This window comes from Solanum lycopersicum, chromosome 4 (genome assembly GCF_036512215.1).
Source record: "Solanum lycopersicum chromosome 4, SLM_r2.1".
NCBI lineage: Eukaryota > Viridiplantae > Streptophyta > Magnoliopsida > Solanales > Solanaceae > Solanum > Solanum lycopersicum.
In genome coordinates, this window is record NC_090803.1 from 5,416,485 (window position 1) to 5,556,918 (window position 140,434).

The window sequence follows — 140,434 nt, forward strand, 5'->3', positions numbered from 1 at the left end:
TAGAGTCTATTGAAAATAAATTTTTTGTCTCTTGAAAAGGAGTAAGACTTGTGTACATTCTAACTTTTCACATTTGATGAGTTTTCAAATAGAATTCATTTAGGGCCTTATTTTAATGTAAATAATGTTCTAAATTATATATTTTATTTTGATATCTGATAAAAATCTCTGAGTTCCAGGTATCTGAGAATTTGGTAAGAGCATGGACACTTAAAAGCAAAACGGAAGAAAAGAGCTAAAGATGCATAGCGTGCATCACCACACACACTTGGCAATACGCTGTATAGCTGAGTTCCGCCTTCTGTTACTGCAAGCGAGCTTTGAAGGAAGTGAATTAAAAGACGACGAAAAGGAGCAGTCGACGCTTCGCCGAATAATTTCGCGAAGCAGAGTTATTCCGCCCAACATTACAACATGTACGGACAAAAAGACAGGGCACAAACGACTACGAACCAGAGAAAGGGAGAATCGCCAAATCACTAGGTGATTCATGACTAAAGCGCCGAATGGATCCACTAACACTAAATTTGAAGCCTATTATAAATACTAAACTCTTTTATTATTTAGACATAGAATTTTGGAGACAAAACATTAATATATTTTTCCAGTTTTAAAACTCAAGTTTTTGGCATTTTACTCTCATGTTTGGAGAGGGTTTTAATGAAGCTTGAAAAAAGAAGTTGTTCTTCTAATCTGTAATGACACGGAAGGTCATTTTTATAAACTTTTGTAAAATTGGTATTTTTACCCCTCTCGATAGTTGCCTCGAGTTACTTTTGATCAATTAGTAAAGTTTGTTTGAAAATTTTAAACTATTTATTTGACTACGATTAGTTAAGTGAGGGATATTTATAAAAAAAAATTAACTTAATAGATAATAATGGGCGAAACCTAAAATTTATTTAAAATTCTATACAATTTGGTCTATATATATTAAATAATTTATCACTTTAAAAACCTAATTAATTCAGAAAATAAAATAAAAAAGAGAAAGAACTGCGTGCCTATTGCGACATGAAAATGAACCAAGAATTGCGGAACTGCTTCACATTCAACTAAAATTTTCAATCTTTCTGCCTATGCTTTCACTATTTGCTGCATATATATATATATATATATATATATATATATATATATATATATATATATATAAAATTATGTTATTGGAGTTGATAAAAAAAATTAAACAAAAAGAAAAGTAATAGAATCTCAATGTTAAGTTGGAATTTCTTACTGCTGCAACGTGTTAGGACTTAGTGGACAAATATAATGTTGAAAATTGAATTGATTGTTAACTTTTAGGTATATACTAATTATTAGGCAATTATTAAATAATTATTGAGGAGTGATGGAATGAAAGCAAAGCATGGTTGAGGGTTGAAGTTTTTGTTTCGTTGTTAAGTGCAGTGGGTATATGCAGTTGTAATTTTTTTATTCTCTTTTATCATATTATAGTTTAAGTTTTGTTATATTACATATTTATGTATTATATTATATGAAAACTATTAGAGTTTGAATTATTTAGAAATATTATGATTTATTCTTATACTTGAAATTTTAAAAAATGATATTTGATCTATTGGTTGGAATCAAGATTTAGGAACTTTCTTATTTATTTGTGTATGTTTTGGGTCTAAGATAGACATATAGGTGTTGTTAGCTTCAAAATTTTATTGGGATCACTCATTGAATAGATTGCTTTGAGTTGAAAGTTCAATGAAAGGGGAAGACTCAAAGTCCGAAGTGATTGTTCTACTATTTGAGGCAAATGGATTTCTAAACCCTTGTTAAGTGTATGGAATACGTGTATTTTCTTGTGGTATATGTTTGGAGTAATGGGACTTGGTGATGGGTTGACTTGTCCACGTTGATTAATTCTAATGATGAAAAAGGGTAACAAAATACAATGTGATTAGTTGTTTATGTGTGATGTGTTGATAATGGAGAATAGTTTGAAAAGCTTGTTGAATCATTGTTGATGTTGTTGTAAATTGTACAATGTTATGAAAATGGTGATATCCTCTTTATTTGTGTGAACGTGTCATTTGCATTATTTTGAGATATGGTTATGAAAAGTGTTATGTGCATTGTGAAAGAATGGGAACTTAAAGAGGATGTACCATTTCGAGGGACGTATCGCGCGCGTCGATGGATACTATATTTCGAGGGACATATCGCACACCGCGATGTACCATTTCGAGGGACGTATTGCGGGCGTCGATGGATACTATATTTCGAGGGACGTATCGCACACCGTGATGATTACTATTATCGAGGATCGTGTCATGCGTCGGGACAGATGCATGGACAGAATATGTCCCGCATGAGTCCCGGACTGAGAGACAACACGCATCATTATACTTGACATTGCATTCCATTGCATTGCACATACTTATCATTAGTGAACTTGATATTGTGTTTTGCTGATCTTGTGAATACCTTTCGAGAGAACTTATGATTGATGAATATTGAATTTGTTGTAGAGAATATATAATTTGTCAAAGTATTGTTGTTGAGGACATGTAACTTGTCAAAGAGTTATTGTTGAGGATATGTCATTTGTCGAAGTGTTGTTGTTGAGGATATGCAATTTGTCTAAGTGTTGTTGTTGAGTTATATAATTTGTCTAAGTTTTGTTGTTGAGTTATGTGCTATGTAAACTGTGAGCTATTAGGTTGGACTGAATTTTATGCAGGTTGTACGTTTGGAGGTCCGATTGGCGTGGTAGGAGTACCCGTATTTCATTCCCTTAACTTTTGTTTAGAGGTTTACTTGTTGAGTAACGTGTGGTTTGATACTCACCCCTTGCTTTCACAAAAAAATTGTAGGTTACTAGCTCGGACTTTTGTGATGTATTCTCTTCTTTTTCGAGGCTTCTTGGAGATTTGTGAGGTAGTTGTTTGTCTTCTCAATAGACCTTCTTACTCCTGTTTACTCTAGAAAAAATATCATATAAGACTTATATTTTCTTTTGATTCAATTGTAATACTTTAGAGGCTTGTACATGTGACAACCAGGTTTTGGGGTATAATTCAAGTTGATAGTAAATTTTTCGCATTTTATTATAATAGTTGTGTTTTAGGTTGACTTTTCTTTGTGGGATAAGACGAGTGTCATCACGTCCATATTTGGGTCGTGACACAATCTTGGAAGTGGGTCTTCTCCATTTACCTTTCTTTGCCATTTTTGAGGTCTAATCTCTTATTCACTTTTGATTCCTTTATCATTTTAAGTATATTTGATTATTGCTTGATGTGTGGCTAAAAAATCTCATACTTGTGGTGTGATTTAGCAAATATGTGTTGATATTATTGTTGGGTCTTGCTTGCTAATAGGATAAGATGTATTTTAATGGTGATTTCACCTAGTGATTGTGATTTAATTTAATGGGTTTGTAGTTGCAAATACAAAACCACCCATGTATTTTCGACTTGCCTGAGAGGGAGGTAGCGAAACCAAGATCACTAGATTGATGTTCTAAGGAGTGGGTCGACATGAGGTTCAGCCCGAGAGGGTGAGCCCTAGTCCCATATCCAAGCACCCTCTATCAAAAAGTCGTGGTGTGGATAAGGCGTAGGCTGGTTAGTTTAGATGAGTGGGTGTCCTAGAGGTACCCATTTGATATGGGGTAAGTTGCCTGAGAGGGAACTTACTTTCACCTAAAGCTTAGCCGAGTCATCATTGTCTTGCAAATTTTACTATCAAAATCATGTACCCAATAGTTTTTGTCAACATTTATTGCGGTCACACCCCAAGAACTCTATCTCATGCTTGTTTTTTTTCTTTATTTTGCTATTTTACTACTTGTGACAAAACCTCTTATTGATATGTGACACTTTGGTGTCACCAATTTAACTTGTTTTGTTTTAATATTCGAAATTGTTTTGAGCTATCACTATTTAGAAAGAAATTCTAAGTAACTATTACTTTCACTAACCCTTGGTTGGGTTACTTTACTAGCTTTGATTCGTAGACACTCAAACTATAGGTTAGTGTCGTTGATTACGAAATATAAAAGATACACAATATTGAAGCATCAACATCCTCTCGTGAGATTAGACTGACAATCATATGAAATCGCTACCTACTACTTTGGAGAAACTTACATAAATTTCACTAGTTAATAAGATAATTACTTGCATACATTCTATTTTGCATTATTACGAATTTTATCACCTTTTGGTGCATTCAAATACGTCCAGATACATAAGGTTAAAATTATGTGTAATTATTCTAGATACACTGTATCAAAGTGGATTTACATGTTTTTGAACACATAACAAATCTTCCTTACCTCCTTTCCCTTCCTCCCATCTTGTTCGCCACATTTTTATGTATTTGGTATCTCAAATACATAAATATACATATATCTAGTTTGTGTATAGTGTGATTTACATGTATATGAGATACATACCTCTCCCTATTTTAGTGTATTTGATAGCTAAAGTACATGTATCTAGGTATAGCTTCCTCAATATATAATATAAAACTCTTAATTAGCAGTAAAATACCTAATATTTTAAAAGTATAGGTTATCTTAATATAATGAAGTATGTCTAATTATATAATTTCTCCTATTTTTAACCGAGAGCTAAAAAAAAAATATCGGGCCGAAAAGAATTAGCCTTGTCTTCCAAATAAGGCCCAAAAACTTATGCTGGACTGGAAGTCCTGTCTGAGACCTATGTATTTTTGCTATCAGATAGGCAAAAATACATTTTTTTTTCCATATCCCCTCTTTAGTTTTTGCTCTTTATTTGTTTTTCTTTCAAAAATATTTACAGTAATTTTTATTTCATCAACTTATTACTATCTGTACCAGTAGCATTATTCCCTTGTTATATGCCAAATTCTCAAAATTTTAAACTGTATAGGTAAATTATATTTGTACTCATATATTTAACAAAAAAAAAAAAAGAGAGCTTTTCAAAACAAATTTGGAGGGCCAATTGTAAATCATATATTTATTTTTTTTGAAAAAGTTACATAATTAGATGTACTTCACTGCCATGTATGTAGTGTTATTCCATATAATTTTAAAATGATATGTACATTACCATTAATTATGTGTTTTCTATTATATATTGTGAAAAAATACATTTCGATACATGTATTTTTGCTATCAATTGGCAGATACACAAAAATAGGGAGAGGGACAAGTGAGATTTGTATGATATCACAGATACATGTGAATCTCACTAAAATTATGTATTATATGTATCTACATCTTAATTTGACCTCATGAATTCCAGGTACATGTATGTGAATGTATCTAAACGTATTCTGACAATTCAAAAATCAATACGATACATAATATTACAAATTAGGATATACCAAAGTAACTAGCTCCTACTATGAAATATATGTGAGTTACCTATTTCCTAGAGGTGATTTTAAAAAATCAATCAATGGAGAAATCTGTAGCCTAAGTGGCTTATAGGTGCATAAAGAAAAGTAAAAAATTTACGACTCTCATAATTATATTATATCATCTTTTTTAATTTATAAAAATCTCATGGAGTTTGTTACTATTCGAATATATATTATTCTTCTAGATACATCATATTTGATACATTATAGAACTAGTTTGTTGAGATTAAAAAGAAAATTAAATATAAAATAAATGTCAGGTTTCTAAACTATGCAAATCAAATTGATGTCAATCTCTTCCAAATAACAGCTCCAAACAATTCAAATTTCAAATTTTCTTCTCTTAAATCTCTTTCAAATCGCAACAAATTCAAAAAAGTCACCAATTTTATATAGTTATGTATCATATACAAAAAGATCATATATGACAATGATATACACTGATTTATTCATAAAACAATGTTACAGATAATTAACAACATGTGATACATAACTATGTTATACATAACAAAATTATGTGTCATACACATATTTATAAATATAATACAAACTAATTTTGTTGTAAATCATTAGTATTTATATATCAACATTACTATTTGATAGTGTTTACATATTCATAACTTCCTACTTAGTTAAATTAGATTGGGATGTATCGATCATAAGTGAAAGATAACAAATTTTGTAATAGTTGTGTATCCAACACTTAACTATGATAAAAATACATACTAACTTATGTTTTAATAAAATTAAGGTTATGTATCAAAACTAATATTTGAAAATGATATATTGTATATGAAAAAATTATAATGTATCATAACGATGAAACGAACGAATTATACATTAATTTATGAATCAAAATCAACTAATAACATTAAAAGATCTGTTTAAAACAGCAAAATAAAAAGGGAAAAGGGTCTGATATACCCCTCAACTTTGTCATTTGGAGCTGATATACCCCTCGTTATAAAAGTGGCTCATATATGCCCTTACCGTTATACAAACGGCTCACATATACCCCTGCTGTTACAAAATGGCTCACATATACCCTTCATTTGTCGAAAGTTAAAAAATTAGTTTTAAATTTATATTTATTATTTCTAATTTTTTTTAAAAAGAATTATTTAGGGGTATATATGATTCTTCTATCAAAGTTTGTCACGACCCAAATCCGGGCCGCGACTGGTACCCACACTTACCCTCCTATTTGAGCGAACCAACCAATCTAAACCTTAACATTTCAATATAATATCAACAGAAAGTAATGCGGAAGACTTAACTCATTAATAAAATCAATAACTATTATTATTCCCAAAACCTGGAAGCCATCACCACAAGAACATCTATGATCAAATTACTTAACTAAGAGTATTCTAAGAAGCTAAAACAAATAAAAGCTAGTCCATGCCGGGAGTTCAAGGCATCAAGACATGAAGGAGAAGATCCAGTCCAAGCTAGAAGCGTTAGCTCACCCTAAAGATCCGGTGTGACGAAGACTGGCTAGAGTTGCGGTTGAGTTGAAGACAATGGCACGTTTGCTGCACTCCACGTAGGGGTCAGTACAAAACACGGGTACTGAGTAGATATCATCGGCCAACTCAAAATAGAAAACAGTATATACCAGATAATATCATAAAATCAACTAATGTCCTTAACATACAGCATTTTCAATTACCATAACCCTTGGTTACAACACCAAGCTCATCAATGAGGACTCACGCCTCCTCATCATACTTATTTGGGAATTAGGTTCATTAGATTGAATATATTAACATCTTTCAAGATTCATTATCTTTATTCCTATCGTGTCGGTACGTGAAACTCCGCTCCTCAATATACTATCATGGTGTCGGAACGTGACACTCCGATCCTCATTCTATCCTGGTGTCGGAACGTGACACCCGATTCATATTCTATCCTGGTACCGGAACGTGGCACCCGATCCATATACTATCCTGGTGTCGGAACGTGACACCCGATCCGTATTCTATCCTGGTGTCGGAACGTGACACTCCGATCCTCATATACTATCCTGGTACCGGAACGTGGCACCCGATCCATATTCTATCCTGGTGTCGGAACGTGACACTCCGATCCTCATATACTATCCTGGTACCAGAACGTGGCACCCGATCCCCTAATCTCACTACTTTCGTTCATCAAGCCTTATTTTATACCAAGGCATCATCATTAACAAAGTAGATTAGGATTTTGCAAGATTTGGGATTCAATAACTTCATCATGCTTATATAATCACAATTATATAATTACATTCATGCAAGCATACGATTAAGCACATAGCAGGGTTTACAATATTATCAATACATATCATTCGCTATTAAGAGTTTACTACGAATATCGTAAGAGAAACCATAACCTACCTCCACCGAAGATTCGTGATCAAGCAAGCAAATTTTCCCAAAGCTTTGTGTTTTTCCCCTTCTCGATCGTCTCTCTCTCTATCGATTCCCCTTCTCTCTCTTTCTGTTCTTTTCTTTTTCTTATTCCAACCCTCTTTCTTTTACCCTAATTAGTATATAATTAAGAATAAAAGGTGACAATAATGACCCACTAATTAACTTAAGGTTACCTCTTTTAACCCCTAAGTAATTAGACTTATTAACATTAACCCTCCAACTTTATAATTAAAGTAGGAATAGTCCAAAACGTCTCTTAAAACGTGTAAAGAAATCCGACCCAGACTGGGATTTCGCAGTCTGTGACCCCGTCGCGCCTGCGACGGTCCGTCATGCAGGTTCGTCAGGTCTCGATTTCCTTAAGGAGTCTGTGACGGCCCGTCGTACCTACGACGGTCCGTCCTGCACTTCTGTCACGACGTTCAAAGAATCGTTCCCTGTACCAAATTCTCAAGAGTTAAAGTGTTTTGAAACGGCGGATCACGACGGTTCGTCGTGCCTGTGACGGTCCGTCCTGCAGGTCCGTCACAGAGTTCAGAGAGTCGATTCTCAGAATTTCTAAGTGTTTTAAAACGAGACCCCTCGACGGTCCGTCGTGTCCATGACGGTCCGTCGTGGGTTCCGTCATCTCAGCCTGTTTTTTCAGAAATAAAATCTACTGCTTAAAACGACTAAACAGGTCGTTACAAAGTTCAAGGTATATTTTAATTTTTTCCATACATAAATTATTTTTTGACTTCTTTTATTATAATTATTTGAATTTCTTATTCTTATTTTGTTTTTTTTCTTTCATTCCTTAGTTTGAAGAATAAAAGATTAAACTATTTTTTGTGTGTATTGTTGTAATTTAATTTCGTATTCGAAGAAAAAATTTAGTCATTTACAATAAGTTTTACAAGAATATTAGTAAAACATAAATAAATTTGATTATCAAAATAATAATTATAAATTAGTCATTGAAACAAAAAAAAAGTCAAAAAAATATGTTTGACGAGGATTAAATTTACTCATATGAGATTATATCTTTTAGAAAAAAATTATAAAAATTTAGATTAAAATTATTATTTTTTTCATTTCCGTTAGAGGGAAAGGGTATATGTGAGTCATTTGTTTACAAGTAGGGGTATATATGAGCCACTTTCATAACAAAGGGTATATCAGCTCTAAATGACAAAGTTTAGGGGTATATCAGACCCTTTTCCCTAATAAAAAAAATGAATCAACAATTTAATCTGCTAAAAGTAAAAAGACAATAACAAAGAAATCCTTCCACGCTTTCTCCTTTGTTCTGCAACCAACTATTGTTTTGTATCAATGTATCATTTCTATAGAGTATTTGCTTGCTTGCTTGCTCTTTGGTTTGATATTGGTGTAACATTACATGTTCACAAAACCTTGACTTCATATCATTTTAAGAAATTTAAATTGATTTAATTGTGAAATAACAGAACACATTAAAAGACATTCTGAAATGAACATGTAAAACATTTAGAGATCAAATCTCATTCATGACTAGTCACAATTTTACCTTTTAAAACTTTTATTGATAGGAAACGTTTCCATGAAATTGCCATTCCAAAACAAGATATGCGGTTGCTCTTTAAAGAATTCTCACTTTAATTTGTATCCATTAATTTGGTCCCCAACACTACAACAAATTCCATTGCTTATAGCTATGTACTTTTGCTTCTTTGGTTGTGCTACTTTTTTTTTTCTACTCTCTTCTTTTTCCACATAAAAAGCTGTTTTTGGTAGATGTGGAAACCCATACTATGTCTAAGAGGCATACTAGATAAGCATGTTAATCAAGTGGTGAAGAATTTGAATGTTTTTTTTTTATCTGGTAATCGATATTTATATTTTAAATAATTAAATTTGTATCGTATATCACCCATTAATTAAAGAGGAAAGTATTCTCTAACAAAGATTTTTTTTTTCATTTCAAGACTTAGCTAAAACTTTTATATAAAAATAGAATGATTTATTCATCCCGTCAAAAGTCAGAAATAGGGCTGTAAAAAATGACCCCAATTACAATTTGAATTGAATTCAATCTCAACTCATTCAGGTTTTACTTAATTTTAAGAGATTTCTCAATTGAGCTCAATTTAATCTCAAATTTCTTACCTAATTTTAAGAGAATTCTCAATCGAACTCAATTTAATCTCAAATTTCAACCTGTTTTAGGACTATATATTTCATATTTGCATTAATTTAATATATGTACTTATACTGAATGTATGAATTGCTATCTATTTATATCTTTTGGGATTTACTATCCATTTATAACATCTTCTTTTCTTCTTAAAAAATAAATCTTGAGTTGAGATTCAAATTGTTGCTATAAAATTTAAATGGTTAAAATTCATATTGTAATTATAAAACTTAAATAACATTAAATTTATCAAAATTAAACGAGTCAAATTAAATAAATCAAGATCTAACATATTTTAAAACTCATTCAAATCTAAAATAAACTTGAGCGAATCGAACCCAATCAATTCATCTCTAATTTCAGCTTAACCCGCTCGCTCATTAGACACCCCTAATCAGAACCGGGGGCGAATTTGGATAATGTTTGTTAATTCGATTCATGAATATTATTGGGCCGTTTCTCTGGCCACAATTTTTTTTTTATTTTGTGATCTCTAATAAAAGTAAAGGTAATGTACAACTTTATAGATACATCTCAGTACACCTTTTAATTTAATTTAATTTAATTTTTTTCTTACTTGTAATTGTTGATTAATAGTAGTTGACCCGATCATTAATTTTAATAGAAAATAAATTATAGTTTAATCATGTATGTATTAACTTCAAAATAAATGAATTCAAAGGGAAGATCATAAATAAGATTTGACTTGAACTTTTAGGGTAGTACCTAGAGATTAAGGTAAGTAGCCAGCCAAACGTGTCGTAGTCAGATGAATATGATTTCTTTATTCTTAATTAAAGTTTCGACTCAAATTCTTAAGTTTGAAAAAATATCTAATATGAAGAACTTTCTTTTCGTATTTGATTTAATATACTTATTTTTTATCGTACGTTAAAACAATCTTTACCTTTATAAAATTGGGATAAAACTGCACACACAACAGTTCTTCTCAAACTTCATCAAATTTTAGATCCTACTTAATATGTCAATATTGTTATATGTAGTACTTTCTTTCCTAGACCTTACACGAAATAATTTTACTAAGTCAAATTTTAATATAAATATCGAGTCGGAAAAAGAAAAGTAAAAAGAAGAGAATATGTGCTCAACATGACTGGTCAGAGCATGACATCCAATGAACTTGTTTCTTGTAACTATCATCACTAATTCATCATCCTTCAAAGATTTCAATTATAACTTACAACAAAAAATTTGTAAAATTTTGGTATCTGATGCCTTCTTCTTTCTTCCTCCTCATCCATAGGCCAGTGAATATAAAGAGAGAACAAAATAAAACAAATTAAATTGTTACTACACCATTTAAATTGGTCCATATATAAAATGTCAAATCTATATATCTTTTTGACCTACTATTTTAAACTAATGATACTCAGGGCCCGTTTGAATGGACTTAATAAAAACAGCTTTAAAAAAGTACTTTTGGAAGTGCTGAAATTTATTTTTAAAATAAGCAGTTATGCGTTTGGATAAAAGTGCCGAAATTAAAAAAAAATTGTTGATGTGTTTGGCAAATAAGGCTGATAAACAGCTTTTTAAATCAAATGTCTGAAATACCCTTAAAAACTGTTAACATAATAAAAGTTAATTAATTTATATTTTACAGCCATAAATAATTATATTTTGCTATCATTCACATATTTCTTTCTCATCACAAATTATTTATAAAAGAAATATAAACTTATTGTAGATTTTAAAGATATATAATTTGAATAGATCAAAGAACGATTTAAGATTTTATTTTAGTTTCATCCATAGGTAATAATAATAGTCTATCATTCATATATTTTTTTATTATCACAAATTATTTATAAGAGGAATATAAATTTTTATTTAAGTTATATGTGCAACTTATTTTACATTTTAATAATATATAATTTAAATAGATCACTTGAAAGATTTAAGATTTATGTATTTTCATTCATTAGTAATAGTAATTGTCTATCATCCACACGTGAAAAGGGAAAAATAGAAGAAAGAGATGTTAGGGTTATGTGGGTAATTTGGAGATTGTACAAAAATATTAAGGGTAAAAAGGTAAAAATGTGGTCAAATTAAAACAGCTTATAAGCTGGAAAAAAAAGTACCCTACCCCAATTTTTAACTTTTGGCTTAAAATAAGTTTTTTCTTTTTACTTAAAATAAGTTATTTTAAGGATTGTCAAACAGCTAAATAAGTCAAAAACCACCTTTTAAGTCAGTTTGACCAGCTTTTAAGCTGAGCCAAACAGGCTCTCAATCTATAGTATATAATTTAATTACAACAATTTTGAATTCATGTGATAGTAATTTGATTATTAAAATTTGTTTACCTTAATGTTTGTGTCAGCCAGATGAGCGGCTCAACGTGATTGAGGGCCTAAAGAGAGATTTCTATTCTGAATCTAAAATATAAACAAATTTTATATACACATTTATTCAAAAAAAAAAAAATTCTTATACTATTCAAATGAAACTTATTAGTATTTTTATATAGTTTTCTCAGTTATTAATTTTGGGTAAGATTTTATTAACTCAACATTGAAAAACATCTTTTTAGTGAGACAATTATTTTATGAACTGTTAACATAATTATATCAGTAATAAGTTGAAAAATATTAATTAAAGATAATTGTTGAAACCATAAAATTTAACGTAAAAAGTTGATAACTTGGTATACCCCATTTTAATATGTTTGTCGTAATGCTTGAAACTAGAATTTTGAAAGAAATAAAAAAGAATTCGTAATCACTCTTTTCAACACTTGTCACTATTTTTTATTTTTAATAATATAGAAAAGATGTTAAAGCCGGTAAAGTATATTTTTTTTAAAAAAATTATACTTTTTATCATAAATAATCATTTTTTCTATAAAAAGTTTAACACACATAATTTATTGGGATAATGCACAAGTACCACCTCAATCTATACCCGAAATTTTAGAGACACACTTATACTATACTAAGTCCTATTGCCCCCCTGAACTTATTTTATTAATTATTTTCTACCCACTTTCGACTTACGTGACACTATGTTGTGGGTCCAACGCTGGTTGACTTTTTTTTCAAACTAGTGTCATGTAGGCCCAAAAGGGGGTAATAGAACTTTAATATAATATAAGTCTCTCTAAGATTTCGAACATAGATTGAAGGAGTACTTATGCATTGTCCTAAACCAAAGCATATAGCTGACCTTGGTTAGCCAATACACATTAATATCCTTTTAGTGCGTCTTGCTTCAAGACTCTCCTTAAAAACGTCTATGTATACAGAGATAGACCTACCCAAGGGCAGGGGTCATCGGTCCGTGATAACCTAAAAAAAAAATATAAATGTAGATATTAAACATGAAACAATATATTTTGATTGACATCCAAATTCATAAGGATTCGAAAGCTTCGTTGGTTGATTTGTGGTGCCACATACATTTGAAATGCCTATGTTTAAGACATTGGTGTGTTCTACCACTTTCAAATTCACGATTTGCTAATGTATATATATATATACTTCGTAAAAATCATTTAATTCAACGATCCTGATGTCATATTTGAATTTGGAAAAAAGATATAAAGTGAAACATTAAGTTGTCCTGAATTTTTAAAAAGACACCAAAATTATGCAAGTGTCCTATTAGCCCCTAAACAATCCTGAACTGATATTTTTACATCATTTTTTGCACACCTGGCATGGAGAATGTATGCATTCTCTTAAAGAGCGTGAACAAATTAAAAAAGCGAATATAATTTTATTTTTACAAGAATTTTACTATAAAATATATATTTTTATTTTTCTTATTATTTTAATTTTTTTCTCCTTATTATTTTTTTCTTTTTCTTTCTTCCTTCTTCAAAAATTCATTGTCATCTTCATTGACTTATTACTTTCAATGTCACTCTTTACCACAACTCCATCTCTCTTTTATTCTACTATTAGTTTAACTCTCTTCAATTTTAAAATTATATCTAGATATTTTAATACATTTTGAACAATGTGATAAACCCATTAGATTTCAAGATGATTAGTAGATATTATCTAATTTTTCATCCAAATTCTAATTAAAATTTTTCTATTTCGGAGAATTCTTATGATTTCAAAATTATCATTTTTAGTTTTAAATTTATATGAAAATGAGATAAATTAAATGATGATACCTTCAAAATTTTGATCTTTCTTAGAAAATAATTAGTTTTGTTATCAATAACTCAACAAAATTTAGAAAATAGTATAACTTTGGAAAGTAAAAAATTTGACCAAATAAGAAGAAGAAAAGAGAAAGAAAATGGAGGGGTTCAACTTGATATGAGTGTGGGTGGGGTTAGGTAAGGATGAAAGGTGAAAGAAGAAAAAATAAAGAAAAAAAATGGAGGAAACTTGAAAATTAGGGTGGAAGATGAATTAAAAATAAAAATGAAATAAAAACAAAAAACAATAAAACTAAAATAAATCAAAAAGTATAAGAAAGAAATAAAGAAAAAAAATGGAGGAAACTTGAAAATTAGGGTGGAAGATGAATTAAAAATAAAAATGAAATAAAAACAAAAAACAATAAAACTAAAATAAATCAAAAAGTATAAGAAAGAAATAAAGAAAAACTTAAAATGAAAAAAAAAAGGGAATATTTCAAATTGTATTAACACGTGTCACACAATGATTGGTGTGTGATTACACTTGCCATTTAAAATTTGGAATTGATCAAAAAATGATGTAATAATATATATTCGAAATAATTTAAACGTAATAGGATATCTGCATAGTTAAGGTATCTTTTTAAAAATTCGAAATAACTTCATGTGTCACTTTTTATCTTTTCTCTTGTATTTATTTAGACTTGCTTACAAATGAAAAAAAAAAAATCATTCAGTATATTTAGTTGTTAATTTCGAAACATTACAATTTTCAGCTCAAAGTTATTACAAAATAATTACATCTAAATAAGAACAAGAAGTTGCATTTTAAAAGTAACGATTTGCTATATACATACCAAACAATGCTGGCTTTCTTGATATATTTAATTAGTCTTGTTTTTAGTAATAAGAATCTTTTTTAACTTTTATGTTTTGTTTACCACTTCGATTAGCCGCGAACTTTGTGTGCTTATATGCATATAATAAAATAAAATGCATCTAATTTTTTTAAAAATAATATCAATGAACCTCGATGCAGTACAATATTATTATTTTTTAATCATTATTATTATTATGTCTAGATAACGGAGCAATTTACAAGAGAATCACACTGATTTTTTTATATCACTACGTTTAAGTATTCAATCGTTATCAGTAGTGAAGCTATAACTTTTAGTATATAAACTTTAAAATATAAAAAAATAAATATACGAAAAATTCAATATAAATGTACTATATATATTTGGAGATTCAGACAAATTCAGTATAACGTATACTTTTTATTTTTACTCTGATCTACAAAAATTAAAATAAGCTAAGAAACTATTGTGACGGTAGACATGAAAATTTTGTGGAACTCTAGAAGATGCGTTCAATTCAAGTTGAGACTCTACAAACTGTGTTCAATTCAGATTAGGATTCTCGGAGGCTACTCAAACCAAAATCCTAGTTTATGCTATGCCTATATAAATAGTACTAAATTTCCTTAAAAGACATCTCAAAAATTTCATAAAGAGATCAAGATCTCGAATACGCCGTAAATTGATGGATTATTCATATAGAGATGTCAAATCTAAATCGTTCTAGTTCGAGAAATACGCTACAAAAGATCCTTGACTCATGGATAAATACTAGGAGAGTAGAATTAAGGGATCAACAAAATTATACCCGCTATCTTAATCAATAAAATTATGTTTCTTCATATTTTATTTGTAGGAAAAATGCACAAGTACCGCTCAACCTATGCCCGAAATCCCAGAGACACACTTATACTATATTAAGGTTCTATTACCCTCCTGAACTTATTTTATAAGTAAGTTTTTACCCCTTTTAAGCCTACGTGACACTAGTTTGAAAGAAAAAATCAACCAGTGTTGTGCCCACTAGATGATGCCACGTAAGTCGAAAAAAGGTAGAATATTATTAATAAAATAAGTTCAGGGGTAATAGGACCTTTGTATAGTATAAGTGTGTCTCTGAGATTTCGGGCATAGGTTGACGGATACTTGTGCATTATCTCTTTATTTGTATGATTTATTTATTTTCCACATATTTAAAATTTATTGTAGTGAAATATTACAATAGATTGATTATAAAAAATATTGTATCTAAGTATGAGTTAAATTCAAAAAATTAGCCTTTCACTAATTTCTTAACCTTTTGTTTCTTATATTATTATTGCTTTTAGTGGTGAGTATTAGCGACCATAAAGTCCCTTCGATTTAAGTCTCTTTCAAATTGAGTAAAATATATATTCATATTCTTCTTTTTTTCAACTATTTTTTTCTCTTTACATATCTAAAACTTGTCAAACACTAAATAAATTTTCATCATCATAACCATCATCCACATATTTATTTACTATTATATGAAGATTCATACATGATATAAATTTGAAGAATCATTTAGCCAACTTGGATGTGATTTATGCGAGGATTAGTAGTTGCAAATTGTCAACTATATATTAAATTCTTAATTAAGACATTATTATGATTGATTACGTGACTGAATAGTAATAATTTATTTATTTTTGTTAAAATTTCAACTCTACCTAGTTGTCTAATAAATAATATAATACAATAATATCATTTTCTAACATTGCATGGTACATGACCTTTCATTGGCTTTTACCTTTTCAGCTTTTAGTGGCCTTTCTGGTTTCGGAAAAACATATACATTGCAACTTTGTTTTCTATAGTTTTTGCCTTCGTGTTTGATATCGATATTAGAATCTGATTAACTACAAATTTATGTATTAAATGATTTATTTTTGAAGTCAACACTTTTAATAATTTTCCTTTTTGAAATTCAAACTCGAAATATCTAATTAAAGATCGAAGAATTCTAAACCATTATAAGATCACCTATATCGATTATATTCAAACTCATAAACTACTTGTGTTTGCTATTTTCTTCTTTTTTTTCTTTGACTTGATGTCATTATTGTTATTTGGACATTGACGTACGTACCTCCAATGGGAGGCAAATTTAGAATATTAAATATACTCATTTTAATAGCATAATCAAATTTATATACCCTGAACATGTGTCAAAGTAAAAAAAAATTATGCACATTTAAATTTGACCGAATTGTGTATACCATACACACCATAAGAAACAAGAAAAAAACAGAGAAAATTTTCTGTGTACTTAATTGTAATAACTGTAAGATGAACAGTTTCACATAATATAATAGATAATTTTCAACATTTTTTTCTTGCTTTTGGAGATATTTTATAGTTTATTGTTAGAAAATTAGATCCAGATACAGATAATCTGAATCCATGAAAGTGACTCAAGCAAAACTATAATATTTATTCAAATTAGTAATTATATTTCCCTTAGTTGACTTAACAATTATTAACAAAAAATACAAATAAGATTCTTTTTTTTTTGGTACATAAGATTCTTGTAGTTGTGCTAATACACATAGGAATATTTTAAACTATACTATTATTTTAACCAAAACATATAAAATCTTATGAATTGATGTTTAAAGTGAGAGGTTAATTTGCAGGATGGTAAAAAGAAAACAAAAAAGAATTGGCCTTTTTTTTTGAACAATCATAAAAAGATTATCATAATCATCAAAATTAATTATAACTAAAGAGCACCTTATTTCTATTAGCAGAAATAATTAGCGTTTCGAAGATATTCAATTATCTTTATTTTATTTACAGAATAAAATCCTTGATCATTCAAATTAAAAATATAAGCACCAGACGTTATTAATATAATTGGATAATATATTTACAGGATAATTTCAAACACCCTATGTTTAAACATAATCATTGCCACAAAACTTTCATGGAACTAATTTTGACATCACTAGTTAAATTGAACCTCAATTTTAAAATTCTATACATATGATATCATGTAAAATTTTACATATCATATGTAATATTAAGTTTCATCAAAAATAATTTTAAATATATATATAAAGTATTTTAAAGTACAAAACATTTTAATAACAGAAAACGAATAAAAATGAAACATCAAAATCAGCTGTTGGTCTAAGTAATGGCAAGTGAAAATCAATTTTTCGGCACGATAAGGAATCCTCGCCGTTCAATTTGCCGTATAAATCTGTGACATGCATTTTACGGCCAATATTAAGCCACGTAAGCAGCTTAGTGTTGAGTCGTTCAAAGGCTTCAAGTTTCGCATCATGTACTGAAAAATATTTATTAGTTATTTGGCTTAATTCATAAACGATCTCTTCGATTATTTACCATATTTATGTTTAAACCTTTTTTAAGATGTAACATATTCATAATGAATTATATCATATATAGTGTAAGATATGTTCTAAATGAAAAATAGTGTGACCAATATAAAATGTGTTCGTGTGGAGGATAACATTTTAACCTTAAAAAGATAAAAGAGATAATTTTTAAAATCTACAACTCAATAATAACAAACTAAAATATTTAATTATCTTTGAATAAAGATAGCTGACAAAAATAAGTATTCAGTTAGTCAACGTTCAATTTGCCTCCCCCGGTTATTATTAGAGTTCAGAGTCTAAAGGGTAAAATATATTAATAAAAAATTTAAAACGGTATATGAAATTTGTTATTAACCAAAACGATAAAATCACTGACGAAGTAGCGATGTTGACCGCCGAAAAAAAACAAAATCGTTATTGTCGCAACAATTTTATTAATTTGATTTTTTTTTAAAAAAAAATTTAAATAAAATCACTCCCAAATGAGCGATTTTCTAAATAAATATTTTTTAAAATAATTTTTCTAATGTCGCTGCCTCAGCAGCTTAAATTTAAACTTTTCTTTATTATTAACTTTTGCATTTTTTTTTTAAAAAAAAGTTTAAATCAAATTTTTATTTTTTATTTTTTAAAATCAAATCCCTGTCAATGGAGCGATTTTTAATTAAATTTATTTATTTATTTTTTAAAATTAAATCGCTAATTTTTTTTATTTATTTGATTTTTTAAAAGAAAAATTAATTAAAAATCGCTGGTGATATAAAAAAATTGATTTAAACTTCTTTTTTTAAAAAGAAGCAAAAGTTAATAATAATAATAATAAAAAATTAAACTTAAGTCGCTGTTAAGACAACGATTTTACTTTTTTCGGCTGATAAAATCGTTACTTTGTGGGCGATTTTATCATTTTGATTAAAAAGAAATTTCATATACCATTTTGTCATAATATGAAATGGGGGTTATGTGAATATATTATGTCATATAAATTATTTTAGTACATGCAAGAAGATTTATTTATAATGTTAATATTTTGTTATCGTTTGGAGTGTCATCGCTTTCTTTCTCATACCGTTTGATCTGAATGTGTATCTAAATTAAGGAGAGAACAATCCTTTAGATAGCTCTTCATAATAATAAATTAATAATATATTGGTTATTTTATCTTCTTGAATTATTAACGTATTCCAAAAAAAATATCTCTTTATATATAGATAAGTTGATATGACCTTTTTGTAATATCTTCATTTGCATTTTTTCTCTTCTTCTTTTGGCATTTTGTCTTAATTGCTTTTCGATTGATTTCTGTTATTAACTTATGAATTAACGAAAGACTCGTATAACAAATATAGCACTCACCTTAGGATTAGTCTAAATCACCCCATGATATATTGTTTGTTATCGTTCATTTAAAATGTTTCTTTCACAAAAATAACTCGAAAATAGTGACGGAGCCACCTTATAGTGTACAGGAAAATTAGTTTCATTTAATGATATAAAATTTTGCCATAATATACTTTTGACTTTTTGGAAATTTGATCAAATAAATTATTAATTTTATAATTCGATAGTCGAAATAACCCATCTAAATAAAACAATTGGTAGTTCACTCGTTGTTCGAGGTGACATTGGGTCACACATTTACAAAACTTCGATTTTTTAAATGTGAAAATTTTAAGTTAAATCATTGGAGTTTACGAATCGGACGATATAACCTATGGTTTGTCTAACAAATTGATCTACCGTACAAACAACATCGTCATTGGGAAATTAAATATAATCTAATTCATTGCAAAATTAATTTTAAAAAAATATATAAATTGCCTACTTATTTGTGTAAAACAAAGGCGGAGGCGTGAGGCGAGATATTTTACTTAGTACAGGGCGACGCATAAGCCTCAAAACATGAGCGTAAGCCTATGGATCTTTTAATTTTTAATTTATAATATAGCATAGTAATATAGTAACACAAAATTATAAAAATAAATCAATAGTTTGAAATATTACAAATATAATTAGATAAACTAATAGAAAATAATTTTTTTAACATGATTATACAAATATAAATAATCTAATATCTAAACTTACTAATCATGAAAGATTCGTTATTTCTTAAAAATATTTTTTTATCATATTATACGACTTATCCCCAAAAAGAAAATGATTATTAACCTTAATACGACTTATCCCCTAAAAGAAAATGATTATTAACCTTACTAGTATCAAATAAAAACATCACACCATCATTAATAAAATAAAATTACTTTCAAATATCTATATAATATATAATAATTTTGAGAAAAATAACAAAACTATAAAGAACAATGATAAGTAAAAGTAAAATTTTACGGCGTATTTTTAAAAAAAATATTACGTAATATATAATTATTTTCACATGTTACCAAATAGAAAGATGTGATACTAAAACTTGTTATTTGAGTTATTCTCAATCTTCTTATCTCTATAGATTAAAAATTATTAATTATCAGACAATTATTCAAGAATTATTAGGATCGACAATGTTAGCTAAAGATTAAAACACATAATTTTTGTAAAATTTATCAGGCCTCGAGTGTTGGGCGTGCTTAGGACGTACAGTCGGATGCTTAGAGCGTAAATCTTACAAAACTAAGCCTCACAAAGTCTCGAAGAGTTATTATGTTGCAAATATCTAAAAATATCTTTGACTTACGTGAATAAAAAATTTGGTTTGCAACACTACACATGTTGGACGATAGCATGTTTCCAAGAATAAACCAAAAGGTTACTTTAGAGTTTAGACAATAAAATCTCTCACCCTACACCATTTGACATGTTAAAAAAATATACATATGATGATATTTAATATTGGTTCATATTGAAGTTCGATTAAATTTTAATTTAGATATTATAAGATTTTTGTTTTCTGCAAAAAACTTTTTCTTCTTTTTAAAGATTCGAACCTTAAACTTCTAACTAAGGATGAAGAAATCTCAACCATTTCATTCGAGATCTTTTAACATATAACATTATGAATAAAGAACGTGATAAAACGAATAAAGTTAATAGAGAAAGCAGCAGTTCAATTACTCTCTTATAAACATTAGAATCATAAAAAAAATTAAAAAAATAATCTTGTGCATTATTGAAAGTTACCTACTATAGGCTACTCCTGTTTTTTTTTTTTGTGACTAGTTACCTACTCTTGAGAACAAAAATAATTTTTTGAATTTGTGTTTGGAATTTGTTTTTTGGAAGTATTAAAAGTTTTGAGAATTAGAAAATTTAATTCAAAATCTATGGTCAAACGTTAATTTACTATGTATTTGATATTGAAGAAATGTTCTGAATGTTTCCTCATGTTTGATTGGTCAATTTTTTCTCATCTTATAAGCGTCTCGAATTTAAGTCATACAATGTAATAAAATTGTCTTGATAAGAAAATATTTTAATATAATTCATCATAAGATATTCTATCACAAATTTAAATTTAATTCTAAGTTGAATTTGTAAAAAATAACAATATATATAATACATAAATAATAATTGTGAATAGTTTTATGCAACCAACACTCTCTCTAGCTGCCTATAAAAACAGAGGAAACTGCTTCTCTTTATCTTCACCTCTACTTATACAAATTAATTAAATTCTCTCATTCAATAAATTCAAACTTTGAATTTATTATTGTTATTATTTTCACATAATGGCTCATCTTTCAGATCTTGTCAATCTTAATCTCTCTGATTCCTCTGAGAAAATCATTGCTGAATACATATGGTTGGTTCTTTTGTATCTTTTTTTTTTTGTTCTTATGAATTGAGGCAACACTCGAATTTTAAGTTTATGCATTCTGAATTTCCAAAAATAAAAATATAGTTTACTGAGTTTTGAATAGATCTTTTAATATAATTACAGTGTATCGGGGTCAAAAGGTGAAAGTTACTGAGTTGTATCGAACAAAAATGGTGAATTGTTAAGTTTTCAGTGCTTCATTTGTGCCTTGTTTTATTTGTTTGAAATTTTGTTATGATAAAGTTTCAATTTGTTTTTCAAAATCCAAAATGGTGAATTGTTAAATTTTCATAGTCAGTTAATTCATTTTTTCTCTATATTGTCATAAGAAATGTAAATGTAAATTGTTATTTTGAACTCCCTAACCTTTTTTATTTTAAAAAAAAATTGTTTCCCTTTTGAATTAATGATAATTTGATATATATATATATATATATATGACTTTAATATAGCTAGATACCAAACACCGAGTGAAATAAGAAAAGCAAAAGGAAACATTATATATGTAAAATGGAATTTTTTGCTTCTATGGTGATTAATGATTATGTTGTTTTGATGTTAATCATGTTATGTTTATAATCAGGATTGGTGGATCAGGAATGGATGTAAGGAGCAAAGCCAGGGTAATAAATCTTTTATTTATTTTTATTTTATATTTTATAATATGGTTGTATTTTTATTTTATTTGGATAATATGTGAAGAATTCTAAATTAGTTTATTTATTTTTTATTTCTTATATAAAGACTCTATCTGGTCCTGTTGATGATCCTTCAAAGCTTCCCAAATGGAATTATGATGGTTCTAGCACAGGTCAAGCTCCTGGAGAAGACAGTGAAGTGATCCTATAGTAAGTATGCAAAATTTATCATGCGGGGACAGATCGTTTTGAAAATTCTATAAATTGTTATGCAGGACATACGTGTTTAAATTAGAAAAAAATGCTAGTGGGGCAAGCCAGGGCTTCAAAATAGAAAAAAACATGTCTTGGAGAGTGGGGTAGGGCGTGTTGAAAATAAAAGAAATTGCTATGAGGGAACGGATTTATATTTATATGAGTTAAATTTCCACTCGTATATCTCCACCCCGTCCCGTCCTCACAATCATCCTTATATTTACGAGGACACCTATCTGAATGTTATTGTAATTTTGATACAGTCCTCAAGCAATTTTCAAGGATCCATTCAGGAGGGGCAACAATATCTTGGTGAGTAAAACATTTTTTTTTGAGTTTTTTTATATACTGAGAATATATATAAAACAACAATTACACGTAATCGCTATAAAAAGTGGAATGTGATTTGAAAAATAAGGCAAGTTACCTACTTCTAGACGTCCAATGTTACTCGGATCCTCCAAGAATGCTGCGGGATGATTTGTACAATCCTTCCAAAAGTTATAGTACATTTTTGAGGATCTATGGTTTATAGCAACATTTTTGAAGTATCCGAACAACATAGACTACAACATGTTAAACGACACTAATAGTGTAGAATTCTTTATGTTATCAGTATATATAAGTTTTTTTTAAAAAAATAAAAAGTATCGATATATATAAGTTAAATTATTTACTAGTTTTATACATATCATTGACATTTTTTTCATTCTTTTTTTTTTTACTTAAAGGTCATCTGTGATTGTTACACCCCAGCTGGTGAACCAATTCCAACAAACAAGAGGCACAATGCTGCTAAAATATTTAGCAACCCTAATGTTGTTGTTGAGGAACCATGGTACTTACATATCCGTTTTTTCGTAGTGTTGTTTGAGCTAGTTTGCATGAATATTAACATATCCACTTAAGCTTTCAAATTGGATTTTTTTTTTTTTTACTTATATCATTTTTGGAAATTCCTTAACTTTTTGATATATTGTCTAAATTAGGTATGGTCTTGAGCAAGAATACACCTTGCTACAAAAGGAAATTAATTGGCCTCTTGGATGGCCTATTGGTGGCTTTCCTGGACCACAGGTAAATTTTTCAACAACTTATTTCCCCACTTCACATGCTAATTTTCCTCTTCTTTTTTCCACGTCTTTCGAGATATACTGTTTGGATTCTTCATAAATTCTGACGTATCTGTGTTGGATCCTTCAATCCGAATGTGAAAACATTTCTAGATGATCCAAACTATAACTTTCAAGCATTTGTTCTTAGTACCTAATTGAGATTTATGTTCACATGGAAAGAAAAAAGAGAGGGTGAAACATGGACGCGACAATATTTGTGGAGGGTTCAAGCAACATTGCTTTTAAGGCATATGTTCTCAATACCTAATTAGACTTCTGTTCACATAGGAAAAAAAATAGAATAAAAGGGGGAAAAGTGTAACATATTTAGTTTTTCAACCATTATCTTTTTAGTTGCTTTTAATTTTTTTCCTCTTATAGTTGCATTGATGATGATAATATGCAAATATTGCTTTTTCTCGATATACTATTTTCTCTGTTTTAGTTTGTTAGTCTTTTATTTTTAGTATGTTTAGAAAAGAATGCATCTTTTCTTATTCGACAACTCTTTAATTCTAACTTTCTACATGACCAGACTATTAAGTGAGAATTCACTTGTCCTATCGCGATTTGTGATGATTTTGAATTTTTTTTTTGATCGCTCTTAGGGACCATACTACTGTGGAATTGGATGCGGAAAGGCTTTTGGACGCGATATTGTTGATGCTCATTACAAGGCATGTATCTATGCCGGGATTAACATTAGTGGTATCAACGGAGAAGTGATGCCTGGACAGGTATGCAAATCCAGAATATAGAGTCAGTGAGTTCAAAACGAGTGTAAAATTATAATATGTATAAAACTCACCGAACTTGCTTTATATTCGCCTCTGCCTCAGTTTGGACGATTATATATTTGTTGTTTGCTTTATTTGACGTAATGCAGTGGGAATTTCAAGTTGGACCTTCAGTTGGCATTGCATCAGGTGACGAGTTGTGGGCAGCTCGTTACATTCTCGAGGTAATGTAGCTAAGTTATCGATAAATTTAGCCTAAATATCAGTTCATTTCTCTTATTGTGTCGATTTTTTTGGTTGTTAAAACAGAGGATTACAGAGATTGCTGGAGTTGTTGTGTCATTCGACCCTAAACCTATTCCGGTAAGATCAATATTTGTACAACTTTTCGAGTGAACCAAATACTCTCTTTAATTTCAACTTCAAATTTCAATCAAATCATGTCCAAACACGTAAGTTTGCTGACATCAAATACTCGTTTTTGTAACTTTTCGATTGACAGGGTGACTGGAATGGTGCAGGAGCGCATACAAATTACAGGTAGAGTAATAGTAACTAATAACATTTCATATTCAACTCCGCGATTAGTACTTTTTTTCTCTCTATTTCAAAATGATTGGAACATTGGAATGTCTTTTATTTTTCAGTACTAAGTCTATGAGAAATGAGGGAGGGTATGAAGTTATCAAAAAGGCTATTGAGAAGCTTGGACTTAGGCACAAGGAGCACATTGCAGCATATGGTGAAGGCAATGAACGTCGTCTCACTGGAAGACACGAAACAGCTGACATCAACACATTCAAATGGGTACGATGAAACTCTAGTCTTTTATACTGTCAGTGTATATAAGTTAAATTCCATGAGAGTAAGTCTTTGAGTTAATGTTTTTGAATTGTTTTAGGGTGTTGCAAATCGTGGTGCATCTATTCGTGTGGGAAGAGACACGGAGAAGGAAGGAAAGGGATACTTTGAGGACAGGAGGCCTGCATCGAACATGGATCCATATGTTGTGACCTCTATGATCGCGGAGACTACCATCCTGTGGAACCCTTGAACGCGTATTGGATGAATGTGCAACATATGGAGAAAGAATTGAATTTCTTAACAGCCCTTTCCTCACATGACCTAAAAAAGAGAGTTATGTAGCTAGTCATTTTGATATATTATGTTGTTTTCTAAGTTTCAATTTGTATTGTACTCAGCAAGGCTGAGTTCATTGCCATAATGATTTGGCAATGTTGTTAAAAAATAAGAGTTTTAATCTTATTAATAACAATATGGAAGGGTTAACTTTTCAGAAATGCATATGTTATGTTTTATTAGCTGTGATTGTTTGTAAAGTTCTTTCGCATCGATAGTCAGGTGCACGAAGTTGCCACTCTTGTGGCTTAAGCAGTTGTTGGCACTGTGTAAGTTCTTACGTATGCGATCTTATTTTATATCTCTACGAGAGATTTTTTTTATGGCTTGAACACGTGAATTAATTTAAAGGTTTTCTTCACTCCATCACAAATTCACCATGAAAGAATAAACAATTAATAGTTTCTTTAAAAAAAAGATTAGTTTAATGGTATTAAGAAAAAAAAAAGAACTTATTTATACTACTAGACATATTGTTTATCTGTTTTTTTTATTAAAATAAAATCCTCAATAGAATTAAATACAAATAAGTAGGTTAGGTCTTACCTCGTCAACCTAACGAGGTAATTAGCCTCTACATTAAAGAACATCGACTTCTATTTTGGGCTAAATGAAGCCTAAACAGACTTGGATTTGGGCCAAGTCTATGGGCCCATGAGTTTTGTTGATTCAAGAAGTTTTCTGTACAGCAAGGAGATTGGAAAACTAAAAACTTCTAGCTAGGTTTTTACATCAAGTCGTTTGAAATTTACTAGGGCAATTTTTATATATAGCAAATAAAAAATTCATATTTATATGCTATAGCAAAGTTTGTATAATTGCGCTCCATAGCAAACATAGAAACTGTATAATTTGCTAAACATATACAGTTGAAGCAAATTATATAAAACAAAATGTATAAAACAAGAAAGAGAAAGACACTTGGACAGAGAATTGAATAAAAACGAATTGTATTATCATAAGTGTATAGAACGATTATATACAATTTGAATTTGTATAAAATGAGAAAGAGAGAAAGACAAAAGAGACTTGACAAGGAATATACAATTGAATCGAATTGTATAAAACGAGAAAGAGAGAAAGGCAAAAGAAACTGGGCAGAGAAGTATTTTTATTGTATAATTATAAGTGTATAAGACGAAAATATATATACTTGCATCTCTATATACAATTTTCTCACGCTTTATACAAACAGAAACACAATTTATACATTTCACTTCTGTTTGTATAAGTGAGAAAGGCGAGGGTGACGAGCGAGATCTGGAAAAGGGGAGAGAGGGGGAACAAAATTATATGTATTTATACAATTTTCTCTGCTTTATACAATAAGAAATAATTTTTATACACTTGTGTTTGTATAAAAAGTGAGGAAGTGAGCGAGACATTGGAGGAGAGTGGCGAGCGAGATATTTAGGAGAGAGGCGCCTGACAATTTTTTGCAAACATTTGCTATGGAGCACAACTAAATCAAACCCTAGCTACTCCATTTATTTTAGGTTATTAATTTGCTATTATATATATAATTTTCTCAATTTATTATTACTAAGTGATTTAATGAGATGTCAATGAATACCCGACATACACGTATGACATATGTATAACATATATCATTTTAGGTGGTGGTTCCCTATCACATACAACGTACCCTATCACATATAATTAACGTGTACATACTCACACTTACGATTGAGTATGTTCAAAACCTAATTTGAAAAAAATAATATATATATATATATATATATAAATTAAATACTATATTAGCACGGTTATATTAAGATTAGATATTGCAGACACGCGAACTCAATGCATTTTGCTACGTTTCCAATGAAAAAAAATCGTTATTTATTGCAAAAAACTGATGTTAATACACTACTTATAAAGTTTTCCCTAAGATATTTAATTATAAAAAAGAAAATAAATACATTTGCGTGGATATGGTTACAAAACGACAGCACGCAATAAAGTTTATGAATTATTAGATATTTTTAGAGACCATATATAGTAGCTATTAATTGAAATTTCATTGGAATGTTAGCAATTTTTGCGTATCAAATTAATATATCTCGCGCATTAGATTACTGTATCATATATATAATGTATATTAGATTAGTGTAGTATTTATAAAATGTAGTATATTTTACTTAACGATTGATGTATCCGCACATTAGATTAATGTATCAACGCTTATATTATTGTATCAGTTTAAGAAATTTCTGTAATTATAAACTTATAAGAGACAAATAATAATTTTATTTTAAAATTATGTGATTTATGTCATTTTTCCATAATTAATCTGTTTTATTTTAGGATTACAGCTAATGAATTATTATTATACTCTATTTTTGTTTGTTTAACAATGGTAAATGACTTCATTAAATGCCACTTACTAGGTGTTTTCACCACACACAAATTAGACTAAACAACCAGCCGACCGCCACAACAAATTTTTTGTTAATCTTTTCTTTTTAATTTATGTCACAGTGTTTGATTAGGTGCATAGTTTAAAGAAAAAAACTTAAAAACTTACGGTAAAAATAAATATTTTATTGATTCTAATGTATTTAAAAATAAAAATCGATAAATCAAATAGATAAGGCATAAAACTGAATTTAACTAATCGATGCAAATAGCAATAGCAACTATACGAATTCCTATGTTTCAATCTTCAAGTGATATATTCGAGAGTTAAATTAATTAAATCTGAATATCAATTCAAAAATAATATTTAAATTATTTGAAACGATATATATAGATAGCATAAAGTAGGTAGAGTTGTCTCATTAGTTACTAATTTTTTTTAAAAAGAAAAGGAAAAAAATTATGTATGAAAAGTTGGTAAAATAAGATAGAGTAATCTAATTGTGCCAAGTGAATTAGAGGGAACAAAGCTTCTTAAATCTTGAATTTAATTAAGTTGTATACATTGACCAAATCTATTACGCTATGAAGTTAAACTTCACTTACATCCTCAAATATATGGGAAGATAAATATATTTTAAATTTAAGGAGTCGTAAAATATATAATAAGATATAAGAAGTATTAATATTTTAAAAATTCTAAAATATATAGAAAAAATAAAATATTTTTTTTATAAGATACATTATGAAAGATTGAAAGCAACGTAAAACTACATACGGAGAAATTAGGAATTTTGCCATCATAACTTGACCTAAAATTTGGCATATAACCCATAATCTTATGATTCAATATCTAATAGCTGAAATGCATTTTTTTTTCTAGAGATATTTTGTGATTACCGAAACAAGTTTATAATTTTTTTTTAACAAAAAGGTTCACATTTTTTAAAAATAACTTCATACATACATACATACATACATACATATATATATATATATATATATATATAAAGCAAGTATACAAAATTAGTAATTTGAAAATTCTCTACACTATATGAGCTATGTCTATATATACAACTTGTTCTTGTATCATTCCCCTATTTTTATTTTAAAATATATTTCATAGGAAAATTAAATTCTGACCAATAAAATAAAATAGATGGTTAACCAATTGGTTAAGTTACTGAAAACTCCCTAATTGTTTTGTTTACTAACCCCACTATGCCAAAAGCAACCATAGTTCTTCATATATATATAATAAAGAGTAGGACAAGCTTTTAAGTCCCACATATTCCAATTCTAAAATCCATTGTTTTTTGTATCAAGAAATGCAATCTTCATCTTCCCACATAAGAAAACCATCACCAAATATTGTTTTTCCAATTCATGATCATAATAATAATAATAATATTTCCCTTTTTGATAAGTATGAGATTGAAAGAATCTTAAAGGAGTTAAATCACTACGTAGAAACTAGTAAAGCAAGTCAAAAAATTGGTCATGATGTGCAAATTATAAGGAACAAGAAATCAAAAGGGTGGCTATGGTTTAAATATGGCATGATGATGTGTAGATCAAGGCATGATATTTTAGTGGTGAGTAATAGATTTTCCGTGTTTTATCGAAAAAATTAATTTCAAAAAGAATTTGCTTATTTTTAAAGTTATTTTTGACTTTTAGGAGTCGCCACTTAATTTTTAAAAAAAATCAAGAAAACTTATTTTCAAAACAACTTAAACAGAAAAAATCGTTTTGAAAACTTTTAAGGGGTTCGGAATTCATATTAGTGTCTTAAGAATGTGTTTAAGGCACCTAAGACACTCCGTTAATTTACGGTTTTCCGGCGATTAACTTATTTGACTATTTTGCTTTAAAATTTTTACAAATACTTTTAGTTTAACTTTCAAAATATTTCCTTAGGCAAATTTTCAAGTTTTGAATATTTATTGTTTTAAGACTTAGTTTTAACTTGATAAAATAGAAAGGCGTTTTGAAAGGGGATTTGGAGTTTTCTAATCCTAGATTAACGACATTCAAAACAAAAAAAACACATAAGCAAATAATAAAGAGAGAGAGAAAGAGAGAGGAGAGATTCGGGTCCAAGTTTCGGATGCTGTTCGCCTTGGCCGAAACTCGGATCCACCTGTTTTGGGTATTTGATCCATTTTTGTACCTGTCCTAATCTAAACATACAAAAATGATACGAGAAAGTAAAAAAACAACAACAAGGGCTTAAGCCCATTACAAATAAAACACAAAATAAATAGATAAATAAATAAAATAAGGAAGCGTCTTCTAATCCACTTTGGATTCTTCTTCCAACTTCATGACTTGTACGCCTCTCTTAATGTTGTCTTGCTTGACAAAAGGGAATTTATATAAAAGAAGTGTTCACCTATTGAGGAGCAGCGACGCCGGGCAACGAGCAGTAAACAGCGACGACTCCCACCAATCGAACACGCGACTGCCGGAGATGACGGAACGAATGAGCTCTTCTTATGACTCTTCGTGACAGACCTGATTTCTCTTTCCTTTTCGTCGTTTGAAGCAAACCAGAAGGAGGAGTGGAGTATTTTCTTATAAACAAACAGAACAAACCAAGACTTTCAAACCGAAAATTTCCAATCCAAGTTTCAAACCCCGAATGAGAAGTCTAAGAAAAAAACTCGATATCAGACCAGTCTAAAGTCGATTGAGAAGAGAAAACTTGAAAACCGAAATTAATCTTTCTTGCTCTAAAAAATAACTTCTAACACTCAATATTGGGTTTCGAAATTGGGATGGGTTGCAAGAGTTTCCGGCCCATTCCAATTCAAAATCTCAAAATCTTATCCGAAATTTCGAGCGGGAAGGGAGTTTGAGGCGAGGTGGAGGGCTGAGATGAAATCGTTGTCCTTGCGAGCTACGTGGCTCGATCTCAGCTAACAAGGACGAAACGCTTGTCGCCTTGTGCTCACTGGGAGGCTGCGTACGATCTGCAGGCGAGGACGACTCCAAAGAGCCGTTGCGCAGCAGCGTGGGAGAGAGGATGAGAGTGAGGGGGACGCGTTTCCATTTTTGGGTCTGTTTCTTTTTCTTTTCTGGGAATTTGGGGACGAAGGAGGGGGAAAGAGGAGGGAATGGGTCGGGTCAGAGGTGGGCTGGATTTAATTGATAAAGTCGGATTGGGCCGGGTAAAGATTTAGGGATTTGGGCCTGGGTGAGGAATCACAAAGGGGTTGGAAACTTGGGCCGCCGGATTTTGGAGAGGAGGCCCACATGTGGTCTTGCACATCAAAAGGGAAATGGGTTGGGTTGAGGGGCAATTCGGGATGGGCCTACGAATTAAGAAATGGGCCGCTGGGTTTGAATTGGGTTGGATTGAAATTGGAGGAGGTTGGGCCTGAATTCAGTTCTTCAAAAGGATTAAAGGAAAGAGTTAAATTTAAATAATGGTCAATTGATTTAAAACGAATTTGGTATAAATTCATTAACGAGCCTATTTATTTAGTAACATAACTATTTGAATTATAAAATAATGATTCAAAATATAGTTGTGATTTAAAGCAAACTAGTTTAATGGAATACTTTCTAAACTAAAGATATACATATATACATATACATTATATATATATTTTCGTTTTCGCAAGATTTACCAAACTAATTAACTAAAATAATTTGAAAAACTCACGAAGCTCGATAATTAATTTATACCAACGTGGGTCAAAAATTGGGTATCAACATTCCGGAAATCCACCGTTGCCGGAGAAACATTCCCCGATGGGCAATGGCGGTGACAATCGCTTTTAATACGTTGATTAAAGTCATGACACATATAGATTTTATCGTTAAGTTAGACCCAAAACTATTTCATGTCAATTAGCCAGTCAATAATGCTTGTAGTTTGGATTATGTGTAAAGTAGAAAAAAATGTATATGTAATAAAAAAAAAAATTGTTGTTGTTGGTATATGACTATATACAAAATTTAAGAAAAATAAAAAAGACTTGTGAAATTTGTGCTTTCAAATATGTTATAGACTTATAATTATTTTTGTGACAATAGAAACTTGTCACTAAGATTAAAATGAAAAGGTCCAAATTATTTAAAAGTAATACTACTTTTTTTTTTGAAATGGAATAATAAATATGAAAGGATATGTGAATTGAGTTGGTTCATGTAAGAGAGAATCAGGAAGCGTTAAGAGGTTTATTCAAATTATTTTTGATATAAAATTATATTGTTATAAAATATTTTTACGTGTATCTAATAGATATTGAAGGTCCTTTAGTTTTTTCATGTATTTATTTCTTTATATTTTAAACTTAATAAAAATTCTGACTCGACTATTACTTTTCATCAATTTTGCAATACTCGGAAGGAGTTTCAACTCTTGCTAGATTGGTAAGAATTACTTTATCAATTGTACGTTGTTCAAATGTTTACAAGTCTTACCAAATTGACAAATCTACATGCATTATTCGATTTTCAGGTCTAATTAAAATTTTTTTTCAACCATTTATCTATAGACATTAAAAAAAAATACTACTTGGGAAGTTTATATTTTTAATCAATATATATGTTCTCCCTTTTAGTTTTTCTTTCACCATCCATCATGTGTTGTCAAAAATCAAAGAGACGACAAAGAAAAATTGATATTGTATTTATGTCAATCACTTTAATGAAGATTATAGATATATTTTTCAGAATTTTTTCTTCTGTTATAGTAATCAAACATAATCAAGATAAAAAAGAAATCAGAAAAGGGCCTAAAATATTCTTGAAGTATTAGAAATAGTATAAAATTACTTTTCATTCATCTATTGGTTCCAAAATGTTCTTCTCATCCACCTATTGGCTCCAAAATACCCTTGTCATCTACCTTTGAGTTAAAAATTAACCACTTATTTAACGGTTTTAAAATTAAATTATTTAAATATTTTTAATATACTTGGCGCTCAACTATTGATTATAATTTAATTTATTAATATAATTATTAAACCGACCCACTACCCACTCATTACTAACCAAACCCCACCCAATTATTAAACCAATTATAATATCAAAATCGTCATAAACACTACTAAAACACAACGAAACTATAGATACTTGAAATGACATCCAAAATTATTCGAGTTTGAATCGAAGCCCCAATTAAATTTAAGTTGAACCGCTTATTTAGGATGACACTTTCAATAGGATTCTCTTTCAACTTTGTATTCGAAATTTATGATTAAAAAAAAGAAGTAGTACGTGGCGAATTGATTCATGCACTTTTTTAAAATATAATTTTATAAATATTTATGATTTGTTTTAAAATCTTTAATATATTATTTTTAAAAAAAAATTATCTATGAAGTAACATCACATAGTTGAGATGAAAGAATAATTAAGATGAACATAGTCAGACTTTTAAGTTTATCGGTAATATTTATTTAGACACTTGAATGTAAGATAATCTACTTCTATAGATATTTTCGCCTCAAATTTTTAAAAACACTCATTGACAGTAGTTTTCCTGTTGTTGCATTAGTAATGCGACGAGTTTAATTAGTAATAAGTGGGTAGTGAATTGATTTATAAATTATACTAATAAGTTAAATTATATCAAATGCACATATTTAAAAAATATATAAATAGTTTAGATTTAAAACCGTTAAATAAGTGGTCAGTTTTGAACTCAAATGTGGACGACAAAGGGTATTTTGGAGCCAATAGATGGGTGAAAAGGATATTTTTGAGCCAATAGATCAATGAAGGGTAATTTGGTATCATTTTCAATACTTTAAGGGTACTTTAGGCTCTTTTCCAAAAAGAAATGTATCATCATTTTTATGATTACAATTATTTTTTTCTTGTTTTATATCTATCTTTTCTTTTATAAATATTATTGTATAAAATTATTAACGAAGGATTTTTTTAACCTATGAAATGGGAATAATTTCACTAATGACAATATAAAATTAGAATTTAAATATCCAATATGAAGGAATTCAAGGCAAATTAATAACGAGATGTGTACCTTATAATTTGCAGTGAAAGTCGTTGATTTTGCTATTTTGACAGAATTGCACTCAAAAACCTTTTTGAATTACTAGAAAACAGAGATCTTTGTTCACAATCTAGAGGTCTTCTTTTATTTGTTGATTAATTTTTCTAGAATCGCTAGTTTTTTCTCACGTTTCCTCTCTACCTTTTTCACGTTGCACATTTTATTCAAAGTTAATCGCACTTGTAGGAGAGGTTAAACAATTGCTATGTAATTGTTTTGTCTTATATCTATTTTTTTCTTTTCTGAATATTATTGTATAAAATTGTTAATGATGGACTTTTAAACGTATGAAATGCAAATAATTTCACTAGTGACAATGTAAAATTAGAATTTTAAAAGGCAACTTTCTTAAATTTTAAATCATATTATGCCAAATAAATCTTAAAAAATGGTCTTATTGGTAGGTGGTGTACATTATAAAAAAAACTTTTAATTGCATTAAATATTGACATTAATAAATAGTGATAAAGTCTTTACCATATTAGCTAAGTGTCATTATAACCAATATTGCTAAAAGCTTTATGGATATATACAAAAAGTGTTAATTGTCGTTTAAAAACATATTTAGCAGCAATTATGAACTAATTATCGCTAATGATAATTTTTGACGTAGTAATAGCAAGAGAAACTGGTATTTGTTAATTATTCAAAAGTATAATTTTTGAAAGAGTAGTTGAAAAGGAAGTTGCAGTGTTCTAAATTAATTATAAAATCATTATTTTTAATTAGAAGAAAATACAAAAATAATAAATAAGAAAGGAAGACGAGTAGTAATGAAAAATATAAAGTAGAGAGCTTTCACAAGGGTGAATAATACTCTTTATAGGATGTAGAGATCATCCGATCACAACCTTAAGCCAAATTCATTAGTACATCTTTAAGACTTAAGACTTATATTAAATAGATATATAAGTTGTTGATGAAAAAAATACCTTCAATTAAATGAATTTGTAATATTTATGAATATATTTTTTTAAATTGGTTATTTTTGTCTCAATTTATTTTATACTATATTTTAAAAAATTGTCAAAATAAGAATTTTGTTTAATTAATGAATTTTTTTTATGTTCATATAAATGTTAAAAGATGATTTTTCTTCGGTCGAGAGAGTCTTTTGGAAGGTCAGGTGTGAATTTTTCATTTTTAAAAAATCTCCAAATTTCAGATTCTACTCATACAAGTGAAGCTTTTATCAAAATTTAATTATATATTGAAATAATTTCATTAACAATTAAATTATGTAACTAAAATTTTTCCCCTACTGCTTAATTTTGATCTACAAAGACTGAGATTTAAATATTTCATCCGAAAGAATTTTAAGGCAAATCAATGACAAAATGTGTACTTTATAATTTATAGGGGCAATTGTTGATTTTGCTACTTTGACAGAATTGCACTCAAGTCCCTCTTTTGAATTGCTAGAAAACAAAGATCTTTGTTTACAATTTAGAAGTCTTCTTTTGTTTGTTGATTAATTTATCTAGGATTGTTAATTTTTCTTTTTCTCTGTTTCTCATGTTTCTTCTTCACCTTTTTCACGTTGCATGTTTTTTTAAAATTAATTCCATTTCGGAGGAGAGGTTGATCGATTACATAGTTCACCTTATCTTTTTAATAAAAAAATTATCTAAATTAAGAAATTGCATAGAATATAAAACAGATCAAATCAAATCTATCCAAATAAACATAACGATCCACGACCCAGAACTTACATCATTATTATTCATTATTGTAGAAGCTATAACTATTCATTAAAGTACCACCCACCACAACATTAAAGACATGTCAATGATTTTTTCTTCCATTCACTTTTGTTTTTTTATATTAGAATGTGTAAATTATGGTATTATTTATTTGTTGGAAAAAATATCATCAATATTTAAAATATTATAGGATGATATGTGATGTAATTGCTGATGAATGATGATATAAGTAATATGATATGATTTTATTTAGAATGTATTTCTTTTTGCAATCAAATTTTTGGTTAATAAAATTGGATAACATTTAATTAACTAAATATTTTATAATATTTTAATTTAATGTAAAGGTACCAAAATAAGAATTCAATATGAATCGAAATTTTACAGAAAAAAAATTCTTAAATTCCGTGCAAACCAAATTACTCCAAAGAATTTTTTCTCTTTTGTTCTAATTAACGTGACACTTTTTATTTTTTAAGAGTGAAATAATTTAAGTTTGTTTAAAAAATTGCGTATGAGATCTTCATTTTTTTTGAAATGAAATTTTTATATTTATAAACTATGTAAAAAGTACTATAAATCACAATAATTCACAATTCAAAATATTTAAAAATATAGGAAAATTTTAGGTGTCAAAGATAGACTTCTTTGAAATTCAAAATTTGAAAAGTGCCACATAAATTGAGAGGGAGTAACATAAATAGAATATATACAATGCTAACTTAGGAAGTTACAACTTACAAATACTTATACAAATCCTAATACATTATGATGGTAAAAATATAAATACATAATTGGGTAAAATTTATCTGCATCGGGTGTTTACACCAAGTCAATATATGCATGTCATGTGTTTAAATTGATAGTTCATTATCACGTAATAATACATTTTGTATTGAGTTGATATAAACATCCTTTCTGCCTTAGGTATCTCCCTATATATAACCCTCTTGATTTTCCATCATTTTGATATTCTCATTAATTAAACTAAAAGAAACAAACAAACAATGGGCACATTAGCAGGTCATGTAGCACCAGGATTTGCTTTCTTTGCTATTGGTATATGGCATTTGCTTAACCACATAAAATTACATTGTCTCCACCCAAAATCCTACACTTCTTTGTTATGGTTCCCATCTCCAAGAATAAGATATTTAGAGCTTTTTGTGATTATGTTTGGCACCATAGTCTCTATATTAATGGAACTCTTTATTGGTCCATCAAAACATCAACCTCTTGACATAGATGGAACTATACCTTCATATCATCTCCATAACTTTGAACATGCTACTATTTCCCTTAATTTCTTTGTCTATGCAATTTTTTCGATTATATTCGATAAAATCACGGTCCCTTCAACCCTAGTTCAAAATGGACTTACATTATTACTTGCAACTCTTGCTTTTGGTCAAGAACTCCTCCTATTCCATCTTCATTCTACTGATCATAAGGGTGTTGAAGGACAATACCATTGGCTCCTCCAAATTGTTATTTTTTCGTCTTTCGCCACGACTCTTTTAGGTATTCCTTTCCCTAAAAGTTTCTTGAATAGTTTTGTGAGATCTTATACCATTATGTTTCAAGGAATTTGGTTTATGGTCATGGGTATCATGCTTTGGACTCCAAATTTTGTTCCAAAAGATTGTTTTTTGACATGGGAAGAAGGGCGTCAAGTGGTTAGATGTCATAATAAGGAAGCACTTGAAAGAGCAAAATCGTTAGCAAATATTCAATTTAGTTGGTATTTGGTTGGGACTACTATTTTCACTCTCTCTCTTTACTTGCTTCTTGTCAAGTTTTTTAAAGAAAATGTTGACTACTTCTCTTTAATAACTGAATTTGAGGACAAGGATTTGGAGGATGTTGAAGTTCAGAAGAAAAGACTTGTCACCCATGGTTAGCTAAAGTGGTTCTTGAAATGGAAAAAAATGGTGAATATTTAGAAATATTGGAAGGTACTCTTGTTTGTTGTGTGTGGGGGGTGGGGGGGTAGGGGGGGTTGAAAAATAAAGCTATGTATATTCTCGTTTGGTGTGTTGTATTCGCTCATGTAATTAGATGGGATTAATCACTTCAATATTTTATGTGGTTTGTTTTTATGGTGTAGGGTATAGTATATGCAGATCTTATCACTGTCTCGTTAAGATAAAAAGGTTGTGTATCAAAATCAAGTAAAATCAGAAGAAAGCATAGTCATCAATAAGGAAAGTAGTGCAAAGTCTACAAGAAAAAAAACTAACAACAGTAAAATCGAATGATACTCGAAAATAATAAACAACATATGTCAAGAACTACAAGGGTACGCATAGAACTACTACCACAAACAATTCTAAACCTTCGCAATGCAAGACAACGCTCCACCCTTGTTATTCCACTATCGTAATACTCGACCTCCACTACTTTCTATCTGGAGTCATGTTTTCGATAACATGAACATGTGATATATGATGTCTAATCACCTCTCCTTAATACTTCATCGGCCTCGACCCTTTCATGTATCCCCTACAACAAGCCTCCTGCACCTCCTCATTGGGTGTCAGCATACCTCTTCTACACATGCCTAAATCATCTCAATCTCACTTCCCTGTCTTGTCCGCCACAGAGGCTACTCTCAACTTCTCTTGAATAACCTCATTCCTAATCTTATAAGATCGCTCATGGTATCCCCTACACATTCATCTCAACATTTGTACCTCCGCAATATACATTTTTTGAACATGTGATTTCTTGACTGTCCAACACTCTAACCCATATACAATAAGAATGGTTCTAACCACCACTCTATAAAATAATATAATATGATATACTTTTTAAAAAATATGAATATAATACAATTCACTTGTACTGTTGTATTGCACTTTTTTCTCAAAAACTGTTTTTTTTTTTTGTAAAAGTAACATAAAGTACAAAGAAGATAGTAGAGTTCTCTTAATGGATTAGAGATTGAGTGATTCTCTACCATGAGGAAAGCCCTTAAATTATAGGGAAAAACTAAATTGACCCCAAAGTTAGGGCTTCCTAACTTTTCACCCAACAAACCTACATGATATACATTCACTGTGATATACATATGTTTATAACACTTTCTTTGATATATACCTTATGTGTCTAGTTAAAAACTTACCTGAAAAATTCAATGGAAAAAATTGTAGTGAACTAAAAAGTGTATTGTTAAAAACTAGGGGCATTATGGTAATTTCGCATGTAACATAAGCATTTGTTTATCTTGTGCATCTTTTTGGCCAAGCATTAAAACCTGCTTGGCAGCGGTGATGGTTATTTTTTCTTTCAGTATAATTACTATAGAAAATCATGAATGTAAAATAATATTTCCCATTTTTTTAATATTTGTGTTGGATTCTACTTCTCTCTCTTGTATTTTGAGATGGGTCATGGAGGCCCAAACCTAATTTTACCTCGAGTAAAGTTGAAAGGAACGCTAAAATACAGGTTTTGAGGAGGTGTTGATACATGCTGATACACAACTGATATACATGTGTAAAAGGGATTGGTAACAAGAGCCCACACTAGTGAAAAGTGCCCAAATTCATCATCTCTTTGCTTTTTTAATTATTTTGATTGTAAATGTTTCATTAATAGGAAAAATTGTATACAACGGCAAACTAATAAATCAAATTAAATGTTATAACTACACTTTGATATAATTGTGCAATGTAACAAACTGTTTATTAGTTGCAAATACATATATCTTCGTCCTATACACTTATAATTATACAATACAAATATTCTCTTGCCCAATTTTCTTTTATCTTGCTCTATTTCTCGTTTTATACATACACAAATTATACAATTGCTTTGTGTACAACTATTTTCTTTTGTATATGTATAATGAATTATACAATTGATTTCTTTGTATATGTATATCGAATTATACAATTGTGTTTTCTTTTGTATATGTGTAGCGAAATATACATCTTTATGTTTGCTATGGAGCACAATTATGCAAACTTTACTATAACATACAAATATAAATTTTGTGTTTGCTATAAGTGAAAGTTATTCTGAATAATATTAGTTAACTCTTTAACTTATTTAATTAGTTTAATTAAACTTTCCAAAAGATGAGCTATGTTTTAACTGGCTTAATTTTTTAAAAAATCATTTTCATCAAGTCATTTGTTTTTTTTATTTATCTAACAAAATATGTTGACCGAATTACTTATCTTTAATTGTTTAATTTTGTTCTAGTTAGAACTCCTCTTAAAAAATGAATAATCTCAATTTTTCTTTTACTCAACCATATTCTACTCTCTTTTATAAATACTACAATTGTTTCATGTTAACTTTTTCCTCAAATGACCTTTAAAAATGCTTTTTTTACTTAATTATTTTTTCGCAAATGTTAATCAAATATTTAGTGAAATCATCAGATAATCGTATGATAGCAGCATATCTAACTCTTTAAGTGCTACCTTTTTAAAGTAGAACTAAAAACCTCTTATCCATTTTCTCTAGATTTTTAAAGATTTATTTATTTAGACCTTCGTAAATTAAGTTTATAATAATTAAAAATTAACTGAGTATTCTTTTATTAAGTATTTTTAAAAATATATATATATGCTTAACTTTTTGAAAATAATTTTTCTAAAAATAGTAAAATCACACATATTAATATTCAAATTTATTTGCATATCTAATTTTTTTAGACTAAATAAAAGAGAACTAAATAGAAAGAATTTTACCTACCCTTTTTTCTTGAGCTAAAGTGTTTGCGTATCTAATTTAGACCAGAAAAAATCATTCGTATCTGAATGATTATGATGTCTATAACTTTACCAGACTAATCACTATTTAATTCAATTTAATTAGTAATTAAGTTCATTTTAAAGTCAACAAATTAGTGCCTTCTATAGAATTACAAAGTTATTCTTGCACGTGCTCCACCTCAGCTCACCTAATGATGTTGCTCTATTTCCTCTAATTTTGAATTATAGAGGTGTTAAAAGTAACAAAATATAAACTGATTATGGTGAAGCGATTTAATGATGTGAGAACATATAAAATAAGTAATCATAGTTAAATGAAAAAGAAAGTATATATATGTAAGAAATAATTTCTTATGATAGGTGGTAAATTTAAAAAGTCCCTTAAATATAGAAATAGTTTGGGTCCTTAAAGTTAATTAAAATTGAGTGTTTTTTTTTTTTTGTCTCCTTTAATATTTATCAAATTTTGCCTGTTTGCCTGTTAGATTTAACAAAAACTTATATGTACTTATTGAGTTTTTTTGTCATTTTTTTTCTTTTTAGATTCACGCTAAATAATTAAATTCAACTGGCAATGGCCAGTTAGATATTTAGCGAAAACTAAAAATATATAGTTTTGACAAATTTAAAAGATCAAAATTGCTCAAAGATAAATTTAAGAAATAATTTGAAATTTGTCCTCCAATATAAAGAACCTTTTTTATTTTTATATTATTATTGTCGATTCACTTTTTTTAGCAATTTAAGAAAGAACAGAGTGCATTTACGTAAACACTAACATATTCTTTCGACTTACGCATTCCAGGTCTTATTTCTTTTTTATCGCACTCAAAATTGTCAAATAATGGGATTTGAATTTGCATCAATCAACTATAATATAAATCCTAAATTCTACAAAAAAAACTCACTCCGGGGAAGTTGGGGGGCATTTGTGAAATTAGGTCTTAGGCGTAACTCACACCCCAAAAGCTAGCTCAAAGGGAGGAGGATTGTCTAAGACTTATTAAGGAGTCCACCCACCTCATTAACCACCGATGTTGGACTTTTGTCATTCTTTAACACCCCTCCTCACGCTCAGTGCTAACATCTGGTGCGTGGACAATTTTGATTCTGGGGGTCCCAACATCGGGTGATACGGGTCCTGCTCTAATAACATGTAAAATTAGGTCTTAAGCTTAACTCACACCCCAAAAGCTAGCTCAAAAGGAGGTGGATTGCCTAAGACTTATTAAGGAGTCCACATATCTCATTAATCATTGATGTGGAACTTTTGTTATTCTTTAACAGTATTCAAAAAGAGGATCCACTTTCTTTCCTCGTAGAAAAAGTCTTGATTTTATATGGCACTAGAGAAAGTTTGTTATGATTATTCAATTATATAGAAAAGGTGTGTGTGGCTTCAAACCGCTTTCTTTATGAATAGTTTCAATTAAAATTTCATCAACTGTAATTAGTGGTTATTTGGATCGATAAGTAAAGATAAAGGTAGACCTATTAATTAATCATCGTATTTTAAATCGTGTGTCATTTATCTTTAAGAAATTATTCGGTTCATAAAAAATATTTTTTAAAAAAATGATGAGAAGTTAAGATATGATAATTCAAGCACAAAAGTAGAAGAAAAATTAAAAGTTAATGATGTTCTTTCAATGATAAATTTCTTAACCTTTTTTTAGCTTGGTTATATTAAGTATTTTGATTGGAACTCAATTAAATTTAAATTTACGTACATAAATTTAACCAATATTCAAATTTAAAAAAAATTTAATTAAAAATAAAAAATACTTATCGCTAACACTCAATATCATTCTACTGCAATTCTTATTGGTAATTTTCTAAACCCTGCCATGACAAGTATGTTTATTGAAATTGAAAAAGAAAAGGACAATAATTTATTCATTATTGATCGACTAGACATATGAAAATGATATATAAGCATTTAACGATGGAGAACAACTAATATGTCAAAGTCATTACAATTTACAAATGCTTCAATTATCACGTAATCAAATTACAATAGGATAAAAGAAAACTCTTAAAGAAATATTATATATAAATAAAAAACGAACTCAAAATTTAAAATTTTATAGGATTTAATTTTAATAAAGCAATATAAGATGTTAATAATATATTGAATTTGAAGTTAAAGTTTTATATGTATAATAATATTCTTAATATAAATACATCACTTAAATTAAAATTATATTATTCACTTCGTCGGTAACCTTTTAATTTATATTAGTCTCTTTTTTCTTTTTTTTTTTTGCAAGGTGGCAGTTGCTTAATTCTTTGTAATAATAAATGGGAAAACACTCTCGATTTGCTTCAAATATCTTTCAATCGAATGAAAGAGACCATTTTGTTTTGGCATATCTTTTTTTTAAAAAAAAATTGAACAAATTTCATATATAAATGAAGCGTAAAAACTTATTAACACCTAATATTTTTGTCAAAATATATTAATTTATGATAATTAAATATAACACATTGAAAATATATACACATAATATAAAAATAATAATATAATAAAAAATATATATTATATATTAATTGATTCGATATAAATATCGGTAAGTGGAATAATCAAAGCTTCCATTCTAGATATTTCATGAGTTTTTCATCTTAAAATATGAACATTTAAATGTTGCCACTTGGACAATATGCCAATTTAGTACAATCATGACACTAAATTCTTGACAATTAGGTGTATTGCTTCTCTTTGGGTTTACATCTGCCCCCTACCCTATACTTTTTTTTAGAATTTAAAATGTAATGGAGTAATATATATTGACTATCATAAAATATTTAAGCATTACTCATAGTTAGTTATAAGTGAATTTCTTGATTTTACACAAATAAGTTATATGTTAAAAACTAAAATTAAGTCTAAAAGAATACTTATAATTGAGTCGAGGATTTGTTATATCTTTTTCACTATTTTTATGAAATAGAAATAAAAGTTATATATTCATCGGTCTTTCGAAATCCTTCATAAGTTATTATTATTATTATTTGTTTTAGAAGAACATTTACGTTATCGACATGTAGAAGTTCAAATTTTAATTTTTTTTATGCTTTTGCAAAAGGATGAATATGACACTTCTTTCTAATCCAATTTATTATAATTATTGATTCTTTATGAGGAAGACTTTGAGGTGTTTTGGATCAAGTCAAGTCAAGATAGGAAGTGGGAAAAGTATTTGAACAAATATTGAAATTGTCGTGTCCACATATAATAATGGTCCATCATCAATAAATAAATTTCATAACTTGTTACAACAATTAACATATTTTTATGATCTCCCCTTCCTCATCCAATGTACCTTCTATATAAACCTTAGTTATCCAAGATTATTTTTTTTAGACTCTTATTAACATCCCAAACACCAATAATATCCAATTTCTTATAATATACAATGGAATCTTCATCCCCTAAAACTCAATATCCAAATTTCAATTTCTTCCAAGATCAATCATCATTACCATGGAATGATCAACATTTCTTAGATGAATATTTGACTAACATCGACCAAAACAACGATCATTCTCTACCAGGAAGTACTTGTTCATTCTTAACCTCGAAAGAAAGTTATAGACGGGAAGTTTCCTCCTCCAACCTACATCAATTACCAAGAAGTTGGTCATCCTCAAACGATACGAATTCCTCTAAAGAAAGCAATAATCGTCATGAAATCGAAGAGGTCACGTCTCATCACCATGATAAGAATAACTCCACCAAACACTACATAGGAGTTAGAAAGAGACCATGGGGAAAATATGCAGCGGAAATAAGGGATTCAACAAGAAATGGGATTAGGGTTTGGTTAGGAACATTTAATACTTGTGAAGAAGCTGCTTTAGCGTATGATCAAGCTGCACTTACAATGAGAGGTCCATTGGCACTTTTAAATTTTCCAATGGACAAAGTAAGAGAATCACTTGAAAATATTAAGTATATTTGTGAAGATGGGATTTCACCAGCTGCTGTTTTAAAGGCAACAAATAAAATGAGACGTGTTAAACATAAGAGAAATAGGAAGAAGAGAAATGTTTTGGTTTTTGAAGATTTGGGTGCTGAATTGTTAGAGGAACTTTTGACGAGTACTTCCTCTAATTAGAATTATATTCTTCTACTTGTTTGTACATAAAAATTGCTTCTATTTTGTTTTCATTCTCACTCACTCACTACATGTGTATAGTTCATGTAGTGTTCGGAATTCATCGATTCGATTATTCTGAAGCTTAATAAAGAAAAAAGCGCTCTCTATCAGAGAATTAATTGTGTCCATATTCAATATTATTGCTATGATTTATGAACACATGAATCTCCAAAAGATGCATGTAGGAAATGTGGGATTCTTAATGGAATGTCTCCTGGAAAAGCTTTCGATGAGCCAAATTATCATCGGAGATTTTTACTGATCGAGATCTTTAGTTAAGAATGAACGATCATAAATGTTTCTATCATATCCTTGATTAATATGAAATATTATTGTTTTAAGAGAAAAGTTATTTTATCAAAAAATAAATAAATTATATTATTTCCTTCATCTCAATTTATGTGGATTTTTGAAATTTAAATAAGTCTATTTTAAATCGTAAATTTTTCATGTATCTTTTTTGCATTGTTAATTATTGTGACTTGTATAATTTTTTACGTAGTTAGTAAATGTATAAATTTTATTTCAAAAAGATTGAAGATTTCATGTGCAAATTTTCTGTCAAACTTAATTGTTTGATCTAACCAAAAATTAAAAGTATCACATAAATTGAGACAGATGAATATTATTTCTAGGGACGAATTCGAGACTTTTGAAGGTGAATAAATCACATCACATTTATGAGATGAAAAGTATAATTAAAAAATACTTTTCTTTTAAGTCGTGATCATATCTTGTCTCAATATAATGTCCACTTTCATTATTTTTTTCGCGAATTTTATTATTCAAATAGGACTATATTTCTCGTTTAAAATGTTCTAACTTCTAAGTTATCACATTATACCTTTTAAAAATATTTATAATTTAAAATTTGATAAAATTAAAAGATTACCAAGAATTATTTCTCACTTGTGACATATTTATTTTTCTATCAAAATAACTCAATACATTACGGTCTTGTCGAGTTTCCTCCTTTCCAGGCTGCAAAACAGTGACGTGTCAATTTTTTTTTATTTTTTATGTTAATGTTCCCGTGAGTATTAAGTTATATTATATTATGATTCATAATATCTATATAACTCCTAATAGTATTTAAAAAAAATTACGCTATCAATACAATCTCATATGTGGTAGCGGAATAGTTATCATGTTTATCTAAATTATTGATTAGTGTTTAGTTTAGTATTTTGTTTAAGTACCTTATAAAATACTTTACTTTAAATATTTTTAGCTAGTCAACTTAAGATATTTCGAATCCTAATTATAATAGATTATAGTCGCTTTAATTTATACACAAGTGTATACCAATGGTTATATTAGTTACAAAATGTAATTTTGTTGTGGAGTTGTTGTGTGTCATAAAAATTTTATACTATATTTAGTTGTACTTAATTGCTTCAATTAATTGTTTTATTATTCATATTCCATCAAAAAGAAAATCATTAGTAAAAAAAGGGATTTTTCTTTTTTGTTTTTTGTCATATGAGGTGAAACACTTCTACCATCTATCTTGTGATCAAGATTATGTAAAGTGCAAATAGTTTAACGTGAAGGTTCAATATCATAAACAAGAATGGGGTAGGGGTTACTTTGATATCATGTAAACTAATAATATTTGATCCAAAAATTAGTTCATGATCATACGAGAGACCATCATTTTTTTTTTCATTTGATCTGGTCCACTCCTCAACATCATTCCGCGCTAATAATTTCTTAATTCTCAAGATTCGAATTTCAGACTTATTATTAATTTAATTCATCCCATCACATTTTTTAATAATTTGACTCGTCTGTGTCATTCTCGTGATAGGGCCATAAATTTATTCATTTGTACTATTTTATTTTATTTTATTTATTTATTTTATGTTCCTTCATTTTCTAAAATATAAATCATTGTACTTCTTTGACATTTCCATGGTTGATCCGCGAGTCATGCGTTGGAACGCTTGTACGAATTATTAATTATAATCTTATCAGACCTTAATTTAATACCATTAATTAATATTCCAATTTGATATAAGAGGAAATTAACCAAAAAGTATATACCCAATTTTTATTTTATATGTATATAATTGATCTTTCTTCAAGAAAAATATTAATAATTATCATCTACTAGTTCACGCTGCCTGTATGTCTAAGGCTTTTTTGAAAAACATAATGAATGGGTCTTTCATAATGATTGAAGTATTTTTTTTATATATAAAAAATAATCTTTGAAGAGAAAATATATATACTGAAAATCTTTAGGATCGTCATTCAAGAAAAATATTTTAATTTTGTGCAGGCAAAATTGAAACAAAAAAAATAAAAAATTTGGCATAATTCTTCTACTTTTTAAATCTAATACTATTCCTCTAGTTGGGGTTTATAATTCTTCTAATGCTCTTGATAAAATTAGTTCATAAATATTATGATTCGATTAATTTATTTAACTGTGGTTGATGAATTTGACTGCTTATTAATTCAACTAATTTTGATACGTTCAACTCTGCCCCTCTAGAAGTTAGTCATTTTTAAAATCTAAAACGTATTCCCATATAGATTCACAAAAAAAATTAGCAAAAAACATATGGTTTTGACATGTTATATAGTCATGATTAAGAGAAAATTAAGCTTGTTAGTTTTGTTTGGTAATAAAACAAATTATATAAAAAAAATTGTATTCTTCTTCCATGATTTCAAAACTTTTTTGCTATTGAAAGTCTAATCAATTTGGATACGTGTCACGCCTATTTAAAAAGGAGAAAGGCTCCTTCTCATATTTATTTCAGATTTAATTTCCAAATTTCAAATTTCTATATTAAAATTAAAAAAACTATATTCATCCCTCTATAATTACGAGAGTTCGGAGTCTAAAGAATAAAAAATATTAACAAAAAATTTTAAAACGATATATAAAATTTCTTTTTAGCCAAAAAATAAAATCGCTCACGAAGTAGCGATTTTATTTGCAGAAAAAGTAAAATCACTGTAATAACAGCGATTTGTTAAATTTAATTTTTTTAAAAAAAAATAAAACAAAATCGCTCTTTGCGATTTATCAAAATAAAAATATTTTTTAATAATTTTTTTCATATGCGCTGTCTCAGCAGCGACTTAAAGTGATTTTTTTAAAATTATTTTTTGCTTCTTTTTTTCAAAAAAAAAGGTTTAAATCAATTTTTTTATTTTTTCAAAAAAAATTCGTTAAAAATAATTAAATATCACTATTTTATCAGCAATTTTACTGTTTTAATTTTTTTAAAAAATTATATACCATTTTAAAATTTTTATTAATATTTTTTAACTTTTAAACTCCGATACTCACAATTATGAATGGTGGATTTGAAAATGTTGCTCACACAATGTGTGGTGTTTTAAATGAAGTTGGTTGAAAATGTCCAACAAAAATCTAACAAGTTATAAATGAATGAATATCCACATATTAGGACCCCAAAAATAAAATAAAAAAGAATATCCACTATTATATACTTTTCAATGGCTTTAAATCCCCTAAAGAGAAGTCGTTGAGGTATCAGCCGACGGTAAACGACAAAGTCCAAATGTTAGCTTCAACATTATTTCCTCATCGATCTGTCCTCTATCATATTTAATATTATCTTTTTTAAATTTTTTAAAAATTCGATAACTTTGTTTAAAGTTTTTTTTTTTTATAATTTTATTGAAAAATATTTGAAGATATCGCATTTATTGCGATTTAAATTTGTGACAGTACTATTGTATGTTTTAGTCTAATAGACGTGATAAATTTGTCTCATCACAAGTATGTCTATCATGCCATGAACCCGTAATATTACCGTATAAAGCCTTTCATTTTCTGATCTCATTTTCATGTGCATGATATTTATTTAATATACTACATGAATTTTTTATTTTTTTAAACTTATCAAGCTAAAAGTTTGATAGTTCTTTTTTTATTTTTCACTCTCATTAGTCTGCCTTCTATCATGTCATGAGTGTTATTATAAATAATAAACACCTAAAATGAAAAAACAATTTAACCAAATTCCTTTTTTTTTTCATCCCTTTTGTTTAATGTGTCAATCGTATATTGCAATTAAAACTTTTAAGGATTGTATTTGTTGATATAACTACATCACCAAAAAAAATTATTATTTCTTTATCCTACTTCAACATTTGCAGGGTTTGAGGAAGAGTTTCATCCAGGGATGCGATATACACTTATACACGATCTATTATTTTAGATTATTGATTATTTTCACCATTCGAACTCGTATATATGAAGAAAAAATGACAATATTGTGGACTTGAGTATTAGAAGAGTCAAGCCATGTGGAATGGAAAAAATAGTAGTGTACCAACTTATAATTTTGATAGACAAGTTGATGTAAACATTACATTTTGAAAAAATGTCCCAAAGATACTCAATTCAGCAAGTTGAGAAACTGAAATTTAAAGGTCCCCCTAGACTTAATTTTTGTCATTTCATAGATGATATGTATCCACACCTTTGTATGGGAGAAAACATTTACTAGAAATGATTTATCATCCCGGCCGCCACGCCATAGTTAGGATTGAAATAATTAGGTATCACGTAAATGTTAACGAAATAAATATAATCTCAAAAGATCATGAGTAAGAATGCAAACAAGAAATATATCTAGAGGTACAAACATTAACGCGGTTTGGTCAATCAACTTACGTCCACAAGAGAAGATAAACAATTCACTATATTAAATAGAGTACAAAATATAAAGAGGAATAACCTCACAATATTCATACGGAATACAAAAAGGTTCACATAAGTGTTAACGTAACACTTGTGTCTCATACATTCTTCCCCTACACAAAACTCTTAAAGCCACAATAATATATTGTGAAAGTTACTGAAATAGAAAGAACGAGTCTTTATTTATAGAAAATTTTTCCCGCATGAAAAGAACTTGACAAAATAAAAACATTATGTTTTTCTTTTAGGAAAAAGAAAACCTATTTGTGTAAGAAACTAGGCAACTACCCAATAATTTTTTCTTTTGACTTGAATTTCTGACAAAATAAATTTGCTTCATCTTTTTCACATAATCTTCAATAGTTACATCTCCTCCATCAGATCTATGTCACGACTCAGAGAACCTCTTTATAAAAATTTCTCCACAAAAAGTCTTCATTATTATCAAATAGGCTGCGGCCAGAATTGAACCCGCCAAGATGAACACTCATTTTTAACTAAACTCTAATGTTGAATCTGGCTTTGATACGACCTATTAAGATCGAAATACCCCGCTTATTGTTATTTCTATATGTTGGGTGAGACGTAATTTTAACACAAATTATTCTCAACTATGTCGGAGTTTAAGTATTCACAAGTTTTTGGTTCTATCATCAATTGACAAAAGTAGTTTGTGTTGCTTAATTATTCACAAGTTTTGTTGGACAAGTAAGACCAGAGATTATCTTCATTCTTCCTATCTTGTTAAGTATTTGTTCAAAAGTTCTATCAAATTAACAAAAACATGCATGTTATTCAATCGTTCGTAAATTTTATTGACTATTTTCATTTTATCTATCTTGTTAGATTATTCAAGAGTTCGAAGAGAATTCAACATCTATTATATATCGTAATTAAAAGAAATATTCTGAAAGAATATGGGACAATCTGAACTGGGCCTAACCCATTTCAAACTTCATGAGAAGATAGGGCTTATGATTGGGCCTATATTTGAGCTTTTGAAGAGAATTCACTAAAAATCCACGGCCTAGTTTTCGGGATTTCACACACATATAAAACATCCGATATATATATATATATATATATATATATTAGCGTGGAGATTATTTTCTCAATATTTTTTAAATGGGATTAAAATTTAACGATAGCATCGAAAGATCCTATTTATACTAATCATCCTTCCATGATGGATGTTTATTTTATACATAAAGTCATAAACCAAGTCGGGAAATTGTTTTTTTCCTAGTACTTGAACTCTGCACCTAAATGATATTTTCAACGTCTCAATTTATATGACACACTTTTGTCTATGAAGGATGACACATTTTTATAAGTAAAAACAGTTTAAATTGAGACGAGGGGAGTATATAAAGAGTATACATACATGCATCCATTAGTCTATAAATTTATTCTATGTTGTATTAAATTTGATTTTTATATGGACAACTCAACAACTTTTATGTCACATAAACTAATTTTTAATTTCCCTCCCCATCCTACCAAATTGGAGAATCTAATACCAAAGAGAAGATCTATCAATAACTTCTTGAGAGGCATATACCACATAGATGTAGAAAAATATTCCATATGTTTATACATTAAACAATTAACCTAAAGGACAATTAATAAAAAGCAAAGCATGTGAATATACAAAAGCAAATGCACTACCTTAACTTGGTGGAATTAAGAATGTATACTCAATTAATTAATATTATCAATGGCCTCTAACCATAGTACCTTGTCTTAATTGTTAACCTAGTGTATTATAAATTTTGGATCATTACAAATTTTTTTATCTTAAAAAAAAAACTAAAATAAAGCTAATTAGTGGGTGCTTTATTAGGTTGGTGGAGAACCAATGAGTGTGTACTAAAATAAAATTAATACTAGTTGACAAAAGCTTCAATAAGATTAATTAATTCTTAATGGGTACTTAATTGAAGATTAGTTTAAGGTTAACGGGTTATTGAGCCGCGTTTTAAGCGGCGCTAACGTGCATTTGTCGGTTAAAATTGGGGATTAAGCCAAAGTTTAATTTTAATCTATGGTTTATGTTGGATCTAAGGGAGTCACGTGCAAAATGTGTGATGGACTTGGGGGACAAATTGTTAAATTTATTTTAGAATAAAGTGAAAATAAATATAGAAAATTTCATAAATATAGTTTATTAGAACATAGTTATAGTTGTAGTTACGTTTTGATAGCTATCATTATTGTATCGAATGTATATGAACGATAGAGTTGTATTGATACGACAAGAGTCAGCTATATCAGTTATATCAATATATATTGTATCAATTGAAAACCGTGTGCAGAAGAATTATCAATGCATATTATATCAAAGTATGTGTGTGTTGTGTATTTGCTACAAAACTTGAAAAATAGCTACATGTCATAAACTTTTGAAACTGTAGCTATGTTTCGTAAATACAATCTAAATGGTTTAACATATATATAAAATTAAATTTTAATACTAACCTAGGATAATGGTGTTAATTAAGAGAAGTCCACTTACTAAAGAGTACCAAGTGTTGGTTGGCTTAAAGTCCTAGAGATTGGTGAAAATGAAATAATGTTATGGGCTTACTCAAAGATTATGATAATTAATTGAAGAAAAGACAATTAAATTACGATAAAGGAAATGATATGATCATGGGAAAACGAATATAGAAAGGGCATTGCAATTAAATTTGTCTAATTAAAAAAAAGGCTTACTATATTATATTTTTTTAATTTACTTTGTCGTAAATCTTATTTAAATACTTAAATTGTCTCAACTTGTACTGTTTGAGCTCTAACAATATGATAACAACATGTTTTTTTTAGTTATTCACTTAAAATATGTTTGGACCTTCTTTTGCTATATAGATTAATTTCAATAAGCTATAAAACCTCATATCGACTCGAATTTATGAAAATAATATATATAATTAGAAAAATGACATTTTATCAAAAAGACTCAATTTTAATCTCTTAAAGATGAGTATGTGTATAAATATATTATTTTTAATATAAGTGAACACACTGCACCAGGCATGTGGCCTGTGTGTTTTTGGTAATAATTAAGGAAGCAGACTGTATAATTATAAGGAAACCAAAAAAAAAAAAAAAACTTATTATTCAATATATTCAGTCTGCATTACTGCATGGTGGATTAATGAAACAAATAAAATTGAATGAAAATATTATATTATATTATGAAAGACATGGTGGACATGCCACCCCTTAAAAAAAGTTAATAAAGTGACTCTATGGATTCATCACGATGAAAGGCCATCTTTTCCTTTTATTATATTGATTTCGGACGCAGGTTCATGATTTAAGTTTGATATATTTTTTAATTAAATTTTTAAAAAAATTTAAAAAAGAAAAACAATAGATTATATCTTCTTTTTGAAAGTATTTTCATAAATTTTTTATTTATAAAAATAAATAATCTACTCATTAATTTTTTGGCATTCGATAAGTAAATAAAAATAAATTAGATTTAATATCTGGCATCAGTTGATATCTATTATATCTAATTTTGAATGTGTACAAATAAATACTTAAAAATTATATAATTTAATAAATTAACACACATTATCCACTCAAGTTGATTTATATATATAATCTCAATTATACATAAAAAAAAATATCCGATATAATATAATTTTTTATTGAAAAATTATAAGAGGAACAATTGTGGGATGTCATAGAAAAGATATTTGGAGTTTCAAGAAAATCCAGAACAGATCATAGAAAACAGTTAAACTCTATAGTCATTCATGTCGTTAGTCCCACCAAAGATTCTCTGTCGTCTTCTACTTTATAACCAAAAAGAGAGTACAATTAAAGTGTTTGAGGTTTCGAATAATCGAAGAGTTAGAATTTTCATTAGACATAATAATAAAATGTAGAAAGAAGTTAATGAAATTTAATATTTTTATACACAGTTAAATTAGAATGAACTCTTTACGATTGTTGAGTTGTGTGGGTTTCATAACTAAAGCTTTAAAGTGAACATTGGACCAACATTAAAACTACTTTTGCGTAAATTTATAGGTCGTAGATTTAAATGATAAAATCTATCTTTGATACTAACGTCAGAATAAACGGTGTAGATTACACTTTTTAGGTTGCTTTTCTATATTTTGAATCCTATATAAATACGTAATACTTTATATATTCATTGTGAATCAGTATACCTTAAGCCAAACAACGCCAACAGACATTACTTTGTGAAACTTTATAATTAAAAAATATCATTATATTTTTACTTTATTTTTGTAGAATTAAATTATTTGATTCGATAAAAACACGCAATGACTAACAGATATTATGTACCATTATTCCCCCACCCACCCCACAAACTGACCTTGGGTTTCTCATAATTAAACATGAAAGAACACCTTCATATATCCCCACTCCTAAAGTTACTTTTTCTTGTAACACATTGATCAAAGTTGTGGGCCTATTTTATACAGCACCATATTTTGTCCTTTGATGAAAAGTACTGTTTGGTACCACAATTAACAACAACTTCCCCTCTTTCTCTCTTCAACAAAAATATGTATGCTACCACAGGTATTTTATTTTCTTCTTTGTCTTTTTATTACTTCTTTTAGATTCTTCAATTGAATCTTCTTGTATTTTCTTTTTTATTTTGCTTGGATTTTGGTTGAAATTAAACTTTTTCCATCAATCTTGAACTTTGATCATAGATAGGAAAGGGGGGGGGGGGGGGGTGATAGATTTTGTGCAAGAATTTATCATGTCTAGTTGCAAATTTGAAGATATAGATTTTTTTAGGTATACACTTGATTTATAAGTTTACAAAATTGTGTATCTAGTTTCAAGTGATGAGATCCTTTTTGTAACATTTGTGATACCTAAAATGGATTAATCTTCCTCAATAAACATGTCTTATGTGGATATATAATTTTTTGTCTATAGTAGTAGTTATTATTGTGAGATAGAAGTCACCACCAACCAAGGAGTGTAGTCGTATGAGATCCCTTCACCCTTAACCAGAGGTTTCGTTACGTTCTAGCCTAGAAAATGAAGGGGGAAACCTATTAGAAAGTGTTTAGATCTTGAATGGACCTACGTGACGTGAATTTGGATTAATCATGGCTTTGAATTTCGAATACTTGATGGTTATATAAGAAAATGTCTCGACACACGTAGAACAATTTCCCTTTTTTTCTTCCCCTCTCACAAGTCCATGAGTATGATACATAGGTACAAGAAAGAAAGAAAGAAAAACTCATAACTTGTCTTGCCTCATCAATAGTTGGAAAATTATTTCATTTTTTTGGTATATAAACTATATCATACTTTTATATTTCTTATTTTAAATCCTTTCTCTATGAAGTGCTTTCACATAACTATAACCCCATTTGAATCCAATTTAGTATGTGTAAATAGTATGTCATGTATATCTGGAGTCTAAATGCCGTCACTTACGTTATAGTTATGAATTTAGGGGAAAGGGTACAAAGAATTTTGAGTGAAGCTAACGGTCAAAAACACTCCTGAAGTATCTTGAGTTTGTCGAGTTTAATATTTGAAACCAACTACTTACCCAAACACAACTCAACTATTAATTGTTCTCTTTCCTACTCGAACGATGGTGATATTTCAAGTAGGAAAAGAGAACAAGTGATAATTGAGGTGTGTTTTGATAGATAATTGGTGATGGTTCATGTAAAAAAACTCGCACACCTCATAGTTTGTGTATGAGACTCGAAAAAACGGATACTTTAGGTGCATTTTTGACCATTAACTCTACCATTTTTTACAATGGAATGATTTTCAGCACTTTATATATTGTATTGCTATGTAGCAGACACTTCAAAACAGATACTTTTAGACACAGATTTGAAGTTTGTGTATGATTGCCAATGTTGTGTTTTCAAGATTTTGTTGTTGCATCGACCGGATTTTTCCCTACGTTGCTTGGACTTTCCAAAAATGTTAAGGACTTGTGTCGGATCCACCAAAAGTAGTGCATGTTTGGAGGATCTGACACGAGTGCAGAAGTATAGATTTTTTATACAGAAAATGATATGTTGATTTTCGTATCACGTGCAGGACGACGTTAGTGCTGCAGATGTAGTCCATTGGTATTGTTAGATCCTGTTATTTTGATCACAAAATTCTGCGAATTGGTCCCTCTGTTGTATTGGATTATTATAAGCGAATGAAGATGGAAGCATCATCTGGAAATGATTCTGATATAACTAGCCAGGTTGCTTCTAACATTGAGTTTTCTGAACCCGTGTCACTTGACTTGTCTCTCGGGTTTAATTCTGGTACCGATGAATTTGCCAGCCAAGATTCGATAGGATTTTCAGTATCAAGCACGTGTGATGAAAGCAGCAATGAACTTGCAGCATCACAAACTTCAGGGGAAGCAGTAGTTAGAAGAGTTTTCACTTGCAATTTCTGCAAGCGTAAATTCTATAGTTCACAGGCACTGGGCGGTCACCAGAATGCTCATAAACGTGAGAGAACGTTAGCAAAACGAGCTATGAGAATGGGGATCTTTTCAGAAAGGTATGGTAATTTGGCTGCTCTGCCATTGCACGGGTCTACTTCCCGGTCCTTGGGAATCAAAGCACATTCCTCAATGCACCACGGATTTCCTCAAGCAATGGGATCACTTGATTTCAGGACGAGCGCCAGATTTGAATATGTACACCATCAGAGTCCGTCTTTATACGTTGAGGATATCGATGAGGCTGATCACTTATTATGGCCTGGCAGTTTTCGTCAAGTAAGTAATGCTGACATCTCTCATCGTCCTACTATTAGTTTTACTGGTTGTTCGAATGTGAATTCTGTAGAGTGGACTCCCTCTGTTGAAAAGGACAATTTGACACCAGATCTCACACTGAGGCTTTGAGTAGTAGTACTTGAATAGCAGAGTCGCTTCAATATTTAGCTCTCTTACTTCCTCATTACCGCGAGATATATTGGAAAACAGAAACGTGTGCATTTTGGAATATATATATATATATCACTTAACAGTCTATAAGGGCTTGTTAGGTCAGTGTATCGGGAATGTTAGTTGGTTGTTGTACAATAGACCCTTGTAGTAGTATTTTCCTGGATCCTGTGCATAGCGAGAGCTTAGTGCACCAGGCTGTCCTCTTTTTTGTCAATTATTGTACAATGTGAAATGTATTGAGTATGACTATGATTTTAGTATTTACTTTAACAAACTTTATTGATGTTTTTTTAGTAGGGAATGATTATAATTCACTTAAGATATGAGGAAAATTCCCTTGGTGTGTGTGATGATGTTAAATTCTAATAGAGAAACAAACTTTTTGTGTTTGTACTAATGTTCTGCCAGTTTATGTATACTGCAAGTTGTAATTACTTTGATTAATGAGTAGCAAAAAGGAAAACTTACGTAAATATGCAATAATTAAAAAATATTTACTATTTATAGCAATAATTTTTTTTTCACTTTATCATTTTCTATACATTTATAATACACTTTTAATTCATATAATAATTTGTTATTCACATATAATACAAATTTTATAAACTTATAATACAATCGGTAACTTCTAACCAAACAAACATAATATATTTTTAAAAATAGTTACAAAACATATATACCGCATACTTAATTCACTTTTAATATATATTGTAGATTTAACATAGTATTACTATAAATGAAAATAAATAAAAATCTTACTAAAATCAGTTATTATTTATTAAAATTTATTTATCCTAAGTAATTTTCCTAGCAAAAATATGCGCACAAATCGAGAAGAAGAGCATGAACCTTGTTTAAAGAATGACACACACAAGTCGAGAAATGGATCAAATTTGTTTGAGAGTCTAGCACGTGTAATTCACATCTACTTGAGGCCCACTCTATTGGGCCTGCTCTCTCATTTCCTAAAAGATGCAACAAAAATATACTTCAATCCATGTGTAAATGACCCAAGAAGAAAATCAACTATAATAGGAAAAATAGTATATAATGATAAATTATTAATTTAAATTAATATCATAATTATAGTTTAATTTAACTATGCTCCGTAGCAAATATGTTATCAGTCGCCTCCCTCCCTTAAATTCTTGATCGTCACTCTCCCTCTCTGGATCGCCACTCTCCCTCTCGCCTCTCTCGTGTTATACAAATAGAAATGTATAAATTGTGTTTCTGTTTATATAAAGCGAGAGAAAATTATATATATACATGCAAATATATATATATGTTCGTCCTATACACTTATAATTATACAATACAAATAATTTCCCTAACCAATTTTCTCTTGCCTTTCTCTCTTTGTCGCTTTATACAAATACAAATTATACAAAATACAATGTATAATTTATGTTTGTATAAAGCGAGAGAGAGAACAATATTTGATATAACAAATTTTTTTATTTCGATTCAATTGTATATAAATTCAAATTTAATAAAGATATACAAACACATAAAATTAAATTGAGAGGATGCCAACGATTTATACAAACGCGAGAGACTGGCATCAATTTGTACAAATAGTCTGGCAGTGAAATTATACAAATCTGAAGAGGAGCCAACGAATTATACAATTGTTTCTTTTGTATATATGTATAGCGAAATAAACATTGTCTCCTGTACATATGTATAGCGATAATAACCTCGCAAAATTTGCTATGAAGTGCAATTTACAAACTATAGCTATAACATACAAATATGATTTTTGTGTTTATTATATGTGAAAGTTGTTCATTACTTATAATATTACACTTGTCTTCTATATAAATTTTTACCACTTAACTAACATATATATCATTTTACCTTAATAGTAGAAATATAATGTGATAGTAAGTGAACTTAAGTTTAAATATTTAAAGGTGTTTGTTGAGGAAAAATATTTTTGGTGCAGGTCGAAAAAATAAATAGGAGAGCTTAAATTAAGGTCTCAAAATATGGTGCCTTCTTATTCTTCCATATTGTTTAATTTGTTTCTTTCTTAATATTTCATTTATGTATTATCATAGATGTGCATGGTGTGTATATGATTAAATTGGTTCGTATTTTTTAAATATCAAATTAAATTATTTGTGTTAAATTCTTAAATCTATAAACCAAATCAAACTAATAACATTAGAATTTTTCAATTCAAATTTTATTGGATTGATTTGGATTTTTCAAATATCAAAAACACCATTTGTATCAAATTTTTATAGTTAAATCAAATCAAACTATTTAAATTTTTCCGATAAAATATTCTGACGAATATATAATGAACCCTCTTGAGAAGTCTTTTTGCTAGTTCCCACCTTTAATTTGTGCAACTTTTTTTTTTTTGCCCATTGTTACTGTAACCTTCAAGAAGGCAAGGTCTAGTCCTACTTGTCCAATTGTAATTGTTTCTTAGTGGTAATGATAGATATAAAAAATCAATAAAAAAGTACTCTACATATTATTTTGAACCAATCAAAATGTAACTATTTAAGGTATTTTTTAAGAAAATAACATAAAATATGAGATGGGTGATTACACTAAATATTTAATAAAAAATTATATAAAGTTGTATAAAATAAATATTGCAAATTGATAACTTATAATAAAAATAATCATAATTTAGAAGTATTAAATCACACTAAAATAAGTCTGATAAGTATTAATTAATTATATTATTAAATATTAAAGAAAATTAAAAAGTGTTATATATTTTGAATGTCTAAACCAATGTAAAACTAAAGAACAAATATTAAACATTATTGTATTCTTAGTGTTGAATATATTATTTTCTTAGTATTAGTATTGATTTGATTTTAAATTGACCTTTGTTAGAGTTACTAATATTTATGGACTTTAACTTTTGCTGGATCAAAGTTTCAAGTCCGAAAAAACTTGAAAAAATATGTTAAAAGATAAAAAAATCATGAAATCGTATAAGTAATATTTAGAAATAATTACATCAAAGTAAATTCTTTGGATAGTGCATAAGTACCCCCTTAACTTATGCCCCGAAATTTCAGAGACACACTTATACTATACTAAGAACTTATTACTCCTGAACTTATTTTATAAATAATTTTATACCCCTTTTCGACCTACGTGGCACTAGCTTGAAAAAAATGTCAACATGTGGTGGACCCAAAAGATAGTGTCACATAAGCCGAAAAGAGTAGAAAATTATTTATAAAATAAGGTCAAGGGGTAATAGAACTTAGTATAGTATAAATGTGTCTCTGATATTTCGAGCATATGTTGGGGGGTACTTGTGCATTTTCCCTACATGCTTTAATGTATAAAATAAACTTTAGAATATATATATATATATATATATATATATATATATATATAATGTTGGGTTAATTTGATCTTGAGATAACTTTTTTTAGTTAAAACCAAACCAACCTAAGTATAGTTGGGCTTTTTTAATACCAAATCAAGTCAAACCAAATTATTAGTTGATTTTTTTATTTGACTCGATTTGCGTTTTGATTCGATTTTCAATTCAATTTGTACAGTGTACACCCGTACATGTGCGAACAAAAAAAATAAATTTACAATAGGTATTCCATCAAATTGCCATCGAATTTAGAGACTTCTGATAGATATACTTCGTTAAAGTGTTTTCGATTAATTAATTTTCAACTAATTTCATCAAAAAACTTCAATCCAAAAATTAATTCTTATTTTTTTTTAGTCAATATTATTGCACTCGCATAACAAGTCTAATTTTAATATAAAATTTATTTCTAGTACAATCTCTTTTGTCCAAGTGATCATGAACACTAAGTTATCAATGAATAAAGTTGTAATAAGTAGTAACAAACTTGAAACATAAGCATTTACAAAATTAGTTTGGTTGATTTTCGATTTCATGACCTAACTATATGACATGTTCAATTTAATTTATCCCCTTTGATAAGATACTAACAAACTGCCCAAGAAATGAAAGGCTACCTTCCATCTTTGTTTTTTGACGGTTCTACTGATTAAATAAACTCTATTTGAGTGAGCTCGTTCATATTATCGTTTTAAATTTAAATAAATGAGAAAAGTTGTTGAAGCAGATCAACCGAAAACAGTACTACCTCTATCCCAAAAGGATAAAGATAATTAGATTAGTATATCTTACTCTCGATCCATATATATATCCCACTTGTCACTTGTGAATTACACTGAAATTGTTGTTATTGTTTTACTAATTGAATAATTGACCACAATTAGTCTAAGCAAAATCTTAATCCCTGCGTTGATTCCTTTTCATAATTACAATTCCACAAACTGATAACACCATCAAATTTGTTAAACAATGTTTAATTAGAACATATATAGATTTTGACTTTTTTTTTTAAAAAAAAACCCATAAATTCTTGCAATACAAGATTCTTGCTTTTGAGTATGGGAAAATAATTTGAAAATAATTTCAGAACAAGGAACAAGAGGACAAAGGTTATAGTTGAACAAAAAATACTCGAGTATTCTTTAATTAAAAATTTTGAATTTGTATATTAAAAATGGAATTCGATTTTTGGGGAGATCTTTATCGCTATAGTGAGACTTTTCCGTGAATATCCCATTAGTTGAGTCAATACTGAAGATCAGGTGAAAATCAAAAAGGAAAACAAAAAACTATGAATATGAAATAATTAGACAAAGTACATATATCATATATAATGTGAGTTCAATAAAAAAAATTTCGCTCGACTCGGTGTTTAATATCACTAAAAACGTCTAAACAAATACAAATATAAATTGCGTAAGACTTATTAAAATGGAACACACTTTTTATTTAAAAAAATTATAAAAAATTTTAACTCAAAACTTCTGGTTAGGGTGAAAAAGTTATATCCATCCAATGAAGATGCTTGGTGATATTTTTTGTAGTCATCTTTAGTGAATTATATTGTCATCATGACCGGACTTGAATGTAATCTATTAATTATATATTATTAATGTTAAAGGAACTTATCATAAAACTTAAGCTATAAGATATGTATGCATGAATAATCATAATTAATTAAGTGAATATTCATCATATCAAGAATTAAACATGAACTATATATGTGCAATTACAAAGTTTAATTTATGATATGAGAGGGAGATTTAATCAGAAAGTTTGGTAGAAAAGAGAAATCACAAATTTTTGAAATAAAAAAAATAACAAAATCTTGTGATTGAGCAACAACAAGTGATTCTGATCCACAGACAAATGCAAATCTCCAAACATTTTTAAATTTTTTTTATTTGTATCACATGTTGTGTTTGTATTATATTATAAATATAGGGTTTCGTTAGAATTAATCATATCCCCTTTAGCTAAACCACATGGAGAGCCCAAACACCAAATCTTCTAAAAAGGTGAGAATTATGATTTTACCAGTTTTTTCAGTACACATGTTTTACTCTTTAGTATGAGTTTTATTATTTTTCGTTTTTCTTTTTAGCGTACGATATTCATATTAATATCTAATTAAGTTGAAGTTAAAACATCACATTTTTTACTGTTTATATGATTTTTTCCCACTGATGTTTAATATTCGTTTTATAAAAGTTTCGACTCATCAAGAATTGCATTGTGTAAGATCCCAATAAAAGAGGAAGCATTTTTTACCACGACTTTTTTTATATATAAAGTCCGAACTTAAGCAATTAAATCGTGAACTTTTTATGTTATTAAAGATTTGAATAATGAAAACAGATGGTGATGGAGTGGGGTGGGGAGTGTTTGATCGAATTAATCAAGTAACTTCTAATTAAAAGTTAAAAAATCTTATTTATCCTATCATAACAGTCGATGATATTCTCAATAATAAATTAAATTAATTGCATACGCAAAAGTCTTTGTTAAAAGAATTACAATATCATATCATTTGTATACACTCGTAAAGATGTTTTATTATCAAGATTATGGAGAGTTACATATAGATAATTTCTAGGATGCGCGCTAAATGACGATATAAAAATATTTTAATTAAACTCATTTACTATATGATTTATAATTCAACTTCCTTTTTTTTTAAAATCTTTTTGATTGTTTAAATTTCAGCTTGGGAGGAGCAGTTCACAATCACCAATTCAATCTCCTGGAAGAACAGTGAGATCAAGTTCTCCTCAATATCAATTGATGAAAAATAATAATGTGGTAATTAATTAACATGACTTTAACTCTAATCCACACACACTACTATAAGACATTACTATTAATTTTTTATGTAATTGAACTTTTTTTTATTGGTAAAAAATCTAGTTTTTTTTTTTTTTTTTAAAAGATGGTTCAACATTTATATAACTTTAAAAATATATATATATTTTTTTGCAGTTGAGATATGAGTCAAAGGAGAAATCAGTTGACAAAAACAAGGTACAATAATGTGTAAGATTAATTAATTAATTAATTGATTGATTTGTTCCCTTCAAAAATTTATTTGAGAGCTAATTAATTAAAATTGGACTTATTTATATTAGGCTCCACAAAAGTCATTAGCAAAGGATAATATAAGACCAGCGGAAATCAAACTTCATACTCAACAAAGAGCAAGAAGACGTGCTTTATTCAATTACTCAGTAAGTGTTTTAATTAATTATAATTAGTGTTTATTCATGTCATTAGAAGTTGTTAATCATGAATTTTGAAACATTTTATTATACTCACTATTATTTAATTTATAATATATATAATAAATGTGATTGTAGTCTTGAAAATTGATTTGATAGTAAACGTCACTATTATGAGATATATGGAAAAAAATTGTATATAATTTTTATTCAAAATATCACACGTGCATGAAAGTGTGTAGTGTGTACAATGTTAGTACTTAGCAGGGTGTGGAAGATTTTGGCGGAAAATTATATTATTTATGCATAATTAAAATAATTTTTTATATATAGCACACATTAATTCTCGTTTTGATTAATTCGTGCATTTACCTTTTTAGATTTTAATTTTTCTTAGTAAAAATTCTAATTCCACTACTGCTCTGTTGGTATATATATTAGATGCAGACAAGCTAGGTTTTGGTCTATGAAAAGGCAACACTTTTTGTAAACTTGTGTTTTTGCCTCTTGAAAATCGCCGTTTTAGCAAGAAGGTCACTCTATAATTTGATCGAAAAGTGTGACATTTGATCGAAGACTATACTTTTTAGTAGTTTAAGCAACGTATTTTTTTCGTATATGATTGAAGCGATGTTATATAGTTATATGATTATTTAAGAAATAATTAAATATTATTTTAATTAGTTGTTTTGAAGAAAATCCCTATATACATTTCTCTAATTTCACTTGCAAGAAAAAAAAAATGAAAACCTTGAATACTAGTATACTATACTCTTACAAAAGAAAATTAAATTCACAGATGGAAACCAAATCTTACTTCATAGAGCAACAGAAGAAAACAGTAGAGAAGGTACAAAAGGTAAGATCATTAATAAATTTATAACATTCACAGTTTTATTATATTATATTATATTATATTATATAATATAAATATTTTCTTTGGACAGATGATAGAAGAAGAAGAAGTTCGTTTGCTAAGAAAAGAAATGATACCAAGAGCTCAATTAATGCCATTTTTTGATAAGCCATTCCTTCCACAAAGGTATGATAATTAAACAAATTAAAGTACAACAATCATATTTTGACGTTTTTTTTGCGATTTTCAGTGTACGTACACACATGTATGTGTTATTACAGTATATATTTTGACACAGTTGATCAAATTTCTGACTTCGCGTCTAACTAAGAATTCGTGTTCTTTTTTACATCAGATCAACAAGGCCATTGACTATTCCAAAAGAACCAAGTTTCATGTTGAATGGCAAATGTTCTAGCTACATGAACTTCTCAATTTTAAACACTATGAAGCAAGTCAAGTGAATAATCATGAAGGCAAAATGAAGCTAGTTTCATAATTGTTAATGTTGTCTATTGTAGATATATATGCTTTCTACAAGTAGTTTTTTTTTTTTTTTGACATCTTCAATTTTTCATTGTTGAATAAAACTTAAAAAGAGTGTTTTGTGACATAAGATTTTTGTAAGTTTGGTTAGGTTATTTTAGATTCTAGCTAAGGGTTAAGATCTACTTAATTGGGTGTACTTTAAATCTTTTGCCATTGTTGTTGAATAAAAAAATGAAAGCCATGTATAGTTTCTTTACATAAAAAAATATTGATTTTTTTTTATTGGTTTCAATTTAGTATTCGATAACTCTATTATTACCTTATTAATTCGGATTTTTAACGTATAAGACTCATTAAAAGGGAAAGCATTTCCTATCTAAATTTTTTCATATTCAAAGTACAGAAAGTAAAAATCCGATATATATATATATATATATATATAATAACTTGAAATCGAACTCTAGTATTTACCATGATATTCGACAATTTCTATAAACTGGGCTGTGATAATAGAAAGCCCATCAGCTTTTCTTGTTCACGAGAAGCCCATTAAGTACTCAGCCCAAAAATAATTTCAATTGGATCTCTCAAAGCCCAATACTAACTTTATCAGTAGCTTTTGTATCCCCTCGATCTCCGGTTCCTCTCTCCTTCTTCTTCTCTTCGTCGTCAATTTTCCATTTTCCCTCATCGATTCTCCGGCGGAAAACCGAAAAAAGGTACGAAAAACTCAAATTTTCCATTTATAGTTTGGTATTTTGAGCTTGAAATCATCAAAATCTTCTTAATTTGAGTTTTAATTGGAATCTAGGGTTTCTAAATGTTCATGTAGAGGTTAGTTTTGAAAGTTAGCTCCTTTATAGTGTTTCTTGATTTGAGTTTGTGTTTTCAAAGTGAATAGGGATGTTTGAAAAATTGGAGTTGTATTTGGCCATGAATACAAATTGGAATTGGAGTTTTTTTTTAAAAAAATTTTGTGAGAAATTTGGAGTGAAAACAGCTTCTTGATTCCAATTAACTGTTTTTATGTAGTTACTTTTCAATTTTTGCATCTGAAATGAAAGAAACTACTTGATGAGGAATGTGTTAGCTTCTTTTTTGTTATTTTTGTAGCCTTCTGTGGCCCACAATAGCCTCTGAGATGGTTTAAAGAAACGTGTTAATGTAGAAAAATCAAACGTGGAAGAAATAGTTGACAACAGAAAAAGATAGGTACTTAATTCCAATACAATAGGAGTCCACTAGTGCAAGTTAATTGAACATCATTTAGATGAGTCGATGGGTGGGCTAGGTGCACCTATGGCTATTACCCAATGGAAAGCTATAAGGTTAGTCTCCCTTGCTCCCTCTCTCCCTCTGAATGAATAAGTAGTGGATCCATAACAACAATAAAGTAATAATTTTGTCCATGTTTGTGGGAAGCACTGCACCGGTATACTTACATTTGGTCTGATGTTTGTCAAGAGTCTATTTATTTTGGCAAGAGATTTGTAGTTGCATATTTTTGTAAGTGTTAGTTTTAGATGCCTTTCAGTTAACTCACTATTTGCCTTGAAAGATGATTGCTTTACTATTAAGATGAACTGGACCTAAATAGAGCTGAATTAATAAAGATGATTCATATAGCTGATCACAATTAAGTGGGATTGACTCTCAGTTGATTGGTTGTATGAATGTGCCAAGCAATAATGATCATTTAGCTGTTCAGACATGGGATGCCTGTGTTAGCACAAACGTGGTTGTATCAGTGAACATTTCTTACAAGTTACAACTAAGTTAATCCAGATCCACTTTGTGGTATCACACTGTTGTTGTTTCAATTCAATCAATGCTGTTATGGTTCTAATTTATTCACTTTTTCTTGTGACAGGTAATTCATAATCTGAACCTAAACCTTTTCCGATATCATTTTTATTGTTGGCCACAGAAGGTAGGAAAAGATAACACTCTGGTGTCCAAGTCACTAAGGGCATGGCTGAGCTTAAGACTTCTGGGAGACCTATAGACCAGTTGTTGGAGAAGGTTCTCTGCATGAACATTCTATCTTCTGATTACTTCAGAGACCTTTTGCGCCTGAAAACTTATCATGAAGTGATTGATGAAATCTATAATCAAGTTGACCATGTGGAACCATGGATGACTGGCAACTGTCGTGGTCCTTCAACAGCCTTCTGCCTTCTCTACAAGTTCTTCACAATGAAACTTACTGTCAAGCAAATGCATGGCCTGTTAAAGCATCCAGATTCTCCTTACATTAGAGCTGTAAGTGGTGTTCTGTATCTTACCCTTTCTCTATAAGATTTGTTGTTTTCTAAGCTGTGAATTGTTTTCCCTCCCCCAATTACTGGCTGTGATTCCCTTGGAATTTTGTATAGATATTTAGGGGATGTTGTTTTTATTTTCAGCTGATGATCATGCCTTCTTAGTAGTAGACTAGTCGTGTGCATATTCTCCCCTTAAAAACCTTTATTCCTTTTTAATTTGATTGGTAAAGACCTAAGGACCATTAATGAAAGTTTAGAGTTTCCGGTGCTGTTGGTTGGCTTGGAAGTTGGTCCAGTTTGTGATGCTATTGTGTTAGAGGTGCCATAATAAAGTGAAAAATGATAAGTAGAGTTGGATAATGAGAACCCTAACCCACAGCTTTTAACCACCTCTAACAGTTTCTTCTATTAAAGGTTTCTATTTGGAAGTGTGGGAGGGAGTCATCCATAGAGTGTGTAATGTGTTTCCAAGTCCAGTCTTCTCTTTACCAGCTATGTTATGTCATACTTTTTCCTCTCTCTATTCTTCTGTGCTAAATGCTGCAGTAAGCGAACACAATTACCTTTTGTTCTTGCTGATGCTTAAATGTTAAGCAAACTGGAACCAACTCCTCTACTTTCTTGTCATTACCTTCACTGTTTTACCAAGTAATGAATCAAATAAGACTTTTGGAATTCCATCTAATGTGCAGCAGTTTCTTTCATGCTCCATTTAAAATAGCACATGTATGAATAGAGAATTCAGTTGCATTCCCAATCAAACTATGTCCCTTCTTCCTCAATTTCATCGGCATTTGTTTTCTTACGTTGTTGTACTTTCATTCTTGAGCCTCTTGCTATGGATTAAATGATTTTGTTATTCTTTTGCAGATTGGGTTCCTTTATCTGAGATATCTTGGTGATTTTAAGACATTATGGGGTTGGTATGAGCCTTACCTCAAAGATGATGAGGTAAAAATGGAATGCTCTACTTCAACTAGATCATTCTATTGTGTTTTCTGGATTCAGATGATGCATTGGTGCATTCTGTTAGGATTCTGGCATTTTGCATACAAACGACATATCTGTCAATTCTGATCATTTCCACGCTATAGATTTGTTTGCAAGTTTGACTATTTTCATCAATTTCGTGGAATATAGTGTTTGAATGAGAGGTGAAATCATTTGTTACTGTTCTCTTGTCTCGTCAATCTGCTCAAAACATTGCCTCTATAATTAATTTTCTGGCCCTCCGGAAACAATAATGTTTTTCCTCTCTGCTTTCGTTCTTTTAAAACTAGCTGATCTGTTTTAAGTCGGTTCTTTTAAAAAAAATCTTGATGGTCTCCTTTGAATCACCACATAACTGTTTCTACTGCAAGAACTCACTTTCCAATAGCTTTAGTGGTAGAATTGTCCTTCTTTCTCTTTTCTATAGCCTGTTTGACCAAAGCTTCCTGAATCTGCTTATTTTGAGAAGTGCTATTGTCAGAAGTGATTCTCAGAAAAGTACTTCTGAAGAGTAGCATTTTGTGTTTGGCCAATCGATTCCGAAAGCACTTCTGCTAATATTATAGCTGTACTTTGTGTTTGGCCAATGTTCCAAAAGTGCTTTTGGTGAAAGCTACTTTTTTTAGATTTTAAAAAATAGCTTCTGCGAGTACTCAAAAACACTTTTTATCCCTAGAAGCTTGGACAAACACTTCAAATTTCTAAAATAAGCACTTTTGGCTTCCCAGTAGCTTGGCCAAACAGGTTATAAGTATGCATAGAACCACGTCAATCTCAGCTATACTTCTGAAATATTGATCTTGATTGGGTGCCATAAGTATTGCATTTTTTTTCCGAAACTGGTAAAATATGTGCCGCAAATATTACATGATCTGTGCATACTTTATGCTATGATTCTCACGCCTTATGCCTTAGGATGCAAGGACCACTCTTGCTTGAAGGTGCATGGACATGATTTTTTTTTGCAGGTGAACTGATTTTCATATTTGTATGGTGGTATACTTCTGATATTTTACCTTTTGCTCTTTATTTTTCTACAGTTCCCGTCCTCTATTCCTTCTTTTCCTGTGAACTGGGGTTTTGAAGCAGTGGGAGCCTTTTCAGTAGTTTAAGTAGCATCTAAGAAAACTGAGCCGTTATGTCTTTAGTCTGTTTGCCTACTCTTGGTCTGAGGGGCTCATTCTGATTATTAACTATTTATTTCAGGAATTCTCTCCTGGATCCAGTGGGCAAATGACCACAATGGGTGTATATGTGCGTGACTTATTTCTCGGGCAGGTAAGGTGCCACCTCTAAAACCCACTTTTAGAGAATATTTAGCTGTGATGCAATAAATATACTCTTATGATGTTTCTTATGCATGCTGATCTCTGAGGTTTCTGTTTTGCCTCTATGTTGTTTGCCAACTTTACAAAGTAGAACATGACTGTAGCTTAGTCAATACTCAATAGTGAATTAGTTTCTTCAAAGGAGTTGGACAGTAGATAATTCTTTGAACTCTTGCTCTGGAATATGTGTGCTTTTAACTACTGAATGAAAAGACAATTGTATGATAGTTTTGTCCAATTGTTTCTGTGACTGTAATTATGAATATGTGCTTATCATCATCACATACAAAAATATTATTAAATGTAGGAAGTTCGGAAGTGCTAAGTTTGGATTACCATTTTGCCCCTACACTGAATTTGAAAGTATCTAATTTTTTTTTAAACGGGTAACTTGTATTCCTCAGCATTATGGGCTATGCTGGCCACCTCCAAAAAGTATCAACAGAGAAGAGAAAAAAAGAAAAAAAGAAAAAGAAATACTTACAAAGAACCTACGAAATCAACTACTTGTATCCCCCCCCTTCTATATTTTGTTCTTTACACCAAAAACCTGAGGAAGTAATTACTTTCCATTTGATCTTCTGTATTGAGCATTCTTTTCCTTCAAAAATGCTCTGATTCCTTTCCTTCCAGATATTACACTAGATACAAGCAGGTATTGTCCTCCATCACTTCTTCTGACTCTTGCAAGCCCCCCTCCTCTGATCATATTAAATAATAATCATATTATACTAATACTAAATATCATATTACATACCTCTCATCTGAACATTATTATTATGATGATGATAGTTTTGTACTAAATAGTAAATTTTACATGATAAATAAAGCAATTAAATAAGATGCTACTAGAGTGAATTTCTTTATCTATCATTTGCTGCAAGTTCTCCCTCTGTTCCTATTTATAGTCGTCCTTGCTAATAACAATTGTTCCTTAATATTTGTTATTTCACCAAATCAATGCATAAATAATGCTTTTCTTCCTATTTTATGCTTGAGAGTCATTAGCCTTGAAAATATGAATTTGACCAACATAGAAAAACTAAATAATTTGTTCATGTTTATTGGTCAAATTAATTAATCAAAATAAACAAATTCATGTTCATTAATGGAAAATTTGACTTCAACAGAACACTAAATAAGTTTACAATGGTAAACTTAGTTTAGTAAGGAAAGTGAAATCTAGACAGAGGGAGTATTATTTGAATAATTCATTTTCTTCCGTTTCTTTTGTCTTTGTAGTTAATTCAAATGTACAATTTATGTCTATTATTTGTTATTTAATTGTCAATTATAAAAAGGAAAGGAAAGAAACAAAAATGTGGCCCTCCTTGTTCCTTAAAAAGAGAAGTCCCATTACGTTCTTAGAAACAGCTCAATTATTAAAAAAGGGTTTACTTTGCCTTCATTTAACAACTTTTAATTAAAATAATTCTTGCATACATTTTGAAAATGTAAAGTTGTTTTATGAGAATATAAACATTATCCTATTTATCATACGCTATTAAATATGAAGTCATCAGAATTTTGCTATAAATATGGAATTGTTGATTAGTTAATTTTTAATATAAAAGGAGTGAATTAGATATATGGCGTAAAGAACAAGAAAGTGTTAATTCTTTATCAGTTTGCGATAATAACTAATTCAATTATTAGTATTCATATATTTCATAGTTATCTCCCTTTGTTGAGAAATATGTGAATTGTGTCATGGTTGCAAAATGAAAATTATCTTCAAATATGGAATTGTCAGTGATTTTTTACTTTTCATATCACCATCTCTTTGTTTTAGGAACAACTACTTAAACCTCTCCCAATGCTATCAAATTGTTGGGTGAATTAAAAAAGTACTGTTTTTCAAGTACTTTATTCTATTCATGTAAGTGATTGTTCTGCTTTAAATTGATAACGATATTTCTTTGCATATGTTTAAAGTCGATATGATATTCTTCTTATAAATTACAGAAAACAAAACCTTATTTTCAATCTGAATGTCATTTGATATTTCTATATTATTGAGGCATTTGTTTGGTCTTTCAACTTCATTAGGCTATGATCTGAGAGATACAACAGAACGTGTAGCAAGTTGGACGTCTTTATTTTATTTAACAAGGAAGATGAATTCATAATGTTATAAATACACGTATGACTTCAACAATTGTATGAGAATGACCAAGTTTGATTACCTTATATTTATTAACAAAATTCATTTGATCCGAGATTTCGTGGTTTCTTATAAATTATCTTTGGAAGGTTAATTTGGTTCATTACTTTGACTTCAACAATTGTATGAGAATGACTAGGTTTGATTACCTTATTTTTATATTAACAGATTCATTTGATTTGAGATTTCCGTGGTTTCTTATAAATTAGCTTTGGAAGGTTAATTTGGTTCATTACTTTAAAGTTGTATGTACACATGATTTAAGATTATAATACAATTTCACGCCTATTTTTAAAGTAAGAAGATAGAAATATAGATCTATCGAGGTTTTAAGTTGGTGTCACATTTTAAAATAATATTTATGTGATTTTATAGAAGTTTTACTTATACACGCAACCCGTGTGCCCAGAGACTAATATTTGATAAAACCATCTGATTCTTTCATGTTATTGTTTCCTTAATTTCGAATTGTGCAGTCTACATTTTCCGATTATGATGATTATTTAATGTAACTTGTGCTCGGCCTGACCCTTTATTGGAAGATCTATCATTTGTCACAGCACATATGAGCTTGTATGGGTACTTCACATTTATCATTTATGTCATTGACTTGCTAGTAAGGAAGCCTTTCTCGGAGGGAGGGGACAAGACTTATGCTTTGGTGGATCGGTGTCTTCTCTTTCCGTTCATATGCATCAATTACTACCTGAGACTTTCTTGGATAGTGCTATCATTGTATTTCATACCTGTTCGCATGATTTACTTGAACATCTTTCTTTATTGCAGTATTATTTTGACACACTACTACCCCGCATTCCTGTTCCTGTCGTGCGGACAGCAGTTGCCAGTCTCGAAAAAATGAATCTGCCGACCAAACTTTCTGGGTCGATTGGGGATTCTAGTCGTGGATCTGAGGAAACTTCTCGCCGGCCACCTTCTGTCAAAGCTTCCCTTTCAGTGTCCTTTGGTCAGCGGGCACCTCATCGTGCATCAACTAGAGATTCATCTCCCATCCGAAGAACAATTGCACCACCATCCTATGATAAGGATGGTGCAAATGGTTCAAGACGTTCCCCCAGCATGCGCCGGAGTCAAAGCCGTGATTTATCTGACCGGGAAAATTCTGAAAGGGACAGGGGCCGGGACCGGGACAGGGACAGGGACAGGGACAGGGACAGGGACAGGGAAAGAACTAGGGACAGAGAACGTGATAGGGATAGGGATAGGGATAGGTATAGGGACCAGGAAAGAGAAAGGGATAGGGGCAGGGATCGGGATAGAGATAGAAGGTATGATAACGAAAGAGATCGTGAAAGGGACAGAGACAGGAGGCATGATTATGACAGAGACCGGGGAAGGGATAGAGACAGGAGGTATGACTATGATCGAAGGTCAATTGAGAGAAGCAGAAGAGACTATGACAGGAGCAGGAGGCGTAGTAGGAGTAGAAGCCACAGCCGAAGCTTGCATGATCAAGGTACAAGGCTTGACCAGCAGCGAACTCCACCTAGGGATGAGAGCAAGGAGAAGAAGGCTGCATCTAGCAATCTGGCCAAGCTTAAAGATCTATATGGCGACTTCGGCAATAAAAAGGAGAACATAGGTGATGACAGGGCTCCAAATAGGGATACTAGTACTGAGGAGGTTATCAGACTTGGTGGTTCTACATGGAGGTAGTTGGTTACATTTACGTTTTGTAAGAGTTTGGATACTCTCACTGTCTCACCTTCTCAGAAGAGCACATTGACAGCTAGCCTTTTGTTGAAAGGGAATATGCAAACTGATAGCTGCAGAGAGGAGATGCTGTTTCATGTTTTCTGCAGTCGGCAGAGCTGCTTGTAAACTGGATTTCCTTTACTATTATTTTAGACTTGTGTTACAATATTGGATGGATTTCAATTGTCCCTTTGTTTGTTAAAACATTATTACTACTTAAAGCAATTGACAAACTTATAAGACAATCATCATTGCAGGATTTGATATATTCTATATGCTTTGCTTATCCTTTGTGTTTTGTATTGATTGGCAAGTTACTTATTATCTCCTAGTCTGAATATTGATTTGCGTTAGTCTTAAAGAATCCTGATATGAAATGCCAGGATGGAGATGGATCCAATGTATTATTAATCTGGACCTTATCCTCTCAGTTGTCTGATTAGACATCATTTTTGAAGTCTTTAATGTCGGAGAAATGAAAAACTTAAGCCCTGTTATGTCACAATGGAAAAAATGTGACATTTGTCCGTAAAGATGCAAGAGAAAAGCTTTTAGAAACAAAAAATAATACGTTGAAGTTGAAAGCGAGATTTAGAACATAAAATAAATGAATGACACATTTTTGATACAATCTTCTGGAACTTGGGACCAGTACAATTTATAGCTCAAAGTTTGTCCAATGCAGTAAAAAGGAATAATACTAGACAAGATTAGGATAATTGTGTTGCAATATGGAACAGAAACTCTAATATACCCCTATTAATCGATATAAATTGCTGAGATGTAAATGAAAAATGGCAAAAAGTTCTTAACTTTCCGGTGTAAGATAATACATGCTTCATCATTCTCAAGAGATCCTACAAGGTCTTCTGGGATACCACATTGCCCTACCACATCTGTAAAGCATTCTGTACGACCGTCGTACTAGCTTCCTACTCGCACTTGATTGACCGGTATATATGACGGACAAAAAATAGGGCTGCACGGAAACCCACAGTCCCCAGCATGAGGAAGAAACCATAGCAGATGCAAGCCATGTATCCAAAGAAGAATGAGGTTTGCATGAAGCCAGACATATCGGAACGGGCATAATAGTAATACAAGCAGTAGCCATAGATGAAAAGTCCAGTCGATCCACCACAAAGGAAAGCCCTATTCAGATCAAACATATATACAATCACTACTATGAACTGGTAAATGTATTTTAACATAATCACAAAATGTTTCTCAAATTGCTTAAATGCATAGATTATTCATAAGAAAGATCAAGGAACAGTGACACAAGTAAAATGATAGACTTACCTCCACCACCATTCATGATCTTCAGCAGCAAGTTGAAAGTATGTCAAGGCCACGGTAATAAAAGCAGTCACAATTATAAGAATGATGAAGACTATAAATAAGATGCTGTATATGGTGTAAATTCTGTGACCCCAAACACTTGCAAATATATAGTAAAGTTCGATATATATGGCACTGAAAGGCAAAAACCCAGCCATTGCCATCTGAGGTAGAGTTCCGCGGTACCAAGGTAATGGTGGGATCTCTCTTGGGTATTTGGTGGTTCGACAAGGAGCTTGGAACTCAGCCCTGCTGTTCTTTCCAGCTATCCCTCCCAATACAAGTAAAGGTGATGTCACAAGAGCCCATATGAGAAAGATGACCACAATGGTTCCAAAAGGCAGTGCAGCAGTAGCACTGTATGCAATTGCTACGCTGTTAAGGAAACAGAACGTGAGAAACAGGGGTCCACAAAACAAGGCTCCGGTCAATATCAAATTCCTGACCTGCAGGGAAGAAATGAAATCTAATGATTAAGCTTGCTCGGGCAACAGTGAACTAAACAAACACAGAAACAAATATTTGATGGCATAGACAAACCGAAAAAGAATGAAGCATGAAATATATTTTGGCCTTGACCTTTAAAAGATGAAGTTAATTGTATGACAGAATAAAGATATACTGCTTTTCTAAATACCAACTTGGCTTCCTTAATGTTCTGTCCAGAAGGAATAAGCAACAAATCATCTACCATACAGAACATCACACACGACACACCTAAATCAAGGAAAAAGAACAGAACTCTATGAGCAGCTTGTTTTGCCTGCTTGAATAGGATTTTTGAGTAACCAAGTTCTGGTTTTTCATTTGCTTAGCAAAAGAGCAAGGGAATAGCAGATGAACAGTCTAAATCCTTAATATAGAGGGTCAAAGTTATGTTATGCCATCAGAGTATGTGCCTTTCAGCAAACAAATGATTTGACTTACTATTTACAAACCTTCAATTTTCAGTGTCCTAAGAAAATGATAGAGAAAATACTCCACGGAAGCTTGTTATTGGGAAAAAAAATAATCAAAGCATTTTCCCTTCTTATGGGATGACAGCAAGCAAATATTCAGAATTAGGGGTTTTGACGTTAGTAAGGTAGATAAAATTCTCAAACTATATTCAACTGGAAATGCAATATAACAGAGAGAAGAAAACAAACCCAGTTTGTCCCTTCTAGCTGGCAATAGAAAGAGGCAGCAGTATAGCCTGCAATACCAGATGTGAGAGCATATATGACGACCAGTGCCGTGAATAAAGCTCCACGGTTGTATGGATAGAAAACACCAACAAGTGAGAGAAGGAAAATAAAGATGGTCCTACAAAGTGAAAGGAAAACAGTGTTAACAAAGGCATGCTTGAGACGACAAATTTCCTAATTACCAAGCAAGAAGCTGTCAGATTAAACCCACATTGAACAGAATTTTTTAATATTCTACTGAAAATTTACTTTTCCAGAGTAAACCATTCAGAAAATACTTACAATGTGAATAACTGTGTGCCACTCCCAAGTGCTGCAGCCATCAAGGATTTGTGACTTGGGTACCTAAACACATCACCATGGATGTATTTCCACCCAGTTTCTTCTTGGTCATCAGCCGCCTCCTCATCATGTGCATACCTTAATAAAAAAAAAATATGAATGATATTTGAGCCAAAGACTAAGACAATTTTGTACCAAAAAACCAACAAAAGTACATAACAAGCAAAATAACAAAATTACTACATACTTGACAAAGTCATTCTTAAGGACCCGCATAAGAATTGTGGCAAGAAAACCAGTTAAGAGAAGAACTGTCACACAAGAATTGATAATTGAGAACCAATGGATTTCCAAGTGATGCGGCAACGAGGAAGACTGTGAGTACTTCTCCATCCTCTTATCAAAAGGTGTTTTTGTCTCTTTCCATTTTACAGTATACATGAAGTCAACATCAACCTCCTTATCCTCTGTAATATCTACCAGGGCATTAGGATCAGTTCGTGCATTGATCTCAATCACACGATCATCATTGTAAAAGATCTCAAAATGAAGATGTTTAAACAAGTAGTATTTGTACTCGCTGGGGTCAGACTTTCCTTCCTTATCAACTTTCCCTAAGAAACCCCAAATGGGCAGGTCATCGTAATACATTTGGAAGTAGTAGTCTTTAGCAACAGCGCTGCGGAATTGAGAAACTTCTTCCTTGGACAACTTCTTCTTGCAAACTATTTCTGAGTCCTTATCATACAAAAAGTCAAGCTTGTAAGGGGCACTGACCAATCGGTCACCATTCAAGACCTCACCAAGGGCTTCCTTCTTCTCTTTTACATGATCTGCAAGAGCATCCCTTGGTAAATTGGAACTTAAAAATCTACAGGGTAACTGAAGAAAGGAAACTTACGAACAATAGTTACATACCTGGAGTACAAAAAGGAAGGTCAAAGAAGCGGTATGTTTCACTGGAAGGATAATCCAAAACATAACAAGCCATCAGTTATTACCCAGATAATTTTAAAAAAATACAGAACTGAGACATGTTCATAAGAGACACATGCAGAGCCATAGGTAACTACCATTTGTCTCCAATGAGAACATCAAAACTTGTGGGGAAAAAGGACATGGCAAATTCAATGTTTCCTGATTATACTTCTTTATCACCCATCTGTTACAAGGCATGGGAAGTAGTGACTGTTTAGGGGATTCAGCATCAACTACTTGTACAAATTATGTGGTGGAAAAAGTTACTATGAGTATATTGCTCTACATTTTATGATCTTCTCTTTTCATATGCATCAACATGTTCGCTCAAATTTAAATAACAAGAGCTTGCTACGCACACGGAAATTATACCATCTAAGCCTCAACATTTGCAAATTAGATTTGTATCAACTAGCTTATTTACCGGGCTGTAGGTGACGAGTATGGCACTTAGAAGAGAGTAACAAGAGCTAGGCTTTGCAAATCGGAAAGAAAAAACAGATAGCTTCTAGCTTATCATGTCAGATAGAATACAGTACTAACTCAGCTTCACACATCGTAAATGTTCATCACACCCTTATTCGTAAAGCTCTAGTTAAACTTAAAGAACTCCACTTTAATTAAGTATATCAATACCAAATATTTCTTAGTCCCGACACAGAAATGCAATCATAGCAATAAGAGATGTCATTTCACCAAATCTTAGCTCTTTCTACATTATACAATAAGCAGATCAGCTCAGACACTGGCATCAACGTATTTCAACAGAAATCTTTCATTGACAACTCTTTGAGCACAACGAAATCAACACTACCACATTTCAACCAGAAAGCAGATAGCTTCTAGCTTGATCTAGAGAGATAGAATACTGTTTTAACTCAGCTTCACACAGTGTAAGTGTTCAAAACCCCTAATCTCACCCATATTCCATCATGAACATACAAAGCTCTAATTAGACTAAAAGAACTCCCGGCAAAAGACTTAATTAAAGCCTTTCTACAGAAAAATGGAATCATAGCAATAGAGATCTCAATTTCACCAAATCTAGTTTTTTTCTACATTGTAAAATACATATGTCAACTTAGACACCGGCATCAATGTATTTGAACAAAAATCTTACATTTTATAACCACCACAACAACAACACTACCACATTTCAACGAGAACTCTCACATCTGCTAGCTTGATTAAGCTAGATAGAATACACTGTTAACTGAGTTCCACACGTAGTAAATGTTCACAATCCCTAAATCTCACCCTTATTCCATATCACGAACATACATATCTCTAATTAGACTAAAAGAACTCTTAGTCTTATCAACACTGTATTCATAGCAATAAGAGATCTCAAATTCATCAAATCTCAACTCTTTCTACACTGTAGAACAAGTAAGTCAGCTCAACACACCAGCAATCAACACAGTTCAACAAAAATCTCTCATTTTCATAACCACCGACAACTTTCCGAACACAAAAACCCACATTTCCACGAGAAATCACTTTAGTTTTTTCTAGCAAGAGAAACACACAAATGTACAATTCAGCATCACAATTTTAAAAAAGCAAGAGATCTAACGGCAATATAGTAATTAGCTAATAAATTACCTCGGATTATGGAACGGACCGACTTTGTTAGCATAAAGTGGAACCTGATCTCCGGATTTATACTTATGATCGGAACCGTCTGATCTCGCCGGCGATGCATAGCAGATGATTAGCAAAACGACGACGTACAACGCCATCTTCTCCATTTCCTTCACGAATTTTGTGCACATCAATGTTGTATATATGAATTTTGTAGGGGTAGGGGTAGGGGGTTTAGAGGGGGTGGGGGTGTGAGCACAGATCTCGATTTCCCTGAGAAATGAAATGGGGAAATAGATATGGAGGAGGAGAGGGAGTTGGATTTTACTTCACGCGCTTTTTGTAGAGGGTGAACCTCAAACAAAACGTCGACTTTTGAACGGATGTTAGGAAGGAGAACATGACTCGTCAACTTATGTATTATAATAATGACCGAAATTTATTTTAGATCTGTTTCATTACGTTAGATTTTGAAGTTAAATTTAAATTTTACCGTTAAATTTTGAATTTATTTTTTTAAAAAATTTGTTGTGATTTTTGACTCTAAATATTAAAAGAGGTTATTAAATTACACATAATATTATTTCAATTTAATCAGAATATGTTATTAAAGTAAGAGGGCATGATTGCATGAAGATCGTGATTAAAGTAAAAGGTTAGTGAGCAATTGAGTTTTAGTTTGGCAAAAGAGCGTGAGAGCTTATGCATGAAATTTTTATTTAGTTGCCGTATTAATTTGGTTTTGTTATTGTTTCTTTTTTTTTGGGATGTTTTGTATTATTTTATTTGATATGTGTTTTTTTTATTTTTGGAAGTTTTTTTTAATACTTTGATTTGTTGTATTTGCATCGAGAGTTTTGTGCAAGATTTTCTATCTTTATGAGGTAGATATAATGTCTGTATACACTTTATTTATGAAATTAATATATCAGGTATAATTTTGTTGAAGTTGTATTTGAATATATACATACTTGGAAAAAATAAATTTTACGCAAAAATAAAATTTCTCTCAAAAGTTGATTAGTTTTGAAGACAAATTTTCAAAATAAAACATCAAAATATATAATCAAACGTTAATTTAATTTTAGATCTTCCTCTTTAATGACTGTATTATACAATGTGATCTTAGATTAATTAGTATAATGAGTACGAAAATAGAATAATTTATACCATTTTTTGTTTTTAAAATATAATACGATATCCATACTATATTTTATTTTATTTACTTACAGAAAAATTGAGTTTCTGTAAAAAAAAAAAAGTCATTCTCCGTGCTGGAATTTTTTTTACAAACATGAAGCATTTTGCTCTAGTAGGATTTAGCTCTTTTTGATCCCATTTAGATTAGTGACTTTCATTTTTCAAACTTGTAATTTATAGATAAACAAAAATAATAGAGTTAGCTTAGCTCAAAAACACCCCTTAAAAAATAACTTTGCTAGAATTAATTTCATAATTTTTTTAAAAGAAAACAATACATTTATAGTCAAACACAATTTTTTTTTTAAATATTTCTCAACAAATAAACAACATAAAACTCGTTCTGTGAATATATATACACACACATTTAAGAAACATACTTTGAATCTAACTTGCTAATGAATGATAACTAATTAGGCTATGAATTTTGTAGATATCACTAATTAAGTTAGAAAACAAATGATTAATTTACCTCAATTGAAGTTTCAAGTTCATTATTCTTTCACTAATATCCCAAGTTTATTCGTTATATACATTAGACCAATGAATATATAATCATTTAAACATGGCTAAATATATATTAATTCTTAATTTTATAGATAACTTACTTTATTTGGTGTAAACGGTAAATGAATATGAATATAAATACCAATATAAAGGATGTTATTATTAAGAATGACATGTTTTTAATATGTCACAAAAAATGATCAATTTATATTAAAGGATTAATTTGGATTCCTTAGAATTAATCTAGATTTGTTGTGAGATTATTAAAACGAGAATGCTTTCGGTTAAGATTTTCTTTATTTGCAAGTTTTGAAGGATAATGTATTTCGTCAATGCATCATATCGCTACATATATTTTCTATTTAATTATGGTAATAACCATTGGTATTTAATTTAATTTTTATTTTGTGAAAAAAATATGAATATTTTATTGTTAAATCAAATGCGATTACAATTCTGTTCCTTCCTTGATTCTTCTCTCGTAAAATATTTATTCATAATTCGAGGGCAATTTGTGACGTATTAATCGACCTAGGATGATTTGAGCTTTATCTATGTAATTTGAGGGAGGTTAGTGGCATATTGTTCAAACTAGAACGATTTTGACTTAATCTACATAGTTAGAGGTTTTTTTTTATCAAACTAAGATGATTTGTACTAGATCTACGTAATTTGAAGGTTGTTAATGACGTATTTATCAAATTAAAATGATTTGGATCTGATCTATTTATGAATATTCCATGAATTTATGAAATATTTGAAATTTTAATCTTTAAAAATATCCGAGAGCTTTTAGGGGATATTTGAGATTGATTGTCACTATTAATTTTGATTAGGAAAAATTACATAAATTAATACATTTTAAAAAATAATTATTGATTTTAGCGATACTTTTTGTTTATTACCATTTATAGCAATACTTTGTTAAATCTCTAATATGAATTAAAAGTGAATTATGTATGCAATATATATGAATTATAATTGTTTTTTGAAATATATCATGTTTGTTTGGTAAAAAATTGTCACATTGTATTATAAATGTATTAAAATGTGTGATAAATGTATTATTCATCATTAAAATTTGTATTATATGTGAATAATAAATTATTCTTTGTAATATGTATTAAACTTGTATTATAAATGAATTAAAAGTGATCAAGTGAGATAAAAATATTATTGCTATAAATGGTAAATATTTTTTTATTATAATATATTTATGTAAGTTTCCCTTTTGATTACTTTGGTAGGTTAGGATCCAATTATTCAAAATTTTGCCGTTAAAGGCTATTAAAGCAAGAACGTTTTTTACGGTGTAATAATTTTTAAATTCTCAATAATGTTAAAATTGTATCTCATTCATTTGCCCACTTCGTCTACTTTTCCATAATGTGTTTTCTCAATTTATCAAATAAAACTTTAGTTATCCTAGTAGACGTAAATAAAAAGTAAATGGATTAAAATTATGATTTTTTTTTTTATCAAGTTCATACCTTAACTATCTATTGTTCCATTAAGCTATCTGATTGATCATGAAAACTTGATCAATTAACTGTTGAAATTGGACAAAATATTTGTAATTAGATTTTCCACATGTTTATGTCAAATATTAGATCTTTTAGGTCTCTTAGGTTTGGTAGTAATACAATTAATTATTGTCCTTGCTAGTGAATTGATTTGCCAACTTCTCGACGTTAAGATCAACAAGTACAAAAAACTTTCTGCTTGTTTGTAATGTGACCTTAATTTTCTGTTAGAAAAATTGATATTTGAGCTAAGCTTTTTTGAAAGTATTTGTCGGGTGGCAAAAAAAAATCACTGTATAAGCGTTCGGATAATATTTAATTAAATTTGAAAGAGAATGGTATTTGAGTTAAAGTTGAAATGAGTATTATTATAATTTAATTAATTCAGACTAATTCATATCGAGTACTTTCATTTAAAAAAAAAGGTTCTCTACTAAATACGATTGCATTCCCAAAATTCAAACATGTAGTTTGTTGAATTCCATATCAACTCTTTAGGGTTTAGGGGTGATATGTTTTTTTTTGTTACATAATCTTGAACATTTCTCACATCATAAGTTATATTTGAGATTGAGTTATGTCTAAAATCATTTTTTCATCATGATATCGAAGTTAAGGCTCATTCAATTTCTCATTTTACTTGATATTCGATTTTCCTATATCATATTATCCGTGCTCCAATTAGCAAGCCTAGTTCGAGTGATATTGAGTTTCACATGAGCTTTCTAGGAATGGAATTGCCTCTTTTTATGATCTTGAATAATTTTCGTCTCATAAAATGACTTTTGGAATTAGAGATGGTCCTAATTCAAGATATTTTTTTTTATGAAACTTCTTATTAAGAATAAATTTTGTTATTAAATATTTTATAATAAAAATGTTCGTTTTTATATCGAAAAATTTTATTGTAGTTTGAAGCAATTATTCCAAATGTTTGCCTAAGAGAGGTGTTATTGGCATGTGGACATTAATTTACTAAATAATTCAGAAAAAAGTATAACCTTTAATATTACTTCTAAGTTACTTTTGTTGCCACATGCATATAATGGTTTAGTGAAAATTGAGCAAGGCCCAAATATGTTTTTTAATAGGAAATTTACATAAATATACTATAATAAAAAATATTTACTATTTGTAGTAATAATATTTTTCTTATTAATCATTTTAAATTTATTTATAATACACGTTTAATATATATTATAAAAATAAATTTTATTATTCAAATATAATATAAGTTTAAATGATGAATAATATATTTATCACATATTTTTAATACACTTATAATACAATGTGACATCTTTTTACTAAACAAACATAATATATTTCAAAAACAATTATAATTCAAATATATTACATACATAATTCACTTTTAATATATATTACAGATTTATTACAATATTACTATAAATGGTAATAAAAAAAAGTATCGCTAAAAACAGTAATTATTTTTAAACATGTAATGATTTATGTAATTTTTCCTTTTTTAACCTAGTCATTTGAATCATATGCGATTATTGTATACGAAGGTGAAATATTGTTTTTTCTTATTTCAAAGTATGGTCAACTCATATTCATAATAATAACAATAATAATAAAGAATTTTGATTATTTATTTATTTATAGATTTTCATATTGCATCTTTATTGAAAAAATCGATAAAAAGTTATATTACAGAGTAACTTAAAGAAATCTAAAGTTTATAATTACAAGAAAAATAGTTAATTATAGGCTATAAAAATCATCATCCTCTTAGATACATAATTCTAAAGATTCGAATCTCAAATCAATACGGAAGATTATGTTGGGAAATGCGGACTAAAACAAAAATATATATGATCAAAATAATAAAAATAAAATGGAAAAATAACGATATAAATTTTTTTATGTGGAAATTCTTCTAAAAAAGAAAAAAATTATGGGTCAAGAGGAGCAACTGATATCACTATAGTTAGGAATTTTACACAATGTAGTCACAAATACAATACTCAAAGTGACTATTACACACTCAATAAGAATAACACTCTTTTGATTTTCACCTTACTAAAATATCGCTCACACTCTATTTTTTTCAGATTATTTTTCTTATATGGTCTATGAAATACCTCACTTTACTCTCAAAATATATTTTTCCCTCTAACTTGGTGTGTTCTACAAACGAGCAAGAATGCTCTATTTATAGAAGGAGAAACTCATGCCCATGTCACTAATGATATAGGCAAATGTAGCAAAGTCCAAAAGATTTCAAATCTTCCCAATTTATCGACTACCAAACCTTTTATTTCAACTCTTATTACTATTCTTTTTTAACAATTACTTGTAGCAATTGAGTAGTAAAAATTGACTAATATAAAGAACATGGGATTGACCTCACAGATCTCCCCCTCTAGTCCCATTCACTAGAAGGAGGTATATTCCCCTTCTTTAGAGAGAGCTCATACCCACAAGTTATTTGCATACCTCAAATTTGTCATTCGATATCGTCTTGATCATCATATCTACAAGATTTCCACTTATGTGGATCTTTTTGATGTGAAATGATTCACTCTCCACTTTCTCACGGATCCAATGATAACCGACGTCGATCTGTTTGTCCTTGCATGGTACATGGAGTTCTTGCTCAAATCTATTGTACTCTGACTTTCACAATAAACAATATACTCGATTTGATGCAAACCAAGCTCTTGAAGAAATAACTTTAGTTATATCATCTCCTTGCCGACTTCAGAACTGTAAGATACTCGACTTCATTTGTAGATAATGCAACACACTTATGCAACTTCGACTACCATGACATAGCACTCCCCTGAAAAAGTAAACAAATATCTAATAGTGAATTTTCTGTTATCAAGGTCACATGTCATATACACATCTATATAGCCCTTTAAAATTGAGTCTAATGCTATAAAACACAAGCATTTATTTGAACTTCCACTAAGATACATGAGTATATACTTCATAACTTTTTAATGCTATTTTTTTGAATTATCGAGAAATCTGCTGACAACACCAATTGCGTGAGTAATATCAGGTCTAATGCATATCATTGCATACATTAGACTTTCGAAGACGAAGGAATATGAAACTTTGGTTCATGCTCTCTTTTTCCTCTCTAGATGTAGGACACATCTTCTTGGTCAACTTTATATGATCAGCAAGAGAAGCGCTCTAGTACACATTCAATGGACTTTTTATGTGACAAATAAATCTTCCTTTCATCTCTGAGACGAGTAATTCTCATGCTCAACATTTTTTTTGGCATGACCCAAGTTTTTCAGAGAAAAAAAGGTATACAACTCTTTTTTCAACTCGTCAATCTTGAAAGTGTTTCTGCCCACAATTAACATATCATCCATATACAGCAAAAGGATGATAAAATCATCATCAGAAATTTTTTGTATAAATACACAATGATATGATGAAGTCTTCCTATAGCCTTGCTCCTTCATAAAATATTCAAACATCTTGTACTACTGTTTAGGAGTTTTCTTTGAGCTATAAAGACTCTTTCCACATTTGCACATAATTTTTTTTTTACTATCTACTTTGAAGCTCTCAAGTTGTTCCATATAAATCTCTTCTTCTAGGTCACCGTAAAGGAAAGTCGTCTTTACATTCAACTGCTCAATCTCTAAATTAAGACTAGTAGTCAAACTTAAAACTGTACGAATCGAAGACATTTTTTCAACAGAAGAAATATTTTGTTAGTTTGAGATTGATTTGGAGAACATAGGGTAATGTATTTTCATCAAACACATGTCTGGATATGTAAACCCTTCTTGTAGATGGATGATAATATCTATATCCTTTGTGTAGGCTGTTATACCCTATGAACACACAAGGATAAGTCTTTGGACTGAACTTGTTGCTACCTTTGATATATGAAAAACATCTATCACCCAGCTGGCGGCGGAGAGCTGGCGATGAGAGAGAGAAGGACGATACAGAGAGAAAGGGTCGATACAGAGAGAGAGGGTCGACGAGAAAGAGAAACGATACAGAGAGAGGGTCGATGAGAAAGAGAGACAATACAAAGAGAGGGTAGACGAGAAAGAGAGAGGGTCGACATCGACGAGAAAGAGAGAGAGGAGGTCGACGAAAAAGAGAGAGGGAAGAAAGAGAGCTATTTTAATTTTGGCTAGGTTTTTTGTTTTGTTTAAGAGACCTCATGAGGTCTCTAATTTTATGAGAATTAGATTAAAAATTTAAAATTTTTAAATAAGTCAGGTAAAAAAAAAAATTCATTAAATTGACCTCACGAGGTCTCTCCTACATTAAAAAAAATAAAAGATATTAATTTAAATAGCGACCTCATGAGGTCTCTTATTATTGACTTATTTTTGAGGTCTCCATTTCTAGGTCTCTTTTTGGCCTTTTTTTAGTAGTGAGACCTGATCTAGATGTGTTCCCGACATGTCTTATGTCTAACTCTGATCCATTTTCAATAATAATTTTATCTGGTCCATCGTAGTGTTTAAGATCAATTAAGATACCTGAGTTATGTGTGATATGATTACTTGCTCCTGAGTCCACATACAAGGTGTCATCAGCGTTTTGAAGATTAGTGACATCCAATGCTTGTAGTAGCTCATATGCGGATTGGTAAGAGTAATCCCACCTGTAAAAACACTTAAGAGAAGTATAATTATTCCTACCACAAATTTGACATGTATCAGAATTTTTCCTCTCATGACTTCCACTTAAAAGACTGTTCTGAGGAGCAGGTCCGTTTCCGCTGTTATAAGAACATGTTCCATGTCCAGTAGGCTTAAATCCTCTTCCTCTGGAATTAAAGTTATTGTTTCCTCTTCTTTGAGAGTAGTTTCCTCTTTCCTTGCCTCTTTGGACAAAGAATTTCATGTTATGATTTTGTTGTGGCACTTTTTCTTCATCCTCCCTCATATCAAAACCCCTAAGAGCATTAACAAATTGATTAAGAGTAGGATATGATGCCTTACCTAACATGACAGTCCTGAAGTCTTGTACTTAAGACCTAGACCTCTAGCAAAGTTAATCACTTTACTATCCTCATCTACAAGCTTGTGAATGGCTGCAAGACCATCACATATGACTTTGAATTCCTTAATGTATTCATCAATTGATTTGGTTCCTAGCTTTCACACTTTGCAGTTGTTGCTTGAGTTGGAACTCCTTATGTTTTGTTGCTTAAACATATGTTTCTTCCAACCATTCACACATCTCCTTGACAGTTGAGTAGCCTACGATCAGGTACATGATTTCTTCTGTCAAGGTGCCTGATATTCAACTCCTTAGTAAGACATCTTTCTCCTCCCAGTCATCAACAATTTGGTGTCTTCTGCATCCTTCTCACCTGCTGCAGTTTTCTTAGGAGTCTGTCCAGTGGAGCAGGTTGCTTTACGTGTTTCTGTGATGATATAGGTGATACGCTCAAACTTACTTCTCAAATGAGAAGTAAAGCGGTCGCATCAAGTAAATAACCCAACTAGTGAGGTTGGGATCGTTCCCACGAGGAAAATAGTCTAGACTTAACTTCAACTTGTTATTACTATTGTTCGGTTAATGACTTCCTTAGAAAGTAAAAACATAAAAAGGGGGGTTTGTATTTCCTAATAAGTAAAAATAACTAACGAACTTAACAGAGACACTTAACAACTTTTAATTTTGGGTTTTAATCAATTAATCAAAGTAACTAGGGTTTACGCGTTCCCCACAGGTTCATAACTTGATAATTCTACCTATAACAATTCTTTCCTAGTATCTTGCATGCAAAGTGATAAGTTATGTATTTCTAAATCCTTGGTCCGGCATCTAGAAAATCTCACTCCGCACCTTGGTCTGGTTGCGCGTGTTGCTTTCTTAACCCTTATCTTTACCTCATATTAAGCATCGTATTCGATATTTGACTAAGTTATTACCTCGTACCAATCAATACTAGCCTATTAGATAGTATACACTAAATCTATGTTAATAGTTCTTTTCCTATTATCTACCTCCTTGGTCCGGCAAGTAGCATTAAGGCGAGTTCTAACGTTGATCATCCGTTAAAAAGACTTCTAAGCGAAAGAATTATTAATACATGCAAGACACTATTCTAGAATTGTTATTTTAGCTAGGGTTTATCTCATTATTTGCCTATGGTTCCCACAACCCTAGTTATGGAGTTTAGTTCCTCATAGCCATAAACACAATATTCAAATATGTTAAACAAGAATTCATGTACTTACTTCAATGAGAAAGAATAAAGTCTGAAAATTTGCTTGATTAATCACCAAAAATTACTTGTAAGAATCTCTCAAAATCAAACACTAATAAACAAAGTCTAATAATATGATTTCTAATCTAGCAGAGTCTAACCTCAAAAATGAGGTTTTTCGAACTATTTATAAAAAAATAAAAACCTAATTAAACAAGGATTCTAATTACTGGAAATCTGCCAAAACGCGGCTGGGTCGACGGACCACACGACGGACCGTCGTGGTCATGACGAACCGTCGTGGACTCCGTCGTCCCATACTTGGTGTAATTTTTTCTGCTGCTTTCTTCATTCCCCTCGACGGCAAGTGTGACGGACCGTCATAGGCACAACGGTCCGTCGAGGGTCTCGTTTCAAAATACTTCAACTCTTGGAATCTGGGTACTGAGATCACTTCTCTGATCTTCACGACGAACCTGCAGGACGGACCGTCATAGCCATGACGGACCGTCACAAGCTTCGTAATCCCACACTTGGTCAGACTTCCCCATCTTCCTTCAGCAGCTTCTCTACACTGCCACCTACGGACCGTCACAGGCACGACGGACCGTCATAAGCTCTGTAGGTGGTCTCTTCTGCATTTTTCGCTCAAAATCTCCGCATTCAGCTTTGGACAGATTCCTGCAAAACAAAGAGAAACTTATATCAAAATTAGCACAAAAAAGGCTTTCGGACACACTACACTTAAGGAAAAAGTATTAATTATACCGTGAAACTACGGTATATCAACACCCTTAACTTAAATTCGTTGTTTGTCCTGAAGCGACGCACTTTGACTCACTACACAATCTTTGTACAATAGTATTCATGTTTTATCCTTTGCAATCATTTGGCTATCAATCCCGATTAATCTCATCAAATCTATGCATGCTATCACTATTAGGCTTGAATTTTGTGGGATTCGAACATGACACAGACTCACTATGCACTAACACCTATCCTCTTTAATTTCTCACCGAGGTGCTAACAATTCCGGTATTGCAACTTGTGTCCTCACTTTAGAACAAAATCCTCATTTTCACACAATGATTTCACTTTGAGTATAAGGATTACATTTCAACACTCGCTCTCAGAACAAAGTCACACTCATTCATACCTATTGCCATAAGCTTGCCCTTATTTTCACTGCCTTAAGTTCGCTATACAACCCTTAGGATCACGATATGACTTTTTTAGCTTGTAACGTAGGCTCAGAGTCAGGTAGGGTATATTTAGGTATACTTTAGTGACTTTTTGCCCTCCTTGACATATCGACTAAACCTTCCACTTTCTATCACTTTATCTCGTCCAGTTTCTCCTTATTCTTTCACCTTGCTGTTTCCCTTCTTTGTTCATTTGTGTAAGTAACTCTTTTCTTTTCTTGTTTGTAATTCTTGAATATTTCTCTTTTTTTTTTCAACGAGTTCTTGAGTCACTTTACTTTTGTTCTTTCTCTCTCTTTGTTCTTTCAACCCCACTTTCCAGAGCATTCCTCAAAACATCTACCCTCAACTCATAGCTTTGCCATGAGTCAAGGTACACAATACCCAAAGTCGGGTCAGGGCCATAACGAAGGTTGTTTCTGCATTAGCCACCCTCAACTTATGCTTTTGGCATAAGCTGAGGTGCACATGTCCAAGGAAGGACCAGAGCCAACATATTTGTTCCCAGAAAAGATCAGTTGAGGTGAAAAAGAAAGGTCTAATTTTAAGCTCAAATTATTTGGATCAAAGAAGGATAACTTTCATTTGGTTTCTTTTATTTAGGCTAGAAATGGGCTATATTGAATAAGGGCCCATGATCCTTTCCTAATTGTCCGTTACAACTTACTTTTAGCAGGACTAACCAGGCAAGTTCTAGCTCAGTACTAGTAGTGGACTATTCAACTTTCCTCACACTCACTTGACATCTCATCACTATACCAGATTATCAGACACCTAGTTTGACTTGAAGATATAGGGTAATGCAATGGTGTAACTCTATTTCATGTTTAGAGCCACACAATTATCAGTTATTACGCCCAGTCATGCAACATTTTCCAGTTTTATCGGGATATCATTTTAGCCATCATGCTTCAGAGTTAAACTATGTACAAAAGATATAATGTGCCGGTTCAACAGAAAAAGTAATCAGTCTTTTGGGGGAAAAGAACACAAGCAAGAAAACCCCAAAAGAGGATAGTGAGTTGGGCTACCCAGACTTCACCCTAACACTCACTTTCCATTTACTCCACCCCCAACAAAAAAGCATGCAATTGTCCCCAATGCATAAAAAAAATCTAAAGATTAGAGGGGTAGGTGAAGCAAACCTGTGGCGCATAGCGCCGTCGATAAACAAGCTGGTGGGTCTGGTTTCCCAGAACCCACATCCTCTACAATCTGGACACCCTCAGTGGTGTCCTCAGCAATCTGGACACCCTCAGTGATGTCCTCAGCAACAACCGCACCATTAGTAGTGCCTCCTGCTGACTCTACAGTGTGGGAGCTAGACGCCCCAGCCGCTATCTGCGATGCTCTGATTTGGTGTGCCTCCGCCTCAGCAAGTGAGGCTCTCCTCGCGGCCTCCATCTCTCGGCGCTCCTTCTTCCTTGCTCGCGCCTCATCCTCTGATCGACCCCTACGCCTCTTGGCACTCTCTCGAGGGGAAGGTGGGGGATTTTCTGAAGTGGCAAACAGGGCCGCTAATACAGTGTCCTCAACAGGATCGACAGGCTCCGGCACTCTCGCCTCTAGGATTGTGTCGATGTCTGCACGAAGACTGGCGACTGCAGCCTGAAGAGTCGACACATCTACCGGAGGGGCTGGGCGGGCTAACACTCTCAACTCAAATGCATCTAGGCGCTGGTGAACCTCAACAATCTTCCGCTGCATCTTCCTCTCCATATGCACTTCAGACTCAGTACTAGACTTCTGCATCCACGGCTGGATATGATGCAGAAGGGTGGCCATTTGTGCCTCCAATTTTTGGACCCTAGCAAGCGGGGCCGATAACGGAAGAGGAGCTGTGCGAGATGAGCTCAGGGCTGGGCTACTACCCAGGATAGACTCGACCGGGGTAGTGTCAGTGGACGCCTGTGTAGCGGTGCGGGCCTGGGCCACCGTATCCGCAAGATCATCAGCAAGTGGTGGCAGCTCTGGATGAGGCCCTCGACGTGGGGCCAACTCATTGGCCTCGTCTCTGATGAGGCCGACGTTAACGGTTCCCTGCGGGGTCTTCAACTGATCTATGTGCCATATGGGCACACCTTCGGTCCTGCAAAGGGCAAAAATCATACACGGGAAAGGGTAGGTAGTAATGACCTTGAATTCCCTCTCGTGCATGACTGCCTGGAGAAGCCATGCGAAGTCGACCTCCCATCCGGCTATCATCGCCGCTATTAACACTGCTCGATCCCAAGTGACGATGTTATCAGCAGCTGTGGGGGAAAGGCAGTGACGGACGAGCAGCCACAAGAACTTCGCGACGAACGTGAGGTTGGCCTTCTTGATGGCCCCCTTCGGCTCAGTGACCCAATCTGCACCCTCTCCGTCGACTGATAGGTGCAGGGCCATCTACCTCTTGGTGGTCTCTCTCAGTGCCTGCTCGCGCAAGAATTGGCCATCCTTCACTATCTGCCAGCAGTAGTCAAACTCGGCAGTGTGGGGAGTCCGCGTAGCATCTGCACTCTCGCCGTATAGGAACCGGCGGATAGCTGGCAGGGAAATGTCGATCTGCACGCCCCGGACTCGAACCTGCTCCAGTGGGGCCTGTTTAGCGGTAGCATCCCTCTCGGACCACTTCCTCGCTGAATCGTCCCAACGGACGGGTTGTCCACTCTAAGTGATGCCTAGTGAATAGGTTGTGGATCTCCGGCATCGATGGGAGACTCCCTGTAAGTACCCGCCGCTCCAAGGTGAGTGTCCGAGTCATTACTCCTTTATCAGTCAGGAATTTGGTGTCGAAGTAAACTTGAAACTGGCCTTCGATGCACCACCGATTTGGCTGGTTAGAGGCTGGGGTGGGGACCTGGGCTGGTGCACCGGATGTAGAGTCGGAACTGTCAGCCTCATCAGACGAGGCCGACGCTGCAGTAGTGGCGGGTGCGGGAACCTCAGCACAGCCTGAAGCTTCCTTGGACCAGGATACTCCTAAGGAGCCAGACGCTCCTTCCTCATTTGTGGCTGACCCAGAGGGTGTGCCGGTCAGTGTGCGCTCCTCATCAGACTGGGAGGCAGTGACTACACTGGACGCCACTATCTTGGGTGTGGCTCTGGGGGCACGTGCAGCACGGGAAGGTGCGGAAGTGCTTGGGGGCACATATTCAGGGTCCCGCTCATCATCAGACCCGATGATCAAGCGTGCAGACGGGGCAACAGACTTGGATCACCCGCGTGCGTAGGATCGGTCTTGCTTGGGTGCCATAGTAGATAGTACCTGCAAAGGATCACTATTAGTACGAGTAATGTCAAACAAGCCAAGCAAGCCCATACAACATAAAACATTTAAAATAGTGTGTTAGTGATAGTGAAACTGTATCACACGACGGGCTAGATGACGGCTCGTCGTGGATATGACGGACCGTCATGAGGTCCGTCGTGTTGTACTTGGTCTATGTATATAGAAATAACCCTGAAGGAGGGGTCTCTGACCATCATGACGGTCAAGCAGGACGGACCGTCATTGGTACGACAGTCCGTTGTAAGAGTCCTTCGTAGGACACTTAGGAAATGTTGGGAGACCTTTATCAGAGGGGTCTCTGACCATCATGACGATCATGCAGGATGGACCGTCGTCGGTACGACGGTCCGTCGTAGGACACTTAGAAAATGTTGGGAGACCCTTATCAGAGAAGTCTCTGACCATCATGTCGGTCGTGCAGGATGGACCGTCGTGGGTATGACGGTCCGTCGTAGGACACTTAGAAAAATTTTGAGAGACCCCTAGAAACAGGGTCTCTGACAACCAGAATGGTTGTGCAGGACAGAACGTCGTGAAGACAATGGTCCGTCACATGCGTCATTGGGCAGGGGTGCTAGGGCTTGTGCAACGGACCCTACGATGGTCCATCGTGTGTGCGACGGGCCGTCATCGGGGTCTCATTCTGAGTAGCAGTGTTAGAACTGGGGGTACCCTACGCATCCCCGATGAACCCACATGGTCTTGTAGTGTTGTGGACCTATATGTGTCTATCCCAACAACCTAGGAAACTACCAAAGCAAAATCACCTATGCCTAGGTTATCAACATGGCACATACGAACATTTTGAGCCTAGGTTTAGACATAATCATATAGAGGAAACAGTATACAACTAAGAACTAAGCTAATACTAACTACAAAACCAAAATGCAAGATAAATAAGTATAAATGTAGAGACACATACCTTGGAAATGGAGAAGAAAACAAACGGAGAATGATTCAGTTAGCAAGGTAGACACCTACAGCAGCAGAACCGACTAGTGGATGATAAGTATAAGGCTTAGGAGGATTTTGGGAGCAATGATCAGTGAGGGGAAGTGTGGAAGTTGAAAAGAGAGGGGAGATGAGGGGAATAAAGAAGTAATGGGGTGAAATATGGAGGGGTGGGGAGTATAAACGGTCAGATTTTGAAAAGGGTCCAGCCGGGTCGGGTCGGGTAGATTTCATTAATCGCGCGACGGTTCCCCGATGACGGTCTGTCGAACTTGCGACGTCCCGTCGTAGGTTCCGTCGTGTGTGCCCTAATTTCAAAAATGACAGAAATACGTACCTGGTGTGACGGATGCATACGATGGTCCGTTGCATTCGCAATGGTCCGTCGTTGTATCTGTCAGTGGCTACTGTGGAGTAGTTTTCTACAGAATTTCCTGGTGATGTGCCTGCAAATTTAAAACCCATTAATAGAAAAAATGCTACCATTATTAAAAATACGATAAGTATTGGGTTGCCTCCCAACAAGCGCCTGATTTTTATGCGCTGTCCATTCAGACTTCATCAAGATGGCATGACTCAATCACTTCATTCGCCGATTCAGCATGCCCGAGATAGATTTTTATGCGCTGTCCATTCACCTTGAACCGCACACCCTCCTTAGTTTCCAACTCAACTGCTCCATGAGGGAATAGTTGGGTAACCGTGTAAGGACCAATCCATTTGGACTTGAGTTTGCCTGGAAACAAGCGCAATCTGGAATTGAATAGAAGCACTAAATCCCTGACCATAAACTCTCGTTTTTCAATCTTGTTGTCATGATACTTCTTCATCTTTTCTTTATATAGGGCTGAGCTTTCATAGGCTTTCAAGCGAAATTCATCAAGTTCATTCAGCCCATTTAACCGTTGCTCTGCAGCTTCGCTCCAATCCATTTTTAACTTCTTCATAGCCTACATGGCTTTATGCTCTAACTCAACCAGAAGTTGACAAGCTTTCCCATATACAAGTTGGTATGGAGACATACCTATGGGAGTCTTATAAGCTGTCCGGTAGGCCCAAAGAGCATCATCAAGCCTCCTTGACCAATCCGTTCTACTAGCATTCACTGTTTTGGACAATATCTGTTTGATCTCCCGATTCGATACTTCAACTTGCCCACTAGTTTGAGGGTGGTAAGGAGTGGCCACATTATGGCGAACATCGTATTTCTCCAATAACCCCTTGAACAATCTGTTGCAGAAGTGGGAGCCTCCATCACTAATAATGGCTCTTGGAGTGCCAAAACGGGAGAATATATTCTTTTTCAAGAATGCAGTGACACTCTTCCCTTCATTGTTTGCGAGGACTATGGCTTCGACCCATTTAGATACATAATCAACTGCTACAAGAATGTACTTCATCCCATGAGAACTCACGAAAGGGCCCATAAAGTCAATACCCCACACATCAAATAACTCAATCACAAGAATGGAGTTTAGAGTGAGCTCTTTCTTTCTTGAAATACCACCATCTCGTTGACATTTGTCACATGCTTTAGCAAACCCATGAGCATCTTGATGAAGAGTTGGCCAATAGTAACCACATTGCAAAATCTTGTGAGCGGTTCGGATACCACTGTGATGTCCGCCAACAGGTGAAGAATGGCATGCCTCCAACACACTCAACATTTCACATTCTGGCACACAACGCCGAATAAGCCCATCGGCGCAAATCCTATACAAGTATGGTTCATCCCAGAAGAACTTCTTCACATCGTACATGAACTTTTTCCTTTGATGAAAGGACAAGTCTGATGGAACAATATCACTAGCCAGATAGTTCGCAAAATCTGCGAACCATGGAATCAAGTCTTGTGAAGCAGCCAATACATGTTCATCGGGGAAAGTATCATCAATGTCAGTCTTATCCCCTAACTCTCTCATAGCTTCATCCTCTAGACGAGACAAATGATCAGCAACTTGATTTTCAGTCCCTTTTCTATCCAGCACTTCAAAGTCAAATTCTTGCAGCAGTAATACCCAACGAATCAGCCTTGGTTTCGCATCCTTTTTCGCCATCAAATATCTCAATGCTGAATGATTAGTATGCACTATAAGTCTAGTACCTAGCAAATAGGAGCGAAATTTCTCAAAAGCAAAGACTACTGCGAGGAGTTCTTGCTCAGTCACTGTGTAGTTCTTCTGGGCTTCATTTAGGGCTTTACTAGCATAGTAAATTGGGTGAAGGATTTTGTTTCTTCTCTGTCCCAATACTACACCAAGAACCACCCTACTGGCATCGCACATTACCTCAAATGGACTGTTCCAATCCGGAGAAATAATGATAGGCGCAGACACTAACTTTTCTTTTAGCTCACCGAATGCTTTAAGACAGGATTTATCAAAAAAAAATTTACATTCTTTCTCCAGCAATTTGCACAATGGGTGTACAATCTTTGAAAAGTCTTTGATGAATCTCCGATAAAAACCTGCATGCCCAAGAAAGCTTCTCACAGCTTTCACAGAGATCGGCGGGGGAAGTCTCTCTATTACCTCAACTTTAGCTCGATCAACCTCTATGCCCTTTTCTGAAATGTGATGACCCAACACAATACCCTCTTTCACCATGAAATGACACTTTTCCCAGTTTAGTACCAAATTACAGTCTTCACATCTCTTAAGAACCTCAGATAAATTGGTCAAGCACCGCTTGAATGAATCACCAACCACAGAAAAATCATCCATAAAAACCTCTATAGTATCCTCCACCATGTCAGAAAATATTGACATCATACATCTCTGAAAGGTTGCGGGTGCATTGCACAACCCAAACGACATTCTTCTGAAAACAAAAGTCCCATATGGACAAGTGAAAGTGGTTTTCTCTTGATCTTCTGGTGCAATAGAAATCTAATTATACCCTGAATACCCATCAAGAAAACAATACCACCCTTTTCCGGTAAGTCTATCCAACATCTGATCCATGAAGGGCATAGGAAAATGGTCTTTTTCAGTCCATGAGTTCAGTTTACGGTAATCCATACACACCCTCCATCCAGTAACCGGTCTCATTGGAACAAGTTCATTCTTTTTGTTGGGGACCACAGTCATTCCCCCTTTCTTAGGTACACACTGAACCGGGCATACCCAACTACTATCGGCGATTGGATAGATTACTCCAGCATCCAACCACTTGATAATTTCCTTCTTCACAACCTCTTGCATAGGAGGATTCAAGCGTCTCTGGTGCTCAATGCTCGGCTTATGATCAGGCATGAGTTGGATTTCATGAGAGCAAATACCAGGAGGGATCCTAATAATGTCCGCAATGGTCCACCCAATAGCTCTTTTGAACCTCTTTAGTACCTTCACCAAACTCTGAACCTGTTGTTCATCCAGGTCTGATGCAATGATTACCGGCAAAGTGTCACCATTTCCTAAGAATTCATACCTAAGATGAGGTGGGAGAGCTTTTAATTCAACTTTTGGAGCTTCCTGTATAGATGGTTTAGCCGGTGGGGACTTGCGATTCTTCATATCAAGCTCAAATTTCTTCGGTTTAAACCGAACATCACCTCGGTCAAGAGCCGCGACTAATGACTCATACTCTTCAATGCAATCACTATCAAAGTTCATTATCACTGCCGCTAATGCTTTGACACCTAGACGTTCTTCTATTTGTGTCTCAAATGTCTCACCCATGTTGTAGGATATAGCAGATGCCGATTGGAGCTCACCACTCTTCCTCATGGACCTACAAATATTAAAGGTCACTTCCTCACTGTTCAACCAAAATTTCATCTGCCTCTTTTCCATGTCTACTAAGGCTCTTCCCGTAGCTAGGAATGGCCTCCCAAGGATAATAGGCACTTCAAAATCAACCTCACAATCAAGAATAACAAAATCGGCCGGAAAGATGAATGACTCCACTTTTACTAGCACATCATGAAGTATCCCTATGGACCGTTTTACTGTTCGATCAGCCATCAGTAGCCGCATCGCAGTGGGCTTTGGGTCACCCAAACCCAACTTCTTGTAAATCGAGAGGGGCATGAGATTTATGCTTGCCCCTAGATCACATAATGCTTTCGCAAAATGTAATAGCCCAATTGTACAAGGAATAGTGAACGCACCCGGATCTTCTTTCTTTTGGACCAGAGATCTTGTAGCAATAGCACTACAATGCTGCATTCTATCATCATCCTCAAAAGTAACCGATCTTTTCTTTGTGACCAAATCTTTCATAAACTTGGCGTAACCGGGCATTTGTTCTAAAGCTTCTACCAAAGGGACATTGATAAAAAGTTGCTTCAACATTGTTATAAAACGCTGATATTTGCCATCCTCAGTCTTTTTCACTAATCTTTGAGGAAATGGGGGTGGTGGCCTAGGCATGGGAGTAACCTTTTTAGGCACTTCAGTATCTTCTGCACTGTTATCCTCTAAATTAGCATCAACATTTACCACTTTATCAGTGTCTTTTGTCACCTCATTCTCATTAGATGGCATAGGTGGGTCAATGGTTTGCTTGCCACCGCGAGTAGTAATTGCCATACAGTGTCCATCATTTTTCGGATTTTGGACAGTGTTGCTAGGAAGAGTGCTCGGGTGCCATGTGTTCACAGTTGCAGATAATTGGGCCAATTGTAACTCAAGTTTCTTAATCGATATTGCATGTGTATCAACTTTTTGCCTAATACCCGCTAAATCATTCCTCAACTCTTATTGTGCTCATCACTAGCATCGAACCTCCTCATCATTTTATGCAACATATCCTCAACTCGCGACATACTACCTCCACCATCCCTAGGAGTAACTTCACGATTTTGAGGAGGAACATAGGGTCCATTCCTGTCGTTTCTATTACCGTAGTTACCCCTGTTGAAGTTGTTGTCGTGATTGTAGTTTCCATCTCAGACATAATGACCCTCACGATTGTAGTTACCATAGTTCTGACCTTGGTTCCCTTGACCTTGGCGCTAATTCTCCTGATTAGAGCCTTGGGCACTTGGTCGGAAACCCCCCATCTGTTCATTTACTGCATAGGAATCCTCCTCATAATAACACTCATCGATTGGAGGTGGTGGTTTAGCCAAGTAGTTGACTGCATTAATCTTTTCTGCACCCCCAGTGACATGTTTTAGTACCAACCCAAGCTCAGTTCTCATCTAAGCCATTTCTTCACGAATATCGTCTATGGCTGGGTTGTGAGTGGACTGCACTGCGAAAGTGTTCCCTGTATTGGACTTCCTAGTACTTCAAGCTTTGTTGTTACGGGAGATTTTCTCTAATTTCTCAGCAATCTCAGCATAAGGGCATTCTCCATAAGATCCACCTGCTATAGTGTCCAACACTGCTTTATTGTTATCATCCTGTCCCCGATAGAAGTATTCCTTCAGTGACTCATCATCAATACGGTGATTTGGAACACTTCTCAAGAATGAGGTGAATCTATCCCAAGAACTACTAACTGACTCTCCTGGTAGTGCCACAAAGTTATTCACCCTGTCTTTGTGGTTTAATTTCTTGGAGACCGGATAGTAGCGTACTAAGAAGACATCCTGTAGTTGGTTCCAAGTGAAGATGGAGTTGTATGGGAGCTCAGTAAACCACATAGCAGCCTCTCCCGTCAGTGAGAGAGGAAACACTCTGAGACCTATTACATCTAGTTCCAAATCAGGCCTCCCCACACAACTTTACACACTGCCCTTACCTTAGCTATATGGGCATGTGGATCCTCAGAAGGTAGCCCTGAAAACAAACCTCTGGCAGTGAGCATTTGCATCAGGCTACTAGTTACCACAAAAGTGTGGCCTGTGGGTAGAGGGGGCAAGACAAGTGGCCCATCCGAGTCTGCGATGTTATCATACCCTCTGTAGTATGCTTGGGGCTGTGGAACGGGATTTTGTCCCCTCTGTTGATGTTCACCCGGAGCGTCGAGTAACATCTGACCATGAACATCCACTGGATTTGGGATGTTCTGGTTTGGATCCTCATCATTTATTCCTAAGTTTCGATTCATATTGCACAGTGTGTGCTCTAGCTCGTGATCGTAGGGAAACAAGGGTTCTCTTCCTCTCTGTGTATTTGGCATACAAGGAGGATAGTTCTGAAAGGAAATTAAAAACAATAAAACAAAGTAAAATTAAGAAAATATCAACTAAACTTTAGTAATAAGTTCAAGTTAATCTAAAAGCTAAAATCCCCGGCAATGGCGCCAAAATTTGATACGCTCAAACTTACTTCTCAAATGAGAAGTTAAGCGGTCGCGTCAAGTAAATAACCCAACTAGTGAGGTTGGGATCGTTCCCACGAGGAAAATAGTCTAGACTTAACTTCAACTTGTTATTACTATTGTTCGGTTGATGACTTCCTTAGAAAGTAAAAGCATAAAAAGGGGGGTTTGTATTTCCTAATAAGTAAAAATAACTAACGAACTTAACAGAGACACTTAACAGCTTTTAATTTTGGGTTTTAATCAATTAATCAAAGTAACTAGGGTTTACGTGTTCCCCACAGGTTCATAACTTGATAATTCTACCTATAACAATTCTTTCCTAGTATCTTGCATGCAAAGTGATAAGTTATGTATTTTTAAATCCTTGGTCCGGCATCTAGAAAATCTCACTCCGCACCTTGGTCCGGCTGCGCGTTTTGCTTTCCTAACCCTTATCTTTACCTCATATTAAGCATCGTATTCGATATTTGACTAAGTTATTACCTCGTACCAATCAATACTAGCCTATTATATAGTATACACTAAATCTATGTTAATAGTTCTTTTCCTATTATCTACCTCCTTGGTCCGGCAAGTAGCATTAAGGCGAGTTCTAACGTTGATCATCCGTTAAAAAGACTTCTAAGCGAAAGAATTATTAATACATGCAAGACACTATTCTAGAATTATTATTTTAGCTAGGGTTTATCTCATTATTTGCCTATGGTTCCCACAACCCTAGTTATGGAGTTTAGTTCCTCATAGCCATAAACACAATATTCAAATATGTTAAACAAGAATTCATGTACTTACTTCAATGAGAAAGAATAAAGTCTGAAAATTTGCTTGATTAATCACCAAAAATTACTTGTAAGAATCTCTCAAAATCAAACGCGGCTGGGTCGACGGACCGTCGTGGTCATGACGGACCATCGTGGACTCCGTCGTCCCATACTTGGTGTAATTTCTTCTGCTACTTTCTTCATTCCCCTTGACGGCAAGTGTGACGGACCGTTATAGGCACAACAGTCCGTTGAGGGTCTCGTTTCAAAATACTTCAACTCTTGGAATCTGGGTACTGGGATCACTTCTCTGATCTTCACGACGAACCTGCAGGACGGACAGTCATAGCCATGACGGACCGTCACAAGCTTCGTAATCCCACACTTGGTCAGACTTCCCCATCTTCCTTCAGCAGCTTCTCTACGCTGCCACCTACGGACCGTCACAGGCACGACAGACCGTCATAAGCTCCGTAGGTGGTTTCTTCTGCATTTTTCGCTCAAAATCTCCGCATTCAGCTTTGGACAGATTTCCTGCAAAACAAAGAGAAACTTATATCAAAATTAGCACAAAAAGGGCTTTCGGACACACTACACTTAAGGAAAAAGTATTAATTATACCGTGAAACCACGGTATATCACTAGGTTAGTCTCATCACTTGAATCAACTAATTTATTTGTGTCCTCCATATAGATAATTCGTCGGCTTAAGTTCAATAGAGTAGGACAAAATAAGATGATGAAGTGAAGAGGTTGAAAGAGTGTTGGTAGAAGGGGTCATTGCGGTTTGATAATTAGTTTTTTTAATCTAATACGTTAAAGAGTGGAAAAAACTTTATTGCTTTAATACCATGTAGAATTCTCATGTATATATGAAGAATCAGTGATTGAGTTAATGTTTGAATGATTGAGTTACATACTCCTTATATAGGAATAGAATCATATACTAGATACACTAGGAATCATAGAAGAGTAGTATACTAGCTACACTAGGAATCCTAATACAACACAAATATATCATTTACACCTTATCATAGTCAACTACATAAGCTTTAGTCGTACAAAGTATAGACTTGTACATAAATTAAAATTTAGTAGTCTAGTCCTAGTGTAACTCAAACTCTAACTTGCCAAACAACTTCACCGTACATGTTCCACCAAACCTATTTCTTTGACACGTTCCATCAACTTCCTTCAACAAAATTTCCTCCTTTAAATGTCATTTGTTCATTTGTTGGTTGACTAATAGGTGAACAATCTCAAGTTTCAGAAGTTAGAAACTCGTCTGCTCGAGACTTTGAGTCTTACTCCTTTCACTTCCAACGACTTCTGTAGTCTGCACAGAATTACTCAGCAGTCGACTCTCCAGTCTTAGATTCTCAATGAGCGACTGCTCACGGCTCACAAGTAAGTTTTTGTACTTTGTAGTTCTTGCTTTAAGATCAGCCACTGCCTACTTAGACATTCAACTAATGTAGATTCAAATATGGTCAATCCATAAAACTAAATCTATAATAAAAACATTAGGCCAAAGTCATATGCGGCCACTCAAACTTGTCCTGATTATTCACTTAGACACCTCAACTAGACGTACTACCTATTGAACACCTCAACTATCCAAATTTGAACCGTAAAACCATTTTTTGCCTACATGGCAAATCGTTTGTGATTCACGCAAATAGAGCGCGTGAATTTATTTTTTTCTCATTTTTTACACTGCATACATGGCAGCAATGTTAACATTACACTTCCCCAATTTCTCTTCCCCAAAATCGTCTTCCCCAATGTGTTAAAGTTGAAGTTAAATCCCCAATTCTCTTCCCCAAAATCCTCTTCCCCAATTTCTCTTCCCCAAAATCCATTTAGAACCCTAAATCTCCAATTCTCTCGTCTACTTCTAAATCTCCAAGTTTCTCTCTTCTTCTCTAAATATCCAAGTTTCTCTCTTCTTCTCTAAATCAATTCTTTTTTTATCAAATGTCGCAAATTTTAGTAAATATCGAGGTTGATATATGAAAGTGTGGTTATTATTATCGACTGAAAACTTCGAGGACTCATTTGAACCCAGGTCGTCGATTTTTTGGATGCAAATCATCAAAGGTTTGTTATTTTTCGAACAAAAACTGTTCTTGTTGTACTATTTGAAAAATTAATATTTTGGTATATTTATTATGTCTTACTACTGTTATATGTTTTGTAGGAAAATGGTGGATGTGGATATTTTAGATGGATTGATCCGTCGCTTGAAAATGTTGATGAATCATCCTCAATGAATAGACTCATAGACGGTCAAAATCCGATTGATCGACTAAAGAGAAAAGTGAAAGAGCTTGAAGAAGAAAAAGATTATTTGAAATTTCAATTGAATGAAAGTGAAGTGAAATTGATGGTATTGAACAAGAAGCTTAAGGAAGTTAAACTCCAAAAGGATTGGGAAAATGTCAAATTTAACCGAATTGTGATTGTTTTTCTTTGTCTACTAACTATTAAATGGTTCTTTAATATTTTGTAGTTGATAGTAGTTCAGGATTGTAATACTTAATTTTGCAGTAGTTAGGTAGTTAATCTAGATAGATTAGTGATGTTTTAATTGGTATATGTCCTTTATATTTTGTATCAAATTGGAAGTTTGAGTTGAATTGATCTCTATTGAATTGATCACTTGCCATGTGTTTTGAATTTTTTTCTGGAATTGAATTGAATTTAGTTTTGCAGTAGTTAGTGTAGTTGTTGTTCAAAAAGTAAGTTAATAACACAAATGCATTACTGAAAAATACATAACACATAGTAAGTAATGGAAATACATAACACAAATGCATTGAGAGGTAATAGAAAACCATTGTCTTACAATAGGCATAGTCTTGCTAACACAAATACAATGTTCAAAAATACATTAGACGAGTGTTCAAATAAACCAAAGAGTAAATTGTTTTCAAATAAACACCAACTTCCCAAATGAACTACTTCCAGTTTTTCTTTTTAGCTTTCATTTGTTGTAACTGTGAGGTGCTGACTGCATCTTTTCCCTTCCATTTTAGGCCACGGGGTTTAAAACCAATGTCTATATTAGTTGGTGAAGCACTCTTCAATGTTGTTGGCCCATGTAGAATCTTCTCACTTGATGTACCAGGCTGCAATATAAGATAGAAAGTGTAAAATAAGGTTAGATTATAAGGCTATAAAATATACACTAAAACAGGTAAACATGTTAAGTGAACATACATTTAATACTTGGGCTCCAGTTGTAGGATTAGAGTAAACACCAAAACCAGTTGCAGGCCTTCTGTTTTCTCAAGTAGCAGCAGCAAATGAGGCAGAACTGTATGGTCTCTTGTGACCTGATAAAGGTGGCAATTCACTAGAAGAACTATCCCTTTCTGTAACAAATGAGGTTCCTCTTGCATTAGCTTTTTTTCTTCCCAATCCTCTTCCAGTTCCAACTTGAACCCTATTTTGAGCAGGTCTTGGCACAGATGTTGTGTCAGCACAAATAGAAGTTGTTTGACTTGATTGTGTAGTTGCATATGTGGTTCTGGAAGTAGAATGTGATGGACCTCCTATTGTAGATGGACCTCCCATTGTAGACTATATAACATAAATAAAGATATATGAAAACTTGTACAACAAACTTAAAATGCAAATGAATTTTTAAAGGATAGCCATTATCTAATCTTACTGTTGTTTGGGTAGTTCTTGGCACAACTCTTGGCACAGCACTGGTATCAGGACAAACAGAACTTTGTGTTCTAACCTGTTGAACAAAAATAAGTACATATGAATAACTGTTTAAATGAAAATTAAGGCAAATGAATATGTAAAGCAAATCTTACTCTTGTTTGAGAATAACTTTGTTGGCTGTTTCCTTGACTTGTAGGTTGAGAAGTGCTCCCCCTCCCATACTATGTCACCACAAAATAAAACATATGATTATAAACTTTAAGCAATTTACAAATGTGAATATGACTAGTATTACTTACTCTTGTACACACAGCTTTGTTATGACCAATTTTCTTGCAAATGGAACATGTCAACTTTACTCCTTTTCTGGAAATTTTTCCCTATTTTTGGGGCTCATCCTTGCTCTTTGTTCTCTTCTTGCCAGGTCTGCCTGACATTTTTCTTGGTTTTGGAGGCTCTATTGATGGATTTGTAGTTTTAGGCCACATTCTCATATTGGGTATTGGTTGGATGAAATGATTGTAAGCCTTGAGAAATGTTTCCTTCATATACCAGTTCTCTACATGTTGATCAGGATCTTGATTCCAGTAATAATAAGCACAAATAGTATGAGGGCAAGGAATACCTCTCAACATCCACAACCTACAGTCACAATGCTTCTTCTCCAAGTCAACAACAAATGAGTATTCTCCATCACTAATCTCAAAACCATTCACCCCATTCCATTGAACATTACAGTTCTTTGAATACTCCTGGTTTCTTTCTAGTATTGCCTTTGCTATAGGTGCAATGTCTGATGTCTATGTTTCAGCAAATTTGATCATGTCTATATGTCTGTTCATCATTTTATGCCTAATATCCTCTAGCATGGTAATAATTGATTTATGTCTAGCAGCTATGATCCAGGAATTGAAAGTCTCACACATGTTATTTTCTACAACATCACACTTGAAATGAGTCTGAAAAAAAGCTCTACACCAATTTATGGGATCATAATGTAATAAGTCCTCTGTTATTTTCTTCTTACCTAGCTTAGACATTGCATGAACTTCTTCACCAAACTTGACTTCAAAAGAGGCCTTTGAGCATCTCCAAAACCGTTTCGTTCTTTCTTCTCCTTTCCAGTTAACATGCCTATTACTCCATATATGTCTAGCACACATTCTTTTCTCAGCATTTGGTAACAACTCCAACAATACAGGAATAAGTCCCTAACAAAAAGTATATACAGAATAAGTAATTGGAGTAGTAATATTAAACTAAAAAAAGAAATAAACAATACCTTTTGCATATCTGACATCACAGTCAAACCTTCACCTGTTCCCAAGTTTAGATCAACAATTAAATAACTTATGAACCAGCTCCAACTATGTTTTGTTTCTGTATCCACAACATCCCAGGCAATGGGATACATTTGATTGTTCCCATTCTTTCCAACAGCAACTAATAATTCACCCTTACAAGCTCCCTTGAGAAAACAACCATCAAATCCAATTATATTCCTACACCCCTCCAACCATCCTTGCTTAAATGCATGAAAGCATACATAAAAATACACAAAAAGGTTCTTCCCTGGTTCAGTTTCCTTATCAATTTTTACCCAACAAGAGTTTCCAAGATTGGTTTGTTTGATCACATCTGCATAGTCACACAATCTGGCAAATTCCAGATTCCAATCACCCATGTCTTCCCTCATAATTTTCTGTTTAGCCCTGTAACAAAGAGTCTTACCAACATAAAGACCCAATGTCTTTCTAACCAAATCTTGAATTTCCCAAATCCTTATGTATGGTTGAGATATAATTCTGTCCTTAAACTTTCTAGCAATAAACTTTGAATTACACAACTTATTTCTGTTTGATGGAATACACTTGTGAATAGGATGATAGTTCTTTACAATAAAATCACCTGAGTCCCTGTCAATCGAAGCATATAACAACCACTTAACTTAACATTTTTGCACTTCACCCTCACTCTATGTTTTTCATTAGGTCTTAGCTTTAACTGTCTTTTATACTCTACAGCATAATCTGCCACTACTTTCCTGAACTGATCTGCCCCTTCAAAGACCATTCCAAGCTCAAAAGTTGACACTTCACTATCTTCATCATACCTAACCTTTCTGCTTCTCCTTCTAGCAGGTATGTCTACTCCCCTAACAGCATCCACATCTAGTTGTTCATCACTATCATCACTCCAACAGTCAGAGCTATCAATGTAATCTTCATCTCCACCCAATTTTCCAGCATATTTGTCAGTTTTGTTCTTTCCAATATCCTCAAAACCTCTATTTATACCACCAGCTTCTCCAACTGGTATTTCTTCAAATTCAGTAGCCTTTTTTCTCTGTTTTTTGTTTCTTCTTTCTTCTCTAAATGCTCTCAGCTCCTCATCAATATCTGAACCATCTTCTGAAGGTATATCTAAATCTGAATCACTACTCAAGAAATCAGATGCATCTTCTCCACTTAGGTTATCATCCACTTCCTCTCCACCTAGGCTAACATGCTCACCCTCACCACCCTCACCAGTAAGGTTAACAACTTCACCCTCACCACCCTCACCACTAAGGTTACAAGCCTCACCTTCTTCACCTAAGTTAACAACCTCACCATCTTCACCATTAGTTAGATATCCTATAGTTACCTCAGTGTCAAGTAAGGATTTATCTAATACATGACAGACATATACTTCAAAAGTGTCCTCATGTTTTAAGTCTTTAATAAGGTGTAGTAAATATTGGTCAGTTGTAATTAGGATCCATTTTTTATTCGATAATTCTTTCACATAAAAGCCTCCAACAGTTTCATACCCTAGTTCTTTAGTATAATACAATAGTTCCAAAATGAAAAAGCGGTCCTTGATGATATACCTTAGTGCAGACACACAGTTTTCAACATAAGTAGGGACAACCTATAACTCAGATAAGATTCCACCATGGTAAATCTTCGTAAATATGATTTCCTCCATGTTCAATTGTTAGCAGCCCCTACAAAATATCAAGAAAACCCTAGATTTAACGGAATATACTCATACAAAAAATAAAAAACAAAGCTTTAAATCATAATTTTGGGTAATAGTAAAGAATGGACAGAATATTCGCAAAACCCTACATTTTTACAAAACCACAACTTTATGAAATTCATATAAGAAAGCATGTAAAGAAACAAAAATCAAACTTACAGGAGGATAGATCTTAACACGAAGAAGAGGAATGAAACAACAACCGAACAAGGAATTGGAATGAATCGCGAGATGGAGAGCTTAAAATCAAAAGAAAGTGTGAAGTTAGAGAGAGAGAGAGAGAGAGAGAGAGAGAGAACTGTTCTGTGAAAGTTAACGATTTGGGAATTTTCCCAAATTTAGGCATTAACAAATACACGTGGGACTTTTTAAATGGTCATTCAATACACGTCAGATACACGTGGGGCGGTTAACTACACACGCCACATAATTAATGAAAAGTGATTAAAAAATGGTTTTACGGTTCAAATCTGGGGTGGTTAAGGTGTTCAATAGGTAGTACGTCTAGTTGAGGTGTCTAAGTGAATAATCAGGACAAGTTTGAGTGGCCCCATATGACTTTGGCCAAAACATTATAAATCTATTCAACCAAAATAGGACTCGGGGAAAAATAAAATCGTGGGAAGAGCATATGAAGAGGAAAATTGAAGAAATCGAATCTAAGAAAAAAATAGAGGAAGAAAGAAAAACAAATAATTACCTCAAAGATGAAAATGATGAACTTGGAAAACCTTGAAAATGAAAATGGTAGAGGCAAAATACCTCTACCTTCATCTTCAATAAATGAATGAGAGGAAGGAGGAATTGATGATGATTGAGGAAGCACCTACGAATGTCACACACATAAAAGAGTTTCCCAGATAATCATACAATTTAATATATTTTTATTTTCGAATATATAATGTATGTTATGGCCCTTAATTTGTCAATATAAACAAAGGGACATGAGGATTTTGCACTTCTATTTTGTAGTGATCCTGTCTCCAGAAGCTTACTCTTATATGAAGACGACAATTATTTATTAGTATCTATCTAAATAAGATGTAGAATTAGGATGTGATTGGTAAGGACAAACTTTTTATTTTCTTTGTTCATTCTTAACAATTAACTTCATTTTAGGGTGATTTTTTTTTATCGACATATGCTTTTATTGTATTCGTAATTTTTTAAGGATGAGGATCATTTATGTTAGTATTTATATTGAGAATTTAAGTATTATATATGTTAATACTGTTAGGGTATTATTTATTCTGATTTTTTAAAAAATCATATATAGTTTTTTTTTTTAGAAAAATGTTTAAATATTTTGACTAGTTTTTTTCTTGTAGGAAAATTTTGTTCCTTTTAATTTAATTAGGATTTACAACGTAGTGTCAAGGGCACAAGCTTGATACGTTATCACTTGTGTGAACCTTCCATGTATTTCGAGTGAATTGGTTGAGGTTATTATCTCTATATTTTGTACCCTCATATTTGTATGGTGAATTTTTCATCTCCTTTGTAGACGTAGGTTAATTAAATGAACCACGTTGAATCTTTGTGTCTTTTGGTATATTTCTCGTTTGACTTCTTACTCATGGTCTTTCACGGTTCGCATTACTAGCTTCCACACCACACCTGTTTATTTTGATCCGAACAATTAATTCGACCTTTATAGGAATTACTCATAATAATAATGAACTTGCAAAATGAATCTATTTTTCATTAAAAAAAGAAAAAGTTATTGTTGACCCTACTTCACCTTAATTTTTATTTAAACAAATAAAAATTTTAAGTTTGATTGATCAAAAATTTTAAAAATCATTTTCTTATTGGAAAAACAATTTCTTTAATGATAAACATATGACTTTTCTATTAGAAAAAACAGAAAGAAATACAAAAAATTATTCACACCAAGTGTTTACATCAAAATTTATTATTATGTGATTTGATAAAGTAAAATACAAGTTAATTAATTAAAATTAAATAAAACAATCTATAAATTTAACACATAGCATACATATATTGAATGAATGTAAACACCCAATGCGAATATTTCACCTTTGTTTCAATTATAAATAAATATTTTTTTAAAAAATATTACACATTTGTTTGTTTTCAAATATTTGTTTAAATTATATAATTTTTTTTAAAAAAAATTCCCTTTAGTGTGTCAAACACACCCTTAGTATTGTTCTTAACTTCTTATCCACATGGATGTTGAATCATATTATCGAGCCTTGCATTGGAATAAATATAATTTTTTGTTTTTAAGTAAAAAATTTGAGTTATATGATTTTTTTATATAAAAAATCCGAATAATAATTGCCATCTTCTAAATGAAAATAAATTAAAAAATTATGAGGTTATTGAAGGAATATTGATTGTATTGAAGTGTTAACCTAATAAGGGAGATATATATAGGAGATATAGGAAAGAGTTTAATCCTAACAGGACTAGGATTAAGGAGTACTAATCCTAATAGGACTAGGATTAGTACACAGTAAATACTAATATTATTTAATACTATTTATTTAATACTATCTGTTATTATCCCCCCTCAAGCTGAGTTGAGCGGAAGCGGACGGAAGCTTGGAACTGAGGTAATCGTGCTGTCGGCTCGGGAGAGGCTTGGTGAGAATATCAGCAGGTTGTTCTTCAGTAGGTACATACTAAACAGTCATGGTGCCGGCCTGAACTTCATCGCGAACAAAGAGACAATCGGTATCAACATGCTTCATTCTGGTGTATAGGACGAAATTCTTGGCCACACAGATGGTTGATTTGTTGTCGCAATAGAGAGCAGGAACAGTGTGAGTGGTGCGGAGTTCGCGAAGAATATATGTGACCCACATGGTCTCAGCAGCAAGAAGAGCAAGGGCGCGGTATTCAGCTTCAGTCGAGGACCGAGAGACCTTGGGTTGTTTTTTTGTACACCAGGAGATCAGGTTCGGCCCCAAAAAAATGAGAAACCCCGATGTAGATTTTCTGTCATTTTTATCATTCGCGCAATCTGAATCTGAGAAACCCCGAAGCTCCAAGTCCCCGGGTCGAATGAGTAAACCACGACCAAGAGTGCCAAAAATGTACCTGAGAATGCGTTTTAGACAATGGTAATCATGTTCACTTGGTTGATGCATGCGCTGAGCAACTCGGTTGACAGCAAACTGGATGTCAGGACGGGTAATGGCCAGATACTGTAGAGCCCCAATGAGGCTGCGGAAGTGGGTGATATCGGCAAAGGGGGTGTCGGCTCCATTCGTAGACGAAGAGACTGCCATCGGTGTTGGTTGACTGGTGCATTTTTCCAGTCCAGCTTTCTGCAACAGATCTCGAGCATATTTTGACTTATGAAGAAACAAGCCGCTGCCTGTCCGAGAAACCTCCATTCCCAGAAAATAATGTAACGGGCCAAGGTCCTTCATTTTGAAGGTAGTATGCATAGATCGAGTGACATCCTGAATGAGAGCTGCAGTAGAGCCTGTAATAATGATATCATCTACATAGACAAGAAGAATGACTGTACCGTGTGCTGAATGTCGAGTAAACAGACTCGTGTCGTGTACGCAACACGTGAAGCCGAGTCCCTGGAGGAACGTTTTCAGACGTGTGTACCAAGTACGGGGGGCTTGCTTGAGCCCATACAGAGACTTCTGGAGTTTGCAAACATGTTGAGGGAAGCGGGGATCAACATAGCCCGGTGGTTGCGTCATGTAGATAGTTTCATCAAGCATGCCATGAAGAAAAGCATTGGAAACATCCAACTGATTGATGAGCCAATTGTTGCACACGGCGAGTGACAATACCAGGCGAATGGTTTCCTGCCGAATAACAGGACTGAATGTCTCGGAGTAATCAAGCTCATACTCCTGATTGTAGCCTTTAGCAACCAAACGAGCCTTGTACCTGGAAATACTGCCATCTGCATTGTGTTTAATTTTGTACACCCATTTACAGCCCATTGGGTGCCGCCCATGGGGCTTAGGTACAAGAACCCAAGTTTTCTGATCAGTCAAATCCTTAAACTCGTCATCCATAGCATGACGCTAATAAGCATTTTTTGAGGCAACAGAGTAGGTTGTTGGTTCACTATCGGGATGGGGTGTATTTGGTAGTATGGTAGCCTGAAAGGTTTTGGGTTTAAAGATACCGACTTTGCCACGGGTTAACATGGGATGAGTATTGGGGGTGGCACGGGCGGTGGTGATTCGGGGGTGGCCTGGAAGGACCCAAAACGGATCGAGCTGGAGATGTTATGGGTATGGGGTGGTTCGGGTTGGTTGTGAGTGTGGGTGGTGGTTGCGGGTGTATTGTAGGTGACGGTCGAAGTGGTGATGAGGGGTGGTTGGGTAGTGGGTGGAGGTGTGGGGGAAGGTGGTGAGGGACACTGTGAGTATGTTGGAAAAAGGGGAAGGACGCCAATGAATGATGTATTTGTGGAGGAGGAAATAGACTCGTAGGGAAACTCATTTTCGACAAATTTGACATGACGAGATATGTAGACTTTATGAGTTTGTGGGTCAAGACAGCGATAACCCTTGGATGTAGGATGATAGCCCAAAAAAATACAAGGACGGGATCGGGGTTGTAATTTGTGAGTAATATGAGGGCGTAGCCAAGGGTAGGCAAGACACCCAAAGACGCGAAGGTTGGTATAATTAGGAAGTTCTTGGTAAAGGAGTTGATAGGGTGATTTGTTGGAGAGAGTGTGACTGGGCATTCTGTTAATGAGGTAGTTTGCGGTGGCTAGAGCTTCTACCCAAAAGGAGACAGGGAGATGAGATTGATGTAGAAGAGTAACCACCGTTTCAATGAGATGGCGATGCTTACGCTAAGCCACCCCATTCTGTTCGGGAGTGTATGGACAGGAGGTTTGATGTATAATTCCGAGGGATTGCAGAAACTGGCCAAAGATGTTATTTACATATTCCTTTCCATTATCACTTCGAAAAAGTTTAACATGAGAATTGAATTGTGTTTTGACCATTTGTTCAAAAGTGACAAAGGTGGTGTATGCCTGTGATTTGTGTTTTAGTGGGTACAACCAAGTGTATTTTGTAAAATCATCCACAAAACAAATATAATAGCGAAAACCAGTAAATGAAGGAACAACAGTAGGACCCCATAGGTCAGAATGAATAAGTTGAAAAGGTGCAGTTGTACGCTTCTCAGATAAAGTAAAAGGTAATTTATGAGATTTAGCAATTGAACAGGAGTCACAATTGTTTACATGAATGGAAGAAAAACCTAATTGAGACATTAAAGAATTTATTATTTGAGTAGACGGGTGACCCAGATGACTGTGCCACAACAGACTGTGGCCATCAGCCGAAAGAGCCACCGGAGCCACAGGAACGCTTTCTGAAGCTGGGTGGAGACGAACTTGTGCCAGGAAGAACGTATTGACCATGCTCACAGTGGCCTTGAAAAATCACCCTCTTGGTGGTATTGTCTAGGATCTGAAAATCATTAGAGGTGAACAAGAGTGAGCAATTATTGTCTTTTGTGAATTGGTGAACTGAAAGGAGATTGGTTTTAATAGAAGGGACGTGGGTAAGGTTACCTAGGTGAAAGATAGCGGTAGGTGTTTTAATGGTACCCGTGCCAGTGTGAGAAATATTAAGGGACTCACCGTTGCCAACAGTAATACCATTGGAGCCATGATATGGATTTGGAGTGTTAAGCTTGGATAGATCAGAAGTAACGTGCATGTTGGCCCCAGTATCCAACAGTCATTCAGAGGAAGGGCCGGCTTGAGATGCATAATTGGCACGGTTATCACTATTGCGGCTCTCCTCATACCGAAACCAACAACGAACAGCGATGTGTCCTGTTTCTGACAGATTTGACAAGTTGGACGATCTCACTCGTAAGTGCCCTGTCCGCCGCTGGAAGATGACTGCCCGCCGCTGCCGAAGGAGTGCAGGCTGTTGTTGCTGCCGTTCGTATGGCAAATGACTGCCCTGCCGATCGCCGCGCCTGCGGCCTCCGCTGTTTCTGCCGTAGCCGCCGCGACTGCCCTGCCGGCCGCCACCACACCCCCCGCGATAGTTCTGGCTTGCTGTGAGGGCGGTGGCCGGCTCCATAACAGTGGCTTCTCGGAGAAGAAGTTTTCTCTCCAGATCCACGTTGATTTCTTCACTTTTTAGCCACGAGGAGAGAGTAGCCAGGTAAACGGGCGTTGGACTGATGCGAACCGCCTGTTTAATGAAGGAGTAAGCTGATGGGAGCCCCCGAACGACGCACAAGACGAGATCTTTTTCGGGAATGATTTCGTTCATGGTGTCGAGGGCTGTGATGATGGTGGAGACCTCGTCTAAATACTCCGCCATAGTTTTCGTGCCTTTGGTAATTGTGGCGGCCGGCAGCGGTTCTGTGCTTCCATCAACGTATTTGAGAAGGTAATTGGTCTCAAGGGCTGTAAGAACGGTGATTTTCCATGTAGGATAATTTATGTCTGATAATTTTTTAGGAATCAGGGCATGAAGATGCATGAGAAGGAGTTTAACGCCAGAAGGAAGTAAATCGAGAGGATCCACCTCGGTTGTCATGGCTGCCGCCGCCCAAGAGAAGAGAGGGAACGATCGGTGTCCTAAAGAGAAAAAAAACCCAGAGAAAAGAAGATCTAGGTTTTCTGGCTCTTGATACCATGAAGGAATATTGATTGTATTGAAGTGTTAACCTAATAAGGGAGATATATATAGGAGATATAGGAAGGAGTACTAATCCTAACAGGACTAGGTATAAGGAGTACTAATTCTAATAGGACTAGGATTAGTACACAGTAAATACTAATATTATTTAATACTATTTATTTAATACTATCTGTTATTAGTTATGATTCAAAATCAAATAAGTATGTTAGAAGTTTCGATGAGAATCCACTAACTTGCTTTTCTTGGTTAAACATAAATATATACATATGTTATATTCTTACAAGAAAATTAAAATAATTTACTCATTATATTTATTTTAGAACATAAAAAGTAGAAAATAATTCTCTAATTATTTTTTGATATCACACAACTAATTTAGAAATTGTGTGAGTTTATATTAATTATACAAAAAAGGAAATTAAAAACTTTAAAGAGGATGAAAATGACATTATTTAAGATTGGGGCAACTTCTTTTTTTCTTTTTAGCAATATTCCCTTGTCATCTCATTAAAGACATAATAAAAGCACGGTGTATATTCCTTACCTTTTTTTTTTCTTTTCAAATCATTATGTTTCTTGCCTTACAAATAATAAAATAATTATCTAATAATTATGGTAAAATGAATATAATTGATTATATTTTATTAGAAATTTGAATTCGAGAGTTTTATGTATTAATGAATAAACTTTTAATACAAAGAATAACATGTTTTCTTAGCTTTTTAACTAGTTTTAAATTAAAATATGGAGTAAAATTTTGGAGCGAAAAATCAAGAAAAATAAAAACAAAATGTTACATTTCTTATGGTCTTTATACTACATACTACCTCTAGTACATATATTGAGTATTACTTATACAAATTAGATGTTTCATTTATCTTTCTTAAATATTTCATTTTAGTTATTCTTTTTGTGACACATTTCAAATTTTAAAATTCAAATACTTTTATTTTTTTATAAATTTTTTTATATATTTTTTAAATATTTTAAATTATTATTTACTGTGACTTTTAATATTTTTATGTAATTTATAAATATGAAAATTTTATTTTAAAAAAAATCTAAAAATTCCATGGTCAAACTTTATTAAACTTAAATTACTTAATTTTCAATATATAAACTTTCTTTTAAAAATTAAAAATTTTACAAAACAAATTTTTAATTAAATTTAAATTATTTAACTTTCAAATAATTAAAATACAAACACTTAAATAATCAGCAGTAACGCCCCATAATTGTAAATTCAAATTTCGAATCAATTAACAAAGACAAAATTATATCTTTTCCCTTTTTTTAAGTAATAATTTATTAAGAAACATAAAGGTCTTCCACCTTCTAGGTCCTTCAAGAACTTCTTCTCATTTGGATTATTAGAAATCCAAACCCCAAAACTAATATAAATACAGAAACACCACAAAACTAACATATATACACATAGAGAGAGAAAATAAATCAAAGAGAAAAAATTAAGATTTTTTTTTCAAAAAAAAAAAAAACATATGGGGAAAGCACGTATAATAGGAATTGGAATGGATTATTCAGCAACAAGCAAAATAGCTCTAAAATGGGCAATTGATAATTTAATTGAAGAAGGTGACACAATTATTATTATTCATGTTGTTTCTTCTAAAGTTGAACCAACTAGTAAACAACTCTTTGAAGATACTGGATCACGTAAGTCTTTCTTTTTTGTTTTGTTTATTTCATTCTAATCAATTATTTTTCAAGTCGAAGATCTATCGAAAACAGTTTTTTAAAGTGTATACACATCAGCCTTTTAAGATTTCACCTATGTTGTTGTTTGTTGTAGTTAGATTAATTTTTGTCAATCTCTCTATTTTCATGAGGTTGTGTAGATTTTTTTCGGATTTTATTTATGAGTTATTCATTTTAATTAATTAGACATATATATTGATGATTTTTTTTATTGTTTGATGCAGCTTTGATACCTTTGGATGAATTTAAACAGATTAATGTGTCTAAGTACTATGGATTAAATCCTGACAAAGAGGTTATTGATATGCTTGAGCCTGTTGCCAAACTCAAAAAGGTAAATAATTATAATTTACTCTTCTTATTTCTTTGTTCTTTCTCTTTGCTTTTATGGACAGTTCGATGCATAAAATAATTTATTGTGTTTACACCTAAAATTAAGGGCATAATACATAAATATTCTTTTTAACTCTACTTTAAATTACATTTATGTCTTTCAATTTTAGATGTGCACAAATAGACACATAAATTTGAATTAATAGACACACATATTCTACGTGTCTTTTTTTTTGTCCTACATAGTAGTATTCTATGTTTATTTTGTCATGTAAGACTCATGTGTTTATTTATTTAAAAATTAAATAGTTAAAGTTTCTGTTTTTACGTTACGAAAGTTAAAAGTCAAAGTTAAAATTTAAAATCAAATTTAGTGTTTAATATAGGTATTATATCAAATTAAGGAGCGTGAGGCAGACGATCTATTGTTACCATATTAGTAGTAGTTTCTCTTGCTCTTTGCTTCTTCTACTTCTTTCATGATGATTTAATCAACGACACGTGTCCTTTTGAACTTCTATTTTATTTTATTTTTTATTTATTTTATGAATCAATTACCTGATTTAAATTTTTTTTCTGTTGTATACTAAGAATAAGTATTGTTTAATTAATAATTTGCGGGATAATAAACAGGTGACAGTGGTGTCAAAGGTGTATTGGGGAGATGCAAGAGAGAAACTGTGTGATGCTGCTGAAAGTCTCAAACTTGATTCACTTGTAATTGGAGGCAGAGGCTTAGGAGTTCTTAAAAGGTAAACACGAAAGTATAAATTTAGATCGATCAAAATGAATTGAGTTAATAAATGGATGAGTATAATAAACTCAAATTGGGCGAATAAATATTAAATGAGCTAAAATGAGTTTAGTGAAATGTTACTTATTTAAGTTTTAATTTTTTAAAAACAATATGTGGGGTTAATTTGTGACTGTTTAATATTTGCAGGGTGTTACTTGGAAGTGTCAGTAACTATGTGGTGCAAAATGCAACATGTCCTGTTACTGTTGTGAAAACCAGTCCTCAAAAGTGAAAAAAAAAAAGACTATAAAGTTTACGTTATTTTCTTAATAAAAAAAAGAAGAAAAGCTATTTTGTGTTTTTACTTTCTTTCGTTTTTGTATAATGTCTTGTTTTGGATTTTATTTATTTGATTTCTTAGGGTATGAGTTGGCTTTTGTTTGGGAGTGTTGGATGTGAGATGATTGTGGGACTTTGTTATATTTCAATTATATATTATATACATATTTTTGTTGGTTTCTTGTTTGTCATTTTTGAGACACTTGTCTTTGTCAAAATGTAAATGTTTCATTTGTGAGATTGGGAAGAAAACATTGTGAAGTTTCTTGTGATAAATATTACAATAGTTAAAATACCATACCAGTACAATTTTACGAGTGAGGTTTAACTACAATGACGTTTATCGATTTAAGAAAGAGCCTATCAAAACAGGTTTAACAAAATATTTATATTTCAATCCCCTAAACCTGACCAATAATTTTCCAATTCCATGCTTTTAAAGATGTTAGTAGCATTGATTTTCAACAGTAATTTTATTTTCATCCATTTCAATAAGCTTGGGGAACATGTTTATCTAAGAAAGCCTGGGCCAAGTTACTGAAGCTTGTACTAACTTCACTTGCAGCTGCATAACTCTTTATTGCATCAATTACCTCTGGTTTTAAGATCTTTTCCTTGTTTGATGCATTGCAAAGATAATACAAAGCTCCTAGAGCATAATTTACCTGCAAAATCGAACTCCGTATCATTATAAGTCGGCTTTGAGGAGAGTGGAGCGTACACAATCTTACCCCTACTATAAAGGAAAAGAAACATGTAATAATAGAATTGAACTCTAAGAAAATAGGAGACTAGAACATGTAATAATAAAAGTGAACCCTAAGAAAGTAGGAGACTAAAGTAATATGAGAGAACCTAAACACCTGTCGACTTTCTACTAACATTCTATCCTAATTCTCAATCTCGATATCTACTTATTTAGAGTCATGTTCCTGAGAAGTTGCAGATGTGTCTCTTCAATATTGAAGTTGAGTTTGAGAAGTAAAAACAACCCGCACCGAAAAGAACAGTCCAAGACTAGACCACAAATACTAAAAAGATACAAGTCTTCACCATTTTACTCCTCGTGCTGCCTAAAGTTGCAGAAAGTCACAAGACCAACTATTAACAATAAGCACATTGTATAAGCCCTACTCAAATTTATGAACAAGATTGACAGATGATGGTATTCTACGAGTTCAATTTACAGCAGCAAGATTGAAGTGTTCCCGCGCTATGCTCATATAAGTACCATGCGATGATCAAAGCACTTATAAACTAGAAACACCACAAAATGTTTGTTAACGTGCTTACAGTGCTCCTAACAGGACTTGACAAACACTGGACGATGAGGGGGATACCGTCATTTTGAGTGACAAGAGCAGCATTTGCTGGATCTGCAAGTCATAAATGCATCAACTGACATGGAGAAGAGGTAATTCTTGGAGCAGTTTATTACAAAAAGCTTATATCTTACCAGCACACGCATTGCAGATTCCTCCAATCCCAAATTCCACAAGCTTCTCATTAGGCTCAGTTAAACAGTCGAGGAAAAGCTCTATTACATTAAGCTGTTTAACATCACAAGATATGTTTAGGCAAGAAACCAGGAAAATTCGATGATTACAATACTCGAAGCACTCATTAAGAAGTTTCTTAACTTGACGCAAGAACGTAAAGTTGTAAGGATCATATGCAAAGTTGGCCAAATTAGCAACAATCTTCTCTTTTGTCTCTGAAACAACAATAATATATTGGAGTCACATATATTGCTTGGACATTACAAAATAGTTGCAGAGAACTCTAAGCATACCTTCAGAAGATGCATTCTGAAACTGAGTCACCAATTGCTGAACAAGAATGTAAGTATAGATAAGTGAAATACGCAAACAAGTTTCTTGCTTATCCAAAATTTCATGTACAAGTAATGTTTGCTTAACTTCAGCAGATAAAGTTTTGTTATTCCAATCTGCTTTCTATGAACTATATCTCAAGTAAGGAGGACTAACCTGAAGGTATTCCACCCTCGGAGTTCCATATTTTCCAGTGCGTTCTTCTTGCCTTTGGCTATTCGTGAACATGTGAATGCAACTATGGTAGAGAAAGAGATCAGAATGCATTAACTAAAGGCAAACACGGAGCAACAATATCAACCAGAAGTAACTACTTCAATCCCTGTTTTCATTCTGTTCTATTTTCAATAGTTTTATAGCAAGTTTAAAAGCTTTTCTTATCCAAAAACTAAAGGCAAAGTCAGCAAGTTCAATCTCAATCAAAAGTTCAAACAATTAAAATTAAAAACACAAAAGTTCCACATTCATGGTAATTTAAGATAGGTGAACTTGTTATAAGCCTTGAACAAAAGCTAACTTTTTGCGGTGTGAGTTAGACCTAACAGTTAATGTCACATGATATTATAACAAGACCCGTCTCACCCGTCCCAAAATTAAAATCAAAAACATTGAGACCATTTTTCTTTTCAAAAAACATATTTTTGATAGAAAAAAATCACTAAAGCGCACCAGGAGGAACTCAATGTAGGATGATACTACTTTTGAGTTCAACTGAATCTGAAAATTCGAGAGGGCACAATGATGGAAAACTCCGACGGAGAAGAGATGGCGTTTCTTCCACTTTTCCGGCAGAGATTGGGCTACGGGGGGTCAATTGGGCCAGTTGAGGAGTTATTTGCTCTTATTTCCTGTTTTAGTTTTAGGCTGATTTTAAATTGGGCTAAACTTATAAACTCTCACTTATCCAAAGCCCATAAATCCCTAACTGGGCCAAAACCAGGCCCATTTCTGAAGTTTTTTCTAGGGTTTGGCTATCTATATAAATGGCCTTAATAGCTGCAGTGATAGTCATTCTTCTCTAGAGTAAATGGCGGTTCTCAGGTTTCTAATGGTAGCTTCTGTTCTCTAATCACATACAGAAGCTAATTTTAACCTATTCTTTTGTGTTTTTTTTTCTCAAAATAATTATATGAAATTAGTTTTTCTATTTTTGCTAAATAGGAATAAGATCTTTGTATATATGTTTGATACCTCCTTCTGATCGAATGATGAACAATTTTTCTGGTGTGTTTCGTCATTTTTATATGAATTTATAGGAGGCAAAGTGATATCGGCGAGATATCGTTTCGATCGTCATTTTTTCCGGTTGACGATTCGATTGTTGCTCGTCTACATTTTCTTTTAATCTATTCTTCATCCTCCTTTTGTACTGTTATTTCTAAAAATAGTAATAATTTTAACTACTTTGATTTAGATTAGGTTAAAATCTTAATTGAAAAGAATTTATTCACTTTGAACCATGAATAGACATAGTGAAAACTCATACAGCCCATCGATAACCATGAAAGTTAATAATTTTGAATTGAACGAGTCAATCCTTTGGAGGTATATTATATCATCTAATGCATGATTACTCTTCTCGTTAACTTAAATTAAAGAAAGAATAATTTAAAAATTACCTCATCAGTTTGCTTATCCCACCTGACTTAGCTGGAAAAATGGATGTCCATATAATAATGAACATGACGTATTTACTTGACAAAAAGTATTCATATCACAATTTATTCGTAAAGTTAATCTCTTATTTTGAAAAAAGTGCAATTAGGCTTTTTGGATTGGATGAGTGTATTTACGAGGCCAACTAAAATTAAAAATATTTATATCTCATAATCAAAAGTTAAAATGTATAATTATACATTTTGTTTAATCAAATATATAAATACTTAAAAATAACACAAAACAGTCAAGTGAGGCAAAATATAAGTATTCGTCTACTAATTTCATCAAAAATAAAATATGTGGAGATTAAAGAACAATCAACTAAACATCATTTTTCACCGTTGATAAGCAAACGATATGTTTCAAATAATTTGGGGTTCTTTCGCCCTTCTTCTTCATCCTTTTTCGTTTTTTAATTTAAAATTTGATGTACTAAAAATATTAATTATACCAAGCAAATTATATATCAAAAGACTCGAAATGATTTCATTAAGGTGCCACGGAATAGAAATTTAATATTTAAGAGTTTTTTTTTTGTGTTAGTCTACAAATGTTTTGAAAATTAGTCTCCGACTCTTCTAGCGCCAAACTGGTTGAGATCGAGCCTCACAATCTTGGTGACTAGTATCTAGTATTTTAAAAAATATTTAAAGAGTTTAATTTTAAAACAATTAAAAAATGGTCAATTTTGAACCCAAAGGTGGATGACAAGGGTAATTTGGAGCCAATAGGTGGATGAAAAGAGCATTTTAGAGCCAATAGGTCGATGAAGGGTAATTTTATACCATTTTCAATACTTTAAGGGATATTTTAGGCCCTTGTCCGGTGTTTCTTTAGTAATCGACTTATTCTTATTTTAAAGTAAGTTGATAGACTTTGTTGGTCCACAAATTTGGCTAGGTCAGGTCTGGTGAGCCATACCCATCGCATTTTTATTATTGACGTCTCTTACTTTTAGCTTTTTGGTATTATGAAATAGAAATTCAAGATTTTATGAATGAGTTACTACACTAATTTCTTGGAAATTAGTCGACCGACTCCATTAGCCCCCAAAATTAGTCGGATCGGACCTCACAAGATTAATGACCAACATTCATTGCATTTTCGTAAATGTTGTATCTTTTTAAAAAAATTTCGGTGTCATAAAATATGATTTCAAAATCTTAATGGTTTTTTTTATGTACGTGTATTAGACTGTCTTTAACTCAACACCAAATTTTACACCAAATTCTTATTTGGTGTAAAATTTGGAGTTTTTGAGCTCCAACCCATACCAAATTTGGTGTGTGTAACACTATTCATCACACAATTTCACTTTTTTAGTATTTAAAATTATTTCATTATACAAACTTTTAATTAAACATTATATAAATTATATGTTTTAATTAAATCTTTTTATATTTAATTATCTTTTATGTAATATTTTTATAATATTAAGTAGATATTAAATTTAGCTTTTTTTATAAATTAAATTTGTCTATATATGATTTTTTTAATTTATGTTAATTCTACTATAAATTATAATTAGATATGACTACAAGTAACCTTCACAAAAATTAAAAATGTGAATATATAAGTTTTTAAACAAATAATACAATGTACTTAAAAATAACTGAAAATAATAAACATTCAATAAAGTATTAATTGATATTGACCATGAATAATATATGGCCAATGTTTTCGAAAGAATTTGTTTCATGAAATAAGAAAACATAGACGAAATAAGAAATAACAATATAACAATTAAGAGAGAGAAAAATATTCTTTTTTGATGTAAAATTTGATGCAGTGATTTGGAGTTTACATCGAAAATAATGCTGACATCAAATTTAATGTAAAATTTAATCGACTGACTGCTTGGCCCCAAAACTTTGTCTGGTCGAGCCCAGGGGCGTAGCTACCCTTTGGAGTGGACACCCTCTGTTAGAAAATTACACCCTAGTTATAAGTAAAATAATAATATAAAAGGTTAAATAACATATTTTGGACACCCTTGAAAAATAGAGCTGTCAATATGGGTTAGCCAACCCCATCCGGACTAACCCATACATGCTTTGACATTTTACAAGCCAGGCCAGGTTAGCCCATTTTTTGTGTGGGCCAGAAAATGGTCGGCCCAGCACACAAGTACGTGGGCTACAGGCTTGCCGGGCCAGCCCACTTTTTAAAAAATTATTCTTTTTATAAATATTAAACTAAATTATAAATTATAATTTAAAAATATTATCATAAATATCAACAAAACAATATTACATTATGTTAGACCTCATTTGTTTGCACTTAATGGGGTTTGAATCTTAATCATTCAGATTTGCCTCATTGAGTGTGTTTGTTTTTAAGAACTGGATCTTAATTATTCAGATTCAATTCATTAAGTTCGTTTATTTTATTTTCTTATAAGCCTCTTAAAGGTTTTGGATATATCTGACTGAATCAGACCTGTAACACACCCTTAACACTATTCAGACTAAAAAATAAGACCATCCTATCTTAATTCAACTAAATCATGACAACTCATAAAAATTGTTTTCTTATTTAATTAATATTAATTACATGCTTGCCATTATAATTTTCTTTATTCAGATTAACTTAATATACATCTTTTACTTTCTAAATTAATCAATACGTTTGAATTGATAAGCACTTCCATGATATAATATTTAGCACGGTTTTCAAAAAATAAGAAAGTAATAGTTATTTGATCGATAACAATAAAAAATTTCTATAACAAAATAAAATAAAATAAAATATTTTCCTAAACTATATATTTACTACTCTATATAAACTATTTTAAATTGCATTATATTAGATTCTTAAAGTATTTGAGTGCAAAAAATAGTCATATTAATGATGTAACTTGATGTTGAGTTCTTAAAAGATAAATTATATTACCTTGTTACGGTAAAAATGTTCAAAATATTATTTTATATGAAAAAAACTATTTTACTAACAAGGTTTTTATAATATTTTATTGATATAATATTTAATTTCATATGTGCATTCAAATATTGAAAACAAACTATCCCAATAATTTAGTGTTCAGATTCAGAGACAATATTTTAATATTCAGATGTTTATTCAGATTTACACATCTAGATCTTAATGCACATCTTAATATTTTAATGTGTATTCAAATTCAAACGTCTTAATTTTAATGTAAACAAATGAGACCTTGTCACTACTTGTTAATCAAATTCACAAATAAAATTATCTTTATAATATTTAGGTAAAATGCACAAGTACCCCCTAGACTATGACCGAAATCCAAAAGACACACCTTACTAAGGTCGTATTACCCCCTTAAGCTTTTTTTTTTTTTTGTAATTTTGTGTACCTCTTTGGCCTACGTGGCATCCAAATATCTCTGACGCGCCTCAATTGCGAGGAGTCACATAGAGTGCCACATAAGACAAAAGGTGTATAAAATTAAAAAAAAAAGTTCAGGGGGTAATATGACCTTAGTTTAGTTAAGGTGTGTCTCTGGAATTTTAGTCATAGTCTAGGGGGGTACTTGTGCATTTTCCTTAATATTTATTAAGTTTTTTTTCAACTAAAAGTATAAATATCTAAATAGAAATATTAACCTAATTGTTTTGATTTGGACTCTCTTTATTTTTAAATTTTAATATTATATAATATTTTTAAATTAATTTTTATTGGCCCACGGGCCGGCCCTATCAATATTTCTCAAGCCCCCCAAATGAGCAGACTTATTCAGGCCGGGCTAAAAAGCCCTTTCCTTATGTTCCTTCTTGCTCTTTGAGTATACCAATATATCATCAATAAATACGATCACAAAGAGATCCAGATATGGCTTAAAAATCCCGTTCATCAAGCTTATGAAAGCAGCAGGGGCATTCGTAAGACCAAAAGACATCACTACAAATTCGTAATGCCCATACCTGGTCCAAAAAGCAGTCTTGGGCACATCTGCTGCCCGTATTTTTAATTGATGATAACCAGATCTCAAGTCGATTTTTGAGAAGGTACAAGCACCTTGTAACTGATCGAACAACTCATCAATGCGAGGAAGAGGATACTTGTTCTTAACCGTTACCTTATTTAGTTGTCTGTAGTCTATGCACATTCGAAAGCTTCCATCCTTCGTCTTCACAAACAAAACAGGAGCACCCCAAGGAGATGCACTTGGTCTAATGAAGCCTTTGCTCAACAACTCTTGAAGTTGGGCCTTTAACTCTCTTAACTCCGCGGGAGCCATTCTATAAGGAGGTATAGAAATGGGGCGAGTACCCAGTTCAAGATCAATGCAGAAGTCAATATCCCTATCTGGTGGCATACCAGGAAGATCTGCAGGGAACACATCTAGAAACTCACGGACTACCAAAACCGACTCAATTGAAGGTACTTGGGTAGTGTCATCCTTGAGGTGTGCCAAGAAAGCTAAACACGCTTTACTAACCATTCTCTTAGCACGAAGAAAGGAGATGATACGAACCAGATTGGAAGTGTAGTCACCCTCCCACACTAATGGATTTGTCCCAGGCTTGGCTAACGTCACAGTTTTAGCATTACAATCCAAGATTACAAAATTTGGGAAAAGCCAAGTCATACCCAGAATTACATCAAAGTCAACCATTTCTAAGATAACCAAGTCTACATAAGTATTGCTCTCCATAAAAGTTACAGGACAAGACCTATACACCTTCTCAACTATCACAGACTCACCCACCGGAGTAGAAACACGAATAGGAATGTCAAGCAATTCACAATTTAATTTAAGACCAGTAGGAAATGAGGAAGATACATATGAAAATGTGGATCCAGGGTCAAATAATACAAAAGCCATGCAATCACAAACCAAAAGATTACCTGTGATGACAACATCTGATGTCTCCGTTTCAGATCTCCCAGGGAAGGCATAACAATGGGCCCTATCACCTGTCTGCCCGTTTCCTCTACCATGTTGTGCTGTAGTGGCTACAGTTTGCCCATCACCCCGACCGTTTTGGTGACCACCATTACCTCGGCCACCACGCCCTCCAGAATGGCGGCCTCTTCCATGACCACCTCTACCTCTGACTATTTGAGGTCTGTAACTCTGTTTTGGACAATACCTCTTGATGTGTCCAGTCTCCTCACATCCATAACATTCTCTAGATTCAAGCATAGGTCTCTCAGAGAAGTGTTGACCGGTCTGAGATGGACCCCCAACTACAGTCTGTAGTGAAGACTGAATTGGTCGGACTGAGTAACCTCCTGAACCCTGTCCTCTAGAGTAAGAACCATTAAACTCACCTCCCGTTCGAAACCTTTTTTATGTCGATGCCATGGTGAAGTCATCTGGCTTCACTCCTTCCACCTCTATCACGAAGTCTACCACTTCTTGAAAGGATTTTGCCGTAGCCGCTACCTGTAAGGCTGAAATGCGCAATTCTGACCTTAACCCCTTCACAAAACGGCGAATCCTCTCTTGTGGACTGAAACACAGTTGGGTGGCATACCTGGAGAGTGCACGAAACTTAGCCTCATATGCAGAAACCGACATCCTGCCTTGCTCTAGGCTCAAGAACTCATCTCTTTTCCTATCCATCAAGGTCCGGGGAATATACTTCTCCATAAACAAGCTAGAGAATGATGCCCAAGTCATAGGTGGTGCCTCTGTTGGTTGACACTCAACATGTGACCGCCACCACATTTTGGCGTTCCCTTGAAACTGATAAGTCACAAACTCAACACCAAACCGTTCTACTATACCCATCTTGTGTAGTAGCTCATGACAGTCAACCAGAAAATCATAGGCATCCTCAGATTCAACACCCTTGAAGACTGGAGGTTTCAATTTCAAGAACTTACTGAAAAGTTCATGTTGATCATTTGTCATTATAGGCCTTGTAGTCAGACGAGGAAACGTGCCTATTTCTAATGGAACATCCATGCGGGGAGCCGCAACAGTTGCCTGTTGCACCTCCGGAGCCTGAGGTGCTGGTATAGAAAACACTGGAGGCGCTTGGCCTTGATCAGATAACCCGCTAAGATAAGCAAGAACCTGATTGATCATCTCTGGGGTAGGTTGGGGTGGTAATTCCTCATTCTGTACTTGTTCATTTTCCCCATCCTCCCCTTCTCTTACTACTTCCTCAGTCGGTGGAGGAGTCACCGCCCTAGTATCAGATGGGCTAGGTGCTCGTCCTCTTCCTCTAGAGGACGTCCTCCCACGACCTCTACCACGACCTCTCGCCGCTACTCTTCCTCGAGCTACAGCCCCAGTGGCTCGCTCAGACGCTTCTTGTCTTGCCGATGTTGGTGTTGGCGCAGTCGTTGCTCTAGTTCTAACCATCTGCGAAATAGAGTGAAGATGGTCAGATACCAATTTGTATCACCTAGATACCAATTGGATCCAAGTAATAGCACGAAAGAAAGAAAGAATGGAATTTTCCTAAAGTCTTATAGCCTCTCAAAGAAAAGTAAAGGCTTCCCCCTACCGTTCCTTAAGACTTTACTAGACTCGTTCTTGTGTGATGAGACCAACGAACCTAATGCTCTGATACCAAGTTTGTCACGACCCAAATCGGGCCGCGACTGACACCCACACTTACCCTCCTATGTGAGCGAACCAACCAATCTAAACCTTAACATTTCAATATAATATCAACAGAAAGTAATGCGGAAGACTTAAACTCATTAATAAAAACCAATTCAATAACTTCTAAAAGCTCAACAACTATTATTATCCCCAAAATCTGGAAGTCATCATCACAAGAACATCTATCCTCAAATTACTAAAGCTAAGAGTATCTAAGAAACTAGAATAAGTAAAAAGCTAGTCCATGCTGGAAGTTCAAGGCATCAAGACATGAAGAGGAAGATCCAGTCCAAGCTAGAAGCATTAGCTCACCCTGAAATACGGTGTAATGAAGACTGGCTAGAGTTGCGGTTGAGTTGAAGATGACGGTACGTTTGTTGTACTCCACAATGAACAAAAAGAAAACATACAAGGAGGGATCAGTACAAAACACAGGTACTGAGTAGATATCATCAGCCTACTCAAAATAGAAAACAGTATATATCAGATAATATCATAAAATCAACTACAATACCCAACATGCGGCATTTACAATTACCATAACCCTTGGTCATAACACCAAGCTCATCAATGAGGAATCACGCCTCCCCATCATACTCATTTGGGAATCAGGTTCATTAAATTGAGTATATTACATATTTCAAGATTCGTTCTCTTTACTAATCCTGGTGTCGGAACGTGACACTCCGATCCTCATCATACTATTCTTGTACCGGAACGTGGCACCCGATCCATATTCCATCCTGGTGTCGAAACGTGAAACTCCGATCCTCATATACTATCCTGGTACCGGAACGTGGCACCTGATCCATATTCTATCCTGGTGTCGGAACGTGACACTCCGATCCTTATATACTATCTTGGTATCGGAACGTGGCACCCGATCCATATTCTATCCTGGTGTCGGAACGTGACACTCTGATCCTCATATATTATCCTGGTACCGGAACGTGGCACCCGATCCATATTCTATCGTGGTGTCGAAACGTGACACTCCGATCCTCATATACTATTCTGGTACCGGAACGTGGCACCCGATCCCCTAATCTATCCCCTAATCTCACTATTTTCGTTCATCAAGCCTTCTTTTATACCAAGACATCATCATTAACAAAGTAGATTAATTAGGGTTTCTTTTTCAAGATTTAGGATTCAATAGCTTCATCATGCTTATTTTATCACAATTATATAATCACAACATGCAAACACATAATTAAGCATATAGAAGGGTTTACAACACTACCCAATACATATCATTCGCTATTAAGAGTTTACTACGAATAATATAAAAACCATAACCTACCTCTACCGAAGATTCGTGATCAAGCAAGCAATTTCTCAAGCTTTTTCGTTTTCCCCTTCGTTCCTTTCTCTCGATCGATTCTCCTTCTCTCTCTTTCTGTTCTTTTCTTTTTCTTATTCAAACCCTCTTTCTTTTACCCCAATTAGCATATAATTAAGTATAAAAGATGGTGAATTAACCCATTAATTAATTCAAGGTTATCTCTTTTAACCCTCAAGTAGTTAAATTATTAATATTAACCCACTAAATTTATAATTATAGTAGGAATAGTCAAAAACGTTCCTTAAAACATTTAAAGAAATTCGACCCCGCCTGGGATTACGCAGCCTGTGACGGGCTGTCGTGCCTGCGACGGTCCGTCCTGCTGCTCCGTCACAGAGTTCAGAGACTCCATTTCATTAAAGGATCTGTGACGGTCCGTCATGCCCACGACCGTCCGTCCTGCCCACGACGGTCCGTCCTGCCATTCCGTTACGAAGTTCAGAGAGTCGATTTCAGTACCCAATTTTTAGAATTCTAAGAATTTTGGAACGAGACACCCTCGACGGTCCGTCGTGCCCATGACGGTCCGTCGTGGGTTCCGTCGTCTCAGCTAGTTTTTCCAGAAATAAAATCTATTGCTCAAAACGACTAAACAGGTCGTTACAGTATCCATGCGTTGCGCGGCTATTCTAAAATATAATAATATTTTAAATTTAAAATAATTAGATTTAAACTCTATTTATTAATGTATATTTTAAAAGAAATAATACTTATCATTAACAAATAAGTAACTCGAATAATGATAATTAAAGAAGTAAAAAAATATTTTTGTATGAAAAATATTAAAATATACCTTAAATTTTATTAGAATGATCATATATATATATCCATACAACATTTTCTAAAAAAATTTAAAGTTAAAAAAATAAATTTAAAACAAATTTTTTCACTTCCTATAGATAAAGGGTATATGTGAGCTCTTCTTGTAAAGTTAAGCGTATATGTGAATCATTTGTACAACTGTAAGAATATATATGAGCCACTTTTATAACGAGAGATATATCAGACATTTTTCTCTAAAATATATACAGATGCATAAAGGGAAAAGGGTCTCATATATTCCCCAACTTTGTCATTTGGATTTGATATGCCTTTCATTATGAAAGTGGTTCATCTATTCCCTTACCGTTATACAAAAGACTCACATATACCCCTACCTAGGGGTGAGCAAAAAAATTAAACCGACCAATAAACCAAACCAAAAAAAATGTTATTGGATTTTCGAATATTGGATTTTTAATGGGTTTATAAAAAAAATTATTAGGTTATTGGTTCGATATTAATTTTTACTATTGGGTTACTGTGTAAACCGATAACCCAATAAGACGATAATAATTTATAACTTTACCCTTCCCAAATATTAGATATTAATAATTTAATATATAACTAAACATTATAACTATATCAAATTATTAGTACTCTACCCACTTTGCACTAGGTTTGCAATTGTAGCTATTTGATTTTAGTTTTAGTTTTTAATTTTTGTTGGACTATTTGATTTAATTTTTAGTTTGTAATTGTATGTTGTAGCTTTTGCAAGTTTGTTTTTGACTTTTAATTTTGAAGTGAAAAAAATAGTTATAAATTTGTATTTTGACTTTTAATTTTTTTTATACATAAATTATATTTTGACGTCTTTAATAATCATAATTTGAGTTTCTTATTTTATTTTTTGTTCCTTAATTAGTGTAAAGAGAAAATTTTAAAACTAATTTTTTGTAATATTATAATTTAAAACTATTTCTTGGACTATATTGTTATTTGTTTTTTGTATTTAAATAATTGAAAAAGGGCCTAAAATACCCTTCTCATCCACTTTTGGGTTCAAAAATAACCACTTATTTAACGATTTTGAATTTAAACTATTTAAATATTTTTTTAATACATGCCGCTCAACTATTTGTTATAATTTAACTTATTAATATAATTTAGGGAAAAGAGACGGATTTACTCCCGAACTTTAATAAAAGATGCGTATACAACCTCCATTATACTATGCATACACGTATATCCTTACCGTCCAATTAGTGGTACATATATAACCTTGTCACTAACAGACCCATAACCCATTAAAAGAAGGGTAAACACACACACCCTAATCTAAACACCCAGAAAAATCCATCGCAATTCACCCAAACCCTGGTCGTCTCCACCGCGATTGACAGATCAAAACCCTAGTCGTCGATTGTCTCCGCCGCGATTCACAAACCAAAACCCTAGTCGTTGATCGTCTCCGCCACGATTCCACTTTGTCTTCTTACATTGAAACTTGTTTTCGTCTAATCTATCGTGTGCTAGTTAAAGGTACCCATTCGATTTCAAAGTTTTCCCACATTTTGGTTTTCATCGAAATTCTATGTTGTTGCTATTTTTTGTTGTTGTTTCTTTCTTTATTTTATATAATATGCGTTTACTTCTATGGAAAGCCTTAAATGTTATGGGGCGGGTTATGGTTTAAAAAGGAGATGAAACGGGTAGTATAATAGGATCATGACACGTGTTATAAAATATGGTTCCATTAGTGACAAGGTTATATATGTATCACTAATTGGACGGTAAGGATATACGTGTACGCATAGTATAACGGAGAGTATATACGCATTTTTTATTAAAGTTTGGGGTAAATCTGTCCCTTTTCCATATAATTTATTAACCAATCTACTACCCACCCATTACTAATATAACCACACCCAATTAATAAACCCCTTCCATTACTAATGCACAATAAGAAAGTTACTACAAATGAGTGTTTCTAAATTTGAGGTGTAATGTCTATAGAAGTACATTATGATACATACAAGTCCTCAATGAAAATTATAATTCAAGTGTCTAAATAAAAATAACCGAATAAACTTAAAAGTCTGACTATGTTCATCTTAATTATTCATTCGCCTCAATTATGTGATGTTACTTAACAGATAACTTTTTAAAAAAAGAATATATTAAAGTTTTAATATTTAAAACAAATAATACATATTTATAAAATTATATTTAAAAGTGTCCTCCTAAATAAGCGGCTCAACTGAAATTTAATTAGAGTTTCAATTCGGACTCAATAAATTTGAATGTCATTTTCATGAATCGGTAATTTCGCCGTGCTTTAGTAGTGGTTAGGGTGATTTTGATATTACAGATGGTTTATTAATTGGGTGGGGCTTGATCAGTAACGGGTGGGTAGTGGGTTGGTTTATAAATAATATTTATAAATTAATTATATTCAATAGTTGAGCGTCAAGTATTTTAAAAAATATTTAAATAGTTTAAATTTGAAATCGTTGAATAAGTGGTCAATTTTGGACCCAAAGGTGGATGACAAGGGTATTTTGGAGCCAATAGATGGGTGAAAAGGTATTTTGGAGCAAATAGGTGGATGAATGGTATTTTTGTACTATTTTCAATATTTTGAGGGTATTTTAGGCCCTTTTTCGTTAGAAAAAAAGGGGTCATCTTTGATAAATTTTATAAGAAAATTAGTCAAAATAAATAAATTGGACCATCAAACTTAACTTTATATTAGTCGTTGAAACAAAAAAAATATGTGTAAGGAGAATTAAATATATCCATATGAGATTATATAAAAAAAAAAGTTATCAAAAAAATAAAACTAAAGTTAATTTCTCACTTCCATTATAGGAAAAGGGTATATGTGAGTCATTTGTATAACATTAGAGTGTTTGACAAATATAAAGTGACTTATTTTAAGTCAAAACTTAAAAGTTAGTTGAGGGGTGTTTTATTTTTTTGGAAAATTACTAATTACACAACATTACTTTACCTATTTCCAATATTTTCCTTCTCTTTATTAAAATTCAAAAATCCCTTTTTTTCTCCAATGATACTTAACCAGTTAATTTTTACTTTGAAAACTAAAAATCAGACCTTTTCCATTCCCCAAAATTTTGCCCTTAATATATTTCCCTAACATTTCAGCTATCAATTTCAAGTACGTTTGAATTTCCAAAGAAACCTATCCTTATTCAATCGGTACAAATCACACAACATGGTACAAATTATATCTTATAAGATTGGTACATATCACAACAGATGATACTAAAAATATCAAGTACAAGATACTTAGGTGCTTCAAACATCTCAAATTGATACAATTTGGTAAACTCATGCCAAAGTTACAAATATATTAAGTATCAAATGCACAATTTTGATACCAAAATTACTTTACCTTTTTTAAGCTGCTATTTAATTTCAAAAAAATTATTATGTACATGAAACACAATTGCGTCCACAAATATCAAAATTGTATATAATATATATTATTGGTAGAAAATACAATGATACTCTATTATTAGTAGATACAAAATTTAGAAGCAGATATTATTCAAATGATACCTTTTTTACATATTGTCTCTTTTAACTTTGGCACACATCTATCGATACAACTATTCGATCCCATACAAAATTTACAAACAGTTAAGTATTAGACACAAAACAATGTATACCAAACTAACTTTATCAAAAATTAAGAATAAAAAAATGTAAATAGAATTGAAAACATAATATTTTTCATTTACTGCATCATAAAATAGTAACCTGAAAGTACTTCATAAAGTATTAAATTTGAGATTTAGTAGACATGAAGCATAATAGTTCTCAAAAGCAAGTATCAAGAATCTTTTGAGAAAAACTACATGTTTGCGTTCCATTTTTCACCTTCAATACACACAATTGCACCTGTTGTTGCATCAAAATTTTGTATCTCTTCATTACTTTTATCGATGTATCAATGCATAGTGGATACATACCGAATTCTACCTCATGTTTCCTCATTGCTATGTACAATTTTACCCTTATATCATTCTAAATACACAATGGAGACGAACTACCTGATCTCGATGTTTTTTTTTCAATTTATCAATACCCAATTCAACTACAATTACTGAAATAAGATTTACGAATGAAATATTTTCTCCAATCACTATCACATCACTTATGTATCTCTCGTATTTAACATCACTTTCCCATGATCCAGAACGCCTTAACAAGATAGAAATATTTATTTCAAACTTTTACTGTTTTTTCGAAGAACAAGAAGAAGGTTTCACAATTTAAAATTTAAAAATTACAATTCAATTAGAGATTTATGACTAATTGGTTGAAGGAAGAAACGTACACGTGATTTGTGGGAATTAATTAATTTCTGTTTTTAATTCCTTATTTAACGCTTAAATTGATAACAACAACTTAATAATTTAAGTATCAGGTCGTTATTAATTAAACTATCTGCCTGCACTATTATGTATCTAAAAAACACTAAAACAGAAATTTTGGTAATTAATGAAAGAGTAGGGATAAGAAGTAATTTCTTTCTTATACTATGTGATTTGCCTAATTTTTTACTCTCTTTTTTCAACTTAAAAATCATTTTATGTTGACCAAGTATATTACCTTTTTTGCCCTTAATTCTTTTATTATTATTATTATTATTGTTATTATTGTGTTGTTGTTATTATTATTGTTGTTGTTATTATTATTATTATTGGTATTATTATTATTATTATATTATTATTATTATCATTAATAATAATAATAATAATAATAATCATAATAATAATAATAATTTGTGATGATGAAGAAATATGTGAATGATAGGAAATATTATTACTTATGGTTGTAAAATATAAATTATTTTTGTTTTAATTTTTTTACGGTAAAACCTTAAACTAATCAACTTTTTATCATGTTACTAACTTTAAGGGTATTCCAGACATGAAGAGGAGGCAATCTCTGACATTTTACTTATACTTTACTCTCAACTTTGAGAATTTCAACTTATATCAGAGCAGGGAAAGCGGAGATGCTGGTAATTATATACGTAGTAATGAATGATAAAAAAAAGTGTTTACCAACACTTATTTATCAAATACATCAACAATTTTTTTTTCAACGCACTTTTATCCAAACACTTGAACACTTATTTTTTGAAAAAAATTTCAACACTTTCAAAAATACTTTTTAAAGTTATTTTTTTGAGCTAATCTAAACATACTCTAACTTTAAATCACAAAATTAAAGAATATATGAGACTGTTTCCCTAATATAAATATATTTTCTTTCTTTCTTTTGTCAATCGATTCACCTGTCTTCTTGTGCTTTTGCCTGTATAAAGTTGGTCAATGTTTTCCTCAATTTGATGACATAAAAGTTTATGGAATTCATAATGTAACGACCTGTTTAGTCGTTTTGAGCAGCAGATTTTATTTCTGGAAAAACAGGCTGAGACGACGAAACCCATGACGGACCGTCATGGGCACGACGGACCGTCGAGGGGGTCTCGTTCCAAAACACTTAGAATTCTGAAATTTGGGTACTGAAATCGACTCTCTGAACTTCGTAACGGAATGGCAAGACAGACAGTCACAGACTCTTCAGAGAATTGAGTCTCTGAACTCTGTGACAGAGCAGCAAGACGGACCGTCGCAGGCACGACGGCCCGTCACAGGCTGCGTAATCCCAGGCTGGGTCGGATTTCTGTTAAGTAATTTAAGGGGCATTTTGGACTATTCCTGCTTTAATTATAAAGTTAGTGGGTTAATGTTAATAAGTCTAACTACTTGGGGGTTAAAAGAGGTAACCTTGAGTTAATTAATGGGTTAATTCACCATCTTTTATACTTAATTATATGCTAATTAGGGTAAAAGAAAGAGGGTTTGAATAATAAAAAGAAAGAACAGAAAGAGAGGGAGAAACGATCGAGAGAGAAAGAGAGAGAGAAACGAAGAGGAAAGCAAAGATCTTGAGGAAATTGCTTGCTTGATCACGAATCTTCAGTGGAGGTAGGTTATGGTTTTTATACTATTCGTAGTTAACTCTTAATAGAGAATGATATGTGTTGGGTGTATTGTAAGTCTTCTATATGCTTAATTGTATGCTTGCATGAATGTGATTATATAATTGTAATGAAATAAGCATGATGAAGCTATTGAATCCCAAATCTTGAAAACCCCTTGTTAATGATGATGCCTTGGTATAAAAGAAGGCTTGATGAACTAAAGTAATGAGATTGATGATGCCTTGGTATAAAAGAAGGCTTGAGGAATTAATAGAATGAGATTAGTGGATCGGGTGTCACGAACCGACACGTAGAATTAGGGGATCGGGTGTCACGAACCGACACGTAGAATTAGGGGATCGGGTGTCACAAACCGATACGTAGAATTAGGGGATCGGGTGTCACGAACCGACACGTAGAATTAGGGGATCGGGTGTCACGAACCGACACATAGAACTAGGGGATCGGAGTGTCACGTTCCAACACATAGTAGTAAGGGAGCGGAGTGTCACGTACCGACACAAGAATAAAGGTGATGAATCTTGAAAGATGTTAATATACTTAATCTAATGAACCTAATTCCCAAATGAGTATGATATGGAGGCTTGAGTCCTCATGAGTGTACTTGACGTCATTTATCAAAGATTCTTGTACATGGTGTTGCTACAGATTGAGTATTGTAGTTGATTTATGATATTATCTGATATATACTGTTTTCTATTTTGAGTTGGCCGATGATATCTACTCAGTACCCGTGTTTTGTACTGACCCCTACTTGTATGTTTCTTTTTGTTAAATTGTGGAGTGCAGCAAACGCGTCGTCGTCTTCAACTCAACCGCAACTCTAGCCAATCTTCATTACACCGTATTTCAGGGTGAGCTAACGCTTCTAGCTTGGACTGGTTCTTCCTCTTCATGTCTTGATGCCTTGAAGTTCCGGCATGAACTAGTTTTTTATGTATTTTAGCTTCTTAGATACTCTTAGATTAGTAATTTGAGGATAGATGTTCTTGTGAAGATGACTTCCAGATTTTGGGGATAATAATTGTGTTGAGTTTTTAGAAGTTATTGAATTGGTTTTTATTAATGAGTTTAAGTCTTCCGCATTACTTTCTGTTGATATTATATTGAAATGTTAAGGTTTAGATTGGTTGGTTCGCTCACATAGGAGGATAAGTGTGGGTGCCAGTCGCGGCCCGATTTGGGTCGTGACAAACTTGGTATCAGAGCATTAGGTTCGTTGGTCTCATCACACAAGAACGAATCTAGTAGAGTCTTAAGGAACGGTAGGGGGACGCCTTTACTTTTCTTTGAGAGGCTATAAGACTTTAGGAACAATTCCTTTCTTTCTTTCTTTCGTGCTATTACTTGGGTCCAATTGGTATCTAGGTGATACAAATTGGTACCTGACCATCTTCACTCTATTTCGCAGATGGTTAGAACTAGAGCAACAACCGCGCCAACATCAACATCGGCAAGACAAGATACATCTGAGCCAGCCACTGGGGCTGTAGCTCAAGGAAGAGCAGCGGCAAGAGGCCGTGGTAGAGGTCGTGGGAGGACGTCCTCTAGAGGAAGAGGACAAGCACCTAGCCCATCTGATACTAGGGCGGTGACTCCTTCACCGACTGAGGAAGTGGTAAGAGAGGGTGAGGAAGGGGAGAATGAACAAGTACAGAATGAGGGATTGCCACCCCAACCTACCCCAGAGATGATAAATCAGGTTCTTGCTTATCTTAGTGGGTTATCTGATCAAGGTCAAACACCTCCAGTGTTTTCTGCACCAACACCTTAGGTTCCGAAAGTACAACGGGCAACGGCTGCAGCCCCCCGCATGGATGCTCCATTGGAAATAGGCACGTTTCCTCGTCTGACTACAGGGCCTATAATGACAAACGATCAGCATGAATTCTTCAGTAAGTTCTTGAAATTGAAACCTCCAGTTTTAAAGGGTACTGAATCTGAGGATACCTACGATTTTCTGGTTGACTGTCATGAGCTACTACACAAGATGGGTATAGTAGAACGGTTTAGTGTTGAGTTTGTGACTTATCAGTTTCAAGGGAACGCCAAAATGTGGTGGCGGTCACATGTTGAGTGTCAACCAACAGAGGCACCACCTATTGGGCATCATTCTCTAGCTTGTTTATGGATAAGTATATCCCCGGACTTTGAGGGATAGGAAAAGAGATGAGTTTTTGAGCCTAGATCAAGGTAGGATGTCGGTTACTGCATATGAGGCTAAGTTCCGTGCATTATCCCGGAATGCCACCCAATTTTGTTTCAATCCACAAGAGCGGATTCGCCGTTTTGTGAAGGGGTTGAGGTCAGAATTGCAGATTTCAGCCTTACAGGTAGCGGCTACGGCAAAATCCTTTCAAGAAGTGGTAGACTTCGTGATAGAGGTGGAAGGAGTGAAGCCAAATGACTTCACCATGGCATAGACATCAAAAAGGTTTCGAAAGGGAGGTGAGTTTAATGGTTCTTACTCTAGAGGACAGGGTTCAGGAGGTTACTCAGTTCGACCATTCAGTCTTCACTACAGACTGTAGTTGGGGGTCCACCTTAGACCGGTCAACACTTCTCTGGGAGACCTATGCTTGACTCCAGAGAGTGTTATGGATGTGGGGAGACTGGACATATTAGGAGGAATTGTCCAAAACAGATTTATAGACCCCAATAGCTAGAGGTAGAGGTGGGCATGATAGAGGCCGTTATTCTGGAGGACGTGGTGGCCGAGGAAATAGTGGTCACCAAAACGGCCGGGGTGACGGACAGATGGGAACTACTGCAGCACAACATGGTAGGGGCAACGGGCAAACATGTGATAGGGCCCATTGTTATGCTTTCCCTGGGCGGTCGGAAGCGGAGACATCAGATGTTGTTATCACAGGTAATCTTTTGGTTTGTGATTGTATGGCTTCTGTATTATTTGACCCTGGCTCCACATTTTCATATGTATCTTCTTCATTTGCTAATGGTCTTAATTTAAATTGTGAATTGCTTGACATTCCTATTCGTGTTTCTACTCCGGTGGGTGAGTCTGTGATAGTTGAGAAGGTGTATAGGTCTTGTCCTGTGACTTTTATGGAGAGCAATACTTATGTAGACTTGGTTATCTTAGAAATGGTTGACTTTGATGTAATTCTGGGTATGACTTAGCTTTTCCCAAATTTTGTAATCTTAGATTGTAATGCTAAAACTGTGACGTTAGCCAAGCCTGGGACAAATCCGTTAGTGTGGGAGGGTGACTACACTTCCAATCTGGTTCGTATCATCTCCTTTCTTCGTGCTAAGAGAATGGTTAGTAAAGCGTGTTTAGCTTTCTTGGCACACCTCAAGGATGACACTACCCAAGTACCTTCAATTGAGTCGGTTTTGGTAGTCCGTGAGTTTCTAGATGTGTTCCCTGCAGATCTTCCTGGTATGCCACCAGATAGGGATATTGACTTCTGCATTGATCTTGAACTGGGTACTCGCCCCATTTCTATACCTCCTTATAGAATGGCTCCCGCGGAGTTAAGAGAGTTAAAGGCCCAACTTCAAGAGTTGTTGAGCAAAGGCTTCATTAGACCAAGTGCATCTCCTTGGGGTGCTCCTGTTTTGTTTGTGAAGACGAAGGATGGAAGCTTTCGAATGTGCATAGACTACAGACAACTAAATAAGGTAACGGTTAAGAACAAGTATCCTCTTCCTCGCATTGATGAGTTGTTCGATCAGTTACAAGGTGCTTGTACCTTCTCAAAAATCGACTTGAGATCTGGTTATCATCAATTAAAAATACGGGCAGCAGATGTGCCCAAGACTGCTTTTTGGACCAGGTATGGGCATTACGAATTTGTAGTGATGTCTTTTGGTCTTACGAATGCCCCTGCTGCTTTCATAAGCTTGATGAACGGGATTTTTAAGCCATATCTGGATCTCTTTGTGATCGTATTTATTGATGATATATTGGTATACTCAAAGAGCAAGAAGGAACATGAGAAGCACTTGAGAATTGTATTGGAAATGTTGAGGGAGAAAAAGCTTTATGCCAAATTCTCCAAGTGTGAGTTTTGGCTAGATGCAGTGTCCTTCTTGGGGCATGTGGTTTCTAAGGATGGGGTGATGGTGGATCCTTCTAAGATTGAGACAGTGAAGAATTGGTCAAGACCTACTAATACGTCAGAAATAAAGAGCTTTGTCGGGTTAGCTAGCTACTACCGTCGATTTGTCAAGGGGTTCTCTTCCATTGCTTCCCAATTGACGAACTTGACTAAGCAGAATGTTCCATTTGTATGGTCGGATGAATGTGAAGAAAGCTTTCAAAAGCTCAAGACTTTGTTGACTACTGCACCAATCCTTACCCTGCCAGTGGAAGGTAAGAATTTCATTGTCTATTGTGATGCATCCTATTCGGGTTTGGGTGCAGTGCTAATGCAAGATAAGAACGTAATTGCTTATGCTTCAAGGCAATTAAAGGTGCATGAACCTAATTATCCGACCCATGATTTGGAATTGGCTGCGGTAGTGTTTGCCTTAAAGCAATGGAGACACTATCTATATGGGGTTAAGTGTGAAGTATACACGGATCATCGTATCCTACAGTATGTCTTTACTCAAAAAGATTTGAATTTGAGACAGAGGAGATGGATGGAACTACTGAAGGACTACGATATCACTATCTTGTATCATCCGGGAAAGGCTAATGTTGTGGCAGACGCCTTAAGTAGAAAGGCAGAGAGAATGGGAAGTCTAGCTCACTTGCAAGTTTCTAGACGTCCATTGGCTAGAGAGGTGCAGACTCTGGCTAACAACTTTATGAGGTTAGAAGTAAATGAGAAGGGAGGATTTTTGGCCAGTGTGGAGGCGAGATCCTCTTTTCTTGACAAAATCAAGGGAAAACAGTTTGATGATGAGAAACTAAGCCGAATTCGAGATATGGTGTTGCGAGGAGAGGCTAAAGAAGCAATAATGGATGAGGAAGGTGTTTTGAGAATTAACGGAAGGGTATGTGTGCCTCGTGTTAATGATTTGATCCACACTATTCTTACAGAGGCTCATAGCTCCGGATATTCTATACATCCTGGTGCAACCAAGATGTATCGTGACCTAAAGCAACACTTTTGGTGGAAGTGGGAGAGAATTGCAATGGACTTCGTGGTTGGTCTTCCAAAGACATTGGGGAAGTTTGACTCTATTTAGGTAATCTTTGATAGGTTAACTAAGTCTGCTCACTTCATTCCTGTCAAGGTGACCTACAATGTAGAGAAGTTAGTCAAAATCTATATCTCAGAAATCGTTCGATTGCATGGAGTTCCACTCTCCATCATATCAGATAGAGGTACGCAGTTTACTTCTAAGTTTTGGAGAACATTGCATGCTGAATTAGGTACTAGGTTGGACCTTAGTACTGCATTTCACCCTCAGACCGATGGTCAGTCTGAGCGAACAATTCAAGTGTTGGAGGATATGCTTCGTACATGTGTGATAGAATTTGAAGGACATTGGGATAACTTCTTACCCTTAGCAGAGTTCTCATACAACAATAGCTATCACTCAAGTATTGATATGGCCCCATTTGAGGCACTGTATGGGAGAAGATGTAGGTCTCCCATTGGTTGGTTTGATGCATTTGAAGTTAGAACTTGGGGTACTGACCTTCTGAGGGAATCGTTAGATAAAGTGAAATCTATTCAAGAAAAGCTTCTAGCGG

The 140,434-nt window shown here is 32.7% G+C and overlaps 11 protein-coding genes, 2 long non-coding RNA genes, 1 other non-coding gene and 1 pseudogene across 25 annotated transcripts; 9 read left to right on the forward strand and 6 right to left on the reverse strand.

Annotated features, from left to right (window-relative positions):
* Positions 1 to 21,898: 21,898 nt before the first annotated feature.
* On the forward strand, positions 21,899 to 26,123 carry gts1 (glutamine synthetase cytosolic isozyme 1-1). Its single transcript, NM_001323058.1, has 12 exons — positions 21,899 to 22,041; positions 22,640 to 22,679; positions 22,801 to 22,904; positions 23,213 to 23,261; positions 23,681 to 23,787; positions 23,939 to 24,026; positions 24,673 to 24,801; positions 24,951 to 25,025; positions 25,111 to 25,164; positions 25,304 to 25,341; positions 25,449 to 25,608; positions 25,703 to 26,123. The coding sequence occupies exons 1-12, from the start codon at positions 21,968 to 21,970 to the stop codon at positions 25,853 to 25,855; spliced, it is 1,071 nt and encodes a 356-aa protein (NP_001309987.1). The 5' UTR covers positions 21,899 to 21,967; the 3' UTR covers positions 25,856 to 26,123.
* A 3,224-nt stretch (positions 26,124 to 29,347) lies between these two features.
* On the forward strand, positions 29,348 to 32,577 carry LOC138348251 (uncharacterized). Its single transcript, XR_011220544.1, has 2 exons — positions 29,348 to 29,894; positions 30,669 to 32,577. It is a non-coding gene; the product is annotated as an uncharacterized lncRNA (long non-coding RNA).
* Positions 32,578 to 36,818: 4,241 nt separating this feature from the next.
* Positions 36,819 to 38,185, forward strand: LOC101260335 (uncharacterized). The gene has a single exon (XM_004237086.5). The coding sequence runs from the start codon at positions 37,041 to 37,043 to the stop codon at positions 37,932 to 37,934; it is 894 nt and encodes a 297-aa protein (XP_004237134.1). The 5' UTR covers positions 36,819 to 37,040; the 3' UTR covers positions 37,935 to 38,185.
* A 4,827-nt stretch (positions 38,186 to 43,012) lies between these two features.
* On the forward strand, positions 43,013 to 45,035 carry LOC101267105 (ethylene-response factor C3-like). The gene has a single exon (XM_004236637.5). The coding sequence runs from the start codon at positions 44,177 to 44,179 to the stop codon at positions 44,876 to 44,878; it is 702 nt and encodes a 233-aa protein (XP_004236685.1). The 5' UTR covers positions 43,013 to 44,176; the 3' UTR covers positions 44,879 to 45,035.
* An 8,748-nt stretch (positions 45,036 to 53,783) lies between these two features.
* Positions 53,784 to 56,818, forward strand: LOC101266811 (zinc finger protein 4). 2 transcript variants are annotated; one of them, XM_004236636.5, is made up of 2 exons: positions 53,784 to 54,176; positions 55,686 to 56,818. In XM_004236636.5, exon 2 carries the CDS (start codon positions 55,795 to 55,797, stop codon positions 56,497 to 56,499), a length of 705 nt encoding a protein of 234 aa, XP_004236684.1. In that variant the 5' UTR covers positions 53,784 to 54,176; positions 55,686 to 55,794; the 3' UTR covers positions 56,500 to 56,818. The 2 variants fall into 2 exon arrangements, with proteins under 2 accessions (XP_004236684.1, XP_010319231.1); XM_010320929.4 differs by lacking the exon at positions 53,784 to 54,176 and adding an exon at positions 54,184 to 54,401.
* Positions 56,819 to 61,658: 4,840 nt separating this feature from the next.
* LOC101266503 (microtubule-destabilizing protein 60) lies at positions 61,659 to 64,714 on the forward strand. Its single transcript, XM_069297003.1, has 7 exons — positions 61,659 to 61,929; positions 62,618 to 62,713; positions 62,891 to 62,932; positions 63,037 to 63,135; positions 63,926 to 63,985; positions 64,074 to 64,168; positions 64,338 to 64,714. Exons 1-7 carry the CDS (start codon positions 61,897 to 61,899, stop codon positions 64,444 to 64,446), a joined length of 534 nt encoding a protein of 177 aa, XP_069153104.1. The 5' UTR covers positions 61,659 to 61,896; the 3' UTR covers positions 64,447 to 64,714.
* A 337-nt stretch (positions 64,715 to 65,051) lies between these two features.
* On the forward strand, positions 65,052 to 73,178 carry LOC101266210 (pre-mRNA splicing factor SR-like 1). 10 transcript variants are annotated; one of them, XR_011220548.1, is made up of 6 exons: positions 65,052 to 65,190; positions 66,342 to 66,733; positions 67,606 to 67,686; positions 68,641 to 68,693; positions 68,932 to 69,008; positions 72,004 to 73,178. XR_011220548.1 is itself a non-coding variant. In XM_069297000.1 (6 exons), exons 2-5 carry the CDS (start codon positions 66,443 to 66,445, stop codon positions 70,889 to 70,891), a joined length of 495 nt encoding a protein of 164 aa, XP_069153101.1. In that variant the 5' UTR covers positions 65,056 to 65,190; positions 66,342 to 66,442; the 3' UTR covers positions 70,892 to 70,932; positions 72,004 to 73,178. The 10 variants fall into 10 exon arrangements, 8 of the variants coding, with proteins under 8 accessions (XP_004236682.2, XP_069153101.1, XP_069153103.1 ...); XR_011220547.1 differs by having other exon boundaries at positions 68,932 to 69,003; XM_069297000.1 differs by lacking the exon at positions 68,641 to 68,693 and adding an exon at positions 70,846 to 70,932 and having other exon boundaries at positions 65,056 to 65,190.
* Positions 73,179 to 73,523: 345 nt separating this feature from the next.
* Positions 73,524 to 78,715, reverse strand: LOC101265912 (transmembrane 9 superfamily member 3). Its single transcript, XM_004236633.5, has 7 exons — positions 78,327 to 78,715; positions 76,662 to 76,702; positions 75,991 to 76,576; positions 75,744 to 75,881; positions 75,423 to 75,579; positions 74,236 to 74,720; positions 73,524 to 74,085 (listed from the first exon to the last, which is right to left on the reverse strand). The coding sequence occupies exons 1-7, from the start codon at positions 78,494 to 78,496 to the stop codon at positions 73,866 to 73,868; spliced, it is 1,797 nt and encodes a 598-aa protein (XP_004236681.1). The 5' UTR covers positions 78,497 to 78,715; the 3' UTR covers positions 73,524 to 73,865.
* Positions 78,716 to 89,912: 11,197 nt separating this feature from the next.
* Positions 89,913 to 91,303, reverse strand: LOC138347879 (uncharacterized). Its single transcript, XM_069296521.1, has one exon. It carries the CDS (start codon positions 91,295 to 91,297, stop codon positions 90,032 to 90,034), a length of 1,266 nt encoding a protein of 421 aa, XP_069152622.1. The 5' UTR covers positions 91,298 to 91,303; the 3' UTR covers positions 89,913 to 90,031.
* Positions 91,304 to 91,496: 193 nt separating this feature from the next.
* Positions 91,497 to 92,108, reverse strand: LOC138347880 (uncharacterized; the record flags this gene model as incomplete). Its single annotated transcript, XM_069296522.1, has 1 exon — positions 91,497 to 92,108. A coding segment is annotated over one exon (612 nt), but the record flags the coding sequence as incomplete, so codon positions are not given.
* A 1,784-nt stretch (positions 92,109 to 93,892) lies between these two features.
* Positions 93,893 to 99,162, reverse strand: LOC138347843 (uncharacterized; annotated as a pseudogene).
* A 3,741-nt stretch (positions 99,163 to 102,903) lies between these two features.
* LOC104646776 (uncharacterized) lies at positions 102,904 to 105,000 on the reverse strand. Its single transcript, XR_011220549.1, has 5 exons — positions 104,089 to 105,000; positions 103,942 to 104,010; positions 103,788 to 103,862; positions 103,334 to 103,696; positions 102,904 to 103,242 (listed from the first exon to the last, which is right to left on the reverse strand). It is a non-coding gene; the product is annotated as an uncharacterized lncRNA (long non-coding RNA).
* Positions 105,001 to 114,709: 9,709 nt separating this feature from the next.
* On the forward strand, positions 114,710 to 116,833 carry LOC101265425 (universal stress protein PHOS32). Its single transcript, XM_004236631.5, has 4 exons — positions 114,710 to 115,122; positions 115,389 to 115,498; positions 116,131 to 116,249; positions 116,441 to 116,833. Exons 1-4 carry the CDS (start codon positions 114,948 to 114,950, stop codon positions 116,523 to 116,525), a joined length of 489 nt encoding a protein of 162 aa, XP_004236679.1. The 5' UTR covers positions 114,710 to 114,947; the 3' UTR covers positions 116,526 to 116,833.
* Positions 116,834 to 116,945: 112 nt separating this feature from the next.
* On the reverse strand, positions 116,946 to 120,194 carry LOC101264917 (uncharacterized). Of its 2 annotated transcripts, none has more exons than XM_004236630.5 (7): positions 120,024 to 120,194; positions 118,561 to 118,642; positions 118,365 to 118,401; positions 118,213 to 118,286; positions 118,029 to 118,122; positions 117,866 to 117,948; positions 116,946 to 117,237 (listed from the first exon to the last, which is right to left on the reverse strand). In XM_004236630.5, exons 1-7 carry the CDS (start codon positions 120,086 to 120,088, stop codon positions 117,061 to 117,063), a joined length of 612 nt encoding a protein of 203 aa, XP_004236678.2. In that variant the 5' UTR covers positions 120,089 to 120,194; the 3' UTR covers positions 116,946 to 117,060. The 2 variants fall into 2 exon arrangements, with proteins under 2 accessions (XP_004236678.2, XP_010319229.1); XM_010320927.4 differs by lacking the exon at positions 120,024 to 120,194 and adding an exon at positions 119,074 to 119,229.
* Positions 119,602 to 119,739, forward strand: LOC112941439 (small nucleolar RNA snoR111). Its single transcript, XR_003246722.1, has one exon. It is a non-coding gene; the product is annotated as a small nucleolar RNA snoR111 (small nucleolar RNA).
* Positions 120,195 to 140,434: the final 20,240 nt, after the last annotated feature.

What these genes read in the sequence shown, in the direction of transcription:
- LOC101267105 (XM_004236637.5), top strand. Translation starts at nt 44,177, where the DNA reads ATGGAATCTTCATCCCCTAAAACTCAATATCCAAATTTCAATTTCTTC.
- gts1 (NM_001323058.1), top strand. Translation starts at nt 21,968, where the DNA reads ATGGCTCATCTTTCAGATCTTGTCAATCTTAATCTCTCTGATTCCTCT. An exon ending in CAGCTCGTTACATTCTCGAG is followed by an intron (nt 25,026 to 25,110) that starts GTAATGTAGCTA and finishes TTGTTAAAACAG; the next exon opens with AGGATTACAGAGATTGCTGG. An exon ending in GGAGCGCATACAAATTACAG is followed by an intron (nt 25,342 to 25,448) that starts GTAGAGTAATAG and finishes TTTATTTTTCAG; the next exon opens with TACTAAGTCTATGAGAAATG.
- LOC101265425 (XM_004236631.5), top strand. Translation starts at nt 114,948, where the DNA reads ATGGGGAAAGCACGTATAATAGGAATTGGAATGGATTATTCAGCAACA. An exon ending in CTTTGAAGATACTGGATCAC is followed by an intron (nt 115,123 to 115,388) that starts GTAAGTCTTTCT and finishes TGTTTGATGCAG; the next exon opens with CTTTGATACCTTTGGATGAA. An exon ending in CTGTTGCCAAACTCAAAAAG is followed by an intron (nt 115,499 to 116,130) that starts GTAAATAATTAT and finishes GATAATAAACAG; the next exon opens with GTGACAGTGGTGTCAAAGGT.
- LOC101264917 (XM_004236630.5), bottom strand. Translation starts at nt 120,088, where the DNA reads ATGTTCATTATTATATGGACATCCATTTTTCCAGCTAAGTCAGGTGGG. An exon ending in CGAGGGTGGAATACCTTCAG is followed by an intron (nt 118,402 to 118,560) that starts GTTAGTCCTCCT and finishes ATTCTTGTTCAG; the next exon opens with CAATTGGTGACTCAGTTTCA. An exon ending in CAAGTCCTGTTAGGAGCACT is followed by an intron (nt 117,238 to 117,865) that starts GTAAGCACGTTA and finishes TCGATTTTGCAG; the next exon opens with GTAAATTATGCTCTAGGAGC.
- LOC101266811 (XM_004236636.5), top strand. Translation starts at nt 55,795, where the DNA reads ATGAAGATGGAAGCATCATCTGGAAATGATTCTGATATAACTAGCCAG.
- LOC138347879 (XM_069296521.1), bottom strand. Translation starts at nt 91,297, where the DNA reads ATGGCCCTGCACCTATCAGTCGACGGAGAGGGTGCAGATTGGGTCACT.
- LOC101265912 (XM_004236633.5), bottom strand. Translation starts at nt 78,496, where the DNA reads ATGTGCACAAAATTCGTGAAGGAAATGGAGAAGATGGCGTTGTACGTC. An exon ending in GGCACACAGTTATTCACATT is followed by an intron (nt 75,580 to 75,743) that starts GTAAGTATTTTC and finishes TTCACTTTGTAG; the next exon opens with GACCATCTTTATTTTCCTTC. An exon ending in GATCATGAATGGTGGTGGAG is followed by an intron (nt 74,086 to 74,235) that starts GTAAGTCTATCA and finishes TGATCTGAATAG; the next exon opens with GGCTTTCCTTTGTGGTGGAT.
- LOC101260335 (XM_004237086.5), top strand. Translation starts at nt 37,041, where the DNA reads ATGGGCACATTAGCAGGTCATGTAGCACCAGGATTTGCTTTCTTTGCT.
- LOC101266210 (XM_004236634.4), top strand. Translation starts at nt 66,443, where the DNA reads ATGGCTGAGCTTAAGACTTCTGGGAGACCTATAGACCAGTTGTTGGAG. An exon ending in CTTACCTCAAAGATGATGAG is followed by an intron (nt 67,687 to 68,931) that starts GTAAAAATGGAA and finishes TATTTATTTCAG; the next exon opens with GAATTCTCTCCTGGATCCAG. An exon ending in GTGACTTATTTCTCGGGCAG is followed by an intron (nt 69,004 to 72,003) that starts GTAAGGTGCCAC and finishes TCTTTATTGCAG; the next exon opens with TATTATTTTGACACACTACT.
- LOC101266503 (XM_069297003.1), top strand. Translation starts at nt 61,897, where the DNA reads ATGGAGAGCCCAAACACCAAATCTTCTAAAAAG. An exon ending in ACACCAAATCTTCTAAAAAG is followed by an intron (nt 61,930 to 62,617) that starts GTGAGAATTATG and finishes TTTAAATTTCAG; the next exon opens with CTTGGGAGGAGCAGTTCACA. An exon ending in GTGCTTTATTCAATTACTCA is followed by an intron (nt 63,136 to 63,925) that starts GTAAGTGTTTTA and finishes TTAAATTCACAG; the next exon opens with ATGGAAACCAAATCTTACTT.